This window comes from Rhipicephalus microplus, chromosome 8, assembly GCF_043290135.1.
Source record: "Rhipicephalus microplus isolate Deutch F79 chromosome 8, USDA_Rmic, whole genome shotgun sequence".
Taxonomy (NCBI): Eukaryota; Metazoa; Arthropoda; class Arachnida; order Ixodida; family Ixodidae; genus Rhipicephalus; species Rhipicephalus microplus.
Genome location: NC_134707.1, coordinates 126,963,817 through 127,107,995, shown reverse-complemented (window position 1 = coordinate 127,107,995; position 144,179 = coordinate 126,963,817). Strand labels below are relative to the sequence as shown.

Sequence of the window (144,179 nt, the reverse complement as noted above, 5' to 3'; positions counted from 1 at the left end):
GCTCATTGGGCAACCATATGAAATTATGTGCTGATCATGTGGTCAGCAAAAAGTTTGTTATAACAACCTCGGCACGTTTTGTGGTGCGTGACAAGCCTTCTAAACATCCGTGACTGTGGATTAATTTGTTCCAGCTTCGACTACGCATTCAGTGTTAGCGGCACCATACGCGGAATTGCCAGACACAGACAATGCGAAAAGAAATTCCCCTGGAAAAAGGTGTAGGGATGCTCTCCCGCTAATGCCACCGAGGACGAAATAATTATTGTTTCTGGCCATTTCATGGTGCACTTTGTTTTCCGCAAGTTTTGCTTCACTATTTTTCGCCCACTGCAATCGCATTCCGTCAAAATACTCAAAGAACCCGAGACTGGTAAATAACCTGCGTCGCTGTGCGACTGGCTGGAAGGAGAGTTGCCGTTCACAAGGAGTCATTCCGTGTCGAACGGCCGTCCGCGTATGCGCCATAGCGCTTGCCTTTCGGCGCCGTCTAGGCGGGTTTCCCGCTCCTCCCCCCCCCGCTCACCCCGGCCAGCGTTGCTCCCACAACGGCGGCGTATATAAGCGAATAGTTGCGTCACCGAACACCTGCGTCGACAGCTGCGGCGCCGCCGCCAGTGCCTCCTCCTTCTCTCTCTTAACGTTGCTCTCTCTGTCTCATCGTCTTTCAAATGCGTTGGGTTGGTCTGGGGTCTTGGTCGCTGTGTGTGTTCTAGCGAACAGGCGCATATGGTGGTCACGAATGACACCGTGTTCGAAGTGACGCTCGGATTAAGGAATATTCATGGAGTGGCGGACACGGACAACGTGGGCCTGTTAACGATGAGTGTACTGTTTTCGTAGGTAGTAATCATACAGCGCTAGCTGGGCGCCTGCAGCAGCTCTGCCGAAGTAGGCTGCCAGCCATTTACAACAGCATGCGTTTCCGGGCCTGTTGCAGATGCCCGATTAAACATGTGACTTACCGAGTTCACACTGCTATGCGCGATGTTGTGTAAGTGCCTGCATCACTCATACAGTGAGTGATGTGATCACTTAACTAGGGTGGGATTAGTTGCTGATCGCACATTGTCTCTACACTGCACAAAGTAATTAATATTGTTTTAAGATGTGCTTTGGGCTACATCGTAATAACATTTCTATTAATACTCAAATGTGCAACGTGCTTTTGTAGGTGTAAGCGTAAAAAAAGAAAGAAAAAGAAAAAAAATTATGTACAGAGGCGCACTATAGGAAATGGCTTGTTCTTTTTTTTGCTTAAAGACGGTATAGTTGGAGGTGCTGATATGCCGCGATTCTCCCAGCACGTGCGCCTCGGTCTTTTAAGCTATTTAGGACAAGTGTCACCAGCAACAGGGAAAGATCTAGCAGACTTCCAAAGGCGCGTTGTTGTGGCCATCGCCGTGCGTTGTTTTCCCTCGTTTCTGTCTGCTGTTTTCGTGCTTTGCCTTCATCTGCGATAACGTTCGGCGTTATAACAGAATCGAGAGAGTATACGTGACTGTGGGAGCTATGTGTGGTAGCCCTAGCATAAGCCATGGCTGCTGCAACGTAGACGGCGTCCGCGCGCGTTGGTGTCGTTCGAGCGCTCCTACTTGCTTGATTGTGTTTAACTGAGTATTTAGGCACGGGTTACGTTTGTAAATCCCGTGGTCTAAAATCGCTAATAGCGTGCCCCTGATTGCCATCAGAGGATGGGCTTAGTTGTCGAAATATGCCAGACGCTTTTTCTGGAAGCAAGCTTTGAAAAAATTTTTTAAAGAAATACTTTCATACGTGCTAGGCAGTGCCTATTGCAGGCGCGCAACTCTTTAAAAACTGGACGAGCTATCACATCTTTTATCAAATTACAATGAATTAGGATGATTGAAAGATAGATGACGAATTTCTGTGCTAGATTCGGTGCACAAAACACATGTTCGCAGCGCTACGTCTAGAAAGCAGGCAAATAGGAAGCACAGCGTCAAATTTGGATTAGATTCCATTGACGGAGCGTCTTGTGAGGGTAGAAAGAACGAGAAAAATGTTCATTTTTGATGCCCTTATAGAGGCAGTCAGAATTGCACTGATTGGTGACCTGTAACAATTCCTCAGTTTGTTAGAGGCGGGATTAAAGTCACTAAATCTTTTACTTTTTTTTGCAGACCTCTTCGCTAGAGCCACGCCCAAAATCATTTGTTCTCATGTGAAAGAGAAGGCAGAGATGTCTTCACTGTTTGTACATGAAGAGGTAAGTTTCTTGTGCGTTTTAATTAATGCTACATGTTCTGAACGTTGTACTTTAAGAATTGTTTTTCACACTGGCTCACTACCCTAGAAGGAATTTGATTCTTAGGTGAGTTCAGGCTCTCGTAAGTGCCATTTTTGAGCTGTAGTCTTACACTTCACCTCATTTCGGGAATTTGCTGTGTGCTGGAAAACTCTTATCTTTATCATACGAAATTATTGTAATGTATGGGTTGTATTCTTCGAGTTCAGTGTAATGTCAATTACACGCCATTTCGAAGGATACACACTACACATTCTTTATATATGGTGCTGCCAGAACAGCACGAACATCCTTTTATGAGAAGTCATATTTGCTCTAATTACAGGATGAGAGGGTGCCGCTGACGTCCTGCGTAGTCTACCCCGTCCCCAGCCTAGAGCAAGCCTACTTCCTGAAGCTCCACATGGATAACCGAAAAATCTTCGGTGTCAGTAATGATGAAGAAGGAGTGACAGCACTGATGAGTTGATTTTTTTTATTTTCAACATTGTCTACGGCCGCAAGGCCTTTAACAACCACCGTGATTGAGCGGCTTTTTCTCGGCGTGAGTTTGGAGCTTGTCAAAGAAGTTGTTCAGGCAGTACGACGCTGAAAATTTTAGTGTCACAGTGCCTGAACAACTTTTTCTAGTGTGGTCATGGTAGATGAACAAATATTGTTATTTGTGTAAGTTATTTTGCTTAAATATAGCTGGACCATTCTATGCCAAACGTCCCAGCCACTTTGGCGACCTTCTGAATTGTATTTGAAAAAAAAATGTGCTGACTTACTGCGTTGAAAACAGTGAACTGCTAGAATATTTCAGCGAGAAAAAAAGTTTTGTTCATGTGGCTGGCTTATAACTTCCTGGCATAATGCCCTCTGTGTGCTGTTTGTGAAAAATTTTGTTTTAAAGCTACCGCTTATTTTTTCCAAAGCAAATTCGGTCTACGTGTTAAGTAAATGTGCTTCTGTAAGGTATTTGAAGCTCAATAATAATAGTGCAATTTTTTTGCCACTTTCGCTTCCAAGAATAAAGCCAAAATGTGTTATATTTGTATTTTTATTGCAATATTGCACTTTGTATGAATATCTGAGCAGTGAATACTTACTCCACGGAAGGTTTATTTTGAAGAAAAAATATCTTTATACCTCTCAAGCTGCTGAAATATACAAAAAAATATCACAAATTTCACAAAATCGTGATTTTTGTCCGTATTGAGATGCAAATTGCTCCATGTTGTGATACAATGAAAACTCATCATTATACCTAAACTGTAACAAAATGAAATTCTTTCTGTAATAAAAATCTTATCGCAAGAAGGACAGGAAAGAGCGCTGTCAACTGAATTTTATTAAAGGTGCTACGAGCGTTTTTATACTGAGAACAAGACCAGGGCTCGTCTGCAACAACACATGTGTGACCATGACAAAATAATTTTAACCGAGAAAAGAATACTCTTTTTTGGAAAAGATAAGTGAAGGTGTACTGATGAATTCATCCTTGGCCTTCCTGATAAAGTTCTAAAATCTCTCATTTATTGCTTGCTTTTTTTTCAAAAACCGTGTTTTATGAAACCTAGGACTACAATTACATTCTTTATGGTGTCCGGCCATGAGACTACTATAGCCCTTTTTAACATTTAAAGCATGCTGTCTTGCTTGATCATTGAAGTATTGCCCAGCTTGTCCAATGTTTACTTTTCCACGTGTTAGCGGTATCTCATACACATTAGATTGGCTTTCAGTAAACCTATTCTAGTGACGAATGGTGCAAGATTGACTATTCCTGTTGCTGTAAGTACATGCACTTTTGAAAGCTTGCAAGGGGTGGAAAACAACAATGTCATATCTGCTGGCTCTTTTCCTAAAATTGTGAGACACCTTATGTACGTAGTACCGTGTGTCATGCAAAGGTGATTGGTCATTCTCTTTTTCTTTTGGTCCTGTTTCCTTTAACTTTACTTTCTGCAGGAGGGTTTTGCAAACAAGTGTGATGATGCTGTTGGGGTATTGGCTGGTGCTATCAGCCCAGGAGTGCTAAGAACGTTCTGCCTTTTGATAGTGGGCATTCAAAATTAGTAGAAAGAGGAATTGATACCACATGCATTCAGGCCACCCTTCAGAAGTCATGTTAGCACAGGGGTGAGGTCAGGCTTAAAAACCAGAATAAAAGACTACAAGATGGTGGGTATCCCAACAGAATCACCACACCCGTTTGCGAAACCCTCCGGCAGAAAGTAAAGTTGAAGAAGACAGGAGCAACAAAAAACAATGACCAAAACCTTTGCGTGTTATACCACATCACGTGTCTCACAATTAAAAAAATAGCCAGCAGATATGATATTAGCGTGTTGTTTTCCACCCCTTGCAAGCTTTCAAAAGTGTGTGTACTAAACAGCAACAAGAATAGTCAATCTTGCCCCATTCGTCACGAGAATAGGCTTGCCTAATGCGAATTTAACATTTGTAGAAGTATTTTTTATCAGGTAAACCAATGATCAGTGCATCACTACACGTTCACTTATCCTTTCCGAGAGGGAGTATTCTTTTCACAGTTAAGATTATTTTGTATTGCTCACACGTGTCGTCGCGCATGAACACGGTTCTTGTACTCTGTATAAAAGTGCTCGTGGCACATTCATTAAATTTAGTTGACAGTCGGTGCTCTTTCCTGTCCTTTCTGTCTCTTCCTAAAGTTGTCGCGCTGTGACTAGCACACAACCACGATGAACCAACTGTCCCAAATTAAGCTCTTGTTACGTAACACGTAGACCGAGTTTCGTATGAAAAGAAGGAGCGGTACTTTTAAAATAAAATTTTTCACATACAACACCTAGACGGCATTTCAGGAAGTTCAGAAGGCAGCCACGTGACCAAATATTTTTCCTCTCCTAAATATTCCAGAAGTTCACTATTTTCAATGCAGCACGAGTTTTTCGAATACATTCGAGATGGTTGCCAAAATGGCTGGGACATTTGGCATAAAGTGACCCAGCTGTGTCATTAGCCATGATTATGCATTACCTCTATTGTTTTTTTGTGTGTCCTGACTCAGTTTTGTGTTCGTTTTTAGCTTATTGTGTTTCTGATCATTGTATTGGTTTCTTAAGTATTCGCTAAAGTTATATGTACGAAAACCCGTATATGTTTGCATGTACATGATTTCTCATAACCAATTGTTATACATTCAGGAATACAAAGCATAAATCACTGTGATTGTACACATTTGAAAACACTATCCATATATATTTTTGTGTGCATCACTTCTTGGGAACGATTGTGTACATGAAGGCGTATATAGTGAAATCATGGTGATTGTATATATTTGAAAGAATCATAAGTATATATTTGCCTGTATTTCAATTCTAATAACCGGTTGTGTACATGAATGAGTATTAAACTGGAAACCACTGGGATTGTAGATACTTGAAAGAATTATAGGGATATATTAGCGTGTATTTCATATGTAGTCTCCATGTACTTGAAGCAGTATACTAAACTGAAATCAGTGTAATTGTATGTTGCAAAGAATTGTCAATAAAGTGAAACTGAAAAAATATAATAAACATTTGAGGTGTTGCATGTGTAGTGTACGTATGTATACGTGAACGTATATCTGGTGAAAAAGTTGTGTGGTAGAAAAAAAGTTTATGTTTTATTTGCCTAATAAATAAACGCAATATGCAAGAGCAGCAAGGCTTCATTTTCTGCAACGCACATTATGCATATACTGTGAAGTATATATAGATCCAGCACAAGTTCATACACGATTGTACGCGTTTATATTTTTGCCCGCACGCAATGAATGGAGCTCGACAGGTGGCGCACCATCGATAATCAGGACCACTTTCTTCAAGTAATGTGTAATCAGTGCATGCTGATATGTATTAGTGCAGTCTAAAAGAATACTGCCACCCCTGCAATGGGCACTCAACACCCTTGTGCACCCTTCTCGCACCCTCCTCAGAGGGTGATAAAAAAGTGATGGACATCGAAGGCACCCTTCCTTAAGGATGTTTTTGTAACACCCTACAGTTTTTTTACATGTACACCCTATTCTAAGGGTGCATGGTAAAGCACCCTTTTTGGAAAGTGCTGAATTAACACCCTTAGGGTGTCGTCCACGGGACAAGCTCCTTTACACCCTTCTGGGTGTAAAAATTTTTACTGTGTAGTGAAGGGCTTCGGAAATTGCGACCACCTGATGTTCTTGACGTGCACCCGAATCTGAGCATACGGGCCTGCAGCACTTTTGCCTCAACGAGTGAGTTTATCACACTTATTAAAAAAAAAGCTAGAAATTGGAGCGTTGTAAGAATGTCATGCAGTGGAAACATCGTCGGCAAGGCGTTCATTATTGCTTGGGAGACCACAAGGCGTTGAATCATTCGAATTCCGCAATTAGTGAGTTGTTGAAGTTGCTAAAGTTAAAATCGAATGCGTAGCATGAATTGACAAAAAACAGCATAAATGTAGATGCTGGGTAATTCCCAATTGTATACCTTACAAAAGGCGTGATGAAGAACTCGTTAAAAATTGCCAGATGCCACGTGCTGTTGGAACCGTATATAAGAGCACGAATGAGGAAGGTTGATATGTTACTCTAAAATCAGCCCAACGTTATGAGGCGGGTGTATATTATGCCGTGCATGACTTCCATGACATCATTATCATGTTTGGATGTGTCATTTATCATCGTCGTCCATTCACGTCTTGTGATACGAAATTTAGTATCACGTTACCTGATATGTGAAGCCAGCGAAACGGTCGCGAGCACCCCAGGAGCCTAGCATGTAGTCATGTTTTATATCACACGAATGTCATGATCATCAAGTTTAGACGTGTCATTTACCTTTGTCGCCTATTCAAGTCATGCGACACCAAATTTCGAATGTGCGCAGCTGGCGAAACGGCCATGAGCGCGCTATGAGCGTAGCATGTAGTCATGTTTTGCATGACACACTTTTCAAGATTGTCATGTTTGCACGTATTATTTACTTTTTTCATTCATTCAAATCACGTATTACTAATTTTTGTATATGTGGAGCAAGCGAAACGGCTGCGTGGACGCTATGAGCTTGGTATGTAGTTATGTTTTACATGACACGCATATCATGATTATTATGCTTTGACGTGTCATTTATTTTTCTCGTCCATTCACGTCACGTAATGACAAATTTGGTATATGTGAAGCCAGCGAAAGGGCCGCGAGCACGATATGAGCGTAGCATGCCACCATATTTTATATGGCACGCATTTCATTATTATCATGTCGGCACCCGTCATGTATCTTTGTCATCCATTGACGTCACGTAACACAGAATTTGGTATATGTGAAGCTAGCGTAACGCCCACGAGCGCACTAAGAGCGTAGCGTGTGGTAATGACTAGTCATACCGTAAAAATTATGATATACATTTCATGATTTCCACTTTAAGGTCTGTCATATATGTTCGCAATGCGGTCAGGTCATACCATACCTACTTCACCGGCATTTATCGCCGAGACTGCGGTTTTGTCCCTGATTTTCAGCTCTGTACCGTCATTAGGCGTCATCGGGACCAGATAATACGTGAAATTTATGAGGCTTCAGAAATAGAAAGGCTGGGCAGTGCATGTGTCAGCAGGCCTTCGATTGCGCTATCACTAAAAGAAATAGATTTCCTTCGGCACGTTAGCACACGTGTTGTTCATGGTGCGTTGTGGAGATGACTAGGTGGTTGTTAGGTAGATTCTGTTTTGTTTGTTTTGTATTTTTCTCTTTTTTGTTAGATACTGCTTAAGTATATATTGTGTGGTTCTGGCAAATAAATCTTGTTGTAATTCAGTGCCGCTGTCTGTCTCCTTCTTTCTCTTGTCCCTCGTTATTGGCGCTCTTTTTTAAGTGAATGATACCTACTTTGCAAGATGTCATATGAACGAAACCACCGCAAGAGCAGCGAGACCATGAATTGCAAATTATGACAAAAATGACACATATTTCATCATTTTCACGTTATGACTAGTAAAATACACTCGGCATACAGTCATGCTATGCTACAGCAATTGTGGTCTTGATACCATTATTGAGATGGCCAGGAGAGCTAAAAGTTGTAGGTGGCTAGATAGATAAATAGATGCGCTCCAAGTCGCCGAAGTTTACCAAGAAATGCATTGCATTTACAAAATAAGAGGTTTGGGGTGTGGCCTCACTGGCAACCAGCAGCCGATGATACCATTCCTCGCCAGAGCAAAAGTTGTCACCCTAGTGCAGTATCCGCAGTGCACTACCTTCCACGAATACAGCAATTAACCCCTGGCCCTCAGTACCCGGCAGCTGCGAAGCAACTGTCCAACGCGGCGGTCAGACCTGTGGTTCAGCGGAGGGTGCTTGACTCACCGGGTCCGGACAGGCCGCCATTGGAATTTGAACTTGAACTTGGCTACCTTCAACGCTAGAACGCTGTATAGTGAGGCTAGTCTATAGCTATGCTAACCCATGAGTTAGATGGTGTTAAACCCAATGTATTAGGGCTCAGCGAAGTAAGGACGCGTGAGGCCTATACAGTGCTCAAGAGCGGACAGATCCTATGGAACCACGGTTTAGTTGACAGCCCCGTGGTAGCGTGCAGCATCGAGTATCGCATCATATACCGGAAGGCGCTTGACCTAGAATACAACCGCCACTGTTGCGTGTTTTTCTCGTGCACATGGTCACTCAACGCGTTGTTTAGTTTCATGTTTCTCTCGGACTAATCTTGAATCTTTATTTGACCTAAAGTGTTGAGGTTAAGTGAGGTTGAGGTTATGGGCAGAAATTCCTATTACGGTCAAATTCTGTATTTGTGCAGAATCGTAGCAACGGCACGGTTGCGCTCCGATCTATAGCAGTTTAGATAGCCACCTCATAGGTTAAATTTTCTTGCAGTTCATTACCTGTTGCTAGGCATGATTAGGGAGATCAGTCGTCACATCATCGAGGCGAAGGTTGTTTAGGTATTACATATGGGTCCAGAAGCTTATAGGTTGAAATATTTTTCGGGGTTGGGGGAGGGTTGGTCATTTTTCTTTCTGCATGGGGATAAATTTCTAAGGGGTAGGGGACAGGCCCCATGAGCTATCCCTTGCTTACGTCACTGCTTGCGCCATGCCCGTGAGCGCGCCTTAGAAAGAGTTCATTTCGACTTTCTGACGTTTCTGTTGAAATCGTTGCTATCACCGGTGCTCCCACGTAAAGCTCCCATTATAATTTGTGGCGTCGCGGTAAAAAACTCATGCATTTCACGCAAATCAGGATATAGGGCTACATCATCCCTGATCACTGCTGAGAACAAACCTGTACATATGATGCCAGTGAACGGATATATCTCATTATTGCAGAAGATGTTGTGTGTGCGGCAGTATTATTTTGTTCATTTGACGATGATGTTACGTGAATGCTTATGACAGTCATATTCATTTATTGTCTGCTACTGAAGAAAGCGCAGTTGCGTCAAAATCATTTAGATCATTGGCAGATGGAACTATAACTTGGGCGGCAAAGCGCAATGTATTTAGTGAACTGAAAACGTCCCAATTTCAATTCTCATACTTCGGCACAGACATGTTCCAATACTGGAGTCTATGCCTACTTGTTATAACGTTGTAAGTACCACTTAGCATATTTTAAGTGCGAAGCAATTTTTAGCGAACTTCAGCGACTTTGAGCGCATCTATTATCTATCTAGCCGCTTACGTTTAGGTGTTCTCGTGGTCACCCGCTAACTTCGCATGAACAAAATTAGATTATGAGGGTAAGATGGTTTGACCAATATGACGCACTGGTCGGGACATGAATAATGCAACAATCCCGTCACGTACGTCGTCTAACACTTTCCGCCGGACAGTCGCACATACCCACGGGTGGGTATGTGCTGCTTGTATGCGGGTATGTGCCACGCGTAATTGACACTTAGTATCTACACAGGAACGACGAGAACGCACGTGTGCTATTTTAACGCGCGAGCGTTAATAAGTACCCGACATAGGTAGCGTCGACCCAACAAATGCAAATAATAAATGTCAGTGGTCCAGCTGAAATCGTACCCAAGCATTCTGCGTGGCAATGTAGCATTTTACCACAAAGCTACGCCAGGCCTCGGAACTACTTTTCAAATAAACGCTAATCTTCGTGAAACGTCAATACTCGTTGTAGTCCTACCTACCTAACTTTATAAACATTACAAATGGACTCCTTTTATACAGCCGTCACGTCGGGTTAATGTCAATTGTGGTTAGTTGCCATGCGCTGAAGTTGATTTACGTATCCATGTCCAGGGCGAACATCTTCGCGAGCATCAGTGCTACATATCAGCTTCTGGTGTTGCTAATACGTATGTTCCAGTTGGCATCATTGCGCAAGTGCAAACACCTGGTTATATAAACATCTGCAACTTTTCAACATAAGTCTGCTGTGCGGGCAAGATTTGTTAATATACTTAACGTCATTTCATGACGTGACGCTCAATAAAAATTGCAAAACGGTCACCTTCCCTCGACATGCTTCGCATAACGTCAGGATATGCTGATTATTCTCTTAGCATTCATTCTGTGGTGTACGCGATAAAACCAACGAACGTCTTCTGCATCACCAAGTTCACAATCAATATTCCGTTCGGATGGGAATCTGCCTATCCTAAGCTAAATTACGGAAACTTCTTACAGCTTCAAAAACTTTCACTAGCTGTGCAACCTTGCACTTTGTATACTGAGAAACTTCCGTCACGAAATGGAGAAATAGTCACCACCGTATCGCTAAAGAGCGTGTACACGGTGGGCGCAGAAAAAGGCGACAAGCCCCGGTGGAACAGTTGAGTGGTCCGGGACGTCACATCGCCGTGACCGTAGCGTCACCAGTGTTCGTTCTCGGGGCTAATACTATTGAGCTACAGGGAAGTTCGTCGCTCCGTTTACATTATGGGGTGTAATGAAAGGCTACAGTACACATTTAAATGGGGACGAAGGGAGAGTACAAGACACATAGCAATGAATTGTGTGTAAACGCTATGTCTTGTGTATTGTTTCTTCATCGTCATCTTTATAGGCGCTGTAGTCTTTCATGACGCATTACCAACAAGTCCACTAAGCCGCACTTGCGGAGTAATTGTGTATGTCAAAATGGGAGCGTCAGTCAGCACCGCCAGCAGATAGTACAGCGCATGTACAACCCTCTTTCATTTTTCTGCTCCTGTAACAAGTAATCTGTTTACGAGCTGGAAGCTAACGAATGATTCCTCGCGTATTATCTAAAAGCATTTAGTCTGCCTCAATCAGACCCTCGCTTTAACGGACTTGATAACTTGCCACTGGCATTGCAGTCACTGGCGGCAAGTGATCTTGTCGTCTACGTTTTGTTTCTTCACATTTATAAAACAATTATTTCTAATAGCATCCTCTATACTTTCCTTGCCATCACTGTTTGTGAAAATCCAATTAAAACTGTCAAACTTGGAAAACCAGATGTTCAATTCACAATTGTTTCCTTCATTTATAGCTAGGTGTCGTTCTGACTGATTTGGTATCTTCAGTAGGTATGCGAGGAATAAGTGGTCAAACTCGCACCTCGTAATATAATCACGTGCCACCGGCAGGCAAAAATATAATATTAGTTCTGCACTCGCAGTAATGGCTACTGGCTGGTGCTACCATGTTTTCAGAGAGAAACAAAGGAGAAGAACAAAGAGGGGAAGTTAACCAGAAACTAGTATCTGGTATGCTACCCTGCCTTGGGGCTTATTTACAAATATGTACACTATAAAATAACCGGGGATATGACTGCAACTGCAGCTTACTTGGTAGAACATCTGACACATTATTGAAGGGATTCAGGTTCGTTCTTGCAACCGGTGAATTATCTATTCATCCACATTTCTTTTTTGACAGGTAGTTTACATTACTTCTAAGAACATCTAGTGTAATGCCCTTGTCATCATTTTTTATTATTTCTTGTTAATAACGAATTTACTTCAGATAATTGAAACTGTCTTTCTATGTACCGAGTGCCAACTAATTTACATAACCACACCACACCAACTAATGCCAACTACTTTAAACTGCCAACTAAATGCCAAATAATTTATATACCCACACTCAAAAAAAGGAGGGGCGGGGAAAGTGACTCTTTCCTAAATTCTGAGGAATGTTTTTTACAGCTATGTCATATGCAAAAAGGTTAAGCTAACACCCCATTTGGGCTATACTCGGCGACAACTTTTCTTGGAACTCAAGGGACAGGTACGGGGCGGAGCTTCCGCACATGTAGTCCTACGCAAAGCAATCCAAATAGGCGCACTTCTCGTAACGCTGTGGAAAAAAAGGAGGGTGCGCCATCAGCGTTTGATGAAGACGCAGATGCCGCTTAGCGGTACATACAAAAAGACCGGCTTTTTTCGAGCGTTCAAAAATGCTTTACAGTTAAGTAAAAACTACTCTTCTGCTGGTGTGTGATGCGTCCTGTATCAAATAGCTCCACGTAGAAAATAAAGCAGCAACTTTCATATTTGTCGTTGAAAATATGAATGCTATTGTAGAAATACATTGACTGGCGGTATACGAGGCACACAATTTGGTTCTGTAGCCTTCGTTTCAATGCCGCGAAAAATTGTCATTGAGTAGGGCAATCTTGCCTTGCCCGATCTGCGTTGTGTTGCTGTTCATCGCAGTTTCTTCAAGTCAGTGACGCTACTGAATCTTGACCCTGGAAGAGTAAAAAAATGCAAAAATAAAGCTGGCGACAGAAAACCTTGATACTGAACGCGAAATATTATGCCTAATGTCTTCATATATTTGCAATGTTTAGCAATCTTCGGTAAGTACACAATCACAAAACATGGCCTAAAAATGACAGATGAATTCGCGGTACCTACCGCTGATGATATGATAATGATATGTGAAGTTTACCGTCTCAAAACCATCATGTAATTATAATTATGAGCCTTAGGGGAGAGCTGCGGAAATTGCGACCACCTGGGGTTTTTTAACGCACACCCAAACCTGAGAACATGGGGCTACAGCATCGCCGTACCTATCGCAAGCATTTACATGATTCCGTGCACGGTAGCGTACGCAATCACATAACCATTGCCACACACTCAACCTAATCTCATTGTAGCGTATCGCCAATGACTACACTGAGCAGCCCCTGTAAGTTCATAACGCGAACACAACAAACTGTGCTCTCGGATTCGTATCACTGATGCAGATGTTTTCAAAACAGAAATCGTCTCAGTTATTGCGTCCCACTGACTCTTAAGGTAGCAGTTGTTCAATGGGGAGCCATGTTTAAAAGATATAATAGGAGAAGGAGACAAACACCTAGGGAGTGTCATGCTTCTCGCAACTACCTGTGAATGACCCGAAAAAATGTTACGCATACATTGCAAGGTTTTATACCTTGCCATAACATTGTAGAAGTCCGGGCGAGATTAGAGCATGAAGAGCTTAAAAAGTTGTAAATACGGCGTGTAACGGAAGCCAGCGCTTTGAGAAGTGGACATGTCTTCTAGAAGGCACCAGTTTGGGTCTTGAAGAATACATGTCCCCCGTGGAAAACTTCGGCTCCTGGGATACGCCGCATTTACGAATTTTCGATCTAGACACTTATCATGACACACATTTGGGTGCGATGGCGCTCAGACTGGTTCCGTCGGCAAAATGAAGCGAGCTTAGCATTGTTTGAATACCTGCGGGCACGAACGAGCTGGGATGAAACTGGTGGCTGCCTCGTGCGCCGAATCCAGATCATCATAATGCCCCCTCTCGAACAACGCTTCTGGATTCTCGCCAAGCATCTCGTCATGAACTGCCCTGTGTCTATTGAAATATCCCTCCGAAGGTCCGAAGGCCGTAAAGCAGGGCACAGACGTCCAGAAGCAAAAAGAGTAGAATTTATGGCTCGTAGTTGGTGTGTTGCTTTCTGGCACCAATCAGCACACGTGAGTGCGCTCTGCGGCTATGTTCGAAGATTGAGCGAAGCCGCCATTGAACTTCATCACCTTTAACAAGTGGGAACAGAGAATGCTCTCAGCCGCACCTCGGATATTTTCTGTGCGATAAAAAACCGACACAAAAATCATGTCGTTTTTCATGAAGCCCGCGTAAATCACGCAATGGCTGCACAGGCGAATTTTTGTTTCTGCAATAGCGGCTATATGTCTGAAGATACTGCCGACGACCATGAAACGGTCACTCCTTTGATCTTAGGATTGGTTAGAGACTTTTTATGCAGGAATACAGTTAATCAATTTGCATTCTCGATAGCTGGGAGAACAACCCGTCCAAGTATGCAGATGCATGGCCGCTGACAGATGCCATCACGAATGATGGAAACACTGTCGGGCAAATGTTTGGTTTTAACATGAGTCAGATATTGCTGTGATATGCTTGACTTCCGCCGCAGAGGTATCCTAAGTGGGTCGCTGGGCTGTCTACATCGAGCTGTTGCGGCGTCCCACTTGCAAGATTATCAGAAGTCTTATAGACCTTCTCATTCAAGGCTCCCTGGTCGCCGCCATAGTCCTCTCTGGGCTGTTGTTAGTGCGCGCGAACCCCGAAAAATGCAGTGCCGAGGCTGTGATGTCGGCTTTTGTACTTTCATGGAAGGGCCCAAAATGAGGAAATCTTCCTCTGCGTAAAATAGGTCCGTATTTCAGGGGTGTCCTCGACAATGTAACATTGACGACAGATTTTAGACGACTAGGTAAAAGCTCAAACACAGCTATAACGATGCGTTTTGCACGAATGCTGTAGATTAAATTATCATTCATAAGTTTGCCATAATAATCCCTTCCGATGACGCAGAAGGAATGTTCATTCTTTCTTGTGACGCATGCACATTGTGCATGATCAGCTGAATTCAGTTCTTTTTTTGTGTTTTCCATGGTCATTCGGAGGTAATAGCGTAGAGATGAAAATTGCGAATTCTTCGTAGCGTTCAACACACATCACATGGTATTCTCAACCTGTCTTATGAAGAAATGGGTGAAAACAAAGGCATAGCACGTGTAACAAAGATAGCGAAAGCGGAGAAGAAGTTCCTTTTTTTCTGTGAGCTTCAAGATGTTTAGGGGCAATTTACAAGGATGTACGGTTTACCCTAGCAGCATATCCGCAGTAACAGCCCATGCTCTGTTTAATATACTATACATAACACTTTTTTTTCCAAATGCACAGTGTCGTTCTTGATGAAAGGGGACACGTGAACGCGTGGCCTGCACTCTGCGGTGGCTGCCTAGAGCAGCATCAACCGACAAGTGAAGAAAACACGTTCGATTTTGGCGTCATCTAAGGCCAAGCAAGATAACAAGTCACGGCTGGTAGACAAGCGCTGCTAAAACACGTTCCCTCACCGCTCGCGGGGTGAGCGATATCGGGCGATTACTGAAGCATGTGCCATGGTCGCACACAACGTTTGATATGTTGGCAGTGGACTACACAGTGCAGGCCTGAGCAGACAGGGAATGCAATCTAGCAGCGCTTGTCTACCAGGCGTAACTCATTGTTATTACTTTTTTGCAACAGATGACGCTGAAATCGAAAGAGTTTTCTTTTGCTGTCGGTTGATGGCGCTGTAGGCAGCCACTTAATTTCATTTCATTTCAGTTTATTACCTTAAAGACCCCATTGAAGGGGTATTGCATAAGGGGTGGGTACGTATATGAAAACGTGAAAGCCATATTTTTTTTTTACAATGCAAAGTAAATTGTTACGGTGTTCAAAAAGGTGGTAGGACAGGTTATGGCGGTGATTTCATTAGAAAGGCCGTTCCAGTCCGTAGCTGCACGAAAAAAGAATGAGGACGAAAAAGTGACGGTGCGCGTACGCGGCCGCTCAACTTGTTGCGGGTGACCAGTGCGATGGGAGATGCGTGTCGGAGGAAGAATGTATGGTGGCCTGCCGAGCGAGCTGTAAAAAAACTTCTGAAAAAGGGAAAGACTAGAAATGCGGCGACGAGATGCAAGCAATGATAGGCCAGATTCTGTTTTCATATCTGATATGCTGACGTCGTAAGAGTACGTAGATTGAATAAATCGTGTGGCTCGATTTTGAAGTGATCGAGTTGATTGATGAGATATGCTTGATGCGGGCTCCAAATGGCTGATGCGTATTCTATCTTCGTCCTTACGAGAGATTGATAAGCTAGTAATTTGACATTATTAGGAGCGTGACGCAAATGGCGTTTTAAGAACCCGAGTGTTTTGTTAGCAGATGCAATGATGTTCGTAATGTGCGTTGCCCAAGTTAAATCACTACAAAGGGTTACTCCGAGATATTTAAAGGAAGGAACTAATTCGAGGTTTGTGTCAGCAATTTGGTACGGGAATACTATCGGATTTCGACGGCGGTGAGAGGAAACAGTTTTACATTTGTTAGGGTTGAGTTCCATTAGCCAAAGGTTATACCATTCATGTAAGCTTAGTAAGTCAGTTTGAAGAGACGTGTTATCTGAAACGTTGTTTATTTTACGATAAATAACGCAGTCGTCTGCAAACATGCGTATGTTAGAAGATACATGTAATGGTAGGTCATTAATGTAAATCAAAAACAGAAGCGAGCCTAGGACAGACCCTTGAGGGACACCTGAGGTTACCGTGGTAGTGTTAGACATTTGATTGTTGACGGAAACTGATTGCGAACGATTTGTTAAGAATTCTTTAATCCATGCTAATACGTCATCATTTAAATTCAATGCGGCAAGCTTTAGTAGTAGGCGCTCATGAGGAACTTTGTCAAATGCCTTTGCGAAATCGATGAAGATGGCGTCAGTCTGAAGGTTAGAGTCGAGGTTAACATGCAGGTCGTGAACAAACATAGCTAGCTGCGTTTCACACGAAAACCCTTTCCTAAAGCCATGCTGCGCAGGATGAAAAAAAATTATTGGAATCAAAGAAGTCCATGATATGTGTGTAGATGATATGCTCGAGGAGTTTGCAGGGTACGCTGGTTAATGAAATGGGACGATAATTTAATGGTGATTGTTTGTTACCTGATTTGTGGACTGGAACGACCTTTCCGTGCTTCCAATCTGGAGGCAGCATTCCTGTTGAAACTGATTGTGAAAATAGTAGACACAGATACGCTGCACAGATATGTTTAGTATTTTTCAGTAGTTTGGATGTAATGTTGTCTACACCAGCTGAACAAGAAAGTTTGATTTTGTCTATTAGTGATAAAATACCGCTGGAAAAAAACGCAATTGGTGGCATGGTACATTCAAAGTTCGCATGAGGGATGGTAAATGACAACTCAGTTTCTTGGGTGAAAACGGATGCGAAGGCGGCGTTAAACACGCATGCAGATTCCGCGTCACTTAGGGCATCCCCTAACTCATTACATAGTGTAATATTGCGCGTGTCCTGTGGGTTTATGACTTGTCAGAATTTTCGGGGGGTTGTTCTTAAGCATGTTCGGTACGTCCGAATGGAAGAATGAGTGTTTGGCGTGACGTATGGCTTGCAGATAAGCATATTCGGCGGCTTTGTACTTGTTCCATGCATCAGGGGTGTTACGGGACTTGGCTGCGCGGAAGGAGCGTTTTTTCTTGTTTTCTAATCGTTTCAGTGCTTTATTGAACCAGGGTTGGGCGGCATTAGGATTGATGTTAATTTGGGGAATGTATTTATCAACCATTTTGTTTAGCTCATCTCTGAAAATCAACCAGTTTTCGGTTACATTATGATGAGAAAAGGCAGTGTCAAAAGTGGAGTAAAAATTCGTTAGTTAAGAGTTAATTGCTTCGTAATTTCCTTTATCATACAAACGGATAGTTTTTTATGGTCGGGGCTAAAGCGGGCTTAGTCACGAAGTCAGCATGAATGACTTTATGGTCACTGATTTCAGGCAGGAATGCAATGGAGGACACGCACTCGGGGTGGCTGGTTAATATAAGATCTAGAATGTTTTGGCAGTTATCGGTAACGTGGGTTGGTTCTGTAAGAACTTGAGATAGGTCAAAGTTAAGGCATACATCAAGGAAGTCGTTTGATTTCCCTGACGTAGCCGCTGGTGCAGGCTGGCTTGCCCAATCGATATTAGGAAAATTAAAATCGCCAAACAGAATTACATGCATGTTAGGGTGTGTGTTCGTTATTTCGCTTAAGATATTATTGAGCTTAGAAGAAAAATCGGGAGTACTGTGAGGGGGCCTATAGCAAACGCCTAGTAAAACTGAGTGCGGTGCGGCATGGCATTCAAGTCACAAGATTTCAAGGTCGGACACAATGTTTATAGACGAACAGGATATGTTGTGACTGACAGCGACGAGTACTCCTCCTCCTCTCGTGCCGCTGCGATCGTTTCGAAACACTCTAAAATTGGGTAGGTCAGCGAGTACCTCGCCGTCAGTCACGTCACTAGTAAGCCATGTTTCCGTTAGTATCAGAAGGTTGCTATCAGATGATAACACCAGATTAGAAATAATGTCACGTTTTGGAATAAAGCTGCATATGTTAGTAAAGATAGCACAGAGCAATAAGTTTGATCGAGGGGCGGATCGAGGGCGGTGAGGCCTATTTTGATGATGGGGCAATGGCTACAACATTTCCTGAACAGAATCTGTGGAGTGGTCATACACGTAGCGTTTGGTACCAATGTGCAATGTTTTGAACCGCAATGAGTAGGAAGTAGATTTTGATTTGGCGAAGGCGATCAGTTTTTTACGAGCAACTCTAACGGGATGAGAGTAATCTTCACCGACACTGAAATTGCTTCCCTTATATTTGGGGCCATTAGAAAGTAGAGATTCTTTAGTTTTGAACTGATTGAATTTTACAATGAGTGGCTGATTATGGCCTCCTGTATGGCGTCCTAGACGATGTGCGCGTTCAATGTGATTAGGGTCAACGGTGAACTTCAAGTGATCATGACAATGACGGGTGATGATTTCTTCAGATTCTGCGAATGTTTCTTTAGGGTTTGGGTCGGGAATGTTATAAAAGATCAGGTTATTGCGACGGGAGCTGTTTTCGGTATCATCCATCTGTGCAGCAAGACGGTCAATCTGGTTAGCCATTTCTGTGGTATCTGTTTTTATAGTGTCCAGGTCGGTTCGGATGGTTTAAATGGCATGATAATGTCCTTCTAAATCAGTCATGCGTTTATTGAGGTCCGATAGGGTTTTGTCTGTTGTTAGTAGCTGGTTTTTAAGGTCTAGTATATCGGTAATCAGCTTCGACTGACCAGCCGATAGCTTTCTTAACTCGTTCATTACGTCCTCAATACTGGGAGGGCCAGGGTTAGTTTCAATTACTCCTGCCAAAAGCAAAAGCGACTGCATCGCATGAACACATTCAACAACAATTGTAGCGCAACACCGTGGGCTCGGTAGCTGTATAAGAAATTAATTGCTAGTTTTTTTCCAAAAGAATGAGACATTCGACTAACCTGCATGGCGAAAAGCAACGGATTAGTGGTCTGCGCTGAAGCACAGCCACCGAGCCCACTGAGCGTGCGGGACGACAGGGGCGGTTTTATAGCTGACTTGGTGGATGATGTTGCCGACGATAGCGCTTTTCAGGGTGATTGAGGAACCAAAGAGGGCAGTGGTGGCGCTATTGGGCACGCTGAATCGGTCGCGGACGGAGCGGGGAAGGGGCCCACACCGGGCGTGCTGGAGTGGTTTGCTGCGATCGCTGTAGCTTGGGGGAAGGCCAGAATTGCGGGCAAAAGTAGTCCAGTGAAGAAACTGTGGACCTGCATGGCGAAAAGCAACCGATTAGTGGTCTGCGCTGAAGCACAGCCACCGAGCTCACCGCAGAGCACAGGCCACGCGTTCACTTGTTCCCTTTCATAAAGGACGACAGTGTACAGTCTCACACCGCCACGTGCGAGCACTGTAGTGTTTTCTACCGATGTTTGCAAGAACGTTGTCGAAGCGAAATGCCGGGCTTGTTCTTTTTTTGTGGTATGGGATCATGGCCGCAAAAAATGTTAATACGAAAGGCATGACTGTTGAGAGATAATTGTTTTGAATTGTATGCGCAACCTCCACGTACCTAATTTTCTTGAAAACAATACACATCTCGATACATCGACGTGCTTTACTTCCATTACAAAGAACGACAATGTACTACGAGGTACTCTCTCGTTACTAACACTGCGAGGAACGGCGCGAAATGAAACTGAGACAGGGAACAGGTACGCACTCCCGTTAATTTATTCGTTCTTTCTGTGGATGTTCGCAGTAAATTATAATTACTCGGGTTCAACACCATCAAAAAAACCACTCTACCACTATGAGAGACGTCATGGTGGAGGGCTCTCAGGAATTTTCCGCCCACTTGGGTTTTTAATGTACACTTAAATCTAAGTATATAAGCAAGCATTCTCGCTCCCGGCGAAAATGTGGCCGCCGCGGCCGGAATTACATTTGAACGCCGGCCGTTAAACCTTTATACACTGTAACATTTAGACAACCGTGAGCAGTGTAGTGCGTGTTTGCCTATAAACTTATGCGACAATGCTTTGTTGTGCAATAATTGATAGAGGTTCACCGAATGATGAGATCACCAATACACACATGAGCATGGGGAGGTCATACTCAAGCACTGACGTCTAGATCGCATGCAGCTTCCGGATAATGCACAATGTGTCAAAATATGAACCAATTTGTGATGATTATTTTATGCGTTAAAAAGAAAACACAGCTTTAGAATGCACGCAGAAACAGAAAGAATGCTTGCGTGCCAAGGACAAAACGATGTGGGAGAAGAGGCAGGTGGCACCCACAAGAATGGGCGTAAACTAATGTTGTTCGATGTTTATAGGAGGCGTCATCATCATTCAGTTCTGCAAGTTCGTTCCAAAGCGATGTGTTGCAAAAACTGTTGTTTGCAGGGTGTGTTTTATTCGATAAAAGCAAAAAAAAAACGTTCTTCATCGTCATGTGTCTGTATCCATTTGTTACTTTGTTGTGAGCCTTCATTATGTCTGTGAATTACTTATGGCGCAGTGTTTTGCAAACTCCCACTACAATTCTGTTTTGTCATCATAACGTCACCTGTCCTTTGTCAGACACCCCTTTTCATTGCTTTCAAGCTGAAAAGGAGCTACGAAGTAGTAAATCACAAATGTGGCGCCTCCGGCAATTGCTTCTTTTGTTATTTATTCATATTCACAGTGAGACTTCATAGAAACACGAAGCCATTCGCTGTAGTGTACGTTTTAGCTTATGACGCTACGCCCATCACAGTCGCAAATTTTAGTTGACGAGAATGACACGGCCGGGTAACCGAGGAACACCTGAAGCGCGCTTATTCAGAAATCATATACCACGTATTCGCTCTTTCAACGTTATTCTTCTGGAGAAGCTATGTCGTTGTGATGCGTTATTTTGAAATATCGGCCGAGTTCAGCTATTATCTCATTTTTGGAAGTCACCGGCCACAAGTACTAATATCACTTGATGTGCTTAAACTGAATATTTCACTATTTTTAACTGTAGTTGTGCAGAAGTAGAGCATGGGTCCTTTACGTAACCTAATGTTTCATTAACTTGTCACTTCGTTGTTTGTCACTACCGACGTCAGAGTGTTGCCGGCAATCGTCCCCTGGCACCCCCAGGAGTGGTTTTGTGACAATACTGCCACCAGCACGTAGTGGGTCGACCGCAAGAGCGGCTCTCAATCTGGAGGAAAAAGAAGATTGCGTGTCTTCTTCTCTGCTCGAGAGCCAGCCACGACTGACGCATCGTCCTAGAGCTAGCTACCCAGTCGTTCAATAAATCCCCCAGTACTTGTGACTCATCGTGACAAACTGGTGGAAGGTGCTGGGTAGTCTCACGGATGCTGCAGACCCCCCCAGAAAGCCGTAATACGAGTCCAGTGCCAGTCAATACTTCCGTGCATCGGACCAGCCGCCGAATCAGGGGATTGCCTCCGGAAGTCAACGATACTACTCCCACCACGTCAACAAACATGACAAGCACTTCGGTACAAACCTTGCCAACCGGCACGGGAAGCACGTCGTCGAACCGATATACGTTGGAAAGCCCACGGGCACCGACGACGTTCCATGGTACGGAGAACGAAGACGTTGAGGACTGGTTGGCGGACTTCGAGCGCGTAGCCAACTTGAATCAGTGGGACGACGCGGCAAAACTGGGTCGTGTCTACTTCTATCTCGAAGACGGGGCTCGCACGTGGTATCAAAATCGAGAGGAGCAGCTGACGACGTGGCCCGAATTCTGTCGTAGACTTCTGCAGACATATGCCAGCGCCGACCGCCAAAAAAGAGCTGAACGAGCTATTCTTGCCCGCGTCCAGTCGCCAAACGAAACTGTGACCGCGTACGTCGAAGACATGACGCGTCTCTTCGGACGGGCAGATTCAAGAATGACGGAGGACAAGAAGTTGCGTCACTTGATGCGTGGTGTCAAGGACCAGCTTTTCGCCGGCCTCGTGCGAAGCCCTCCAAAGACGGTCGCGGAGTTCTTGTCTGAATCCGTGATAATGGAAAAAATGCTACAGCAGCGATCAAACCAATACGACAGGCAAGTCAGTGGCATGTCCACTGCTGACATTTTCGCCGCCGCTGGGACCAGCAATGACTCCTTACGTGAACTCATCCGTAATATCGTACCTGAAGAGTTGCAAAAGGCTGGTGTAACACCTCATCCTACGGTTAGCTCTATTGCAACTGTGATCAAGGATGAGCTGCACCAGTCCCTCCGGGACACTTTGCCTCCTGATACAGCTGCGTCAGCTCCTGCTGAATACCACCGTGGAACAACCTACGCGGAAGCCTTGAAGCGCCCTGCTGCATCGCCGTCATTGTTCGTTCATCCTGTCCCTGCAGTTTCACTCGAGTCAGCGCAGCACATACCATACTACGAAGGCACGTACACGCCACGGCCCCTGCCCTTTGTCCGTGGTGCTTCTGTCGCCCATCGTTCGGTGCAACCGGTCCAGTAGATCGACGATCGCCACTCGTCTCCTCGGAAGTCTGATGTCTGGCGCACACCCGATCATCGGCCTCTATGCTTTCACTGCGGAGAAGCTGATCACTTGTACCGCCAGTGCCCTTATCGCCGTCTTGGGCTTCGCGGCTTCTCTGCGTACGCGCCGCCACCCCGTTATGGTCAGAGACCATGCGACATCCAAAACTACCTTTCCCAGCAGCATGCACCACCGTCTGCCGGGCGCCAGTCGCGCTCGCCATCACCGAGGCGATTTTCATCAATGCCCCAGCGGTATTCTACCGCACGATCTCCCAACCCCCGCCGGGAAAACTAGCCGAAGCGACTTGTGGGGGCGGGGTCGCTGAACGTCGAAGCGCTGAAGACCTCCCATTGACGCAGAACCGTACAGAAACTGGTTCGACATCACTTGCTGCTGCAAAGGATAGCCGGCTTTCACTCGACATAGCAGTAACAATTGATGGTTGTGTAGTTAATGCGTTAGTGGACACCGGCGCAGACTATTCCATACTGAGCGGGAAACTGACAACGCAGCTGAAGAAAGTAATCACGCCGTGGCATAACTCGCAGATTCGGACAGCTGGTGGCCATGTCGTTACTCCACTGGGCGCCTGCACAACTAGAGTACAGATTCAAGGGTACACATTCGTAGCAAGCTGCCTTGTTCTACGTGAATGCTCCCGTGACGTCATTCTGGGAGTTGATTTTCTACAGGAAAATGGAGCTATCATTGATCTGCAAGAGCGCCGCGTCACGTTCTCAGCCCAGCGAGCAATCAACGTGCAGGATGACGGAATGCGTGTCGACGTACTCCGTATTTCTGAACAGAGCGTGACGCTTCCTCCCCGAGCCAGTGTTCTAGTCGACGTAACATGCTGTGGTTTGAGCGATGGCGATGTGGTGGCCGAGACAAATTTAGAACACCTCCTGCAGCAAGGCATATGTGTAGCGAGAAGTGTAATACACGTTCGTGACGGTCGATCTGAATTGCTCGTTACAAACTTTAGCAACGAGCATCGACACCTTTTCCGTGGCACTTCATAAGCGTTTGCCCACGAAGTAGCAAACATAACCAACTGTCTCACGTCAGAAATAGTGGATAACGCAGACACATCAGTGAGCAACATTGACATCAATCCTGATCTGTCCACCGACAACCAGACTGCGCTGCGAGCGCTCTTGTTCGAGTACAGGTCTTGCTTCGCAAGTTGCTGAAAGATCCGCCAGACGTCCATCACTCAACACAGGATCATCACGTACGAGGACGCACGCCCAATACACCAGCACCCCTACCGCGTGTCGGCTAAAGAACGTGAAGCGATACGCACGCAAGTTCGCGAGATGCTTGACGATGGCGTTATCGAACCATCCAACAGCCCGTGGTCATCTCCAGTCGTGCTTGTCAAAAAGAAGGACGGGTCGCTACGCTTCTGCGTCGATTACCGAAAGCTTAACAACGTGACCAAAAAGGATGTGTACCCGCTACCACGTATCGAAGATTCGCTCGATAGACTTCGTCGTGCCCATTAGTTCACTTCTCTCGATCTCAAAAGCGGGTACTGGCAAATCGAGGTAGATCAGCGAGACCGCGAAAAGACAGCCTTCGTGACTCCAGACGGCCTATACCAATTTCGAGTATTCCCTTTCGGCTTGTGTTCAGCGCCGGCAACTTTCCAGCGAATGATGGACACTGTCCTCACAGGGCTGAAGTGGCAGACTTGTCTTGTCTACCTTGATGATGTGGTGGTCTTCTCTACCACGTTCGAGCAGCACCTTCACCGCCTGCGCAGCGTGCTGGAGGCTATCCGATCGGCGGACCTCACACTAAAACCACAGAAGTGCCACTTCGGCTATAAAGAACTAAAATTTCTTGGACATGTAGTTAGCGCCGAAGGAATCCGTCCCGATCCGGACAAGCTTGCCGCTGTTGCCGAATTACCAGCTCCTGTCGATAAGAAAGCCGTCCGGCGCTTCCTTGGTTTGTGCGCCCACTATCGCCGATTCATTCATGGCTTTTCACAAATAGCAGAACCTCTGACTCGTCTCACAAGGGACGACACGCCGTTTGTCTGGGAAAACGAGCAACAAGCAGCTTTTGATGAGCTACGACAGCGCATGCAATCAGCGCCCGTTCTCGCTCATTTCGACGATGATGCTGACACGGAGGTCCATACCGACGCTAGTAACATTGGGCTCGGTGCAGTGCTCGTTCAGCGTCAAGAGGACATCGAAAGAGTGATAGCCTACGCCAGCCGCTCTCTATCCCGTGCCGAGGCTAATTATTCCACTACGGAGAAAGAGTGCCTCGCAGTCGTGTGGGCAATCACCAAGTTCCGCCCGTACCTTTATGGTCGTCCCTTCAAGATAGTGACGGACCACCACGCCCTCTGCTGGTTGGCAAGCCTGCGCGACCCTTCAGGACGGCTAGCACGGTGGAGCTTGCGGCTGCAGGAATTTGACGTCACCATCGTCCATAAGTCCGGCCGTAAGCATGAAGACGCTGACACACTGTCACGCGCACCCCTTCTTGTCGTCAGTCAGGATGCAGAGGAAGACGAAGGCTTTCTGGGCGCCATTAGCTCATCAGACTTGAGTAAACGGCAGCGGGATGACGCAGAGATTCGTCCGATCATCGATCATTTAGAGGGCCAGGACACAATCATACCACGTCATTTATTCCGCTCGTTGCCATCGTTCTGCCTTCGAGATGGTGTGCTGTACAAGAAGAACGCTCGTTTGAACAACCGTGCCTACCTCCTGGTGGTTCCTCGAGACATGCGAGACGACGTCCTCTTCGCTTGCCATGACGAACCCACATCCGGTCATCTGGGCTACTCACGGACACTTGCCAGAGTGAGTGAGAGGTACTATTGGCCAGGACTTTCGGCAAGCGTCAAGAAGTACGTCAAGAGCTGTCGGGAATGTCAGCGCCGAAAGCAACCATCTGTTAAGCCAGCTGGTTTGCTTCAGCCCATTGAAGCACCTTGCACGCCATTCGACCAAGTCGGCATGGACATTCTCGGGCCATTTCCCCTGTCTGCGGACAGCAACAAATGGGTGATCGTCGCGACCGACTATTTGACACGCTACGCTGAAACCCAAGCGATCCCACGAGCCACGGCTTCTGAGGTAGCACAATTTTTCATGCGCCACATCGTGTTACGACACGGTGCTCCTTCCAGTGTAATAACGGACAGAGGGACGGCATTCACGGCGCAGCTTACGGACGAAGTTTTCAAACTGAGCAACACCAGACACCGAAGGACAACTGCGTACCACCCGCAAACCAACGGACTTACCGAGCGACTGAATAAGACCCTCGCAGACATGATCTCAATGTACATCGACGTACAGCACAAAACATGGGACCGGATCTTGCCTTACGTGACCTTCGCGTATAATACCGCCGTGCAAGAGACCACGCGATTCACGCCATTTCGGCTTCTCTACGACCGCGAAGTACAGACCATGCTAGACTCCATGCTACCGTGTCAAGACGAATACGAGTTGGCAACTGACGCCGAAGAATTCGCAGAGCCTGCTGAGGAAGCCCGGCAGCTCGCGCGACTGCACATCGGCCTGCAACAGTAGGCAGACACACGACGCTATAACATCCGCCACAGTGAAGTACTTTAGAATCCCGGAGACCGAGTTGGGGTGTGGACGCCCGTTCACTGCCATGGCCTTAGTGAAAAGTTACTGAGCCGGTACTTTGGCCCATATAAAGTGTTACGTCGCGTCAGTGACGTAAACTACGAAGTGGTTCCGGACTCGATATCGCAGCCCACGGAGTAGGACACGACCGAGGTCGGATGGCGTTCATGTGTTGCGCATGAAACCATTTATTGCGCGTTGTTCGTAACTTTTTCCTTGCCGTACACTGTTCTTTGTGTTATTTATTTATTTTTGTGAACTTGCTTCTTCGTTCACTGATTTTTTTTATATATTGGCACGCTCGTTAATTTCTACTTTTACTTTATTCGAATTTCCAATTTCTTTTTCACGTGCCTACGTTGTAGCATCACGGTGATGCTATGTACTTTTCTTTCCTCTTTTTGGGACTTGTTTTTTTTTCGGAAGGGGGGATAATGCCACCAGCACGTAGTGGGTCGACCGCAAGAGCGGCTCTCAATCTGGAGGAAAAAGAAGATCGCGTGTCTTCTTCTCTGCTCGAGAGCCAGCCACGACTGACGCATCGTCCTAGAGCTAGCTACCCGGTCGTTCAATAAATTCCCCAGTACTTGTGACTCATCGTGACAATACGAATAAGAGTCATCTCACTTTTCCTAGTAGGGCCAAAGCACATGCACTACTAGAGCGCACCGACTCACTAAGACAGTTAACGTATCTCTTTAGAGTGAGTCGTGCTCGTATAAAGTCAGAACCAAAAAACATTTCAGCATATTTACGGAGTGATTGATGATGAGTGGAAGAAAGCTTCGGGGGTCTTTATCGGTAAACCATGAATCCTTCGTCTGTCAGTATGTCCATCCATCCGTCCATCCATTTATCTGTCCACAGTAGCGCCACCTGCTCAGTGAGTCATTGAACTAGGCGGTCACGTACCACGACACAGAATCAAGCATGCATAGATCCACGGCTTTCGGAGCTTCGCCCCTAAAAAAGGTTCAGCTCTGGGGTATATGGTAGAGATGGTAAGCGCCAGCACGATACTACAACATATATGTTTTGGTATCACCAACAGAAAAAAATGGCAGCATATTTACAGGGTGACTGAAGGAGAGTGGAGCGAAGCATCCGTCCGTCCGTTCGTTCTTGCTCACATCCGTCCATGCGTTCGTTTGTGTGACCGTCCACGCGTCCATTCGTCCATCCGTGCGTGCGTCTGTTCATGCATCCGCATGTCCATCTGTGCGTTCATTCCTGCGTTCGTCCATGCATCCACCCCTGCGTCGGTCCATGCGTCCATCCATGCATCTGTCTGTGTGTCCGTTCATCCATCTAAACAACACTCCAAGTACCACCATCTCAAATCTTTTCATCATATATTCTGCATATGCACCGCCATCCAGCGGACATTCCAAGGACTAAACTAGAGGTGGCACACGCACACTTTCTTACGGCTTGCGCTTCGTGTCTACTTCCCACCTTTAACCACCTCGAGTTCATGGTACATACTAGTTCACTGTATTCATGGCACTGTGGCCCAACGCTCGCTAAACCTTTCTAAAACCAAGGAGGTTACAACCAGCGAGTATAACGTGGAAACCCTTTCTTGTCAGATAGTGCTCAGTGTACATGCCAATGGCTATTAATGGGGAACGAGAGACAGGAGAATTCGGCTTTTAGTTAACGGCCACGCTGCGAATTTTTTATTGTTCAACAACGCGAAGAAGAAATCTCCCACTGGCACCACTTTGCAGGTCAAAGCGTAAGACCTGTTACTGTTACGCACTACTACGAGGGACAAACGGGTCAAGCCGCTATAAGGAGCTTAGACTCTAAAAACCGCCGAGCCTGTGCTGAACACACAGCACTGTCACAGCGAAAGCTACAAGAGCGGAATTTCGAAGCCTTCTTTCAACACTCTTTCGGTGGCTGCTACAAGTACAATTGCAGGGTACCACTATCCTAATAATCTTTGTGTAATAGGCAGGCATTCCCTATGTCATGCTTCGACATTTTTTTTGTGGTATCCGCTGAACACTCTCAACGAACTCCGTGCGAATATCATTTCTCACGCCACGGCTAGGATGATGATGAAGAATGACGCTTGAAGTGGTATGAGCCACAGCTACTAGGTGATGATGAACAAGCTTTGTAATGGGTGGGAGCAATGAAAGACCCACTCGTTATGCTATTCGCATTGTTCAATTGCTGTTCTAAAACACTTTATTTCTCATACTAACGAGATTCCTTTAACGACATCAAGCTTGCCTAAAGCAAGTTTGCGAATGAGTCCCAAGCACAAAACAAAAACAGAAAAACTGGTGTGGGTCAGCGGTAAAATTCTAAGCTGGCACGCAGTGCCAGCTTAGAATTTTACCGCTGTGGACCCGGGTTCGAATCCCATCGAGACATTTGTGTTTGTTTTAGTTTTTTATTATTTCGGGCAATATCGATTATGGACACTAGCAGCGGGTTTTCTGTGACACGTGCTCTTTAACGCCATTGCGGTAAAATTGTGAATTTGTCCTGCTCGAGCAGCGTTACAAACAATTGTCACAAGCAGCAATCGCGTTCTTCCTTCTCTCGTCCCGACGAAAGCGCTGGAAGCGAAGTAAGAAAGGATGACAATGTGTAAGAAAATGAGTCACGCGCTCTTCGTGACCTTGATCACGTTTTTCTTTTTTTCTTTTCCCCTCAAATTTGTGGCTTTTCAATGTGATCGTTCTCGCAAGTGTAGACAAGTCATGACCTCCCTCTGTGGCCCCAGTCACTTCCCAGTGTGCTATGAAGTAATCAGTCAGATGGCTCGTATGTGGCCTAAATGGTAGAGATTTGGAGCCTTTGGTAATATTAATCGGGAAAACAGAAACATTTTCAGCTAACGTTTAAATTTATTTTCAATTCCAGGCGACGTGCTGCGCTGCTATATTGGGCCCGCGTGTTCGCGGAAGCGTCAACTACCGGCCTTTAAGTTATCCAAATAATGAAGATGTCTTAGAAACACTGGAGGCAGTAAATTTTATTTTCCACTATAGGTGGGATTCTTCGTCAAAGCTGATTATTTGTGAACGCAGCCGGCAATTGGCCAGTGCGATTGCGTCTTGTATAGTAGGGGTGATGTGCTCCAGTCCAATCTTCTCCAATATGGTCTTTTGAATTTCGATGACGCTCAGTACGGTATCTAGAAAGAGAAAAAAAAAACTTATTCACAACACGATTTGGCTCATGACATGTTAGATAAAATTGCTTTAGGACTCCTAGACAGCTAATGAGTACCGTAATTTCTGACATACTTGCTATTTATTTAGTTTTGTAAATGCAAGGAATAAGCCATGTCCTCATAAATGAACCAATATCTCCCATTCAATAGTGTAATAAAAATATTCACGTCATGATCACCAACATGAGCAGGAGCAGCTTTCACTGTTAACTACAGCATGGTGAATGTTTCAGCTACATGGCACTGGAAACAGGAATGCCAGCTTCTAAAAATAATTTGTGGAGTCAATAAATAGCTATGAGTGCGTGCGCATTCACTAAACGGGCTTGGACGAAACGGGCAATGGTGCTCAACAGGCATCTGTGAATAAACGACTACATCACGTTGTTGTACCATCCGAAATTTAAGTCGGTTCGTGATGTATTGAAGCCTGACACTATTACGTCGACATTGTTTGTACTTTTCTCTTTTTTCTTGCCTCTTCTGATCAGTTGAAGTTGAAAAATACAATCAAGCTTTATTGTGGGAAGAACTTGTTATTAGTAATTCGTCGTAAGCCATCAGAACAGTCAATTGGGTGAGTTAGTATGCTTCCATCTCGAACAAACATTAGCGCCACAAAAACAAGAATGAGAGGAGCAAAGAAAGAATACAGCGTTGTATCCTGTGTTTTCTGTTCTTGTACTCGTTTGTTTCGCGCTTGTATAACGTCGTATTTCTTACGCTGCTAGCACTTGCTTCGTTTTTAAAGAGCAATTCCCTTTCTTACAAAAACAAATAAATTTTTTTCACTGACGTGTGCTTCCTTTAAAGCTAATGTTAGCATAATATTTTGAAAGCTAATGCCTCATTCTTTGCAAGGTGGTATTTCTACGTTTCTGGGCCAATCCCCTAGAGTGCGTGTGAGCCATACCTAAAGGCCATCAGGATCATGATGATTTGCGATAGCCAATTGAAATTACTTGTAGCAGCTTCCCACTACTGTTGCCAAGCCTGAAAGCTATAGGCCCGATTTGGTGGATTTGTGGCTAGGGTGCTCGGCTCCTGATTCGATGGTCACAGGCTCGATCCCGGTCATGGCAGGCGCATCTCGATGGGGGCAAAACGGTGGAGACCCACGTACTGTGCGATGTCAGTGCACATGAAAGAACACCAAATGGTCGAATTTTTGGGAACCCTCCACTACGATGTCACGCATAATCATATTGTATTTTTGGGCTGTAAAACCCTATCTACAATTATTAGTTTATGCTCGAAGGAAAAGTGGATCTGGTCAACTTCTTTTTTATTTTCTTCTCTTTTTTACATTGTCTGTTTTTTTCAGCTGTTGCTCTCCATTACCTGTAATCCTTCCTTTGTCTCTTTAGCTGTTTCTTTCTCTTTCATGCTATTTGATTGATATGTGGGATTTAACGTCCCAAAACCACCATATGATTATGAGAGACGCCGTAGTGGAGGGCTCCGGACATTTCGACGACCTGGGGTTCTTTAACGTGCACCCAAATCTGAGCACACGGGCCTACAACATTTCCGCCTCCATCGGAAATGCAGCCGCCGCAGCCGGGATTCGAACTCGCGACCTGCGGGTCAGCAGCCGAGTACCTTAGCCACTAGACCACTGCGGCGGGGCTCTTTCATGCTATTTCTTTCTTAATTTCTTTTGGTCCCTTAATTCCTTTCTTATTTTTTCTTTGTTTTCCTTCCCTCGTTTTCTTTGTTTAGCCTTATTTTGTTCTCTCTGATCTTGTATTGCTCTATGCTTTTTGTGTCTATTTCCGGGTATCTTTCCATCAATGTTTTTCTTCGCTTGCTTTGTCTTTCTCAGCCTTTCTACACTTGTTTATATCTCCCTGCTTTTCCTTTCTTGTCTTTCTTTCTCTTTAAGCTTTTCCTTGCCTTTTTTCCGAATGCTTCTTTCTTTTCTTTCTCTTCATCCTTATTTTTATCACTTTTTCTTCTTTTCATTTTCCTTGCTCTAGTTTCACTTTTATTCCTTTATTTCTCTCACTTTTTCGTATGTGTCACGCGCTCCACTTTGGCAAGCAGAAAAACGATGGAGCAGTTAAGGCAGAGATGTAAATCACTTCGGATGACTGATATGTAATTTCGTCCAAGCTAGGAAAGGGATGGAGGGCTTCAAAGAATAAAGAACGATAGAAAGGGAGCAAACACAAACACACACATCCCAGAGCGGAGCCGCAGACCTGTGCGCGATATGGTATAGCCTGGATATAAAGCTGCGCGTGCAACTCTTTAGACCTTAGGAGGGTGTTGGTGGGAGCTTGTTGGTAAGGATTCATGGGAATACGAGACAACACATGACGCGAGAACAAGGGCATGCGCTGACTGTCAACAGTTGCTTCGTTGTGCGTTAACATTTAAAAAGAGGGCGGTAAAATTGAAGGTAGGGAAACCAGGTAAGCAGGAGAACTTATGCGCATTTATGCGATTATGACATTGGACCATGCCCCACCGAGGTGGTCTAGTGGCTGTTTACCCACCGGTCACAGGATCAAATGCCGGCTGCGGCAGCTGCATTTTCGATGGACTCGAAAATGCTGTTGGCCCGTGTGCTCAGATTTGGGCGCATGTTGAAGAACCGCAGGTAGTCAGAGTTTCCGGAGCCCTCCATTACGGCATCTCTCATAATCATATGGTAGTTTTGGGACTTTAAAGCCCACATATCAATCAATCAATCAATCATTCAATTATTGACGTTGGTCCATGAGCCTTCTGATAATTGTCCGAGATAATGGAATCCCCTGCCAGTTAAGAAGAGGCAGTGATAAAATTGGCCCCTTTGCACCTCACCGTGTACATTTCGAAAATTGGACAATCCGCACTGTCTTCATATCTACGCAACACTTTCACTCTTTTCAGCAGCAGATAGCACCCACAGTCCGCGCAGTGGATAGCTAAATTGCTACCGTGCTTGCTTTTTACGTTGGTGGCGTGCTGTCGTAGACAAGCATTGAGAAATCATCCCTACTGGTGACGTATCACCTTAACAACTTTAGGAACGCCTTGTTTGCTTGAATTCTTGAAGACTTTTAGGGAATGACAATCAATAAAAATTACCAACGATGTTGGTCTGTCATCAAAGCGAGCGAGAGTGACTGCAGGTGATTGTCTCTGTATAGAGCGTACAGCACACCGAGCTCGACAGTGCATAACAGGTGCTCGCTTCTGTTGCGCTCGTTCAAAGGGCTAACCCAATGCCGGTGGCGCATATCCACCCGTGATTTTCTGTGGTCACCATGGATTTTGCGGGTGACTTAAACGACTGCGTTGTTAAAAACAGTGATGTTGTCTTATGGCTCGTGGAAAAAAAACGGACGTGAAATGATTGAGAAACAGCGTGCTGTTTGTATCAAACTTTGAACCTGGCAGTAAAAATGGATGCTAGAGTTGTCAATGATCGTAGCATGCACTTCATTTTGCTTTTTGCTTATTGCTTAAAACTTCAACAGCTTGAAAAGCAATGTAAATTAGCAAAAGGTGCAAATGTCACCCTGATCGCGTCTTTTTTTCAAATCGGCATAATCCACACGCACGGTTGTGTATTTACAACCACAAGTACACAAATACACAAGGGCGTGCACACGCTCGCCCTTGTGTATTTTTTATGGAAATTGTATTGGGGTTACAGCAAACCTTTCAGTTACTAGATGGTTGTGAAGCGGTCTTTGTTTCGAGTTGTCGTCTTGTACGCTACTTTTAAATAATAAGCTATACTATACTGATTGAGAATCAACTAGCAGCAGTATCGTTAAACACACAACAAACAAACGAAGAAGCAAATAAATAAATAAATAAATAAATAAATAACAGTAAATAGTATACTGCCTTGGCTGATTATCAGAATATCAAAGCTTTTGCAAGGCGCTGCGTCGGTGATGAAGAGTGTTAACGCAGCTGATGCTGTGGAAATAATCCCTGATATGATTTTTTTCCGCCATATTTAGTGGATGCCCCAAATACGAATCTTTCAACGCTCAGCTACTGTGTTACTCACCTCGCAAAGATGCCAGATAAAGAACGCACTTGTTGTCGGTGCACATATCGGCAACCTTGAAACATAAAAATATTGACGGCGTTAATAAAACCAGCAGATGTATTAGGGTAACTGTGTTACGTTACATTTATTGAAGAGAAAACTCTTCTCGTGGTGGCAGCCACGAGGCAGGATAGAACACAAACGTCCTAACAGTTTATTCACACGCTGAAAACTTTTCAGAACGGCTGTGCAGACAATCTCCACAATTGCATTGTGTTCAAAAGACAGTGCCAGAGCACCCGTTGGAAATAATATTCTTTTAGACAATTAGCGACTTTATCTAGCAGAAGATGATATTGTGTGAACTGGCGCATACTAACTAAGCACAATTTTTTTATTTAGTGTGCACTTGTCAGATCATTTCGCACCAACAGTCTTGGAATTCATGGACACATGTCACTTAAAATAGGAAGAATCCGCAGTTGGAATACACCTCCTTCCAGCTTCAAGGCAACTAATTTCAATGGCCTTTGAAAACAAAGAACCTCTCTCGCTGAAACAGCTCAGATTTCACAGGTGCCTGACTAGCTATAGAATATGAACTTTTGATGACACAATCGGAGCCCTACGTATCCCTACAAGCCTTGCATCCAGCGAATCCTCAGATATATAAAAAAGTATTCGCGTCATCACTTACAGTAGAGTGTGGTGGTCCTTTATTTTTGAAATGTAAAATCTATTCTTTCCGATTTTGGGCCAGGCAGTAAAGTCCAATCTTTTCGAGTCAATCTCTCCAAAAATGCAGTTGACGACATTTGAAAATAAAGATTTAAGATAATGATTTACATGCACTAGACCGTTATGGTGTTTCCAACTTCAAAAGCGCTCTACCTATAGTACCTAACGACAAAGCGTCTTCGAATTAGATGCCAACTTCAAAACAAGGAACAGCAAACGAGGCAAGCCGTTGGCTCTAAGTAGAACAGTGGACCAAGATAAACTTTCATCAAATTAGAAGGCACTATTTATTATAAATCTATCGATTTCTTGCCGTTTTATGTTCTAAGTGGTTTGTTGTCAGTTTTTCTAATCGTTACATTATCTTCACCTTGGACGGATCACTATAACTGCTTTTGCAATTTGGGAACTGTGCCAGTACGCTGTCAGATGCTTCACCACATAGGCCATGAATACTTTCAATGCCTAACAGTGGGCAATAAAGATGTGTGTGTCTTACGTATGGTGTACATCTCTGTTAATGTGTGAAAGCGCTGATTGACTCATTGATACTGTGCATGCCACTGCGCATATGCATTTCCCCTCCACCTCAGTGCTTATTCGCTCCTTGCTTGTTACGCACTAAGACGAAATGACTGCCAAAATTGTTGATTACCCATGTAGTATGCCATTCAAACATACAAAAATAATAGCACTTACGTGTTCTAGTGCATGAAGACCGCATGAGTCGATGAAGCCAATGGCCGAGCAATCCACAACAATGACACACGTGGCTCTTTGTTTGCCGTTTCCCTGTTCACTGAAGTAAAACAGGTGGAAATACATGTTATTTTATTATTGCAATCTGCACAGCCGATAAAAAAAAGACATCTAAATTGCAGTGACGTTTGAATGATTGAGCCTCATTCATTTTTGTCGTGCAGGGAAAGCTCAATTGGGCAATGTAATCAGTAAGACTGTAGAGTTAGCACTACGAACATCATTGCAAAGAAAAGTCTATTGAGGTAAATGAAACAAACAACTAGAAACTAATCTAAAAATTGCACATACCAAGACAGCTTTGCTAAGAGTATACAAGCGTCTGACGTAACAAGAATGCGCCGCGCTCGCCCAGTGGTTTTCGTGCTTGAATGCTGAAGAGAACGTTGTGCGATCGGGTCCTAGCCCGGGCGGCGACCGAAGGTCAAGGCGCTTCAGGCTCCTGTACTTAAAATAAGGTGCACAATAAAGGGGCCCACTGAAAGGTCCCGCTTTTTTAGCATGGTCAGAAAACACTGCTGATGGGTAGTCCATACTCCAACCAGACCAGGAATTTAGAACTAACCCTAAATTCACTTGCTCTTCTTTTAACAAATAATGCAACACACTCAAGATTAATTGCGCTGCAGGCCTAAGTGTCGCCAGTAGATTGTTTGAGCGTAGCTCATTCAGTACTTACTGGGGCTGTCATGGGAGGTTGCGACGTGTCCGCGCGTGATCGCACTGGAAAGCCGTGCGTTTGAATGAAAAAAGACAAAAGCCACACCGTACCCATGAAGTGAATGATGGTGTGTGGATGAAGCTCTGGGGAATCATTAGGGCAAATATGATTACGCTGTACGTTGCCCACTCTACATACAGATGAGTGACAACACGTGTGGACAGTACATGCGGTGTTGTTTTATTGGTCGTCATTCGGTCCACTTTCTAGGCAGAAGATGATGATGATGACCTCTTATGGATGGCGCTCACCCACAGAGGGGGATGGGGCAAGAACCGGGCGGCAGGATACTTAAATGAAGCTAAAATGAAATTGAAGCCAATCTGAAAAAGTAGTTTAAAAATAATACTACCAAAAAAACAAAAAACATTTGCTGAGCAAGTGGTCAAACCATCTCTTGTTTTTGATAGACATTACTACGAATTATAAACGAAAGATCTGAAAAGGTTGGGGTTCACTAGCACGGTAATCTTTTAGTTGCGTTGATGTAATCAGATACAGTGGAGCATAGATCCCTGTGGCTGTAACCAAATGAAGTTCCGCAAAGTGATAAAATCACTGGTGCATTTACTTGTATTCCTAGCTTTTGTAATGGGGCTACTAAAAATCTTTTTCTCTGATAAGAATAGCGATGGCAGAATAAAAAGAAATGTTCATTTGTTTTAATTTCGTTGCACCAATTGCATAGCGGTGACGCCTTGAGTCGAGCTTTGTTAAGGTAATTTAGTTGTGGAACTGCACAGCGCAATGTGGTATAAGTGACTTCTAACTGGCGAGATACACACCACTGTTTATTCCAGCAATAGCTCAAATGCTCACATCTTTGAATTTATTCAAATTACCTTTACCCTATTGCAAGCAAGCATTTCGGAAGCTTAGCGCTGTCACGTAAGAAAAAGACTCAATGGTCTCGAACACATTTGTTCTTCATCTTCTTCTCCATCGACATCATTGTCGTCGTCTGGACGTACAATGGGCACATTGGATGTGCTGTGCCGCATAGAGTTTTCTAATATACGATAGAGAAAACTCTGCCGCTATTGTATGGTAGCTGCAACACATGGCGCTTCAGCGAGCATGGGAATGATGGGTAGTACACACATTTGTCTAATATTCATCCTTCTGTCCTGCTTATGGCTGCACATGTGTTCGTGTGGCTTGAAGTTGTTTTCTCACAAAACAATTATTAGAAAATGTTTGGCGGTCGCGCTTCACCATCTTATATTTTTATACTTACCTTTCGAAATCGGGTTATGAAGTTCAAAAGGGTTGAATATTTCTTTCAAAACAAAACCGAAACACAGCAATAAATGAAGCCGCAAGTACGAAGACTAGGCAAATGTGGTCACTGAACGATCTCAGCTCCAGAGTCCCCTCTAGTTAATTTTAGGAAACTATGCTCTGCCGTTGCAGAAGAAGGAAATTATGTGGTTTGGAACGCGCTTGTTCTTCATCGTCATTAGCGTATTCGTCATCATCATGATGCATAGTGGTACTTCGCATGTGCTGTGCCGTGATTACACGCACAAAAAATTGTGTGGTTTACACACAAACATAAAACAAACATGGCGCTCACTGCCCATGTTTCTTGCAGCTCCAGACTATTACAGAGAGTAAACTCCTTTCAGTTCACCGAATGTTTGTAAAAACAAAAAAAAGATAATTGCTCGACGGGCTATAGTGGTTTTGAACTAAAATATTTCCGTTGAAAAACTATCGAATTATACTAGTTCCTTCTGTTGACGTTTATCTCTCCACTGTGGGCTCTGTAGAAAGAATAGAACAAGCGTCCACAAGTGGGGACATTATGCATGAACGTTTTAGATCACCAGGAGCGCCACTTAAAGAAAAATGAAACATGCCCACAAAAACTAGGCATGCGCTGAAAGCGCTTCTATTTTCCCGCGTTTTTCGTGCGCGGTCAAGTATGCTTTGGCGGGAGTTCTTGAATGTCGGCACGTTTCTCTATAGCCTAGACCGTGAGTAAAACAATACTTTCCAGAAGTGTTCTATGAGCGGACCATCCACGGAAGAAAACGGTGCTCTTTTGGGCTGCGTCTGACCCTGATGACCCTTCTGAAGTGGGTGATTGGGAGCGGCTACTAACCGCCTTAGAACTTTCAGCAGCTCACAAGAAGAAAGTGATGAGAACAAACACATAAAAAGCGTTGATCCTATGGATTCCTTGAATGGAAGGTATATATTTGATGTCTAGAACAAGAAGTTCTACTTGACAATCTTCTTCCATCTACTAAATTCAGCAGTTGTGAATGCCTGGGTTTTGTGGATGGGGAACAAAGGGGTAGAACACTGTAATGACTGTAAAGCTTGGAAGTCTCGTAGCGAAGGCGCGCATTTTCGTAGTGAAGTGGCAGAGAGTTCGAAGCGACGAGGGCGGTCATTCAAAAATATGCCACCAGCTGCCATAAAATATGAACTCAGCTGCCATTGAGTTCTGCACCAAATACACCTGGAAAACTTGGTTCAGTGACGGGCGCAATTTTTTATAGAAAAGCAAACAGAAGTACGTCAGCTGCTGTCAAATTCTTGGCTGCCCCAGGAACACATCTTCGCGGTCGCTGCAACGCGCTTTCGCGAGTGCCTCCAGTACTTCCACAGCGCGTAAGTGAACTTTTCAAGACAGATCGTCAGCATTTAATATTGAAATGTGCATATTGCCACCTAGAGTTGTCAGCCGGCAAGCCCTAGCGAACCGAAAAGGGCAAGGAGAACGAAGAAGTGTGGTTAGCGCCTCGTTTCGAAGATACACGCTCGTGTCTTTCTGCCCCGCTGTTCCTGTCCCTTCTCTACGGCTCTTGGTACGTGACAAACTGGTGGAAGTGCTGGGTGATCTATGCACCGTACCCCTCCACATACCAGGAACACAAGCATCGTACCGGTGGTCACTCCTGTGCACCGCGCCAGCAGAAGGATCCGAGGGCAATCTCCTGAGTTTGGACTGCTCGCAAACAACATGGCAGCTCCGACCAGCCATGCCGACACCAACCCAACCGGTGCGAACGGCACAACGCCGCTCCATTGCATCTTACTCACACCGCGAACGCCAAATCCTTTTCATGGCACTGTACTTGAGGATGTGGAAGATTGGCTTGTTCATTACGAGTTCATTGCCGTGCACAACCAGTGGGACGACGCAGACAAACTGCGGCACGTCTATTTCAGTCTTTTGGACGGCGCACGTGTCTGGTACGAGAACCGGGCAGGTATTCTTACATCATGAGAAGAATTCAAACGCCGACTTCTTGCGACATATGCAAGCCCTGACCGTCGGGAGAGAGCTGAGCGCGATCTGCAGTCCCGCATACAACTACCAAATGAAGGGGTTGCGATGTATGTCGAGGAAATGACGCGCCTCTTCCACCGAGCTGACCCCGGTATGCCAGAAGAAAAGAAGGTACGGTACCTCATGCGCGGGGTGAAAGAGCAACTTTTCGGTGGGCTTGTACGCAGTCCACCCAAGACTGTGTCAGAATTTCTTACGGAAGCTGTCACCATCGAAAGCACCCTTAGGCACCGGGCCCCGTCATACGAGCGGCACGTCAATCCTTCAACTACGGACTACTTTGGAGCTTTCGGTGGCCAAATGGATTTTTTCCGAGAGCTCATACGTTCAGTCATCCGCGAAGAACTCCAGAAGCTGTCAGTGCCCTCGCAGCCCCCTACCTCTTCGTTCTCCAGCGTTGTCCGAGATGAAGTCCAGCATGCTTTAAGAGAACCATCTTGCATGCGTGATTATCAACCACCCGGTGACTTCCCCCGCATGTCGTATGTTCAAGCTTTGCAGCAACCTGTAACACCCGCAATCCCGCATCCCACCGTGGCCCCAGCCATGCTGCAGACGGTCCAAGCGGCGCCATATTACAGCGCACCTCGCCCGATCCCGCGAAAATCGGACGTCTGGCGTGCGCCTGATCGACGTCCTCTCTGCTTCCACTGTAGCGAAGCTGGGAACCTTTACCGACACTGTTCTTACCGGCAACTTGGACTACGCGGATTTTCGACGAACTCACCACCACCTAGGTTCGGTCAGCGGCCCCCTGATATTGAAGAGTATGTGGCTCAACAGCGCGGAACTTCGTCATCCTTGCACCAGTCACGCTCCCCGTCACCGCGGCGATTTTCTCCTAATCGCCGCACCTATTCGAGCGTGGCGCAGGGTCGGTCCCCCAGTCCGCGCCGGGAAAACTAACCACAGCGACCTTCGGAGGTGAGGCCGCTCATACTGGACAAGTTCAAGGCCTCCTACCGACGCTTCCGCAAACTGAAGATTCCCCGACGACGACGACACCAGCTGGTTCCGAAAAGGTTTCATTAGATATTCCAGTGCTGCTCGACGGTCGCAAAGTCACTGCTTTAGTTGACACGGGTGCGGATTTTTCTCTAATAAGTGAAAAACAGGCTGCTCTTCTAAAAAAAGTGATGATGCCTTGGAACCTCAGGCCAATTTGTACTGCTGGCGGGCACATCGTCATGCCACTCGGCGTTTGCACAGCACGAATACAGATTCGTGGTTCAACCTTTGTTATCAGCTTGAGCGTTCTCCGTCAGTGTTCTCGAGACCTGATCATTGGCATGGACTTCCTGAGGGAGCACGGTGCTATCATCGACATTCGACAACGCCTCGTCACGTTCTCAACAAAAAGCGCCACACCAGAGCATAATCCCGACCACAATCGAGTATGTCTGCGGGTAATTGACGATGCTGTGACGATACCACCGCGCTCAACTGTTATGGTTCAAGTGGCTGGTAACAAATCAGAACACGGTGAAATGGTGGCGGAGAGCAATCGATCCCTGCTCTTTTCCCAAAGTGTCTGCGTAGCACGAAGCCTAGTAGACCTTCAGGATGGCCATTGCGAGGTACTTGTTACGAACTTCAGCTACGAGTGCCGACACCTTTTCCCTGGTACTGTCATCGCCTATGCCTACCCAGTAACTAATGTGACTGAGTGTTTTGCTTCCGTGGCAACCGATAACACCGAAGCACCTCTCCTGGGCGTCGACATAAATCCAGCGCTTTTTGACGAAAACAAACGAAGGCTTAACGACCTGTTGATAGAATTCCACGCCTATTTTGCACGTTCATCGAGAATCCGCCAAACATCGATTACCAAACACCGTATTATCACCTACGGCGACGCGCATCCTATACGGCAACAGCCTTACCGCATTTCACCAACCAAACGACGCGCGATTCAAAAGCAAGTGAAGGAAATGCTTCAAGACGGTGTAATACAGCCATCAAGTAGCCCTTGGTCATCGCCAGTGGTCCTTGTAAAGAAGAAGGATGGTACACTTCGCTTTTGTGTCGATTATAGGAAGCTGAATAACGTCACAAAGAAAGACGTGTACCCGTTGCCTCGAGTGGACGATTCTCTTGACAGGCTGAGGCGAGCAAAGTACTTTTCTTCAATCGACCTCAAAAGTGGTTATTGGCAAATTGAAGTCGATGAACGTGACCGCGAAAAAACGGCGTTTGTAACTCCTGACGGCCTGTATGAGTTCCGAGTGCTCCCATTCGGCCTCTGTTCCGCTCCGGCCACATTCCAACGAATGATGGATACCGTTCTCGCTGACCTCAAGTGGAAAAGTTGCCTCGTCTATCTAGATGATGTCGTTGTCTTTTCAAAAACGTTTGACGAGCACCTTTATCGCCTTCGGAGTGTTTTTGAAGCCATACGATCCGCTGACCTTGCCCTCAAGCCAGAGAAATGCAATTTCGGCTACAATGAACTGAAGTTCCTCGGTCACGTTGTGAGCGCTGCAGGCGTTCGGCCCGATCCCGAGAAGACTGCCGCTGTGGCCTTTTTTCTAGCTCCGACAGACAAAAAAAGTCTTCGGCGATTTCTGGGGCTCTGCGCCTACTATCGCCGTTTTATTGAAAACTTCTCTAAGGTTGCGGAGCCTCTCATCAGACTTACGCGTGACGACACCCCATTTCAGTGGACTGACGAACAAGCGACTGCCTTTGCGGAACTGCAACATCGATTGTGTTCCCCTCCTTTACTCGGTCATTTCGATGAGGACGCTGACACAGAGGTGCGCACTGACGCAAGCAACATTGGTCTCGGAGCTATCCTGCTGCAAACACAAGATGGGATTGAACGTGTGATTGCCTACGCGAGCCGCACTCTATCACGTGCCGAAACCAACTATTCAACGTCAGAGAAGGAATGTCTCGTGGTAATATGGGCGATTACAAAGTTCAGGCCTTATCTATATGGGCGCCCATTCAAAGTTGTGAGTGATCACCACGCTTTATGTTGGTTGGCTAACCTCCGAAACCCCTCTGGGCGATTAGCGCGATGGAGTCTGCGACTTCAGGAGTTCGATACCACCATTGTATACAAGTCTGGTGGAAAGCATGAAGACGCCGACACGCTATCACGAGCACCTCTGGAGTCCGACCATACGGCTGTAGAAGACGACAGCACCTTCCTGGGGACTCTCAGTGGGGCGGACCTCCTCAGTAAGCAACGAGCGGACCCCGAGTTAAGACCCATCATCGATCATTTAGAAGGCAGCACCGCGTCTGTTCCTCGTCCCCTTTCCCGTACGTTGCTGTCATTTTGCTTACGACACGACATATTATACAAGAAAAACACTGGTGTTGGCAGCAGATCTTATCTTCTAGTCGTCCCTCATGACCTTCGTGATGACATCCTATTAGCCTGCCACGAAGAGCCGACATCCGGCCACCTGGGATACTCACGGAAACTCGACCGGATTCGAAAGCTATATTTCTGGCCAAAACTCGCAGCTTGTGTCAAACGCTACGTGAAAGGATGCCGCGAATGTCAGCGTCGCAAGTCACCACCTGTGAAGCCTGCAGGCCTCTTACAACCCATCGATCTACCGCGTACGCCGTTTGACCAAGTTGGGATGGACCTTCTTGGACCGTTTCCTATGTCTCACTCCGGAAACAAGTGGATCATCGTCGCAACTGATTACTTGACGCGTTATGCTGAAACGAAGCCAATGCCACGCGGTACAGCATCTGAAGTCGCCCAGTTTTTCATGCACCACATTGTGCCTCGTCACGGTGCCCCGTCATTCATCATCACTGACCGAGGGACAGCGTTTACGGCAAAACTGTTGGACGACATCTTCAAGCTCAGTTACACGAACCACCGCAAGACAACCGCATACCACCCCCAGAGTAACGGCTTAACAGAAAGGCTGAACAAAACGCTGGCGGACATGATTTCTATATACGTGGATGTGCAGCATAAAACGTGGGACGAATTCCTGCCATACGTAACGTTTGCGTACAACACCGCAACCCAGGAAACGACAAGGTTCGCACCCTTCCGCCTCGTTTACGGTAGAGACGTGCAAACCATGCTAGACGCTATGATTCCTTGTGACATCGACCAGCACGAGCTACTAACTCCTGATGTCGACGATTACATTCAGCGTGCAGAGAAAGCACGTCAATTAGCTCGCGTGCACATAAGATTGCAGCAATGTGAAGACGCCCGAAGGTACAATATCCACCACCGACAAGTCTCCTACCAACCTGGCGACCAAGTGTGGGTTTGGACTCCTGTTAGACGGCGAGGTCTGAGCGAAAAACTCCTGAGCAAGTACTTCGGACCCTACAAAGTATTGCGGCGGTTGAACGAGGTCAACTATCAAGTTATTCCAGACGGAGGCTCGGCAACGACACAGCGCCACTCACCACGAACAGAGATTGTGCATGTCGTCCGCCTAAAACCTTATATTACGCGGTGATACTCGCCTTATTATGCCCGGGAAGCAAACATTTTCGTTTTTTTTACATTGCCCGTTGGGTCTCGAACGAACTGTGAACTCTGTTAATGTTTTTTTTTTCTCTTATGACCAACCTCAGACAATTTTTTTTGCACCTGCATATGCCCTGTGCACTATAGCTACCGTTTCTCTCTTTTTTTTCTCCATTACCGACCCTGCTGTCCCCTTCTGTATGAGCATCGGGTCGATGCTCTAATGGGAGGGGGAATAATGCCACCTAGAGTTGTGAGCCGGCAAGCCCTAGCGAACCGAAAAGGGCAAGGAGAACGAAGAAGAAGTGTGGTTAGCGCCTCGTTTCGAAGATACACGCTCGTGTCTTTCTGCCCCGCTGTTCCTGTCCCTTCTCTACGGCTCTTGGTGCGTGACAATATTTATTTCTGTGTTCCCGATATATTTCATGTTTACTGATACCAACGACTCATATCGGCTTACAGCATGTTGTCTTCATATGGGGACCCATCACAAATCTGGAATACAGGCTTTTAATTACTTGAAGTCAAATGTTTCAAGATATTTTTGACCTCTAGCAATTCTTTTACTACAAAAATATTTTTTTATTCTCTAGACTTTATTCATGCATGCGAGGGTTAAAACGCTGTGGCAGGGCCCCTTTAAAGAACCTCAAGTGATCAAGAAATCTGCACACCTCCACAGCGGCGTCCTTCACGCTCATGTCATAGCTTTATGACCTTAATCTCCAGAGAATGTGATTATTTTATTAATTGACAAATAATAAGCTCCGCATCACAATCCATAAACAATGCCAGCAGCAATAAGTACAACTGTGCACAACATGTATGGCAGTCTGCATGGAAGCCCGTTAGCTCTACAGGAAGCTGCAAGGTAATGACGGATTTCTAAGAGAAAAATGCTTTCATGTATGTGACCGGCAACCAGAGATAAGACAGATATCTGTACGGTTTTTCTTATGAAAACGTTCTAAGTGATAACCGAGAATTTTTCCAATCTAAGTCCACAGAGGGAGTTTTTTAAAAAAATAAATGCGTTAAAGTATCACGGAGTCAATTGTAAAGTCGTCAGTTGTAATAAACTCAAACGTCTGCTGAACTTGGCCGTGTGTAAATTACTCGCGTCGTCATGAATAAAGCAGGTCGTTTCCTTTTTGAAACCACTGTTGAGGTTTTCGGGTGGCCTAAGAAAAAAAAAACATTCTTTTAAAGCGTGGCTTGGTCTCTTTGGTTATCAACAACATCGAAAAGGTACTCGTTCTTTTAACGACGCCCAAGAACCTTTGTTGCATTATAATATTATATAAAATTCACTCTTTTTTGTTGGCCTCACTACCTGTGATGGCTACTTTGTCAAAGCATATTTGAAAACATATGGCTCACACATTTCCTCCGGGAACAAATTAGCATTTACTGTGTGCCAATACTTCAATTTTGCACAGCAATATTGTACTCCAAGGCCAATATTACGTTTTTAAAAAAAGTTAAAGAATGTGTTTTTTGCGAGCTTTTACTAATCATTTTATATTGGCATATATTTAAACGTCTGTTTGTTTACTCATCATCCAGCCGTGCATAAAAACAATCAGACACTACGTCCAAAATACGGACTGCCTTTTTTTTCTGGACTCTACTCGTTTACGGAAAAGGATAATAATGTTTTAGAGGCTGGTTTTGTAAAGTGTCACATCGGATGATCTTCAAACATGGTAATGTTTCTAACAAACGATCTTCTACAGCAATATAAAGCACATCAAAATTTAACGATTGCTGGCTGTCCACTCGGAATGCCTGTAAAATGTGCACACTATGTGTCTAGTCATTTGAAGAAACGCGTGGTGCGTCTCGCACCTCTGAAATTAAGGTCGACATTTATACACACCGCCTCTGAAAAGGATGGTACGTTTTTTTTTTCAAATGTGAATACCACAACTCTGAATCATACTTTTAGCAGAGTGAATATACACTTGTTTAGTTTACATGTAGACACAAAAATAGAAATAAATCAGGTAACATAAGCACAGGCTTTGAAACAAAGACGATGATTGCAATAAACACGCATAAAATCATATAATGACATCAACGCTACCTTGAAGATCATTGCTAGCGGAAAGTAAACTGTACACTGATTGAAATGAACAACTGCAGTACACGCCATAGAGTTCGTATACTCATTGATAGAGTGGCGCAGCAAAAGGTTCATGAATGCTTGCGAAGCAACATTGTTACTAAAACTCTTCCATGCGATTATTTTCCTAGGAAAAAATGAATAATGAAATGTGTTCCTACGGGAATAAAATGAAGTCAGCATAAAGGCATGCCGCTGCCTTGTGCTATACCCTGTAGAAGAATCAAGTATGTGTGACAATACTTACCTAAACTAACGTTTAGCAAATTGAAATAAAAATTTTTATTTTATAATTTATTTTTTGTATCTGTTTTGTAGTAAGCTTTTACTAATAATCATGTTTTCTAAGTACAGCCTGAATTGTTATCAGTATATCTAATATCTTTATTACGAAAATATTCCATATTGTTAATATTTTTGCTAGTGTGAGGGTGCAAAATATTAGATACATACTTTAAAACAAAATGTACGATTGCCTTGAACGCAGTAAATGAACGGTGGGAATAGAAAGCTTGAGAGGTTTTAGACAAGCTCTAAGAGAAGATACCATAAAAGAAGGCATATGATTTTTGCATTTTCTCTAAGAGCTCTTACAAATATACATGTCATGTCTCCTCTGCGAGCTGTTAGAGCTGTTAGAGGAGATATGACAATAATACAGCTTGTTTTTTATAACAATGGCTTAGTACTCAAGAATACCTGAGAGTCTCAAACAATTATTCATTATAGAAAGCTCCTGAATGATGATGTACTAGTCAGATTGACGTACGTCAATGTATATTATATATAGAAATACACCCGTCACTGTAAGAGAGAACCAATTCTCCTGGCAGAGTGAACCACATGACGAATGGAAACGGCAATGCCACTGTAGTCATTATCGATTCACTCACACTTCTTGAATTTCCGTGGATGCGCTGTCGATAGCTTCTTGACACTTAAACAGATCCATGAAATCGGCCACTATATTGTGGTGCGTAGCAATGCAGAGTGGACCACTGAATTTGTAGATGACCACTCCGTTTTCCTAAGTTGTTGAAAAGAAAAGAAATAAGAAATAGAAGCAGCTCCGGATTAGTGGTGCCAAACATGAAGAGATTTAGGAGCTGTTTGCCTTTATGTTCCTCTTCGTTTCCTCCTCTAAGTCCAATTTTTCTGTGTGTTCTTTTCTTTTTATTTAAAACTATTTCTTTTAGACTCATTTTTTTCTTTCTCTATAAATTTTTAGCATCCTTTCTTAATTTTCTAAAAATTTGACCCGGATTATTTGAAGCAAGCCACCCCCCCCCCCGCCCCTTATACGGTCGTGAACGTGCTCATCGAACCGGATGAAGTCATTTCTCTGGCGCGAGCACTTGCTCAATAAGATACAGAGGGTTATGCTTTATATGATTCATATGTGCATTTGCGTGAATTATTATCATCGTCAAGGTGCTCGAACAACAAGAGGAACAAGTCTTCTCTCTAGCGCTAGCGGACGCTCAGTACGCTACGAATGGCTCTGCTGTGTGTAGTATTGCTTGTTTTAAAATGACCCTCTGGGCTTTCGAAGAACAAGGGGAAGAAGTCTTCACTTTTGCACAAGCGCACGCTATGGACCACTATGCTGAATAAAGTTCCGTCTGCGTTACGACAACCTATGAAATCAGCATACGACATTTTTACCCTATCTAACGTGTTGAGCACTTAAAATTAACCAAATGAGACGACGATAGTGTTTTGACGTTTGAAATATGTCATGCTTTCACAGTCACCAATGCCCCTAAGTGGCCAAAGTGACGTGACATGCCTTTCATTACTTTCTCAACATCTTGCTCTAAAGTCCTCACTGTACTTTTGTGATTATTGCGCTTTCTTTCCATTACGATTTGTAACAGCAGCTGCTTCGAAAAGTATCCTTTTCGTGTCCTTGACGACTGCCGGAATCTCCAGCTGCCCTTTCGCCTATATATATATATATATATATATATATATATATATATATATATATATAATTAAAAATAAAGGAGCACACTTGAAGGAGCAACGAGCACGGCCTTCGTCAGGATCCTGACGAAGGCCGTGCCACGGCCTTCCTTTCGAATTGCCAGGATCTGAAACATTCGTTCATTCAACGTAAATATCCACGGGGAATAATTGATGACGCCATAAAACGCGCTGACAAACTAAACCGAGCTGACCAGCTCAACGCTGACCCCAAGGCGTTGTGTACATCCCAGGTTAACCTTGTGCTCACCCATTCAACGTCAGCTCCAAACGTCACCGCGATTTTGAAGTGACACCATAACATATTAACTCAAAGCAAGCGCCTTAAAAATGTATTTGCACAGCCATTGAGAGTGGTGTACAGACGTGCAGGTAACCTACGCGATATTCTTTCATTGTCTAAGCTCGCTGCCCGTAAACAAAATGGCTTCGCTCCTTGTAGGAAGTCGTGGTGCAAGGTGTGTGCGCACATGGTAACTACGCAAACTGTCATCAGTTCATCCACTGGCTTTCAGTTAACAATCAGGGGCAATCTAAATTGTGACAGTTCCAACGTAGTATACATGCTCGAATGCGATATCTGTAATCTACAATATATTGGCCATACAGAAACACCGTTTAGATCTCGGTTTAATAATCATAAGTCGCATGTCAAAACCCTTTCATATCTGCCTGTATTGAAACATCTCGCAATGCATGGTCATTCTTTCGACAATATTAAAGCAATGGTACTGGAATTCGGTTTCCGCTCACATCATGAGCGGGAAATGCGCGAGTCGTTTCTAATCTACAAGTTCGGTACACTAAACTCTGGAATAAACGAACACGCAGGCACACTCGCTAATCTACCTTGCACCACTTAAGGTGTCTCATACCCTTCCGAGATTTCTAGTTCATTCTCTGTTATTTTACTCCTTATTTTTGTTTTCGGCAGAACCATCCTTGTTCCCAGCTTAACAAACTCAGTTTACCTGTTTATCTTTAGTATGTATACCGCTCGTTCATGTGCTTCAATCTGCACGCATGGTTATCATAATGCTTTCCACACCATGCGCCATATTTATATTTAAAATCTCTTTCACTCGTACTGATGTCGCTATAACGATAAGAGGTGACCACTGTGTCCATGTTACTTTACGCATTGCATCTTCACACTAAATGTATTCTGCCTTTTTGTATAATCATGTGGAATCATTTCCGATTGCTATTGCGCATGTCCCAAAACATTTTTAGAAATGTATATAATGGCTACGAAAGCTGCATTACATGTCACACTGACGAAGGCTGGCCCACCAGCCGAAACGTATGTGATTAATGAAAGTGTTTCCTCCTTAGTCGTGCTTTTTCGCTTACGTTTATACTACGGAGCCAGTGCGCTTCCTTCCTCGCAACGTCTATATATATATATATATATATATATATATATATATATATATATATATATATATATATATATATATATATATATATATATTGTAACGACGAGAAATAAGAGACAACGCCTTTGCTGCAGGCCGGCTGTTCTTATTCTGCTTCGTCTTCCTCGGCTTCCTTCACCCTGCCTGCGCCCTTGCCTGAGCCCCACTATTTATTATCATTACACTCGGCCCCGACTGCGAGCCTCGTGGGCTACCGACAATGTCTCCGGTGGGCGGCATTGACTATTCCGGGGTGGCCGGGCTCGGCCAAGCTGATATTTCACATGGAAGTTTGTTGAAGGAGATTCCGGAGGACGACACTGGCTGTGACGTGATGGTCGGTGCAGGCGTCGTCCACGATGGGGCCAACGCTGTTGACTTGGACAAGATGCCGCTAGCAGGAGATACAGACTCCTGCAAAGTGGCCGCGTTGGTTTAATCTCGTCGGTTTGAGCATCCTGTCGCAGTCGTGTTACAAATGCTGGAAATAGTCCACGCTGCACCGTCACCTGCTGCACTGAGCGTCGACGCCTGCGTTGCTTGCGGTGTGGCAAGGGGCGTCGGGGTGTCTTTGTAGTCATCTGAGAGCCGAGTTCAGGTTGCAGCTTGAGAGGCAACGCGTGCTCTTGCAGCACTGCCTTTGTCGGACTCATGCTCAAGCTGCTTATTCCTATAGTTTCACGTGCAGTAGAGCCTTCATTGTCAGATGACCTGTCACTAACCGGAAGTATTACCTTCTCTGGTAGGTCTTTGCTGACAGTGACTTTGAAGGAGGCGGCGCTTAGCGTGTGGCAGACGTCCGCACACTCGGCCACAGACTGACGTGATATCAGGAGATGTCGCTTCGAAGTGAGGGTCAACACTGTAGGGTTGTTCGTCCCAGGGTAGGTGGTTAAATTGGCTGTCGGGAAGCTGCAAAATACAGCTGAAGCCGCGAGGGTGGTCTCCTTCTGGGATCTATTCTCGGTAGCGGTCGCGTAAGACTGGGTGGTCGTGGAGAGGTGATGGTGACTCCGTCCAAAAGCAGCTATGAGCTTGTCACTCCAGTCCACCCAGGATGTCTGCCGCACGCCTTCGTATCGATGCCAAGCCGCGGCAGCATTCCGAAGGCGGTCTATGGCCATGCCCCACTTCTTTTGGTCCGTCCACGCTGCGTGATCTCCGACAGCGTTGACGGTTGCCACCCATTCCTTGGCATCGTCCTGGAAGCCGCGAAACTCCGGTAGCTCGAAGGAAATCGGCGATGGCGGGACTGCGGGCAAAACTCCGAAATGTGCCCACGCCAAGCAGTTCACTTGCTCTGATACCTCCGTGAGAGAACGCCCGAGATTGCGACGGTTCTCGGGCGAGCTTACCTCGAAGTTTTGTGAGGCGGCCGCAGCCAACATGGCATTGAGTGCGCACAATGTTGGCAAGATGGCAGGACATAGCTGGGAGCTCGACGCTATGAGGGCGTTGGTCGTGACGCGGAGTTGCGCGATGGTATGCTGCAGCTCCGCTGCGCTGTCGTGTGATCCGCACGAAGAGCCAAGGCCCGCCTCTGCGGAGGATACAGTGACTGCGGTACTCGAGGTGGTACAATTGCTGACCAAGGACGCGTGGACGGCGTCCCTTGGAAATCCAGCTGTGGTAGGAATCGTGGACATGGGTTCCAGGGCGCTGGAAGCGTCAACGACGTTCCCAGGCAAGCGGAACCCGTGTGATGAGTTGTGACCTGGTACTGTGGCGTAGATGAAGCGGTCTTGCGCCGCCGGGTAGGCCTCGACGCCGTACACGGTGGGTGCTTGAAGCGCCGACAGGTTGCCAGGTATGGAGGAGGCATGTACGCCATCCCTAGGTGAGAGAGGCCCGTGCGCATGGTTGCCGCGACGTGTCGCGTCCCAGGACAAGTTTCCCGGAACCACAACGGAGGCCTGGACGCCATCCGTCGGTGCTGGGATCGATGCTGGCCGCGACGGACGCCTTGCGGGTTCCATCAGCGAAGAAGCGTGACGGCGTTCCTTATCGTGAACTGGTACCGGTAACGGGTGCTGGAGCCGCCGAGGATGCCTTGACGCCGTCCCCGAACGGTGGTGTCAGTAAACAGCTGCCGAGGAGGGCTTGACGCCGTACACGGTGGGTGCTTGAAGCGCCGACAGGTTGCCAGGTATGGAGGAGGCATGTACGCCATCCCTAGGTGAGAGAGGCCCGTGCGCATGGTTGCCGCGACGTGTCGCGTCCCAGGACAAGTTTCCTCCTCCATACCTGGCAACCTGTCGGCGCTTCAAGCACCCACCGTGTACGGCGTCGAGGCCTACCCGGCGGCGCAAGACCGCTTCATCTACGCCACAGTACCAGGTCACAACTCATCACACGGGTTCCGCTTGCCTGGGAACGTCGTTGACGCTTCCAGCGCCCTGGAACCCATGTCCACGATTCCTACCACAGCTGGATTTCCAAGGGACGCCGTCCTCAAGCGACGCTTACCGCGGCTGCACGTCGGCGGGCGTTCTGGATGACGAAACCGAGACGTAAGCCGTTTTCTTCGTCGACTGCGCCATTGTAACGACGAGAAATAAGAGACAACGCCTTTGCTGCAGGCCGGCTGTTCTTATTCTGCTTCGTCTTCCTCGGCTTCCTTCACCCTGCCTGCGCCCTTGCCTGAGCCCCACTATTTATTATCATTACAATATATATATATATATATATATATATATATATATATATATATATATTGTAATGAATCTGAATAACGCACGCTGTGTTGTTACTGAAAAAGACGATGATGATCGGTGACTGTAGTACTACCTCGCACATGCCGCTCGCAGGTAGCCAGACCTGCCACATAAAGCACATTTCGCCAAGCTGTGTCTGAATTGTTCTCGACGTGCCACACCTCTATCTTAAGTGGTGTAAGAGCCGGAGTTTCCATTAACTTGGAACTTCACAACTGGATGCTACCCTCACCGCTCACCATGACTGCTCCTGGCCCCTCTCAAGCTGCCCCCCATCGACAGTCTACTGTACTGGCGAGCCTTGGCAACGCGACCCACCAATTTTTCGCGGCAACGACGAACAAGACGTCGAGGACTGGCTCGTCGAGTACAAAATCGTAAGCGCTTCCAGCAAATGAAACGCCTACGACCAGCTCACAAACGTGCGCTTTTACCTCGCTGATGTGGTCAGCCTCTGGTTCAAGAACCACGAAGGCGAAATCACCAACTGATCCGCCTTCAAGACCACCATCACAACGGTCTTCGGTCGTCCCGCTGTGCGCCGATTTCGCGCGGAACAGCGCCTTCTAGTGGAGTCCAGCGCAGGGACGAGACCTTTACAAGTTACATCGAAGATGTAATGTCTTTTTACAAGCGCGTCGATGTATCTCTAATCGAACACGACAAAATCAAGCACATCATCAAAAGAGTTGACGATGATACCTTCCAGGAGCTCATCGCTAGGAACCCACAGACTGTTACCGATGTTGTCCAGCTCTATCAGGAGTACGACGAGTTGCGTAAGCAGCATGTCTCGACGCACAGGGCCGCTGAAGATACGGCTGAAGTTTCTGCCCTCTTGCAGGACGTCGCTCTTGATCACACCGTCTTACTGCCCCACATCAAGCCATTCATTTGTGAATAAAATGCGTGTCAACTTTCTCTTGTGGCGGAAGCATCCGAGCCAGTGACCTCATTAGACCCACGTCTACGCCAGGTCATTGAGACACAGGTCACGCAGGCACTGCCTTCATCGCCATCTGTACCTACGCCGCTGACCTATGCTGCTGCCGTTGTTAGACCCCCAGCCCCACCTGTCTCTGGCGCATACCGGGGCACCGGGCCCTTCTACCCTACTATGCTGCCTACATACACGGCACCCCATCCTACTTCGCCCCCTTCACCTTTAGTCGTTAACCATCGGCGCACCTTTGATAATCGACCTATCTGTTTTGCATGCGGTTCTGTGGGACATATAGCACGTTGCTGTCACCGTCGCAACTTCTAGCTGCCGGACCGTGGAAATTCTGCAAATTACCAGGCTGCCCAAAATCTCCGGTGACCATCTTCCCCTATCGCGACTCGTTGTCCCCACGATGCCCTGTCGACTCTCGCCGGTCAATACCGCCCTGTCGCCGATCTGTCTCCTCGATGGTTCAGCGCACGAGCCCCGCTCGAGAGGAAAACTGACAGCCGCAGTTCTGGAGGCAAGAACTGCGTCGTCGTCAAACTCTCCAAGACCTCCTCTTTGTCCGCACAACGCAATTGATGTGCTAGTAGAAGGTGTTGCTGTACGTACACTTTTCGACACAGGCGCCATAGTTTCTGTAATTAGTGAAAAACTGCGTCGCGATTAGAGAAAAGTTACAACGCCGCTTACGAATCTTGCTCTGCGTACAGCCACCTCCCATTTCATCGCGCTGACGGCTCAGTGCACAGCACGTGTTCTCATTCAACATGTTTGGTACGCCGTCAACTTTGTTGTTCTACCACGTTGATGTCATGACGTCATAGTAGGATAGGATTTTCTTTCTACCCATGAGGCCCTCGTCGACTGTGCTCGTGCTGAACTGACGTTGACAAATCCGTGCCTTCATATCGACCACCACAGTTCCTCTTAAGTGTTTGCCGCAGCTGATGTCCGCATCGCGCCTTTGTCCGCCGTTCTAGTGCCTGGGGTTTCCCCTGCTGCACTAATTCGACTGCTGCACTAATTCGCTTCTGTTCCAACCAACTACAGCTAGTGTGCACCGCCGAACCATCGTCATCTTGTTTGCCGTCATCAACTTTTCCAATAGTTCGGTGGTACTTTATGCATGCAACGTCTCTGTTTGTCCATACATCCTGCTACGCGGCGAGTGTCTGGGGAGCCACGAGACCTCAAATTGTATTTTCAAAGACCCGATGCATTCGGACAAGACATTTCTACCGACTTGTGCCGTTACACCCGCAACTGACGCCAATGACCCTATGAATGTATTCCGCAAGTCCATTGATTGCCACCTCACGCCTGGGCAGCAGGAACAGCTGATAAATCTCCTCCAGCGTTTTCGAGCCTCGTTTGACCACAATCAACCTTCCTTAGGACGAGCGTCATCTGTTGTTCGCCGTATAGATACCGGTCAAGAGACACAATTACCACAGCGTCCCTATTGTGTGTCAACTGCTGACTGCCGTGTCATCAATGAACAGGTCGATGATACCCTGAAAAGTGGCATAATCGAACCGTCAAACAGTCCCTGGGCCTCTCCAGTTATCCTGGTGAAGAAAAAGTGCGGATCCATCAGGTTCTGCGTAAACTACCGACGTCTCAACCGAATCACGCGCAAGGATGTGTATCCGCTGCCACGCATTGACGATGCCTTGAACTACCTACAAGGAGCGGAATTTTTTCTTCTTTAGATCGGCGCTCTGGATACTGGCAGGTATCTAAGGCAGAGGGCGACCGGGAAAAAACAGCTTTCATCACGCCCGATGGGCTTTACGAATTCACAGTCATGTGCCTAGGCCTCTGCAACGCACTAGCTACTTTCGAGCGAATGATAGACGTTTGCCTCTGTTATTTAGGTGACATTGTTGTATTTTCAACTGATTTCACAACTCATTTAACCTGTCTCGAGAAAGTCCTCGCTTGTATCTCCGCCGCGGGGCTGCAACTGAATCTGAAGAACTGCCATTTCGCCGCTCAAAAGCTTACGATCCTTGGCCACGTGGTTTCGAAAGACGGCATTCTTCCTGACTCTGCCAAACTTACAGCCGTTTCAGCGTTTCCCAAAGCGGCCACCATGAAACAGCTACGCAGCTTCATAGGCCTTTGCTCCTACTTCCGGCACTTCGTCCGCAACTTCGCGACGATCATCGCTTTTTTGACCAAGCTCCTTGCCGGCTCTAGAGACCTTTTGGCCTGGTCTGCCACCTATGACGATTCTTTCGATGAACTGTGCCACCTCCTTACGTCGCCGCCTAATCTGTGACACTACGACCTATCGGCACCCACAGAGATCCACACCGACGCTAGTGGTGTCGGGCTAGGTGCTAATCTTTCGCAGCACAAAGGCGGCTTCCAAGAGTATGTGGTTGCCTACGCAAGCCGCACTCTTAGCAAAGCGAAAATCAACTATTCCGTTACTGAAAAGGAATGCCTCGCCCTTGTTTGGGTGATAGAGAAATTTCAACCCTACGTGTATGGGCGCCCTTTTGACGTCGTGACTGACCACCACGCCCTCTGCTGGTTGTCGTCACTCAAGGATCCAAGTGGTCGCCTCGCCCGATGGGCGTTGCGCCTTCAAGAATATGATATTCGCGTGGTCGGAAACATTCGGACACAGACGCCCTCTCCCGTTCGCCCCTACCCCCTGACCCGGCCTGCCGCGAAATTTTCATCTGTGATGCCACTGCCGTCACCATCGCCGACATGCCATCTGAGCAACGCAAGGAGCCTTGGGTTGCTTTAATTCTAGACATCCTGGCTGGGCAGACCGCTTTTCCCCCTACTCGCACGTTGCGTCGGCAAGTCGAGCACTTCACGACTCGCGACGACGTGCTGTACCGACGCAACTACACACCCTGTGGACGTCAGTGGCTAATCGTGATTCCATGTCATATGCGAACCGAAATTTGTTACACGTTTCATGACGACCCCCAATGTGGCCATGCAGGTTTGCTGAAGACTTATTCTCGCATACGGCTCCAGTATCAGTGGCGTGGCATGTACCGTTTTAGAGTGCAGTACGTTCGGGCTTGCTCAACGTGCCAGAGACGAAAGACTCCCCCTCATTACGCCAGCGGTACCTTATTACCCTTACCATGCCCATCCCGACTAATCGACCTGTTCGTATCGATATCTATGGTCCCCTTCCTAACACTGCAGACGGTAACCACTGGATCATAGTTGCCGTCGACCACCTCACGCTGTATACTGAAACTTCATCCCTTCCCTCGTGTACAGCAAAAGACGTGTTGTTACTTTCGTTCTTCACAATATCGTATTATGTCATGGAGCACCTCGGAGTTACTGAATGAATGTGGTCGCGTATTCTTGTCAGACGTCATCACAGCGTTGCTGCGTGAGTGCCACGTCATTGACCACACTACAAGCGCCTATCATGCCCAGACCAATGGAATGACAGAGAGCTTCAACCACACCCTTGGTGACATGCTGTCTGTATACATCTCGTCAGACCCCTCCAGTCAGGACCGAGTGCTCCCGTTAATCACGTTCGTCTCTAATACCACCATTCAAAGCACTACTGGGTTCTCTTCTTTTTTCCTCCTTTACAGACGCGAACCTTCTTGCACTATGGACACCATTCTTTCGCACAGCCGTGACTAGTCCATCACTCTGTCTCAAGCTGCTACATACGCTGAAGAATGCGCCAACTGGCAGGATCATTCACAACCCAAGAACAAGGAAGCCAAAAACACCACGATTACGCATCAATTATTACTACTTCCTATGATTCAGGTTCACTCGTCTGGCTGCATGTCCCTTCTGCTACACCTGACCTTTCTACCAAGTTGGTCTCTAAGTATCACGGCCCATATCGTATACTACAAAAAACGTCACCGGTGAATTACCTCATCAAGCCACTGAAACCATCTTCTGACCAACGTCGTCGTGGCCAGAAAATTGCCCACATGTCGAGACTTAAGCCCTGCTACGACCCTCGCGTGTTTACTTGTCCATAGGTCACAAGGATGGCTCCTTATTTCGTGGGGAGTAATTGTAATGAATCTGAATAATGAATGCTCTGCTGTTACTGAAGAAGGCAATGATGATCGGTGGCTGTAGTAGTAGCTTGCGCACGCCGCTCGCCGGTAGCTAGACCTGCCTCATAGAGCAAATTTCGCCAAGCTGCGTATGAACCTTTCTCGACGTACAACACCTCTATTTTATATATATATATATATATATATATATATATATATATATATATATATAGATATATATATATATATATATATATATATATATGTATATATATATATATATATATATATATATATATATATATATATATATATATATATTGATACTCGTTCTTTTTTTCAGCTCTGTAGTTTTTTTCTTTTGTAATGAGGATAGCGACATGTCAATCGCAATGATTTGTTTCTATGTTGAATAACAGGAAACAACGTATTTAATAGAACTAACAAACAGTGATGCCAAGGAATTATGAATTTTCTTGGCATCACTGTCTCTTCTCAATATCAGTGTGTCTAACAAAAAAAAAACCGAGTACATAAATTTTCACTTCTTCACTTCATACCAAACAACGCAGGAATATATTTGGGCCTCGTAAACGCTTCAAAACAGGACTCATTATGGTCTTACAAGTACTTAGTTTCAGGACTTATTAGTTCAACATAAAGCATGATAAACAGCATTCCGTACAGAAACAATTTCGATCACGTGCCTGAAGGGCTGAGCCACTACGACTGCGGGTTTCCTATAAGGAACCCATCAATAACTCAAACAGAACATACCTGTGTTGTAAGTCAACAAAAATTTTTTTTTCAGTAATATGCGTTAAGTCATTGAAAGGTTGCAGTTCATAGCCGAGTGTAAGAAAGTTACCAAAACACATGTACCCGAAGATCACACAAAACAGCAAATAACACAGGCATGCAATTACTTGATTTGAAGCTCTCATTGACCAAGTCAAATAAATTGAGTTCGCTATAAAAAATGAAAGTTCTTACCCACAAAAAACAACTTCAACGTTCTGATGCCAGTATTGCTCCCATTGTCAAATGTTCAGTAGTCACAACGGTGAAGTAAACATTATTTTGGCGTGCACGTGATCTCAAAGGTGATTCGGGAGCAATATATTTCTATATTTCGTTATTAGATTCCAAATCTTTTTGAAGCGAAAAATAGATGCAACAAGATAAAGTAATGCAGCATATTACCCCTGATGTTACATCTGAAGAGACAAAGATGTCAGGCTTCCAAGGTCGAAGGTGGGATCCTTTTTGCCTGTTGGATAGAGAAAATTAGTTCTCAATATAAATTCGAAAAGAAGCTTAGGCTGATTTGGCTTCAGCATTAGGTAGGAAAAACAGCGCTGATAGTAGACGAGAAAAAGTGAAGACACAACATAGACGTCGATCCCAGGCGCCTCGCCTGCGTGAGTTGCGCGAGAGGCGCGGCGCGGCGTGTGGCAATGAAATGATGGTGACGATGAATTTCAACAATGAAGACGCTACAACAAGTTATCATAACCGTGAACAAGTACTTTGCTAAGAGAAATCTTGCACGAGGCCCGAAAAAACCTTCAGCAGAAACCTGATAATATAGAAAAGCTTACCGCTGCATTAGACATAGATAATCGGATGATTTAGTTTGAGCCAAATATCAATTACGAAGCAGCAAAACGTGAGAGGGAGTGCAAGTGACAACTTTTATCACTGTGCTACGAAGTAATCAATCAGCGTTGTAGTCGTTTTAAATACGGTGTATTTCTTAGCGAACTTTGCTGACGTTGAGCGTATCTATCTATCTATCTATCTATCTATCTATCTAGCCGCTTACGTTTCGGTGACCTCGTGATCAACCCGTTTGCTTGGCGTGAACCAAAATTAGCATGAGAGGGTAAGATGGTTTGACGAATACGACGCCCTTGTCAAGACATGAATAATGTCACCATCCCGTCGCGTTATTCGTCAAACACTTCCCGCCAGACAGTGGCACATACCCACGGGCGGGTACGTGCCGCTACAGGTTATTGACCCTTAGTATCTACCAGGGAATGACAAGAACACACACATGGGCAATTTTAACGCGCGAGTGTTAAGAAATACCCGACATCAGTAGCGTCGACCCAACGAGTTTGAGCTGGAATCGAACCCAAGCATTCTTAGTACCAATGAAGCATTTTACCACAGAGCTATGCCAGGTCTCGAAATTACTTTTCATATAGACGCTAATCCTCGTGAAACCTTAAAAGTGATTTCAGTGCTGCCAACTCAATTTTATAAACAATAAATATGTACTTTTATGATACAGCCATCACGTCGGGTTAACGTCAGATGTGGTTAGTGTCCTCGCGCTGAAGTTGACTTATGTAGTAGTGTCCAGGGCAAGCATCTTCGCTAGCATCAGCGCTTCTTATCAGCTTGTGGTGTTGCTGATACGCATGTTCCAGTTGGCATCCTTGCGAAAGTGCCAACAACTGGTTATATAAACTTCTGCAACCACTTCAACATATGCCGGTGTATGCAATATTTGTACGTTAATTTAGCGTCATTTCATGACGTGTCGCTCAATAAAAAATTGAAATATTGTCACCTTTCTTGCGCATGCTTCGCATAACGTGAATTTTCAGGTATGTGGAACCTTCCGAATTTTTTTTTTCTGAAGCTATGTTTGATTTTGCATCATAATGGTGCTACAACTTATCAAGACTTTCTGCTTTTCGTTGCATTCTCGGCTCATATTTTTCAAGTGAACGGTTGGGCACTTGTAAGCAAAGCCCATGTTCTCATCTACATCGACATTGGTCTAGCAGGCGAGGAAGTCATATTAGGAATGACGCATGTTTTTAGGAAGGTGTTTAAAATTGTCATGTATTTACCAAACCTGATGTCGCTATGAGATTAGGGCATGCTTCTCACTCCAAACGGGCATCTTCTAGGTCTTCAACTACAGCTACTCTTCTTTTTTTTACTTCAACTGTGCTAAATGTTTCTATGACACATTTGCTCATTCATTTTGACCCTGGTCAATGGCGTTTTTACTTAGGATACGTACTATGTGTAAATTATGTTTCTCTCCAACCAGTGTGAAGCTGCCCAGTGTATCAGGTAGCAGGTTCCCCTCGAACTGTTCAATGCAGCTTTTTTCCCTGTAATCCTCCCCGCCTCATGCAAATGAACTCAGTTTAATTCGGCAAGCAAGCGAAAGCCACACGTAATACAATAGTGATAGCATATGAGCGCTGCCAGCTCTACCAATGGTTCCCCTTAATACGCAAAGAAGCCAATGTAAGGGCAAGCACTCTCTCGTAGCAAGGATCAGGAAGTGCTCGTCTTCGACGGCGTACATTTGAGCTTTTAGGCAAGCCCATGCTTCGTTGTGTACGATTTTAGGCATCTCAATGAAAATGTATGACAGCGGAGCAGCTCGAGAATGACTGTTTGCCACTGTTTCTACCACTGCTTTTTGTTCTGTGCTGACGGCAGGAATATGGTAGCTCCGTTCCTTGTTGGCGGTTACGCTGCTCAGTACAGACATATAGTTCACGAAACTTCCCTTATGCGTGTGTGCATGTGTGACTCTGCTGCACTATGAAAACTCTGCTTTTTTTTTCAACTATGACTGGTTCGTTTTCTTTTTATAGCTTTGGCTATAGAACCGTTGCTATTGACAGCAGCCAAAAGCGCACTGTGTGGCAAATGAGTAGAAATAAAAAGTAATGCGGTGTTGCAGAAAGCGTTACAGCTTTCGGCAACACCATCTGAAAACAGCAAAAATAAGAACAAGTTACGGCAAACAGTTACAACGTTACCAAGCCCATTCAAAACTCTATAGAATACGTGAATTTCACGAGAAAGTTAAGGAAGCTTTGAGTGAATCGTTTAAAAGATTGCTCATTTCACAAAATATTGAGTTTCTCTGCAAAGCTGCTGTATGTATTTTCAATTTGTGTGTCTTAATTGCAAATTTTAGTCGTTGACTTGGGCAAAATGACCTATCAGTGTATTATGTAAAATTTGTTGTTTTTTGTAGACATAACGTAATAATTTTTGCCTTTCCACTTCTTTGTACACATTTTCTTTTTGTTTCGTGACTACTCATTGGAATGAGTCTCTACAGTATACTTTGTAATAATTTGTGCTATGTATGGCATGCATGCTGAACTGTCGTGGAAGCAGAAGCGTCTGTCAGGCCACATGGCCTTTAGCTTCTGCTTACTTTCTGCTATAAACTGAAAAAATGAAGTCAATTCAATGCAACTTAATTTCAGTATAGCTTGGCTGACAGCTTTTGCAATTAGCGCTCCGTGCTCAGCTTCATGTGTTTAACGCGGTGTCCTCTGCAGGAGCGCACTAATTTTTTTCTGTAGATATCATGTTGTATTTCATGTTGCATCAATAATAATTGCAAAAAGCTGCAGCCGTGGAAAAAGTGTCCATGGTTGCAGATGTGACTGAATATTTGGAGCTTGGTCCTTATAATAATAAGTTCTTAAGTTGATTTTTTTTTTCAGATCGAGCCACACTCAATATATTTTAAGAGGAAGTTACATGCACTTAACTCTCCCATTTGAGCCAGCCAGGGTTGCTATTGGTGGCTACTTTTCGCCAACTTGTTGAATTAGAGACACTTGTAATAACCTAAAGTTTTTCGTGGCGACATGATGAATATTTTGCGATTATGGGTCCACGTCCTGACTAAGTTTGACGTTTTATGCTCAGTGCCTTCCTGATGAATGAGCCACATTTGAAATTATTTTTTTTTTGCTTTTGGACTAATCAATAAAAAGCGCACTTGACGTGCACTTCAGAATGTCCCTTTTGTTTCCAAGTACTTTAAATTTTATAGGTACGGGTGCGTCTTGCATTAAAATTGGAGCAAAATGCTTGTCAGCAGACTGTTTCGCGTGCCGCCAGGAGGCGGTGGTGTTAGACTTACGTTTCGAGGGGCTTTACAAGCTTTAGGCTTACTTAAGTTTCGCTTCTGTAGTGGCTAGGTGAGTGTTAGGTCAGGTGTTTCGACCACAGCTTCAACTGTCCTGAATAAATTGTCAACTTCTTCATTGCTGTAATCGTTCCCAACTTGCTATATTGAGTTTGAATTTGCTAACAACGTACTTTTAGAGGCGGTCAAGTGGCCGGCTTCTTCGGGCAGCCTTCAAAAACTGCACTGAGGTGAACGTGTAGCACAAGCATTACTGCACAGAAAGTGGGGCACGAAAATCGCGACGGTTACGCAGTACTTTCGAATTTATGTCCGTTTTTTGTATTAAGCTATTAACCATCACCCACATTTGTTATGGGTTCTAGGTTCCCTAGGTGGCCCTTATAGTGCCATGGTTATGAAGCCCAGCACATGTTTGAGTCCGTCAGCAGGTCATTGCGGCAGCGACGGGGAATTCTTTGTGCATATGTTCTCTGAAACCTCGCAGAACTCTCCCGTGTTCGACACATGCTACTGCATCCCGTCCACGTGTTCATGGTCCGCAGTGAAGTACTGCGGTTTTGTTTCTAACACAGCGGCAGCTCTCCCTATCACAGAGAGTCATGTTCTTATTCTGCCTCCGTCTCTGTCTTCCTCTCTCGCCAGCACTCCGCGGCCTAGAGCAACAATGTCACTTTAGTGATCACAATTGGACATAACTGCGCGTCCGCGGAGCTGCCGGTAGTTCTTCTGGTGAGTGATTTGGCTGCTTCATTGTGATTGATCCTGGAGACCTACCTGAAGTGCATCCAGTGGGCGATGTTGATTAGCTTCCAGTAAGGGGTCGTCATAATGCTGTGACTTTACTAGTGAGTGTGCAATAATAAGTATGGTGGGTGGATCTGGCTATATCACATTAGTCAGCCTCGGCCACACTGCAACGTCCTATGACCCGCAAAACCTGTTTCTGGCGATGGGCTTTGGCTTTGTCGCAGAGGTAACGGGCAGCACGGCATGCTCAGGCAAGTATGCCAGGACATTATTCGAGGAGTCGCCGTGGCAGGCATGGCCTCTCTGTGTTTGCTTTCGGTGACTCCCGCATGACTGTCAGTGTGAAGAAGACAGTCAAGACTTTCGTCAGGAGGCTTATCAACAGGCTGCTCTCTCTTTTCGGTTTTATTTACACCCAACGGCTCTGTATGTTGTCTTAGTGGCTCTTCTGGTGCCATGGCTGCGAAGTCCTGGGCAGGTTTTACTCCGTCAGCAAGTCGTAGCAATAGCGACAAAAAACCCTTCGTGCGCTCATTCCGTGAAACCTCGATGAATCCCTGCGTGATTGACAGATGGCACTGCATCCCGTCCAGCCATTGATGGTCCGCAGTCAGGTACTGCGGTTCTGTTTTTATATGAATGGTGGCTCTCCCCATCAGAGAGAGGCACGTTCTGGCATCTGCCTGATTAGTGTTGCGGATTGACATGGTGTTGAATTAATCTGGCGTCTGGAGTGACTGCGCACTGAGTGCAACAGTATCCGGCGCATCCAGGTCACCAAGAGAAGATGAGCTGTGGCTACGCTAAACAAACACCCTTGGAAGGAATATGGTCTTGGCTCCTTGTCGTGGTGATACATCGTGAGACACCAACGCGGTGTAAGAGCGCTGCCCGAGCCGAGTGTTCTTATTCGGGCAGGGTGGGAAGCTTGTTGTCGATACGTTGCACTGCGCAGTACAATTCTCGAGGTGATGTTTTTCCAGAGCTGAATTCTAGTTCTTGGTGAGGTTGAAATGGGCGGTGGAAGGGAGGTTGTGGCCAATCTGTTAAACACGGCAACAGCTTGTTGCTCCAGTCAACCTAGAACTACTGCCTCACGTGTTTATTACTGTGCCACGACGCGGTACCATCTCAAAGCCGCTCAGTGGCGAGCATCATTTCTGCTGGTCCGTCCAATCCTCATGAGCTCCTAGGGCTTCGATGTTTGCCACTGAGTCATCAGCGTCGTTCTTCCCACCATAGAACCTCAATATCTCGCTAGCAGCTTACGATGGTGGGATCGAAGATGCAAGCGAGCGAGCGCCGACGCGAAGCAGCCCAGCTGCTCCGAGAGCTGCATAAGGTCATCCAGGAGCGTTCTGCGTTGCTTGGCTGAGCTGCCCTCCAGGTCATTTGAGGCAACTACGTCTAGCATAGCGTCGGCGGCGCTTATTGCCAGCTGAAAGGCAGGAATCAGCGCAAAGGTTCACACTGTAAAGAGTTGATAGTGGAGAGGAGTCACGCTATGGTACACCACCACTGCGATTCGCACGCAGGGCTCGTGGCGGTGTTCAAGGAGTAGGAAACAATCCTCATTTTCACTTGAACGGGATCCACGTCAGGCGGAGCAGTGGTAGCACCTTTCACCAGTTCAGGTGTCCCGGAGGCCCTCAGCGGGAGTTTTTCACTGCGGGAAGCATGAATGGCGAACCCGGGCAATAAAACGGTGTGTGCCTGCCTTTTGGCCTCTAAGTAGGCTCGGACGCCTCAAATGGTGACGTAGGTCCGACGGGCAGTCGTAGGCTCGCGGTGTTCATGAGCTAGGAAGCATGGATGGCGTTCCTTAGATAGAGAGACCCTGCTGTTGATGAACTACGAAGGCAGATCTATATATATATATATATATATATATATATATATATATATATATATATATGTATATATATAGATATATATATATACATATATATATATATATATATATATATATATATATATATATATATGCGTTTATTTTACATATAAACCTTATAAAGTGGCTGGGGGGATAGCTGTCGTGGTAGCTCAGTGGTAGAACATCGAACGCGTCATTCGAAGGTCGCAGGTTCGGATCCTGCTCACGGCAAGTTATCTTTTCACCCACTTTTCTTCATATTTACATTACAATTTGGTCTAATATCTTCTCCTATACTTTCCTTGGCTATATTGTCTGTTAGATCTCATTATTATTGTGTGAAAACACGGAAAAACGAGCCCTCAGGTATACACTTCTTTCCTTATATATATATATATATATATATATATATATATATATATATATATATATATATATATATATATATATATATATATATATATATGAGAACGCTCAAGATCCCCAAAAATCTTTCTGTCATCTCGAGTATATGCCCCACAACACAAGCCGCAGCGGTAATAACGCGGAAATGAAGGCCCAAGGAATCCTCCACGGGAGTGACAAGGTAGATCTCGAACAAGGTACGGGCCAAAAATGTGTGATTGAAACTTCTAACAAAATCCAGGAGGTCTAACAGGTGTCCAAAGTAGTACTCAATCTCTAGGACGGCAGGTAACCTCGCGGCGAAAGCTATCATGGCGTTACTTGCGGCCTTGTTGGCTGGCCTTCGAGCCGAATCGAGCATATTGCCGACAGTCATGCAGCTTGGAGACAAAATGTTCTGGTGTAGTTGCAGAACTTTCCGTCGTTAAATTGAAAAAAAGAGGTGTCGCTGGCGAATGTCGGCGCAAGACCATGAACGAGGAAGAAAGGTGAATGTACAGTAGTTCAATGAACAGCAGTTTTGTGCGGAAACGTCATGAAAGGCACGATTTCGTCCGAGTTATCTAGGTTTCCTCCGATGTACAGGGATAACATCTCGGTAAGAGTCAGATGAAATCGCGTTCTCAGGCCAATTGTGTGTGGGCGGTAGGCTGATGTCGTCTTATGAACCATGCCACAAGTTTCTGGAACTTCTTAAAGAATCATAGAGAAAAAAGCCTTGCCTTGTTCAGTCAACAACACGCGAGGCACACCACGATGTAACACAATGCTTTCCAGAAAGAAGGCGAACACGTATGAGGCAGAAGTAGTTCGTATAAGACTGAACACGCGTGTTGTGTGAGATTTTCGGCGGCTGTGACGATCTAGTGGTGGTCTACGTATGTTACAGGAAGTGGTCCAACCAGGACTATTCTAACAATAGAAACAGTGGTTTCGGGACATAGGAATGATTGTGGTAAGCCAGCAGGAGGTGAAGGTGCTCGTTTCTGGCGTTGACAAAGTGCACAAAAAGCGACATAATTAGCCGCAAAAGTAGAAAGACCATGCCAGAAGAAACGACTTCTTACGTGGTTGTACGTCTTGTGAAAACCCAAGTGACCAGCAGGTGCATCGTCGTGCATTGCTCTGAGAACTTGTTTCCGCAGCAAATGAGGAAGTAATGGCATCCACCGATGCCCATCTATATTGTGGGATGCTGTAGCACATTGTTCTTCAGTTTGAACGGCCCTACCTGAAGACGTCGTCAGGCATTAGGTGGAGAAGGCGAGCCATTTAGGTATCCAACGCTGGTGTTTGAGTAGGGGTCGTCACGTGGGCACGAGACAAACTTCGTACTATTGAAAAATAGCGACTCAGCAACTGCCAAAGATGTCAACTTGAATGAAGAGAAGGTTGTATCATCACCTGAGGGGCAACGAGGGTGCGTGGTCGGAGATGAAAGTGGCAGAGGGCAGCATGAGAGAGCTCCGGCCTCCTGATGCCACTTTCCAGGCTTACACAGAACGTCGAGGTTCGTACACAACGTCCAAAGTGTGCTCTTGCAAACAAAGTATCCCGCGACCGAGGCGCCCGGACAAATTTTTTAGCGACGAGAACCAGCATAAAGCATGATGATCGGTGATCACATTGATGTGACGTCCGTAAAATGTGGTCGAAATTTTTGGATGGTCCGAACTGCAGTGACACACTCCTGTGTTATTTTCGAGTAGTTCTTCTCCGCAGGTTTTAGTGCGTGACTGCTATACGCAACTGATCACTCGCGTGAAGTGTCGTCATGCTGTTGAAGGATCACAGCAATTCCATACAAGCTTGCATCTGTGAGCAGAAAAGTAGGTGCACTCTCGAAGGGACGGAGGATGGGGTCTCATGTTAACTCATGTTGAAGGGCTTAGAAAGCAGACTCGCAGTCATTAGTTCAAGTGAAATCAATCTGTTTCGGACGTCCGAAGCTTATGCAAAGGCGCCGCACCGGCAGCGAAGTGATTTATCAACAAAGGAAGTAACACGCGAGGCCTTGGACTCTTCGCAAATGCTTTTCGTTTGTGTGAGACAGAGAGAAGTGAACCACGTGACACACACACACACACACACACACACACACACACACACACACACATATATATATATATATATATATATATATATATATATATATATATATATATATATATATTGTCGCGGTGCAGCACGAACCAAAGGCAGATGAACGTTGACACAGCGACTCTCAGCAGCCGAACAGCAAGATCGCCTTCTTTATCTTTAATCAGCCAGAGCTCCACTACCTGGTGCCCGCCAAATCCCCTTATTGTCATTTTGGTCCACCAGTACACACGCGTCATTTGCCCCCCTCTTGATGAGCATCGCCCCGATGCTAAACCAGTAGCGCAGTTTTTTTTGTCTGTTCTTCAAGAAGTGCCTTGCGCAGTCACTACCTTTCATAAGGCTTCATGCGCACAACGTGAACTAGTTCAGGACGGTGCTGGCGACGCCTCGTACAATATGAAGAGTAGGGGACGACCTCGTAGGTAACATCACTCAGTCGCCGCAGTACTAGATATGGCCCAAAGTTTCTCCTCAGGAGCTTTTCAGAGAGTCCTCGTTTCCGTATGGGCGTCCAAACCCATACTCTGTCACCGGTCTGGTAAACGACAGTTCTGTGGCGAGAATTGTAGCGGCTCGCGTCGTACTCTTGTTGTTGCTGGATTCGCAGGCGTGCTAGTTGCCTTGCTTCTTCTGCTCGTTCTGTAAACATCTCGGCGTCTGGTTCGATGTCGTCCCATTCGTGCGCTAGCATCGCATCTAACATGGTTCGTACTTCCCTTCCGTGAATTAGGCTGAACGGGGTCATCAGCGTTGTTTCTTGCTTGGCAGTGTTGTATGCAAACGTGATATATGGCAAGATTTCGTCCCAATTTTTGTGTTCGACGTCTACGTACATTGAAAGCATGTCTTCAATTGTTTTGTTGAGACGCTCTGTAAGCCCGTTCGTTTGCGGGTGGTAGGCGGTGGTCTAGCGATGGGTTGTTCCACTCAGCATGAGGACTTGTTCCAAAAGAGCTGCCGTAAATGCGGTTCCTCTGTCTGTGATTACGATTCTTGGTGCACCATGCCGCAGGACAACGTTCTCGATGAAAAATTGTGCCACCTCCGCTGCTGTACCTCTCTGGATAGCCTTTGTTTCAGCATAACAGGTAAGGTAATCAGTCGCGACAATAACCCAGCGGTTCCCAGCAGTAGAAGTAGGAAGTGGGCCCAAATTATCCATTCCAATCTGATCGAATGGTGTTCTTGGGACCTGCACGGGCTGCAGGAGGCCAGCTGGTTTAGTCGGCGGTGACTTCCGTCGCTGGCAGTCGAGGCAAGTACGAACATGGTGTTTTACGGCTATGGTCAGTCTTGGCCAGAAGTAGCGCTGCCGTACTCTGGCCAACGTTCTTGTGTAACCTAAGTGGCCTGAAGTCACCTCGTTGTGGCATGCTTCGAGTACTTCGGAGCGAAGGGCTGCTGGGATGACGAGCAAATACGCAGATCCTGTTGAAGAGAAGTTTCTTTTGTATAGCACTCCGCTCCGTAAGCAAAATGATGACAGCGCTTTTACGAAAACAGTTGGTGCCTTCTGAGATCTTCCCTCCAGGTAATTAATTAGTGCAAGTAACTCAGGGTCACCACGTTGTTGCTGTGCAATAGCGGTTGAGTCAAGCACACCGAGAAATGCTGTTTCCTCCTCATCGGATAGAGTGGCCGATTCAATGGGTGAGCGGGATAGACAGTCGGCGTCCATGTGGCGCTTTCCTGACTTGTGTACGACAGTCATGTTGTACTCCTGCAGCCTGAGACTCCAACGCGCTAATCTCCCGGTAGGATCTTTAAGATTTGTCAACCAACACAGTGAGTGGTGGTCGCTGATGACTTTGAAAGGGCGGCCGTATAAATACGGGCGAAATTTTGTGACCGCCCATACCACGGCGAGGCATTCCTTCTCGGTTGTGGAGTAATTAGTCTCGGCGCGTGTTAGTGTTCGGCTTGCATAGGCGATTACTCTTTCTGTGTCTTCTTGCAGCTGCACAAGCACAACTCCCAAACCAATATTGCTGGCATCCGTGTGTACCATCGTTGGGGCTTTCTCATCAAAGTGGGCAAGCACTGGTGGCGTCTGTAGTCGCTGGCGTAGGTTCCTAAAAGCAGCTTCTTCTTCGTTGCTCCATTGGAAAGCAACGTCTTCTCTCGTGAGGCGGGTCAACGGTGATGCGATGCGTGCGAAGTCCGCGATGAATTGCCTATAATACGCACATAGTCCGAGGAATCGTCGGGCAGCTTTCTTATCAGTCGGCACCGGGAACTGTGCAACAGCTGCGATCTTTTCAGGATCAGGACGAACGCCTGCGTGACTGACAACGTGGCCAAGAAATTGCAGCTTTTCATAGCAAAAGTGGCATTTTTCAGGCTTCAAGGTCAAGCCGGCTGACCGTATGGCTTGTAAAACTGCCTCAAGACTTTTAAGGTGCTGGTCAAATGTTGCGGAAAAACTACGACATCATCAAGGTAGACCAAGCAGGTTTTCCACTTCAACCCAGAAAGTACGGTATCCATAAGTCTTTGAAAGGTAGCAGGCGCTGAACATAAACCAAAGGGCAAGACTTTAAATTCATATAAGCCATCTGGTGTCACAAAGGCAGTCTTCTTGCGGTCTCTTGGGTCTACCTTGATTTGCCAATACCCACTCCTTAGGTCCATCGATGAAAAGTAACGAGCATGTCGAAGTCTGTCGAGAGAGTCATCTATACGAGGAAGTGGATACACATCTCTCTTTGTCACCTGATTGAGTTTTCGGTAATCTACACAGAAGCGCAGGATGCCATCTTTTTTTAACGAGGACTACAGGTGACGCCCACGGGCTTTTTGAGGGCTGAATGACGTCATCTTCTAGCATTTTGTCGACTTGCTCTTGTATCACTTCGCGTTCCCTTGCAGCCACGCGATAGGGGTTTTGGTGAATTGGTCTCGCCATGTCCTCGGTAATTATCCGATGCTTGGTTAGAGGTGTGCGGCCAACTCTTGATGTTGTCGAAAAGCAGTCTTTGAATTCGTCCAGTAGCTCAAGAAGCCTCTTCCGCTCGTTCTTAGGCAAAGTAGTGCTAACGTCAAGAACTGGTGTCGAATCAAGTTTTGGCGCCTCGTCGACTACTGCCAAGCAGCCTTCTGCGTCTGTGATATCGTCGAAGTAAGCGACGGCCACGTCTTTTGGAAGGTGCCGGCGCTCATCACTAAAATTTGTCAGAAGCAAGTCCGTGCGTCCAGCGGCGACACTGACGATACCTCTTGCGACGGAAATGCCGTGTGTTAAGAGGAGCGAGGTTATTCGGTCTGCTACTCCTTCGCCGTCAAACTGGACAGCGGCTGCCACAGAAACAAACGTGCATGACCGTGGAGGGAGAACCACATCATCATCAGTTAGACGCAATTGGTTTGGTCGCGCTTGTGTACAATCAGGTGCGCCCGAACTGGTGCGGAATGTAATCAAACTGTCTGGGATATTGATGACGGCGCTGTACTCTCGTAAGAAGTCCATACCAATAATTAGGTCCTTGCAGCATGCGGCGAGAACGACGAACGACGCAACAAAAGAAGAACCTCCTATGTCAATTCTCGCTGTGCATCTCCCAGAGGGCATCAATAACTGACCACCTGCCGTCCTTATTTGAGGGCCTGTCCACGGTGTCTTCACTTTTTTGAGGCGCATGGCGAGGTCCTGACTGATGATAGAAAAGTCGGCACCGGTGTCGACTAAGGCTGTTACTTTCTGGCCGTCAAGAAAAACACTCAGGTCAGCGGTCACAATGTCGTCGCTCTCACGTCTTGTGGTATTTAAAGCGTCGTGTAATGGGGGCTTTTCGTCGTCATCTTCGTGGCCTGCAACCTTACCCCCGGAGGTCGCCGCCCTCAGTTTCCCCGTCGCGGGCTGGGTGACCTTCTTGCGTTAAGGTCCGCGGAGGTACGTCGGTGTGACGAAGGTGAATGAGCGGGAGAAGGAGAGCGGGATTGACGTCCCAGACCTGGCTGGCGGGTAGGTATTGCCTCCTCGTCAGAAGTACGGTATTCGTAAAAGTGAGAACGAGCTCCATGGAAAGAGGCGTCCTCCCGGCGTGGTATGTATTCTTCGTTCGCACGTCGATCGTCAGACCATGTTCGAAGCTGGCGGAACGAATCATTGCGGTGCCAGCAATGACGGGCAATATGACCCGCGCCTCCGCAGTTAAAGCATAGTGGACGACGATCGATTGTGCGCCATGCGTCTGTTCTTCGGAGCGGTGGACGTCTGAGCCTCCCTTCTTGCGACGATGTCCATGGTGCTGCTATGGACGCCTGGTGGTACGTCGGTTGGCTTGGCGGTCGGCTCAGGGTCTGCTCTTGCCGCGGTGACCAAGGGGCCGTCGGCACTGGGTGATATGGCGGCGATGTACCAGATGGTGAACGTCGCAGAGCATCGGCATAGCTCATGGGACGGTGCTCGTCACCAAGTCCAGCGGTAGAAAAGGCGTGGCGGATTTCGTCGCGTACCAGTTCAGCGACGGACGCAACGGGGGTTTGAGCAACTGGATTCCGGAACTTTTGAAGTTCTTCGCGAATTATCTCCCTAATGAGGTCTCGCAGGGAGCTTTGATCCTCAGGTATGGCGGCAGCATTGATTGGGGCGCTGCTAGACATTCGATGATACTGCCTGCATCGTTGATGGAGCGCCCGCTCGATAGCCGTAGCCTCCTTGATGAAGTCAGCTACGGTACTTGGAGGGTGGCGCAGTAGCCCGGCGAAAAGTTGCTCCTTAACGCCGCGCATGAGGTAGCTCAACTTCCTATCTTCGCTCATGTTCGGGTCAGCTCGACGAAAAAGACGAGTCATATCTTCAGCAAACATAGTAACGCTTTCATTGGGTTTTTGAACCCGTAGCTCCAACAGCTGCTGCGCACGGTCGCGTCGATCGACATTGGTGAACGTATCGACAAGCTGTTGTCGGAAGTCGCCCGAAGTTAACAGACTGGCTTCTCTGTTCTCATACCAAATTTTCGCACCGCCGTCAAGGTAGAAATAGGCGCGCGAGAGCTTTTCTTGTTCAGGCCACAGATTAATCTTGGCGACACGCTCGTAGTGCTCAAGCCAGTCGTCCACGTCCTCATGGGGGCCGCCACTAAAGTGATAGGGAACCAGCGGTTGAAAGATGGTTACCTGTGAAGGCTGTGTTGGCAGGGGGCCTTGGGGCGCCGGTTGCGGACTGGCGTTGGCCATTTGGAGAGGTAATCGGCACTTGCGAGGTTCCGTAGAAGGCGTGAACTCTGGAGCGAGGCCTATCAGCCGCCGACTGAACCGGTGCACGGGAGTTGCAATGGGTGACAATGCGTCCGAGCTAGATGAACGGCTCCCAGTGGGAGTATGGAGCATTAGGTAGGGTTGCGTCCCAGCACCTCCACCAGTGTCGCGGTGCAGCGCGAACCAAATTCAGATGAACGTTGACACAGCGACTCTCAGCAGCCGAACAGCAAGATCGCCTTCTTTATCTTCAATCAGCCAGAGCTCCACTACCTGGTGTCCGCCAAATCCCCTTATTGTCGTTTTGGTCCACCAGTACACACGCGTCAATATATATATATATATATATATATAAAGGAAAAATATAGTACGACGCACGTTGGTTTTGCACAGTATGTCCTGACTGACGTTTCGGGTGACTTTAACAGTGAGAATATACCGTGCCAAACCAACGTGCGTCGTACTCTATTTTTCCTTATTCTACCGGGGCCAGCGTTACTTCCTTGCTGCAACTATATATAAATAAATATATATATTATGAAGTCTTGGTAGTCCGGGTTGCGACAGCGTTTAATTGAGGAAAGACCTCGCAAAACGAACGGGCAGAGCCAGTACACAGACGATGACGATGATGATGAACCAGAGTGGCAATGAGGACAAAGAGACAAGCGGATGATGGTGATTGTGATCATGCAGGGATGAGGACGATGCAAGTAACAAATGCCCACACTAATTCCCTCCACTTGGAAGCGGACACCCTGGCCGCCATAAGTCAAAGTGACGGGGAACGTCGCGTGAAAGGTTTCATGCGACAAACGTGGACAATCTCTGTGCTGCGGTAGCGGTGGTCTGTTGGGGCGACGAGTGGTGTCACACGATAATTAACCGGCGAAGTCTGTTCTAAAACAATGTATGGCCCAATGAAGCGTGGTTGGAATTTGTCACAGAGACCAGGAGTGCGAATAGGTGTCAAAAGCAGCACCTCGTCACCAGGTTGGAAAGACACAACGCGGTGAGATTCGTCATAGGTGATCTTCCGCTCGTGCTGTCTCGCTTCAGTATTGATGCGAGCCTGATGGCGAGACTGAGCCAGGCGGGAAATGTATTCTTCGCTAGAAGACTGACACGAATCCCCATGGCTGCTAAAGAAGGAGACGTCGAGAAAGGTAGTCGGGGTGCGTCCGTACACGAGATAAAACGGTGAGTAGCAAGTTGTTCGCTGAACGGCGGTGTTGTAAGCGAATGTCAGGAATGGTAAAAGAGTATCCCAGTTTTTGTGGTCGGGTTGGACGTAAACGGCTATCATGTCTGCAAGGGTTCGGTGAAATCTTTCTGTAAGACCATTTGTCTGAGGGTGGTAGCTTGAAGCAGTCTTGTGAGTAGTTCCCGAAGCGCGGAGTACTTCATTTACCATTTGTGACAGGAACACTTTGCCGCGATCACTAAGCAGTACACGAGGAGCCCCATGACGCAGTATTCTTGCGTGAAGAATAAGGTCTGCAACTTCCACAGCTGAGCCTGTAATAACAGAGGAAGTCTCAGCGTATCGTGTCAGGTGGTCCACGGCGGTCACTATCCATCGTTTGCCAGCAGATGTGACGGGGAGAGGCCCGTAAAGGTCAACACCTACAACCTCGAAAGGCATTGACGGGCACGGAAGTGGCTGTAGAGGTCCAGCAGGTGCAGACGTGGGGAGTTTACGACGCTGGCATGGGTAGCAGGAACCGACGTACCGCGCTACACTGGAAGAAAGGCCAGGCCAGTAATAACGACATCGAATGCGGTCAAGAGTTTTTTTAAAACCAAGATGACCAGCAGTCAAGTCGTCGTGGAAGGCTTCGAGCACCTGAAGTCGAAGAGAGCGTGGCAGTACAGGAACCCAGCGCTGACCGTCAGGGTGGTAGACGTGGCGGTAGAGAACCCCATTGTCCAGCTTAAAGTGCAGGAGTTGACGACGGAGTCGCGCGTTTGGTGGATGAGAAACTCTCGAAAGGTGGTCCATCATGCGTCTGCAGTATGAATCGGACCGCTGGTGGGAGATAAATGTTGCCTGTTCGTCCGAAAAGGGTTGCGTTATGGATGCGAGCGTATGAACTTTGGTAGATGTGGCGTTTGAGTTCTCACCAACGCTTATATGGGTGGTCGGAAGCGGGCAACGAGATAAAGCATCGGCGTCTCGATGTTTTCTGCCTGACTTGTAAGTTATGTCAAAGTCGTACTCCTGCAAGCGTAGTATCCACCGAGCCAAGCGTCCGGACAAGTTTTTCAGTGTAGAAAGCCAGCATAAGGCATGGTGGTCCGTAACGATTGTGAAGTGACGGCCGTGGAGATAGGGACGGAACTTCTGGACCGACCAAACCACAGCCAGACACACTTGCTCAGTTATAGTGTAGTTCTTTTCAGCAGGGGTGAGTACGCGACTGGCATATGCAACAACTTTCTCTGGGGAAGACTTGTCGCATTGTAGAAGAACGGCTCCTATACCAAGGCCGCTAGCGTCGGTATGAAGGATAGTCGGTGCGGCTTCGTCAAAGTGGCAGAGCAGAGGTTCAGACGTGAGTGACCGCTTCAACAGCTCGAATGCCGTTTCACATTCTTGAGACCACAGAAAGGGGACGTTCGAAACGAGTAGTTGGTGTAATGGAGCAGCAATAGAAGCGAAGTTCTGTATAAACCGGCGAAAATAGGCGGCGAGGCCAAGGAAACTGCGAAGCTCCTTTGGTTTTTCGGGACGCGGAAAGTGAAGGACTGCAGAAATCTTGTCAGGGTCGGGCCGGATGCCATCTTTGCTAACGACATGTCCCAAGACCTTGATATATTTGCTAGCGAAAGAGCATTTCTTAGTGTTTATTTGAAGCCCGGCGCCGGCAAGGCACGTCAGAACTTGATCCAGTCGTTCTAGGTGCTCAGGAAACGTTGACGAAAAGATAATAATGTCGTCCAGGTAGCACAAGCAACTTTTCCATTTCAGACCGCACAGCACGGTATCTATCATGCGCTCAAAAGTCGCGGGTGCGTTGCAGAGCCCTAAAGGCATCACGTTGAATTCATATAGCCCGTCGGGGGTTGCAAACGCCGTTTTATGCTTATCGTATTCATGCATGGGAATCTGCCAGTACCCAGAACGCAAGTCGATGATTGAAAAGAATTCCGCGCCTTGTAGGGAATCAAGGGCGTCGTCAATGCGTGGCATAGGGTACACGTCTCTGCGTGTGATCTTATTGAGCGCCCGGTAGTCCACGCAAAAACGCACAGAGCCATCCTTTTTGCGGACCAAAACAATGGGAGACGACCAAGGACTAGATGAAGGACGGATGACTTCCCGTTTAAGCATGTCCGCAACGTTTTCTTCTATAATTTTTCTTTCAGTTAGAGACACGCGGTAGGGTCGGCGGTGTACGATAGATGTCCCAACAGTTTGAATTCGATGTGCTGTAGTATTAGTGCGGCCCAGCTTAGACGAGCAAATGTCGAATGAATTTGCATGTTTCTGTAACAATGCGAGCAGCTGCTGCCTCTGTGAATATGTCAGTTCGCTGCAAATAGCTGTGGTAAAGGCGGAGGAAGAAACATGCTCACCGAGGCAAGGTTTTTTTGGGTGTGATGGCCTGAAGTGGCGTGACAAATACAGGCTCGAAGTCAGCAACAAGGGCCACAGTAGTGCCCTGTGGCAGTAAGATCTTCTCCGGTGTAGAGTTGACAGCGGTGACAAGTGCCGAGCCATTGCAAAAACGAACGACACCGAACTATACCTTTGCGAACGCAAAGTGGTGACGGTGAGACCAATACATCCCCGTGATAGATGTCATTGGACGTAATGCTGACAATTTGCTCCTGTAGTGGCGGCAGTTCGATGTCTTTCGCAGCGACCAGACGAAGTGGCTTCTGATTGTCGTCGTCAAGCATGTAGTCCGTGTCAGCAAGGTGAACGACGCGTTGTCCACAACAAATCGCCGCGGAAGCAGATGATAGAAAATCCCACCCTAAACTTAGTTGGTGAGAGCAGCGGGACAGGACAGCAAACTGGACATGATGACGGATGCCGTCGATGAAAACACGCACAGTATCAAACGCGGAAGGGCGAATGACGTTCCCCTGGGCAGCAACTAATGTGGGGCCATCGTAAGGCGTCATTACTTTCCTTAAATGTTCACACAAATCAGCACGTATCACAGACAATGTCGCACCTGTGTCCACCAAAGCATCGACTCGCACTCCTTCCACTTCCACAGAAACCATGTTACACGGGCCCGATGGAGGAATTTCAGTTCTGATTCCGAATGCAGTTTTTCCTCCACAAACTGCATCACTTAGTTTTCCGAATGAATTTCAGAGGTGAATGAGGCGGGCCGAAGTGGAGAAGTGGAACGGCGGAAGGGCGAAGGCGAGCGGCGTCTCGTGTTTCGGCTGTTTCGTGGTGCAGTCGATGCAGGAGGAGGTGGAGAACGGTGCGGGGGAGACGAATAACGCCGACCTTGATAAGACGCCCCGGCGTACAAATCCCGTTCACGCACGTCGTTCCGACGCTCATCTTGCTGGCGCTTTCGGCAGAAACGAGATATGTGGCCGCGATAGCCACAGTAGTAGCAAACAGGGCGAGACGAGCGCCACGGTGGGGAATAGAAGACATTCGGGGCACCTGTAGATAGCGCGGTCAGGTGGGCCGGAGGGTCAGGGGGTACGGAATGGTAGTTGACCGGGGGAGCGGCAGCAACTGACGCGTAGGATGGATGCGGCAATGTCGTGTGGGCGTCGCTGGGAGGCACGGCAGCAACTTCAGGGTACGTGGTTATGGGGCGTGAAGCATGTGGCTGTACAGGCGCAACGCCGGTCAGCGTTGTAAGTTCCTCCCTGATGATGTCACGTAAGGGCATCCCCGAAGGCTGCGTAGGTCGTGGTGTAGGAGGTGTGAAGCCCATGGACCGCAATTCTTCGCGTATAATGTCCCGGATAAGGTCGCGCAGGTGGCCATCTGACGTGGAGTGGTGGTCGCCAATGTCTGGTTGGAGGCGAACGGAGTCCAGCGCATCAAGGCGCTGGCATGTCGTCACGACATCAGCGATGGTAGCTGGGTTTTGCACAGCGAGTGCATCAAAGGCAACAGGCCCAATGCCTTTCAATATGTGGCGCACTTTGTCCGATTCCGGCATGGATTGATTGACACGCCGGCACAGTGCGAGGACATCCTCGATGTATGAAGTCTACGATTCACCGGGATGTTGTCGGCGAGTATCAAGTGTCCTCTTCGCGACGGCGGATCGAACGTCCGGGGTGCCAAAAACATGTCGCAGCTGCTGCTGGAAGGTAGCCCAGTCGGGTAAGTCAATGACGTGGTTAGAATACCATGTCTTTGCGACTCCGGTAAGATAAAATGGGACGTAACGCAGTTTGGCGGCCTCGTCCCACCGATTAGCGACACTTACGCGGTCGTAGTCGTCGAGCCAATCTTCTACGTCTTCTCCACGACGACCAGCGAAGAGCGGGGGTTCCCGCTGATGTCCGTGTATGTAAATAGGAGGGGCAGCTTGCGTCGGTGCGTGGTTGATGACATGAGCGCCGGTAGGCTCGGTCTGGGACATGCTGCCTGACAGTGGGCGCAATCGGCGGCCTGAACGAAGCTCCAGCGGGTAGAGCGGGCTGCGGGAGGTAAGAGGACCGAAAATCCACCTCCACCACGTATGAAGTCTTGGTAGTCTGGGTTGCGACAGCGTTTAATTGAGGAAAGATCTCGCAAAACGAACGGGCAGAGCCAGTACACAGACGATGACGATGATGATGAACCAGAGTGGCAATGAGGACAAAGAGACAAGCGGATGATGGTGATTGTGATCATGCAGGGATGAGGACGATGCAAGTAACAAATGCCCACAATATATATATATTTATATATATATATATATATATATATATATATATATATATATATATATATGTGTGTGTGTGTGTGTGTGTGTGTGTGTGTGTGTGTGTGTGTGTGTGTGTGCGTGCGTGTGTGTGTGTGTGTGTGTGTGATAAGTAAAGGTTTGATTGATTGATATGTGGGGTTTAACGTCCCAAAACCACCATTTGATTATGAGAGACGCCGTAGAGGAGGGCTCCGGAAATTTTGACCACCTGGGGTTCTTTAACGTGCATAAGTAAAGGTTCAGTTGATAATTCATGGTTTAAAGTTTGCTTCTCATCCTTGTCAAATGCGATGCATTTCTTTGCGCAATGAAGACAGTTCGAACGTTTCTATCTATCTATCTATCTATCTATCTATCTATCTATCTATCTATCTATCTATCTATCTATCTATCTATCTATCTATCTATCTATCTATCTATCTATCTATCTATCTATCTATCTATCTATCTATCTATCTATCTATCTATCTATCTATCTATCTATCTATCTATCTATCTATCTATCTATCTATCTATCTATCTATCTATCTATGGCGCCACCCCCGTCAAAGTGCTGTTGTGACCACCTCCTTAACTTGAGGTACACCAAAGTTACAGTTAGGAAGCTAACTGAGTCTGACGATTATGGCTGTCTGGTGATGACATAAAACGGTGTCAAATCCTTCTATACAGACAAATGGGCCACATACCCGTACGTCGCAAGCCCCGGTATGCTGGTATGCGCCACAGTTGTGGCACATGCCGGCATGGCGAGATTATACATCGGCGGCGAGATTATACATTGGCAATCTCATTGTGAGGGTGTTAAAAAACAAAAAAACAAAAAAAACAGCGCCACTAACGCAACTAATGCAAAGAATATATGCCCTGGTCCGCACAGGAATTGAACACAAACATTATCCGTGGCAATCAACCGTTCGGCCACACAGCCGCGGCAAGACGCGGAACGTTTTGGAAAAAAGGACCTTATGTGGGTGTAATCTTGATAAAATTATATTATTGTTCCAGATCTGCCCATTTATTTTATATTCATTACATAATTGAAGCGATTATATAGGCGTCACGTCAAATTAGCATGAATTCTAGTTAAGCGTCATCCATGGAAGTTGGTCAGCGTATTCAGGCCTACAATCGTCGCAAGCACAAGCGCTACTTTTCAGCTTACCACTTGCAAGCGTTGATATTACCCATGTTGCTCTTGCCATCGATTACGCAACTGTCGACAACTGGTTATATAAACATGTGACCATTCAACATACATGGCTATTCGTAAAACCAACGCTTCCATCTATTTAGATGCCCGCCGAGTGAGAACCAAGAGAGCTTTCACACCCTTTCCCTCCTTCATTTTCGATTGCTGTCGGTTTTTAGCGTCACCTGTGGTGGACGGTGCAACAACTCGATGTTTTGCATAGGCTCCGAAATTGTCATGTATAGTTGCAAATCTCGAATAACTTTTGACTGATGTGCCCCTAGGGGCCACAAGTAAAAAAACGCCGTGATAATAGTGTCGGTCGTGAGCGCCACTGCACAGCGCTTGCTCAAAACTGAAGACAGCGTGGCTCCGCTGGAAACACGAGCCATTCGTCAGGCATCGTAATAAAGGAGGCGTTGGTATAACATTTGTACATGTCTTTAGCGGCAACTCGTCACGTTTTGCTCAACAACAACAAAAAAGTTATGCTACAGTCACCTTCTCTCCGCATGCTTCGCATGCAATGAAATCCCATAGTAGGTGGGATCAGTCTAATTCATAACACCACTCATTGTGATTACAAGTACTATCACGGTTCTGATAGATATAAGATCCAGGACCATTTGTCTTGAGCACATTGAGCAAACAGCTAATCTGATCATACGTCGAATTATTGAATGAAAGAATGGGCCCCTTGAATGACGAATTGTACCATTCAAAGGCACCAGCATGAGCACGCATGATTTTTTAGCGTGCGCGCGACTCTAAATTAAAATATATCTGTTATCTTTGCAAATGTTTTCAAAATGTAGCCACATGCAGACACATTCATACTCTGGCCCAGCTGAAGCAACTAATATATACTTATGGTCTAATTAGTGTGCCATAATATTTGATGAAGCAGTTGGCAAAACGATAAAACTAAAGGCAAGAAAAATCAGCCAAGAATCAGTGCTTGTGTGTGCGTCATTTTACATGTGTGTTATGTTTTTGTTGTGCACTGCTTCATGAATTGTAAGAAAAAAAAATTTTGAACATAAATAACGCACATTCTAAACATCCCCAAGAAACAATCCTCACCCAGAGGGTAAAGCGCGAGTTCTGTATTTATAATACTGAGCTTTTGCATATACCTCATCAACTCCAAATCTGCATATCGCATAGTTCTGAATATTATTTCAATTGTGCTCACGTGCTTGCCGAGAACTTGCGGCCGCCTATCTCATTAGAAAAAATTGAAGCAACTGTACCTGATATGCCTCTCTTGGGTTGAGTGGCACAAAATCAGTTCTCAGAAAGGAGGTTATTTTTTAATAGTTATTTCAAAATGGCGATTTCCGGATTATATGTATTGCACCAAATCTTCAAGTACTGGGTGATTGCTGTGTGAATGAAACGGGCAGACTGCTTGCCCTGAGTTCAGTGCCCGTTGTCTGGCCTGTACTGACTCTTAGCTGTGTAGTGTTTTGGGTTATGAACAAACTATCCCAGCGACAAACTTTGTTAGGCGACTACGATTCCTGCAATTGCACACAATAAAATTGTGCATGTGTTTGACCATAGGCTGTGATGGCTTTTTTTTTCCTCTCACGATCGAAAGCGTTGCAATTTATTGGGTACAGTGAGGGAGTTGGTATTCTCCGGGACACGCGAAGACGGTAATGCTTATTTACTCACTATTGCCATATTGTGGTTACTGCCAACCAGATTCAAGGCCACGGTGCAGAAAATGCGTGAGTTCATCCCTAGTAATGATATTTTTTCTCCTTTCACTGGGCAGAGATAGGCACTTGTGGTTGTCTCTCAATTATACTGTGAAGCCCCTCTTAATGTAGCACATAGTTTCTTTGGAACCTTTGAGGCCTGAAAGTTTGTTATATATGGATGGAGCTTTGATGAAGCTGCGTATAAGGCGATAGTTATGGCGCGAGAACAGAACGACGACAAAGAGACAAGAAGGACACGTTGTCGTCGTTCTGTTTCGCGCTATAATTATCGTCATGTCATACCACCTAGCCCAAACTGCCACACTTTTATGTGTATAAAAGCGAGGAAACATTTTCGCAACACGCAACATGAGCCAGCAATATATGGTGATCTTGAAGTGCAGCGTACAACGTCAACGTGCCTCACCCCAGCCACCTAAAAAGCCACTGTGGAGGCTTTATGTATAGTCACACACCGAGGTAACGAATGTTTCATTGTAAAATAGTGCGATGACCATGCTTTATAGAGGCAGTGCTAAACATCTAAGTCCAATATGTATGATTTTCTCGGGTATTCCTTGGAGTTGTCTCTGTCTGCACACGCGAGCTTACGGATAACACATCTACATCCAAACAGAGAGCAGTGGCTTACCGGCTGAGCTCTATGAAGGCGATCAGAAGGCCTAGAAGAATGCCCGCCAGGAGTCCGTAGGTGGCATCTAGGAAAACCGCACTCAAGAATCCCAGTGACCAAAGCACCTAATAAAAAATGAAAACAACACACTGTACACATGCTGCTGCTCTATCTATCTATAAAAAGTTGCCTCATTCTTGCTATACGATCACTAGTGCCCCATTACAAAAAAAAAACAATGTGGCATACTCATCAATGCACAATTGGGAACACTGCGTTTTAACGTACCACATTTCAGCTCGTTAGTGTTTGTCAAAGCTGAAGAGAATGAAGTGCACAGGACAGGACAACTTAAGTAATAAGCGTTGTTTATGCTTTATAGTGTCCAACGGCAAACGTTTAGGCTGGTTTAAAATGACCTTTCCCAGGCAGCGTAAAAAGTTGTGATCCTGCTGTGAAGTTCTTTCTAAATTCAGCAGAATTGGCTAGTGAGAGAGATAGATGAACTCTAGATTAGCTGCTCGAGCGAGTTGAAGTGAATATTGAAACACCAATGCGGGCTACCCCCAAACGAAAATAAGACACAAAAGAAGAACATAGAGATTTTCTTACACAACTATTGCCCTTGCAATACCTTGGCATACAGTGAGTGCATCTAAGAAATGCTGAACCTTTATTTGTACCACACTTTCGCACCGAGTATAAGTTGCAATCCATCAAGCACAATTTTAAAAACAATAATCATGTTTTTGGTACTAAATTATATCGCAAGGAAGGAATGGTGTAATTCGTGCACATGCAAACATGTACAAGGTATGTTCATTTATGACTATCTATACAAATTGATCATATTTTGTATCACTGCTTCACGCTTTGTAGAATAATATGTCGTTGAACGTTATGCATCTTGTTTTAGAGCTTGTATCGGATTATCTGATTTTTTCGTCGTGTACCAAAATGCTTGGTGTTTTGTCCTGTCTTATACAACGCCTCCTGGGCCAAGTCAAGTTGCTGACGGCAGTTTTCAGCCCAGGAAGGCGTTTCTAGGCTGTACTAGAAAGAAAGAATGAAGTTGATGTTGAAAACAGGAAAGCTACCTCCTGTCTCATCGTGCACTATGTATCGTCGTAGTTATTTTTCACACTATGGTCAAATGCGGAAGTAAACGAGGCACTGGCCAAATACCGACATAGCTTTAAAAAGCGTTTGTAATCCCTTTTTCATACCTCGGGCACCACTAAGCAATGGAATAATGGGTGGTGATTGAGTGCATGCATATAGATGGGAAACAGAGCGTGCATAAATACAGCAAAGGGTGTGGTCATTCGGGTTGATGGTGATACCAATACAATTTGGTCGGCCCCTTTCTATTACTTTCTACAATGAGTACACCGACCAAAGAAGTTTTTTCTATCTCCTAATTTATTGGTACACCCGTGTTCAACATGCAGATGCAGATAAATTGTGCGTTTATTAGTCAACATTTTACACCGATTAGTAAACAACTTGCATAAAGGGACTTGGGCCATTGTTCCAAATTTATGTGAGCCATTTTTCCATTGTAGACACACATCGAGCTTTCTTGGCAGTAACAAATTATTTAGCTAGCAACCTTCCATTCTTCGTTGAATGATGACAACACGAATTTTATTTCATTCCGTCGTTTCTCATGAATCGGAACGCTGCGACATCGGTAGCCTACGCAACGGCCACCCAACATTGTTCATAAACGCCTCCAGGCTACGGTGAACGTTTCTGGCGCTTTTTCTTTAGCCTTCGCTCAAAAAAAAAACAGTCTGGTGCCCTCAGTCCAATTTGGATAGTGAGAAGCAATTCCAGGAATACGCGTGCTCAAAAATTGTACCACATCGTATCTAGCTTACTATATTTTTCACTCTACAGCAAATTTTTCCTTGTGTATATTCTTATATTTGACTTTGTTAGCATGTATGTAAAGGCAACAAATATAGTACTCCAGCCGTTTAAGCATCATTGCAGCATAGTTGATATTTAGTGATATTTTATTTATTTCTTTGCTCATAACATTAATTGCAACAGTTAGGTGGGGATTATTGCTCAAGGTTCTCGCACAAGTGGGTCAGTCTGTTTAGCGCATCACTTCTGCTAGATCATCCCGAAAAGCCCATTCAATGCACATACAAGCTGAAAGTTTGGGTAGGTTATCCTAGAGTGTCTTTGATATGTCAAAAATATTGGTAATTTTATTTGTCATGCAGATTAACCAAGGTTGCATTCTTTTCTTAATAATAAATGTGTTCTCTGAAAGAGGACACGTGATATTCGCACTGTTTTGCTTCTATTTTAGCCACAAGGTTTAGCCACACGTTGAGCCAGCAGGTAAAACGAATGATATTTCTGCAGTAGTGACACACATGTGGCGTAGGCAGTCTTTTCGCCTTGAGCCTGTAGCTGCAACATATTCTTCCAACAAACTTGTAGCTGCCACAAACAACTAATTTTGGGACATGAATTACCCATGCTGATGTCTCAGTAAAAGATGGTAATTACAATGAATGAACCAAAAGAACTAATTATATCAACGCAACCGCCAAGTAGAGCCTTACAAATGTATAGGAATGCAACGGGTAAAGGTAGATCCGTATAAATGCCAAGTCAACAATTATCACCAAGCACTAACTTTAGCTACACTGGCTAGAATTTATCTCATTTCTATAGTTGCGGGCATGTAAGATGTAATGATTGAACTGCACACCATGTAGACCCATTTGAATGAAAATTGTGCGCCACTTACAAAATCAAATCTGCTGATCATCCAAAGCTTGGGAAGGTTTCGTAACTTGAATACCATCGGAAGTAGGAGGACTACAATAAGCACAGAGAGGACGCACTGAAACAGAATGAAATAGCGAAACAATTTAGACCTGAACAATTTGCGATGCTACATCTTTCTACTTTCATACAAGAATACTTCATCTCCTGTCTCATTACTACTACCACTCCATCTACGAGTGGCAGAGTTTGGTGAACTAGCAAGAATACATAGAAATTCAGCCCTTCCTACTTTTACATGACATGCTTTTCGCAAGTAACAAGACCCGCCAACGCGTGACATTCCACAACAAAGTTTGCAATGTGTAATAACGCAGAAAACACGTTTTAAGATATTTTTAGCAACATGGAAAGAAGTTTTGCCTATTGGCTACACAAGAAGTTCTGAGGAATCGCCTCAGAAAAATGTTCTTGCGAGAATTCCTAAAACAATTTTTTTCTACGCAGCAGGCTTTCGAGGGTGCAGAGTGTTATAAAAGAAGTGAACTCCTTAACGGACTAGTCTTCTACAGTGACAGACGTGGCAAGTGCTGCAATTTACGCAGAGCGAAGCATTCATGCAAGGGCGAATAGTGGGCAACTTAAGAAAATTGGCAGATCCCGTGTACAGAGGGAGTCTTATGATATGCGAAGCACGAATAAGGAAGGTTGATATGTCACTATAAATCTACCACAAAGTTACGATGCCGACGCAAACTGTGCAGTACATGCCTTCCATGCTATGATTATTATGTTTGGACGTGTTATTTATCTTAGTCGTGTATTCTCATCACGTAATACCAATATTGGTTTATTTAGAGCTAGCGAAATGGCCATGAGTGCGCAATGGGCGTAGCTTATTGTGATGTTCCACAAGACACACATGTCAATATTATTATGTTTAAACGTGTCATTTACCTTTGTCGTTCATTTACGTCATGTGATACCAAATTAGGTACGTGTGGGGCTAGCGAAAAGGTCGCGAGCATGCTTTGAGCGTAGCACGTAGTCATGTTTTTTTAGGACACGCAAATGATGATTATCATGTTAGGACGTGTCATATACCTTTGTCGTCCATTCAGATCACGTGATACCGAATTCGGTATATCTAGAACTAGCGAAACGGCCGCAAGAACGCCAAAATGGAAGCATGTAATCATGTTGCACATGACACGCATATCATGATTGTCAAGTTTGGACGTGTCATTTACCTTCATCGTCTATCCACGCCACGTGATCCCTAATTTGCTATATATGGAGCTCGCGAAATGACCACGAGCGCATCATCAGCGTAGCATGTACTCATGTTTTACATGACACCCATGTCATGAATATCTTGTTTGGACCAGTCATTTATTTTCATTGTCCGTTCACGCCCCGTAATACCAAATCTGGTATATGCGAAACTAGCGAAATGTCCGCTAGTGCATCATGAGTGTGGCATGTAGTCATGTTCTACATGACACGCATCTCATGAGTTCCATGTTGGGGTCTATCACTTATTTTCGCCATGCAGTCATGTCATACCATGTTAGTTTTGCATTAAAGGTGAACGAAACCACCGCAAGAGCAACAAGATTATGAAATATAAAGTAATATTCATGGCATACATATCTTGATTTTCATGCTATGACTGGTCAGTCACGTTCGTCATGCAGTTATGTTATGTCATGTACCTCCGCTTATTGTAAATCAGCGTAGAAACTGCATTGTCGGTTTCTCACCTCAGGCACTGGTCGAAAGAGAGAGGCAAATGCGTACAGCGTCAGTGCGACGAACACACTTGAGACAAGACCAGACACCTGAAATGAATGACATGGTGTTATTTGTTGTCAAAACAATTACTTGTTACCAAATTGTTGTGAACCTGCTTTCGTGCGACACATAACAGCGGATCACTGGAACGCGTGCCCGTCTCCCCCCTCAGAAACCTCTAGTCTTTCATCAACTCTGGCCCAACTGTTCTTTTGCGTAGCTGAGTGGTCGTTATGTAAGAGGCTTCTGCAGCTTACACAGGGCGTAATTATGCCTTCAACAGTGCACGTTGAAGAGCACCAGATGGTTAAATTTTCCAAAACCCTCCTCCGCAGCGTCCCGCAAAGTCATACCATGGTTCTGGAACGTAAAACCCCGGATAATATTTAAAGTATACCTTTGAGATTCTTTGTACATATTACACACCACTTCTTATAGCCATTTGTGTCGACGAATTGCTAAGAAAAAACAAAATACATTTTTTGCTCTTGATGAATAGGATGTCCAACCCAATAAATGTGTCTTCATTTAGGTTCATGTTGCAGTTTACTGGTGCAGATAACCACTATTCTGAAGGCGTGTGCTATCACGTTCGATAAGTCTCTCGCAGCTGGGATCACGGTAGGTCCTATCATATAGCTATAAATTTTTACTGAAAATGAACGTGAGCGGGTATAATATATTCACGCTGTATTTCTAGCCTGTGATTCAGCTATATTCGAAGAAACACAAAGCATAACTGAATCCAGGATAAATCAGCTCGTAAGCGCAATTTAGTTTATACATATATTATTGAAAAAGGATAAAGCAATTTATTATCGGAATATTTTTGTTGCAATAGAATATTGAGTGCTCCTAAATCATGTTCTGCCAATTTAACGAATATACAGGCAGTTCTTTACAGGTGACGCCCGACAGAGTTACGGAAGGCAAGAAAGGGAGAACGAGTGCTATAGCTCTATCACAAAAATTTGTCATCTTCCGTAGTCTTATAATAAGTACACTGCGTTCTAAAACATTTACGCTACGGTGGACATAGGCAGCTGGAGCGTTTCAGTCTGTGAAATTAAGCGAAGCTTCTGTGAGGTGGTTAAATCTACAGCCTAATGCGATCAGTACCATTCCATATGTCGTTGTAGGTGAAGGCTGTCCTCGCACAATCTCCATCTTGGTCCACTCTGTATTTAAATACTTATATCTGCTATGCCGTCTTTGTTTCTGCCGCATCTCTAATCCCTGAAAATTTTGACGTTACAGTTTATGCAAGGGCTCGCACTGGTGTGTTAGCGCAATGTTGTCACGAGAACAGAAGGAACAGTCAACTGAATAATAGTAATACTATTAATACTACGTAATATAGTAATACCATAGTAATACTAGATTTGCACGTAACAATAACGTCCTTTTGCCTAAGGTACGTACTAATTATGGTAAACCAACTGGTGAATTTTCATTTATAGCATTTTGGAACACAATACCAGCTGTTATTAAAAATGCCAGAAACTTGCATCACTATAGGAAAAAACTAAAATCACACATTATGCATGCTTAGTTTTACTGTTTCTTACCATAGCGCTACCTTGTTTGAATGTACACATGTTATGTATTACAGCCTTTTGTATTCTTTTTCGGTTAAAATCTTCACAGTAATTGATTTATTTTATGTTTGTTTTCCTTTAGTGTATATATATATATATATATATATATATATATATATATATATATATATATATATATTTATATATATATATATATATATATATATAAATATATATATATATATATATATATATATATATATATATATATATATATATATATATATATATATATATATATATATATATGTGTGTTTATATTGTCGCAACGTGCAAAGAACAGGACACAAGGCTTCCTTTCGACGTTAACAGCAAGGCTCTATTGGCACACAAAAACAAAGCGCAACTGCAGACGCGCAGCGTCGTCTTCCTCCTTTTGTGTTTACGGCTAATAACAGTGACATTAGCCGCCCTCTCCAGAAGGCATCGTCCCGGTGCTTCGTCATCATGGCGGAAGGTTTTGTAGTCACTGGCTGCCCACGGGTTCATTCGGACAAATAAGGTTTCAATCGAACCACGCGCACAACTTCTGGTGCATGTGTTTGACGTCTTGAACAATGTGGACTGTCGGGAATCACCTCATAGTTAACATCACTCCACATCAACGACGGGTGGCTGCCGCATAATTAATAGATCGCCGGGCTGGTAGTGATTTGGGATGGGAAAATGCTTGCCTGATTTCCTGCCGCACAACTTCTCGAACTGAAGTCATCACCCGTTCTTGCGGAGTCACAAGGAAGTTGCGGATCTCCTCATGAACAACCTCGCGAATAAGCTCACGAAGAGAACCGTCACTGCCGGCCGTAAGAGCAGAGACGCTGATGGAGACACCGTTTGGTCGGTCGTAATAGCGACACCATTGCTGCAGTGCGCGCCCGATAGCTGTAGCCTCTTTGATGAATTCCGCAAGGGTCATCGGTGGATTGCGGTGAAGGCCGGCAAACAGCTGTTCTTTGACGCCTCGCATCAGATGGCGGAGTTTCTTGGCTTCAGGCATATCAAAGTCAGCCCGTCCAAATAGGTACGTCATGTCCTCCGCAAACATGGCGACACTTTCATTCGGTTTCTGCACACGAGACTCGATGAGTTGCTGAGCAAAGTCACGGCGATCGTTGTTTGCGAAGGTGCTGAGAATCTGGCGGCGAAATTCATTCCATGAAGACAGCGTTGCTTCGTGGTTCTCATACTACGTACGAGCGCTGCCTGCTAAAGCAAAGTAAGCGCGTGAACGCTTTAGCTCTGTGGTCCAGCGGTTTGGCTTAGTGACTCGCTCATACTGGGCTATTCAGTCCTCAACGTCTTCATACGCCTCACCATGGAATGTTTCCGGAATCTGAGGCTGCTCAAAAGTCATCTGGGAAGCACCTGCAGTTGCCATTTCTCCAGGCGGAGTGCTATGCAGGGAAAGTTCCAGGGGAATCGCCTCAGGACTAAGGCCTCACTGTCGGCGACTGTAGTGGTGGGCAGAAGTATCCACTGAAGGGATGGGTTGCGGTGTCGGACTTGAAGTGCCGGGCAGCGGAGGAGTCCCGAGTATCAGTCGTAAAAGTCCAGCACCTCCACCAGTGTCACAACGTGCAAAGAACAGGACACAAGGCTTCCTTTCGAGCCCCGCCGTGGTGGTCTAGTGGCTAAGGTACTCGGCTGTGACCCGCAGGTCGCGGGTTCAAATCCCGGCTGCAGCGGCTGCATTTCCGATGGAGGCGGAAATGTTGTAGGCCCCTGTGCTCAGATTTGAGTGCACGTTAAAGAACACCAGGTGGTCGAAATTTCCGGAGTCCTCCACTACGACGTCTCTCATAATCATATGGTGGTTTTGGGACGTTAAACCCCACAAATCAATCAATCAAGGCTTTCTTTCGACGTTAACAGCAAGGCTCTATTGGCACACAAAAACAAAGCGCAAGAGCAGACGCGCAACGTCGTCTTCCTCGAAAACGCCAGAGACCACCACACGTGATGCTGGCTTCTTCCTCCTTTTGTGCTTACGGCTATTACCCGTGACAATATATATATATATATATATATATATATATATATATATTGATGTTCTGCTGCAATTATGCTCAGTTTATAATTTTGATTATTGCTCATTTTGCCTCTAACATTGTTTTACCACAATTTGCTCTTAACGGGAGGTCCCGATACTGTCTTCGACTTTGGGACCTACTTTTGTATATTAAACACATGTCACATTCTTGTATTCGTATCAAGAAAAAATCTGAAAGTCTGAAATCTGAAATCTGACATTTTTTGAGGCGCGAAACGGCAAGCAAAGCGGATGCAGCAAAAAAAGTTATTGGTTCCATTGATTGCTACAGGTCAGGTTGGTTGCTATTTTTTCCACTAATTTAAAATATCATGCGCATCAACAAATTAGGTAGTCGAATGATCGGGCTAGAATACCAAGGTTAAGTTCCAATGGCCGACGCCTAATTGTCTTAATTACTGCCCGTGAGGTTAGGAATAAAAACAATAACATCAGCCTAAGTTACTGAAGGCACGGAAGGTTGCTTAAAATGTTTGACTTCAGAATGCTGACAAATAGGTCCCCTGTTACACTCTAAGTCAAGTACTCGATAATGAGCTGCATAAAGGCGGGGTGCTCCTACCTACTGAATGAAATCCTGTTTGCAGGAGCCTCAGCGACATAGAAATCGTGACTATTTTCTAGCGGCCGCATCAAGCGAGAGAACTGAACGTGTAAAAAGCGATGCTGCGTGACATGACAGATTTTTTTTATAACAAAAACTCGGAGGGCGCCAGTGCACCGGGAGCGTGCATGGGAGCGGGGGGAGAATTCATGGGAAGAAATGGAACAGTCGCAGTGCTGGTTGGCCTGCCGTGTCTGCCATGTGGCAGCGCGACGCCAAAGGCTCACTGGCGTGGAGGCATGGTGCGCTCACACGCGTTCACCTTGACCCTCAAGGTGTCATACTTTGTAAGGTATCTTGTGATGATCATTTCCGAATAGATTAGCAGCGTCAGTCACGTGTGCGTGTTTTGTGTTGGCAGCTTGACTGTGTTCTCGACGCTGGATGTGAACCACACTTTGCGATGGCAAAAGAACTACCCGTATTGCGAAGCGAGCTCGTTTGTTTCGCCTTGGGGATCTCCGCTACAGGAGAATGCGCATACTGTACGCTCAGCACAGTTCAAAACCCCCGAACGATCGTCGCTCAGGTGCTTGCAGGTGTAGTTTTGCACTGAACGTTGCTTGAAAAGAACAATGAAAATAAAGAAAAGAGAAGGCAAATAGCCACTCATATATAGCACTGTTATGAGGTGCCTCATGCGCATGTGAAAGTTAGTGTAAGGGCATTGCTTTCATGATTCATGCGGCTAGTTATCGACGCGCGAGCACGCTTTGTTGAGGGTGTTTTGTGCGCTACGACTGCTTGTGTAAAGTAGGCAGGCAGGTGACCTGTTTTCAGAAACTAAATCCTCGAGCGAAAGGCACTGTTTATCAACCCACCATTCCGTCACTAAGCCGAGCTTTCCTTTTATGTCTCGTTTCTCATATTCGGCTTGTTTGCGTTTATCGATACTGTCGTCTTGTGCTCAATATTTACGTATGGCCAAACCGCGCGCCCCAGTTTTCCAACTTTTGCTTATTATAAGGGGTTTAACGTCCCAAAACAAGCAAATTATGGGAAACGCCTTGCGGAGGGCTCCGAAAATTTCGACCACCGGGAGTTCCTTAACGTGCACTTCAATTTGACCACAAGGGCCGACAGCATTTTTACCTCCATCGAAAATACAGCCGCTGCAGCCGTAATTCCATCCCACGACCAGCGGGTAAGAAGCCGAGTACCTCAGCTATTAAACCACGGTGGTGGGGCGTTTTCCAGCTTTTGCAGTAGATACCGAAGTGAGCTACCATGGACGTCCTTGTTCCACCACCCGAAGCCATGCACGTAAAACGTACTGAAAATTTTATTGAATGAATAGTTTAAACTGTCAAGTGCCTGCATAGCTTTTTGCTGAGCACAAAAACAACACCAAAGCAACCTTTTGGTTAGAGAGAGTCGTCATGAGTTCCTTTTTATACCTTGTCATCATCATCATCAGCATCATCATCCTGACTACGTCCCTGCAGGACAGAGACCTCTTCCATGTTCCGCCAATCCGCAAACTTCTAAATCTCATCTGCCCACCTAACCTTCTGTCTCCCCCTAACCTGCTTGCCTTCTCAGAAATCCAGTCAGTTACCCTTAATGACCAGCGGTTATCCTGTCTACGCGCTACGTGGCCGACCCATGCCCATTTCCTCTTCTTGATTTCAACTATGATATCCTCAACCCCCGTTTGTTCCCTAATCCACTCTGCTCTGTTCTTGTCTCAAAAGGTTACACCTACCATTTCCCTTTCCATTGCTCGCTGCGTCGTCCTGAATTTTAGCTGAACCCTCTTTGTAATTCTTCTCCGTAGCTAAGTACCGGCAAGATGAAGCAGTTATATACGTTCCTTTTGAGGGGTACTGCCAATCTACTTCGAACATGTGTAAATAATTGTAATTTAAGGTGTTCTTTCAATAAAATTTTCAATGGAACGCCTGTGCTTATTTGCTTTCACTCTTAGTCCTCACTCAATCGGTGCAGTTGAACCAGGTAGGGCCAGGCGAGTAAACGTGCCTAAGAGGGCTAACTTTTAATAGTATGGGCTACATGCATCCTATGATGTGTTTTACTCTGTTAAATACATTTATACATTCTTGTAGTTTTATACAGTTATGGTAATTGCACGTCCAGTGAGTTCTGCCAGAGGGATCATTAGGGTAAGATTAAGTATTAATCAGGACAAAAATTATTCAGGCCATACACATTTCATAACTGGCAGCAGCAGGGTGGCATGCGGCTCACATACATGTTTTAAGTGCACCTTGTTAGGTTTAGCTCGACGGTAGTGAAGAAATAACAAGAAACGTTAGGTTTTGCGATGACATTCGCAGAGTTTTGTATAAATACATAGTAACAAATACGAACGATCCACATTGTTTTTACTCGTATGTTAAATATGTACGTTTTTAAGATCTAGCCCCTGGTTTAATTTATTTTGTACAAGTTGCAGAATGTTTTGCTTATCAACGAATTAAACTTCTTATGAAAACACCTTCCATAAAGCCATGGTCAGCAGCGCACACTGGCCATCATCTATTGCTCTTTTCCCTTGACTTAAGACATGGTAAAAGAACATGAACCAGCCGACCTGTGCAGTTTATTTTGCCATGTTTTATTTTCAACGTATTGCAAGAAGGACTGTTTGCCCTTCACTCACCGAAAGCAAAACTCAACTTGAAATCTCGTGACGCAGCATCCCATTTTTTTTTTCTTTTATTTTGTGTTTTTAAAGGAATATTGCAGTTATAACGTCAAGCGAGAGTTTTCAGTTAAACATTTATTCTGATGAATGCTGAAAGCCCAATGGACTTCTTTGTTTGATATACTTTTCAAGAAGACACTTCTTGTGAAGTAGCAAGAGGCATTTTCGCAAGAGAAAAGATGTACGCTGGGAACGCATTCCTGCAGTAACTTATGGCACACTTTAATTCAAGATATACTCTCCCTGCATTGGGGCAAGCACTGAGATGTGCAGTCCAGTATTGCTCGTTCGATTTCAATAAAACCAAACATTTTCTTTCTTTTATCAGTTGTAGAGGTATGATTTTTGTAAAGCACACAACAGAGTTCGTGTGCATGCGCAACAGATTCTGAAACGCTGGCCTATATGTTGATACTCATGCCCACAAAATAGGTTGAACAAAGTATTTAATTTTTGTAAGCATTGCAAAAAAGAAAGAAATGGAACGCAGCGGGGCAGATAATGATAAATATTGAAAATAGGTGGGTTGCTGTTTTATTAGTGGTTGCGTAATTTCATGATGAACTTGAACATAGAGTACAGTTGCAGAAGTCAGCAGGAAATCGTATGCCACCAAATTTGGCTCACTTTTTTTTAATATTAGCTACAGTTTTCATATTTCTGCATGACATTTGTAACACAGAACTATTGTCAAGCCAACATGTGTGCTGCTGTGGAAAAAATGTACCAGCTATAGAAATCCCCATTTTCTAAAAGACAACTGTTTTCTTGAGGCATGCAGTAACATTAAAGGTTTTCAGGTTGGTTCTGTATCAATCTCTTTTTCCCCGACTGCACGAAGACGTTTGCGAAAGAGATGTGCAGAAGCATTTACTACTTATTTGAAGAAAGATCTACTTGTCCGTTGCTAATTTGTGTACGCCATACTCGCTCGGTCTTAGCGCACACATCAGTATTCACTTTAACAACGGTGGGATGCTGATTGAAGGTAAGGGTACCCACTCGACATACATAAAATCAGTTAAACACTGCAAATGAGCAAAACCACCCTATCGTGAAATAGCAAATAAAAATGCTAATTGTGGAGATGGATTATCATCGACCCCCTAGAAAGTGCCGCCTCGTTCAGCTCGCGATAGTTCACGCTCTCGAAATACAGATGTTAGAGTTGGCACACTAAGCGAAAGAGCATAGCATTCTGACAGCTGAGAATGAGCTGCTGTCATTGACATTCGTGTATGTCTCCACACAAATTCGCGAAATCAATAACAGAACACGCACGTGCAACCAACATACGTAGGTTCGGAGAGAGATAGCCTCGTCGCGCTATTATTCGTGAAATATTGGTGACCGAAACACCCGTGGGTCATGGAAAAGCACTGAAACGACGCACGAACACACGATAATCGTTCTTGAGGAACGGAACTCCACTAACCGAAGTCTGAGCCGAAAGCGCTCACCACGGTCGTGTCGAGTCCACGAAGCCCCGCAAACTCTTCACTGACCAAATATCTGCTCAAGCACTTGAATATCACGCACGCAAAAAAAAAAAAAATAGCAGCCCGCCTCCCCGAAAAAAATTGAAAGAAAATGCGAATGCCTTTCTTGCGCCGAGAGTACATGGCGTAGTAATTTTAATGGCGTAAATTATGACGAGACAAAGATTTGTACCCTAACCATTTGTTTACACTTTCATCATCATCGAACGGTTAATTCTGAGGAGCGCTCTTCACTCAATATATATATACGCACAAGCGAGGGTACGGGAGAGTGAGGCGCAGGAAAGAGAAATAGTGAATGGCGAGAGGAGTGGCGAAGATACACTTCTCCTGCCCTGCCTCTAAACCCGTGGGAGCTCCACCGAGCTCCCGCAATACGAGCCATATCCCAAAAAAATTCATTCGCGTTTAAAAAAATGAACGTTCCGACAACGTTTTGCAGACAACTTGGTAGGTGTATACCCCGCGCTGTGGTGCAATGGATAAAGCATCAGTTTGCAGTGCATGTGGTCCTGGGTTTTATTTTAGTGCTGGGTGTGATTTGCATATAAATGACTCCGATATAGATAATTGTGACATTGTTGTTCTTTTGATGACTCGTAGTGATAATATCCGCAGAAAAACTAAGCTACGAAAGCGTTAAAAGTGCTTTTTTTTCGCAACCTGTTAGTGCCAGGCTGCGTACGCGGGCGTCACGCGTAACCTCAGGCCGCCCCTAGCCAGGAAAAACTTCACTAAAGTCCCCGCTAATCTTTGTCCGGCATATTATTAAGGGCACTTAGAGTATGGCCGCTTTTATAGGACATGGCTACGGAGCCGCGTAACGAACCCACTAGAAGCCACACCAATTCGACTGAATTTCGTGCCTGCTGGCGAGTATTCTAGCCGATATTTGACTGAGAGTGTAACTAACAACAAAGGATATATGGCCAACATGTTATTTTAAACAGTGCCAGGGATGATACCCAAAAGAACTTTACAGACCTAAAAGAAAAATATACTATATCAGCCATAAAAATACTGCTACGTGCTGCCTGAATTTTTTATATATAGGAAAAAAGAAGAAGTTTGTACTAGTCACGTGAAGCTTAAGAAACAGCGAAGCCATTCGATCATAGGAGCTTAACGTGACATCCTTGGCCGATGCTGAGTCTTTCTGCGGCGTAGACCGAGTATAGTCGAACCACAGCCTATCAGAGACCATGCAATCATGTTCAACCTTCAGCGCCATAAATAACGTGTCTAGTGTGTACTAACGTGTACAGAGTTTAATAACAAGTATAGAGTGTAACGTGTGCAGGAGGACGAAAACGCCCATGCTCTGATTGCGCGAGAGCCTGTGCCACCTTTGCCAGCTTTTTCGTACGTCCCTTTTCCGTTGCGACCTCGTTGCGACTTCCCTGGTTAAATAAACCTCATCACTCGTGCAAAACTGGTTGTGGCAGAATTGCGAGCCTTTTGTTGCTCGTACTCGGCTCGCGCGGAGGTTGCGTGGACGGCCTCCGTCAGTGGGTGTGGCTGATGAGAAGCGGCGCGGCATTTTATGGGCGAAGCTCCTTAGGGCGTGGGCTGTGCGTCCCCTGTAGCCTGTATGTAGCCACCTCTAGTTTAGTTCTTGCAGTGTTCACTAGATGGCGGTACCGTCCCCTGTATGTAGCCACCTGTAGTTTAGTTCTTGCAGTGTTCACTAGATGGCGGTACCGTCTCCTGTATGTAGCCACCTCTCGTTTAGTTCTTGTAGTGTTTACTAGATGGTGGTACTTGTAGCTGATGATGAAAAGATGCAAGATGTTATAAGCTAGAAAGCGGTACTTGTAGTTGATGAAAGACGCGAGATCTTATAAAATAGGAATGATGTCACATATGGCGCGTGTCATTGGTTGAAGGCAATCGTTCGATTTAGTGCGGCGACGTACGCTAGGGGGAGCGATGTAATAAAATCGAGTGGGCAAAATGTACAGAGGATTCATGGTTTACCAGGTTTACATCCGGAGCTTCGCCCACTCATCATCATTCACTTCGTGGATATGGCGGAATTTTTTTCCTGAAGCTTTAGGAGCCTCGCTTATTAAAAAGCAAGAAAGAAACCAGGCAAGTTAGGCTACTCTAGAGCAGGCTATTCTAACAATACGTTAATATTATGGAAGAAACACAGAAAAAAATGAAGAAATAGAATCAGTAAAAGAACAATAAAGCAGAAAACTAATAAGAGACACTATTGCCTTGAAGACTCAGCAAGGTCTAAGGTCATAGTCTAGTAAATGCACTCTCAGAAAAATGGGGTAGTACTTGCTAACTTTGGGGTAGTAATAGTTTGTCACACATGTTACAACCCTGGTAGTAGGCGCAGTTAGTTACGGTGAGGGTGGTAATAGTTACTACCTCCGCTGTTACTACCAGCAGTTAGTAACTGTTTCTACCCTAGCCGTTACTACCCATAGGTAGTAACTTTCAGAGGTTTCAAAAAAAGTAGTAACCGATGCTACCTAGTTCATTACTTTTGGCATATTTCTCCACTGCTAATGTTGGCTAATCAATGCCTTATTACTAGACAAAGTCGGGTAAGAAGCGTGGTGTGCCATGAATATAGACCAAACAGGTTCACTATTTTTCACGTATACATGCAGTAAGAAGTAAGTGTGGGGTATATATTGTCCCTACTTCGCAGGGGCATGTCTGGCACAGAGGAGCACTTGCGTTTCAGGAGGAATTATAAGAAATATAAACCTATAGCACTACATTGTACTACTTGGTTACGTGTGTTTGGGAATGTAGCACAAGCCCTTTAATTAGCCTTACTTATAAAACATTATATGTTATCTTTATCTATTATAAAATGGCCACAAAAAGGCATTATGTACAGTGGCCGGAACAAGGTACCGAACTCATTCTCAGTGCATTTGAATGCTTCACACGACTAATATATCAGCGTTTAAAAGGTAATATTTGTTTTGGGGGTTTGGCGTGCCAAAACAATGATGATATATGGAGACACGCCACAGTGGAATAAATCTGACTGTCCTCGAGGCTAATTGTGAACATCTGGTTATTTTGATTTGCCGGACTTGTTAATGTTTGGTGTAATTTACTAAGCTTGCTTTAATTGTCTATTACTGCGCGTGTAGCACTTGATTATGGTTAGTTAACTGGTACTTCTTCGTTTAGACAATATCAGAATGAGGTTTACATATCTTGGTTAAGTAATTTAGAACGAGATGTATTTTCTTGATCTTTGTGTACCTTCTGCGTTATTTTTCCGTTTAATGATAACGCGTTAAGACGATACCTCTCATAAATGAGCAGAGTCGCATTCACACACTATTTTGGATTACATATTGAAAAGCCGGGTAGAAAAGAGGTAGTAACGGAGCAAGAAAGGTAGTAACGGCTGCAGTTACTACATCTTTCATTTCATTTACTAACTGCTTACTAACGTAGGTAGTAAAAAGGTCGTAAAATGTTAGTAATGGTAGCAGCTAGTAACTGTTTACTACCGTAGGTAGTAAACAGGCAGCAAAAGAGTAGTAACAGTCAAACAAAGGTAGTAACTGCTGCAGTTACTACCTATTCGCTTACAGTTGCTACCTTTTTACTAACTTTCTTTTAAGAGTGTGGAGGGTGGCCACGGATATTTCCGCGGATGGGGTCCGTATACGGACAGTTCTCTATGCACTTTTGTATTAAAGGACTATGAGGTACATTATTAGGAAAGCTTTATGAAAGGAAGTAATTAGAGAACAAAAACAGTTAACTGAACTTGTATCCTCTAAAGTAAGGCGAAGAGAAGTTGGTTCAGGTAACCTGCTAGGATAAACGCTAACGAAGAGACTCACCATATAGCGCGCAATTTCACGCACCGTGCTGTCGCGGACAGCCATGCTCGTAACGAGGTCGACATTTATAAAGATTCGTTGCGTACTTTGAACGACATTGTTTCCAATTACCGTCTAGCCAGCAAAAAATTCCAACCTAGTTGTAGTAACCCTGGTCCATTGATTGATATGTGGGGTTTAACGTCCCAAAACCACCGTATGATTATGAGAGACGCCGTAGTGGAGGGCTCCAGAAATTTCGACAGCCTGGAGTTTGTTAACCTGCACCCAAATCTGAGCACACGGGCCTACAACATTTCCGCCTCCATCGGAAATGCAGCCGCCACAGCCGGGTTTCAATCCTGCGACCTGCGGGTCAGCAGCCGAGTACCTTAGCCACTAGACCACCGTGGCGGGGCAGTAACGTATATAGGTCCAGAGCAACGTTACCTGGTTCGATTCATGTTGGTCCAGAGGGCCCACATAGCGCCAGAGCTTCGACTTCGACTCTTATTCTGAGCGAAGCTACCGGCTTGATAGGAGAGGGGGGAGTGCTATGGCTTTTCTAATTATCAGTTTCTTACGACTCAAGTAAATTGATTGTCATGTCTGTAGTATTCTTTCTCGCAATAACAGAGAAACATTTTCGGGTTATGCCCTTTATGAACTACGTTCAGACAGCCACAATTGCGAATGAAGCACCTGAGTCTTTGAGCCAACGTCCTTCAAGATTACGGACCTTGACAGCGATGTACCAGCTGGTAGGCACATGAAGAACGAAGTGACAACGCCACTCACGCCATATGCCAACATCTCCTGCGGTTGAAGAAGAAAATGTGTCGGCAAAACATGTTCACAATTCAGAATTTTTTCAAAGCAAAAGGAAACTTACTGACACAAATGACTGTGCGATTGTCTTAGGCTTTTTTTCATTTCTTCACTAAAGAAATCTGACCGTCCTTGCAAGTTGCTCTCTCGCTTATTCCTCCATCCCCCTAGGTTTTCACAAAGCGCCTCACAAAATAATTCAAACGGTTTACGTTGTCAAATAACTTGCATTAGAGGGAACCATTCTTATGTACTGCAGATATGGAAGTTATAGGCACTGTTGGTGCTTATATGCGCCTTCAGAAGTTCATCATAGCATTTTGTGTAACAAAAATAACTCTCAACAGCAGTGGAAATCCCACGTGCTTTCTTTAAATTCACTTTCCAGCAATAATTTACTTGATTAGCAAACGAAGGCGATAATCACATTCCCACTTCTTACTATTTACCTTTGGAAAGGTGTAGTGGCCTGGTAATTGTGAACCACTTGAGAAATTTTTCAGAAGGCCAAAATAAGGTGCGAGCTAATCAGGTATTCGTGAAAAAGCGATGTGAAGTGTGTAAGACGAAATTTGTGTGAAGAAGAAAAACAAAACGCAGCAAACATTTTTTTTTCGTTTTTTTCTTCTTTTGAGTTGAAGTCATCCGGAGTCAAGTGCTGCGGCTACAAATGTCATGTTGCGGTGTGCATTGTATGTGTAGTTTTGTGCGCTTACTGCAGTTTTACTGTTCTGCGAGAAGTTTTGCAAAGTCGCCCATTTTTTTATTTTGTTTAATCGATCCGTGAGATATGGCAGCTGCATTGCCACGTCCAGCAGTGAAATGAACCTATCTCTTCGTGTCCGCGTTCATGAAACATTGAAAAAGTTGGCATGTGCTTACCAAGATTACGACTTGTAAACAAAAGTTTCTTCTCTTCCAAAGATTCACATGTTTTATTTATAATGTGTGCACATACACACAGTGACAATTTTTCTTGCCGCTCTGGTGATGTAGCTTTAACGAAACTTATCAATGCAAGTGAAAATGCGTTAAAAATATTTAAAGTACGACCTCAGAGACGAACACGCTCACAGTAATGGTCTCGAAGGCTGTGTGATTTTTCCACGAAAGTGATCGATTCACGCAAACAACACGTCAAAAAAATTAAAGTATAGCCTCAGAGAGGAGCACGCTCACAGAGGTGGTCTTGGAGGCTGTGTAATTTTTCTAACCACGAGGAAATGGCCTGTGAGATCACCGTTTCTGTGGTCCCCCATCACTGATGTGGCAGTTTCCCAACGCCCGCTTGGTATGCTGTAAGCCCAAACCAGCCGCAGGGGCCTATCGAACTGTTCTTTTTAAATGTTTGATATATTACTCCATGTGTCGAGTTGGCACGATGTTTTGAAACACCTACCTGACTGGTGTTGGTCTTGAGCCGTCGTTTTCGTCCGAACAGTTCCGCTATTGTGTACGTACCAACGAAATGGACAATAGCGATGGCTGCAGCATCAGGTAACAGTGAAACCCAGTGGTTCATGGATGGCACAGTCGGCAAGGGAAACCTAGATTGTGTGCCACTATTAATGCAGGTTTGTCCCTGATCTGCCGTTGACATTTAAGCAGCTTATAAATAATTTTGCACTCAAGTAACTGCCATAGAGTAAGCGTCCACTTTCTTTGCACTCAAGTAACTGCCGTATAGTAACCGTTCGCCCTATTTCCAATAAAGTAATCGCTGCCTGTTTATCACTCAAGTATTTGCCGTGCAGAAAAAGCCCACTCCCGTTGCAGTCAAGGAACTGTTATATAGTAATCGCCCGCCACCTCTGCACTCAATAACTACCATACAGTGAGCGCCCTCTCCCTTTGCGCTCAAGTAATTGCGGTATATAAACGTCCACCCCCTCTGCACTATTGTGACTTCCTTATAGTAAGTAGACACTTTCTTTGCACTCAAGTATCTGCCATATAGTAAGCGCCCATCCCATTTTCGCTCAAGTAACTGCCATTCCCTTTGCACTCTATTATATGCCGTAAAAAAAGATCACGCCCCTTTTGCACTCAATTAACTGAGGCATAGATAGCACACGCTCCCTTTTCACTCAAGTTCCAGATGCCCCCTTTGCACTCAAGTAACTACCATATCGTAAGCGCCCATCCCCTTTGCACTTAAGTAACTGCGGTATATCAAACGACCCATGCTCATTGTATGAAAGTAACTGATGCACCCTTTGCACTCAAGTAACTACCACGTAGTAGCACCCAACCCCTTTGCACTAATGTAACTGATGCTCCTTTGCACAAAACTAGCGACCGTATAGGAAGTGTTCATACCGTTTGCACGCATGTCTCTGCAGCCCCCTTCGCACTCAAGTAACTACCATTTAGTAAGCGCCCACCTCCTTTGCACTGAAATAGCAGCTGGCCCCTTTACATTCAAGTAAGTCACGTATAGTAAGCGGACAGCCCATTTGCACTCTAGAAACTGCTGCCCCCTTTGCACTTAAGTAGCTGCAGTATTGCAGTATAGTGAGCACCCGCCCCCTTTGCACTAAAGCGGGCACTATAGTAGGCATTTTGCCCTATAGTAGGCATTTGCGTCCTTTGAACTCAAGTAACGGCCGTATAGTAAGTGATCGCCCAATTTAGCGCTCAAGTAATGGCGTAGTGAGCGCACGCCCCTTCCCTGCACCGAGAAGTTGGGAGCAAAAGGGGGACACTCTCGCGTTGTCTTCTAAGAGGGTGGGAGACGTAAAGCAACCCCGCAAATTGACATAATAGGCAAGGAGTTGCTGCGACTCCGGAGGCAGAAAGGTGTAAAGACGGCTTCATACATTAATCTAAGAGGGAGGAGAAGGGGGGGGGGGGTACTGCGATGAACATTCGTTCTACATAAAGGAGAATCCGGCGCCTGCCTATGCTAGCTGCAGGCCTGGCGTGGAATCGCCGCAACTTTCGCCACCCTTCCTATAGAGCTAGCGAAGTGCTTCGATACTTGTGTAGACATTGGGAGTGAACTGACATATATTCTAAACGTCTGCTGTGCCTCACCATTTGCGTGGAGTGTCCTTGCGTAGGAAAAAAAAAACCCGCAAGAGCGTATAGCCTCAAAACTTTATGGCACCCCCCCTTCAAGTGATCTGCACTTAAATGAAGTTTACATTTTATGACAGCGAACACCAATTATCAGAAGGTTGCCGCGAAGAGTAGAGAAAACCGAAGTGCGAGCTGCAGCGTCAAACACAAGGTCAAGTTGAAAATATTGCGTTAAACATCTTCTCACAAAAGTTTTACGACACTGAGTAAAGAAAGGGATGTACATTCCTGCTGCCACAGTTTCTTCCCACCTGTCATATACAGAACACGCTTTTTCATGCGTGGGCGCCACGTGCCTGCCCGTTCATCAACCGATCCTTTAGAGAGCACTGCGCGTGCTGCGCGCTTTGTCTTTTATCGGCAACACTCACTTGTTGAACATCCGATGTAATCAAAGAACACTGCCAAGTTGTCTAAACTGGTAACTCACCCCGACGTGATGTGTCCAACCACTCTGACGTTATGTTTTTTGTGGAGATCGAGAAAATAAGAAGCAAGAGTGGCTGCCAGCACCTGGGTAAATGCAAACAAAGCAAACGTCGTCATGCTTCATGAAAAGTAGCAAATTGGGCTATTTGAAACATACTCATAACGATCAGCGCACAAAAAAGCACAAAGATCAGAAGAAGGCGTACAACACAGCGCCTGGGTCGTGCAATTGTGTTTCTTGTGCTTTTTTGTGCTTTGAGTGTGATGAGTCATGCTCGAATTTACTCATTAAATATGCTGCCACCTTATAGCGTGACTGTTTAGTAGACGCTATGATGATGTAGGGGATATGTCTACCGCACAGTACAGCGCTGCTAACTGTTTCTGTGGTCAAGAGAATTGTCGAGCTTTGTCTGTTTCAGATTCATGAAACGATTCATTTCACGTGTCTTTCCCTCAACTTCGGCTGTTAGCGTAAGAAGTCAGTAAGCAGACATAAGTAACTTGTACTCTTCACAGCATGTGAGATTACAGGTAGTTCTATGCCAATTTCAGTTTGTCCTACATCAACCGATACGGCGATACCTTGCGGAACATGGACACAACTGGAATGTTTATATTTGCCATTCTTAGAAAGCTCATTATTACTTGTGTAACTGCAGCGGTCCTGATCAAGCTACAACATTAAGTTTCTGGGCAATATGGGCAGCGTATCCTTGAGGCGACGACTTAAAAAAATTGCAGCAAGCGTTTCCCGAGTGCGTTTCTCTCAAAGTAAAAACATCAAATGTATTCCAAGTCTGGAACGCAATGCTGTCATTTTGCTTCGTGCATTATCTCTTTCAAAGGCCCCATGACCAGCCCGAATACGAATTAGTACCACCACATTCTAATTTCTTGAGTGCATATTATTAGCTCAAGTTAGAGATACAAACACTGTCTCAACAGCTGAAAATAAAAAGCGTGCAGAAGCTCTCTATGAAGTGACAAGGCGAAATGTTTAAGGCCGGTGTACTTATATTTAGGTAGGTAACAACAAAATGATTGAAACTTCCACAGTTTTCCAATACGGTGCCTCTCTAATAGTCACATTGTCTCGATCCAAAATGCTGCCCCCACCGGGATTCGATCCCGCGACCTGCGGGTAAGGAGCCGAGTTCCTTAGCCACTAGACCACCGTGGCGGGGCATAATAAATGATACAGCTTTCTGTACTTCAGAATAGGTATGGGTGAGTTTTTTTCGTACGCTGGGCTAATGTACGGACTGTTCCATCAGAAAGTTTAAGACATTGTTTTTATCTGAGAGCTAAGTTTTATGCGTAAAGGTTGTGAGCAGGAATTGTGGAAAAACGTGTAAACAGTGGTTTGGTGTGTGCTTTGTGGTGTACTTCAGATACGTGACGAATAGCTTTCTTTTGCAGTACATGTAGTCTACTTATGTTTGTATGTGTCGAGGTGCCCCCACACAAGAAAAGAGTAGCCCATTTGAAAAGAAAACAATGCATGATAGAGCTGTAGTTCAACATTACACAGTACCAGTAATTGTGATTTTCCCAGTAGACCTACGCTCTTCGACTTACAGCAAACGAGATGGTTGACATATGTATCCCACGACAAAGTTTTATGATAATACATTCCAAGAATGTGTACACTTTCAACATGAATTATATGGTATCATGCATCTGAAGTAACGCAGATGTTATGCAAAAGCGACGGGTACTTCTCTGTCACTTGCCGCCATGACTCACCAAAAGTAGATCCGATGGCAGGGGAACCGTTGTAAAGCGCCTCATTTTGCGAGCGATGACTCCTTTCGCCAGTAACAGCACCAAAAAGGATGCCAGCGAGAGGAGCGAAGTTGCAAGGTTGCCTTGCGGGATGCTCTTGGACGCATGGTACAACGTCTACAATTAGGCATAATAAAAAAAGAGAAAAAGATACTAATTACGTAGGCGTTAGCTAGAAGCGCAAAATAGGCCACTTAGCAGAGTTCATACCATTATCAACACTACCAACGTTACTATTGTGATCATGAGTATCATAAGGCCCTTGTGCAATACTGCTCAAGTATGCTAAAGAATAAACATACATAAAAAAGCGGGGGGCTGCAACTGTGATAATGGAAGTCAAAGCAGTAACATATAGGAAGGTACTAAAAGTGTATTGCAAGTACAATAAAACTAACATCAAAACGCACATCAAAACGCACATTAAAACCCCCAAAATAGGCCATACATAAATTCGTCACATATAATGGAAAACTAGGTATCAATAGTAAGAAAATTCAGTATTGTGGCGGCACAGCTGAGACAGCGGTACAAATAATATGCAGGACGCAGCACTGACTATCAATTGAATTCAATATTGGGAAACCATAGAATATATAGCAGGACAAATAAATATGAAAGAAAACGGCATAAAGATATTCAGTGAATCGGCTGGCCGGCTTTTTTATGACTTTCAGTGAGGGCTTACAAAAAGCGGCAAATGCAGACTTCATGAAAAAGTGAACGTTTCAAAAATGATGATAAAAAATAATTATGACACTGCAGTCCATGCGAAACTGATTAAAACCAAGAGAACCGAGCATTCATAAATATACAAAAACCTAGAACCAGTGTCTAACAAGAAAGGTTTCTATGCATATGATCAGGCATCGAAAGCGCAACCGTAGACAGTAAGACTGAAAACAAAGTCAAATAGAAGAGAAAAGCACGTGACAAACAACTTGGTGATGCCAAATAAAGCTGATATCAATAATGACAGTTTATGCTGACGTGTATATTCGTCATTCCGCCATCTGCGATGTTTCGCCAAAATGCTCGTGACACAACGAGCCCACCTAAGAACCCTTATCTCTTCCGACACCGGCATACTATCTTCCGACACCGGGATACGTTTTTATAATATCTTCTGACACAGGGATACGTTCGATTGCTGTATGCCAAGTTCAATTCTTTCATTGCATAAATGCTGTGGGATGAAAAGAGTTATTGAAATATTTAGTATAGCCTGAACACTTTGAAGGCAGAGAGCACTTGAGAGATGGTGCGAAGTTTGTTGTTATTTCTAGCTTTTCAAAGACGCATAAGCGAGGGAATTTTTGAACATGTGTTAATGATTGGCCATGTAATTATTTTATGATTATGGTCTTCAGGAGATAGTATTATTGGCAAGTATTAAACAGGGCTGTGTGATTATGGGCAGAATCATGTAGCTGAACAACGGGCGCCTGATGTGGTTGCCACATTGCCAAAGTCAGTCCCAGGTTAGCACAGGTAAATAGGTCATATGCTAGCTTACAAATCACAGCAGCGATGACGCTAGGGCCTGTCTTAGTAATAGCTGAATGTATTAGACAGGTGTAGCTTATAGCGCTAACGTTGTAGCAGTTGCTAAGAAAACAGCGTTACTGTGGCGAAACACGTTGCAGAGAGCGCATTTTTGTATGGCGAAATAGCGTTTACGTGCTGAAGCTGTGACGATGGCGCCTAGTAGCAGAACATGAATGCGCCAACAAGTTATAAAGAAAGAAAAAAAATATTCACCAGAAACGTCGCAGTCAGGGACATCGCAACTTTTTTTAGTGAAAATACAGGCACATAAAAAAAACGAACGCAGACCAAAATCCAACGACAAATGCTGCGTATGTGTTAACACGAATCGTATACTCAGTTAAGGAGCGTACGAAACGGGAAACAATCTTTGAAATTCCGACATTTCATCAGTGTATAGTCGGTTGTCGAAGCTTTCTGAAGGCAAATGAATATATTTAGCCGAGTTATTTAGTGCGAACATACTGAATACTTCAACAGCAACCCCAATTTCAACTCAAAGCGGGTGTCCTGTACAGTTGCTTCGTTTTCTTTTACATACACTACGCAAACAACGACAACATGGTAACGCTAAATCGGACTAATAGAGGACGTACAATAAATGCCATGGGTTTTTTAAAGCACCGTGCATGCTCATTACGAGTCCAGTATTCCACTGAACGTGCTATTCCGAGCTCACTAAACTGTAACCGTCTATTATTTGCTTATAAAAGCGGTAAACGCAAGGAGAGGAGAAAAGAAGACCACAAACAGAGCGCTGTATTTTGCAGCCAGATCGTGCATAAGCTCGTAAGCTGGACCATTTGGCAATACTTCATAATGTAACAGCACAAAAAGGGAAAAAAATGAGACCTGAAGTCAGAATAAACACCATATTTGGCGTTTTTGTCTCCTGTTTTCCAATATCGCCCTCTTTTGCGCTGTCACATCATCAGCAATACACTGGGTTTGTTTGGACCATGCAAGCTTTCTAATGATGATAACGGTGGTAATGAATAAATCAACAAAATAGAAAAGGGTTATTGGCCGCTGTGGTAGCTCAGGTGTTAGAGCATCGAATGCGTTATTCGAAAAGGGATATGATGAGTAAAAAGTAACACATCAGACATTGTTTCTGCGATAGGCACATAAACTGACATTTCAGTACGAAATTCTTGGCTCGAAGCAAATTAGGCACAACACATATCATGATCAATATCGACGTCAGTGTAATTATTATTGAGGTGCTGTAAGTTGGTTTCTGCACAGCAGAATTTTCCATGCGCAGGAATATAATTTGATAACGTGGTTGCTGCTTATCAATGGGAAACATGGTATTGACCACTGTATCGCGGAGTAAAAACTAGAACGAGAGAAGGCAGCTTACCAGAGGGGCGCCGAAGACGCCTTGCGTAGGTTTAGCTTCGGTGCCAAGCACTGAAGGCAGTTGACTGATGATCACGGCAAGAGAACAGCCCGAGAGGAAAGCCTCGCCCGTTATGGGTGAGATGATCACTGCCAATCGGTCCAGCCGTAGTAGCCACATCACAACCTTAAAGCACATAATGTATAAAATAATGGAGGACCCCTAAGCTTGGCTTTGAAAAGCAGATCACGATAGCATAATCTAGCGCCATGTGCATTGCCTTCTAAACTGTAGTCTGCTTTGGTTCGCGGTGTACGGTCCAGCAATGCCATAAGAATAGCAACCATTGTGCATGAAAAGCAAGTGTTCTATACCCCAGCTCTGTGCAGTGCATCGACTTCCGTTGGCAGTTTCAAGTATCAATGAATGCGTATACCACAAGCACACTTGTTAAGTGCCCACCACGCCGTCATTAGTCTTTTACGAATCAGCGAAAGGCCCACTACGCATCCACAGGGCAGCACGCGAACCTTCGGAGCTGTTCACTTAATTATTCTGCTGCTGGTGACTATCAAACATGGCTTAGCACGTTGCAGTGAGATAGGGAGGTTAAAACACCATCTCAGTGTTAAATTTATATATTTTGGCACTTGGTGCAATTCTACGCTTTTGCGACGCAATATATGATGCGTACTTCTTACATTACTTGACATCATTAGAGTTTTTTTTTTGTTTTTTTTCAGAGAACATTTAAAAAGTAACGTCGCTTTGTGGTAAAACGTCTTCTTGCAACTAGACGGCATGAGTTCAATGCTCAGTCGCACCGGAGAATTTTAACGTTTATTTTCTTTGTTTTCTCAATTTTTTAGTCAAGAACAAGATGATATCGATTCCAACGTCAAAATTTCCGCGAAACTGTCTGTTTAACGTTGTCGTTGTAAAAGAAGAAAACAAAAGAAGAAAAAGACAAACTCAATTCTACGCCAAATTTTTTTAACCAGGGCAGTTTATATATCTGGCGGGTTGTGTTGAGGGTAGGGGAGGAGGTGGGAGTTGTGTGTAAGGAAAGCTGCAACCCTATTCCAGAGAGTACTTCACCCCCTCATTAATTTCAATACACGACAACGCGAAGCCACATTGAGGTTCGACGAACAGTACAAAAATGCAGAAGCTCGCCAAAGGCAAGATAACGACAGATTCGCATGTTTTCTACACAAACCAAAAGCGAAGACTTGCATGTATAGAGAAGGAATATTTTTATTTAAAAAGATACCTTAGGAGAGTTGCCACTCCTTCACCATGACTTGAGGTGGTGCAGCAACTTAGGCCCTCGCGACGAGTGTTATAGCTCATCGTTCACGTTGGTGCGGGCTAACGCTCCTTATGAAACTCTAATCTGATCACCCATGATATTTGACGATGCAGTGAACACAGGACCTAATACCGAAGACGTGAACACGACGCAAACACAAGAGCTAGACTGATGGTCTTGCAGTCAATGGCTTGTGCTTGCGCTTGTTGCGCGCTTGATTGTGTGACTTGTGCGCTGTCTCGACTATGCCAAAGCACTTGGGTGTGTAAGGGGTTAGGGGGAAGGATTAGCTGGAAAAGCCTGCTGCTTCATCATGGTGGCTCGCGTTCGAGAACGCGTTGCATTGTTCAAGTGGGATGATGCGGTACGTACGTATATCCTGATTTGGAAACACATCTATGGGTGAACCAACAAGCTCGCGACGTGGTGAACACGCAAGGCCGATCTGTCCCTGACGTGAGAGTGGTCCGAAAATTGCTAGTACATGTTCAATAGACGCGGGTATTTCGCTGATGCGCGATGACGGAAAAAGTGTGTTGGGAACATCCGCTGAGCTTTCGTTTGGTGTCAAATGGTAGGGCTGCCACTTGGCGGATGAAAGTGAAGTGGTCGAGACCCGTGTACTATGCGATATTAGTGGACGGTGAAAAGCTCTAGATGGTCGAAATTCACGAGAGCGCCCGACTATGACTTGCCTTGTAATAATATTGACACGAGCATGTAGTGGGTTTCTGACTGTTGCGTGTCGAAGGATTTGGTCAGCAGAAAAGACGACGACGAACTCGCGCTGCTCGATCGAAGCTGTTCCGCTGTTTGCTACACTGTTAATTGCACCTATTTTATTACCGTGACAAACTGGTGGAGGTGCTCGGTACAATCCCAATTCGCTAGTTTTAACTCAAGCCGCTTCAAGCTTCTGCCACCATCTCATTAATTCCGGAGGAAAACCTCGCACTTCGCCTCAGCCGATGCTTGCTAAGACTACCTCCTGGATTTGGTCCCTTTGGCTCGTCAAGAATAATCACCACGACGACAAGTCAGACGCAGGAGAGCAACGTAGACCAACTCGCATCCACCCCAAGCGTCGTCTACACAGCACGCACCCCGAAGCCGTTTCATGGTGATGTATTTGAGGACGAAGATGACTGGCGGGACCACTTCGATTGGGTCGCTGCCGCCAACGAATGGAACGACACCAAGAAGCTTCGCTACGTCTATTTCGCACTTGAAGACTATGCTCTCCTCTGGTATTAGAACCATGAGCCGTCTATCACCAACTGGCAAGAATTTCAGTGACAGCTATGCCAGGCATTCAGAAATCCCGAAACGAAAGGCCGAGCAGGCTCTGCAGAGCTGGGTTCAGAAGCCAAATGAAAACGTGGCTATGTTTGTCGAAGACATGTCACGCTTGTTTAAGCGCGCTGACCCAGGGAAAGATGAAACAAAAAAAGTTCGACTCTTTTTGCGGGGTGTCAAAGAGCAACTTTTTGCTGGACTCATACGCAAGCCCCCAAACATTGTCGATAAGCTCATCGCGGAAGCTACTACCATAAAACGGGCACTTCAGCAACGCTGTTTACAGTACGACCGCCAAGCTTCTGTTGCCGCGGTGTCAGCTTTCACCTGCGGACAGGACTTATCAGCACTCCGCTAGCTTGTACGGAGCGTGGTCCGCGAGGAGCTCGAAAAAGTCCGTCCCACTTCTGCTTACCCAAGTGCGACGATTCTGGGATACATTATTTGCAATGAACTCAGTAATGGGACCCAATCATTGCTCCCAATGCGTGCGAAAGCTCCTGCTCTGTCTTACGCCGAAGCATTCAGGAGTCCTCAACCTTCTACCGGACGCCGTCTGCTCTCTACTTTCTCACCATCGCCCCGTCAATTCGCACCTGCAAATAACTTCGAGAGCACTTTCCAGTATGACGTTCCGCGTGAAGTCTCCCGTAAATCTGACGTATGGCGCCCCTCTGACAACAGGCCTCTTTGCTACCACTGCGGCGAAGCGGGCCATCTGTATCGCCAGTGGGCGTATCGCAGGATGGGCCTTCAGGGGTTTCACTCTAACGTGCGTCGACCCAGCAACGGGGAGCATCCTCGCGAGATTTAGCAATACCTAGCAGCGCAGCAGCCGTTTCCTCCTGCACAAAGCCACCGGCCACGCTCACCTTCTCCTCGGCTCCTCGGCTCGCCTAGTCGTTACGCCACGTTGTCTGGTGTACAAAACAGGTCCCCAAGTCCTGGCCCACGCCAGGAAAACTGAGGCCAGCGGCCTCGGGGGGCCGCTGTTGACTGAACTGAGAAAAATCCTACGCCACGACACATTGAAGCCGCCGATATTTCTGTCACAAAATTTTCTGAACGTGACGCAGCATTTTCCGCCGTTATTTCTGTGACCATCGACAATTACTCGACCACCGCACTCGTGGATACTGGCGCAGATTATTCCGTTATGAGTGATGACTTCGCGGCTGCTCTCCGAAAAGTGGTGACGCCGCGAAAAGGCCGGCCGCTTCGTACCGTGAGTAGTCATCGAGTGACGCCGGTTGGGAGGTGCACTGCCCGAGTACATATTGGCGCTTCGACCTTCATCGAGACTTTCGTAGTACTGCGGGAATGCTCCAGGCACGCCATCTTGGGATTAGACTTCCTTCGAGAATATAGGGCCAATATAAATCTACGAGAGTCGCTGGTGACGTTTTCACGCAACGAACATTCTCAGGATTGTGAATAGCGTATGATGGCGTTGCGTGTATCTGAAGATTCAGTGAGAGTACCGCCCCGTTCCAGTGTTCTGGTTAACGTGCTCAGTGACATCAACCAAACTGCTCTCGGAGTTGTAGAAGGCAATGTGTCAGTGCTCTTGCCACGTCAAGTATGCGTCGCCCGTGGTCTCATAAAATTGACACAAGAGCTTGCGAAAATTCTACAAACAAATTTCAGTCATGAATACCAGCACTTCATGAGGCAGTGTGCCATCGCTTACTTCGAAGAAATCGGAGACTCGAAAGCCAGGTCCTCACGACGACAAACAGTCTCCGGTTAAACTTGACGTGAACTGCGCACTGTCGAATTCACAGCAAGAGAGTCTTCGCTCCCTCATGCTTTCCTTCAAAGATTGCTTAGCCGCGACGTCCAAAATCAAACAGACACCCGTCGCAAAGCACAGAATCAGAACAGAGCCCAGGGAAAGGCCTATTCGACAACATGCTTATTGATTTCCCGCAGAGAACAAGACGCCATCTATGACAAAGTACAACAAATGCTTGCTGACGACATCATTCAGACATCTACAAGCCAATGGGCATCACCGGTTGTGTTGGTGAAAAAGAAAGACGGCACATTGCGTTTCTGTGTTGATTATCGCAAACTGAACACCATGATAAAGAAAGAAAATTATCCACTTCCTCGCATCGACAACTCCCTCGAGCGCCTTAGAAACACCCGATATTTGCCATCTATGGATCTACGCAGTGGCTATTGGCATATTGAGGTCGATGATCGTCCCCGGGAAAAGACCGCCTTCATTACTCCTGGTGAGCTCTTCGAATTCAGTGTGCTTTCTTTTGGACTGTGCTTTGCTCCCGCGACTTTTTAACGAATGATGGACGCTGTTTTGTCCGGTCTCAAGTGGCGATCGTGTCTTGTCTATTGAGAAGATGTCGTCGTTTTTCATCGACTTTCGAGCAGCACCTTCAGCGTCTTTGTGCAGTACTTGAGGCACTTCGAACAGCTGGCCTGTCGCTCAAGCCCGAAGAATGCCACTTCGGCTACGAGGAGCTCGGGTTTTGCGGCCATGTCGTCAACAATGACGGAATTTGCCCAGACCCCGAGAAAACACTGGCTGTCGCTGCCTTTCCAACTCCGACAAACAAACACGATGTACACCGTTTTCTGGGCCTTTGTGCGTACTATCGTCGCTTCGTTCCAAACTTTTCTAAAAGAGCAGAACCTTTAAACCAACTCACGAGAGACAACGTTGATTTTGAGTGGACCCCAGAACAACACAAAACTTCTTGTGAGCTATGATGACGCCTGGAGATTCGTCCTATCTTGGGTCATTTCGACAAAAATGCCGACACTGAATTGCATACAGATGCAAGTAATGTCTGCCTCGGAGCCGTCCTTGTGCAATGGCAGGATGGTATCGAGCGAGTCATCCCCTACGCTAGCCGTACGTTATCATCACCTGAAATGGACTATTCCACAACAGAAAAGGAATGCCTAGCTGTCGTGTGGGCCATAAGCAAGTTCCGACCGTATTTGTACGGGTTACCATTCAAAGTAGTCACCGACCACCGTTCCTTGTGCTGGCTTGCAGGCCTCAAAGACCCATCAGGCTGCCTAGCTCGATGGAGTCTCCGCTTAAAAGAATTCGACGTTACGGTGGTTTGCAAGGCAGGACGCAAGCACACCGATGCTGACTGCCTATCACGTGCCCTAGTCGAGTCGATTTCTCCTGACTAAACTGACGATGAAAATTTCCTTATGGCCCTCACAGCCTCCGACTTGGCTCAAAAACAGCGTGATGACACAGAACTTCGCCCAATCATCGATCATCTCGAGGACAAGCTTGAACAGCCACCATGAACATTCAGGCGCACGATTTCATCATTTTTTCTTCGAGACAATATCCTGTACAAGCGGAGCTTTGATCCCGACGCTCGAACCGCCTTACTGACCGTCTTTGATGCGAGACGACATCCTTAAGGCGTGTCATGACGAACCATCTTCCGGGCACTTAGGGTTCACGCGTATTCTGGCACGTATCCGCCACACGCACTACTTGCCCAAACTGTCCCGTGTGGTCAAGCACTACGTGAAAACGTGCCGAGACTGTCAGCGTCAGAAAACTCCACCTATGAAACCTGCTGGTCTTTCACACCCTGTGGAGCCACCCCGAGAACCATTTCAACAATTTGGCATGGACTTGCTAGGTCCATTTCTGAAATCTTCAGCGGGGAATCGCTGGATAATAATTGCGACTGACTATTTAACCCGTTATTGTGAAACACGAGCACTCCAGCGTGGTACGGCAAACGATGTCGCGGATTGCTTCACTTATGCTGTCGACCTCCGCCATGGTGCACCGGCCGTGGTGCTAATAGACAGAGGCACGGCCTTCACTGCCCAAATACTGGATGAAGTGAAAACACTCAGCGGCAGCGTACATCGCCGAACGACAGCTTACAATTCACAAGCTAACGGATTCACAGAATGGCTCAATAAGACCATCACAGACATGATTTTTATGTATGTCGACGTAGACCATAGGAATTGGGACAGTATCCTCCCTTTCGGAACTTTAGGATATAACACCGCCGTGCAAAAACTACAGGATTTACACCTTTTCGCCTGTTTCACAGCTGCGAAGTTACTACGATGTTAGACGCCATGCTTTTACCTGACGCATTTACGACCACCACCGAAAATGCTGACCAGTGTGTGCTGCGCGCCGAAGAAGTTAGACGACTAGCTCGCTTGCGCATTCGCTTTCAGAAACAACACGATGCTCATAGGTACAACCTTCAGCACAGAGAACTCACCTACCACCCTGGAGGAAAAGTATGGCTCTGGAGTCCCGTACGCCAACGCGGCCGCTCTGAGAACCTCTTGCGTCGTTATTTCGGCCCTTACCAGGTTCTTCAGCGCCTCAGCGATGTGAACTACGAAGATATCGCAGAGCCCAGCGTGCAGTCATCCCGTCTTATAGCCCAGCCGGACATTGTCCAGGTGTCTAAGATGAAGCCGTATTACTCACGCTGAAGACTTCCTCTTGCCTTCATATATTTGAAAGCATCGAGTCCATGCTTTTCGAGAGGGGGAGTAATGACACGAGCATGTAGTGGGTTCCTTGTTGTTGTGTGGCTAGTGTCATCGTTGCTTGTGCGTGTCGTAGGATTTGGTCGGCAGAAAAGACGACGACGAACTCGCGCTGCTCGATCGAAGCTGTTCCGCTGTTTACTACACTGTTACTTGCACTGATTTTATTAGCGTGACAATATCATCATCTTGAGGCTTCAAAACATGAAGCTCAAAAAATATAGGCCTGCATTGGCTTCACGTCGTCTTAGTTATGATGAACGCGTGTACATTGCTAGATAAGATGGATACATGCCCCAATCCACTAGTTTCGATTATTGGCATCTCGAAGGCAATGCTGATAAGCTACAATCACGATACTCTCTACGATTATATTTGCATACAGCGGTATGCATTGAAAGGGGCACAAAAGTTAAACAATAAATTGGCCTAGATTTACGAAGTGGTCTCCGAAAAGTATAACATTTCTGACTCCACAATAATAAATTCCTTATTAGGGGGAACATTAAGGTCAAAGTACCATTCTCATATTTGGCGCCGAAATATGCGCGCGTAACACGACCATTTTTAAAGTGTGCTCGTATTTCGACAAAATTGGCTGGATGAAATTTCTAGCAACTTGCATGGCAAATTCTCTGATCCCATCTGCAGAATTGTTGCTTCATTTTGACTTATTAGAGACTACGCAGGCATTAGCGAACGTCACGAAAATTCAGGACAGCATTGCATTTGGGGCAGAAATTTGAAGGTGACGTCGCGTTGCCCCGCATATTTTTATTCTGTGCGCCTTCTTGCTTACCAAGCGCTAGATTTATATGTTGCGTTGAACGTCCCGAAACCACCCTATGATTATGAGAGACGCTGTAGTGGAGGACTCCGGATATTTTGACTACCTGGGGTTTTTCAACGTGCTCCCAAAGCTGAGTACACGAGCCTACAGCATTTACGCCTCCATCTAAAATGCAGCTGCTGCAGCCGGGACTCAATCACGGGACCTGAGGGTAAGCAGCCGAGTACCTTAGCCACTAGACCAGCATGGTGGGGCTCGCTTGCTAAGCGTGGGTATCTAGGAATAGGAAAAGGGTAATTTACTAATAACAGAAAATTGGTTTTTCCTCCTAAGTACTCACCACAAAAACGTGACACACTCAAACTGTTCCCGAGAGTGAATTCAATAACAGCGGATATAACATTATTTCGTGGAAAAACTACGAAAATATGGCATCTAATTTCACCTTGAAGTTGATGATTTTTTAAGAAAAAAAAACAGAATAGTCGCGAAAGGCGCAATGGTGTGCGTGGAGGAGATGTGTCAAGAGCGAAAAACGCCAAGAACTTCAAACCTGACCGGCCCAATAGATATCCAGTAATTGAAAATTCAACCACTCCTGTTATTTCCGTGAGACATACTAGGGCGAGAAAGTTCGTAAAGCATGTGACACAAAACTAGCTGAAAAGCATCTACCGCAAACGTATATTGAGCACACCACAATCACAGAGCTCAGCGCAGCTTTCAGGGCACATCTTTCTTACCTGTACTAGGCCTGTTAATAACGTAAGTGTAACAGCAACCTCTGCTGCAGATCGTTCATTGGAAAGCTTTTCTGATGCGTCCATGGTGACGGTTGTGTTATCTGTGACCCCACTGTACTTCTGGACGACCGCACCAGTCATGAGGGCCGACACCGGGACCATTCCTGTAAATAATGACATTGACGAGAAATTAAATCATACAGTACTGACTACTGTGCTATAATATGCTTTGCACGTGTTGTGGATGTGCATTTCGAAATCGTTATTCTTCTGCATGAGTAAACCTTGTGCGCCTTAACTTGTGCCACAGAATACAAAGTAAAAGCGAACTGAATTCTCGCTGATGCAAACTTCACACTTCATCGGGTGAACAATGTCACCACTGAGTCATAAGCTACAATTTGCAATGCAGCGTTTTGCACTCCAAATAAAGACCAGTTCTCGCGATAAGGCAGTGCTGTACTGTGTGTCACGTACCTACGCTCGCACATCATGCTGAAAAGATGGTGTCACGAGATGAGCTTGGGCAACGCGCGCGTCATGGCCACGGAGAAGAATCTTACAATGACGGGGCTGTTATTTCATTTTAAACAAGGAATTGGTAAAGACTTCCTCTGAAACATAATCTGTTTCACTTTGACATTGGCCGATGATATCTCTATCAACACTGCGCATTTGTTTGGGGAGACGGTGTTTCATTCAACTCTCGAATCCTTTTCTACAGTTTGTATTTACTTTGCTTTGCATGTTCAGTCTCGAGTCATACTTTATAATATGAGAAGCATTATTTTAGCTCAATGTTATTTGAATGCGCATAACAAGAGCTCATTCCAAATCCTTCCCGACCTCCACTGAATGCCTCGCATTAAAAACACACTTACTCAGCAGCCATCAGAAGATATACTGTCAGCCATCAGAAGATATAAATGCTCAGTTTTTGCTGCTCTGGGGGGGGGGGGGGGGGGCTCTCTTTGTTTCTAAGAATTTTCACTCGATAGTTCTACGTATACCACGTGATCCTTTAATGCTAGAAATTCCGTATTACTGTGAAATCACATGTCGTGTTGTGAAGCATGTACACAGGACGCGTGTTTGTAAAGCATGAACGTTAATTTCGCTGCCTTTCCAAGCAGAGGAAGTTATTTTAACTGTATTTTCATAAATAAGAGAGTAAAACTTCTGCTTGCCCCACGAACGGCCTGGCTGGGATCCTCACTCAGGGTAGGACATTTTTATGCAATTATTTTATTCACATGTTTCTCAAGTTTTCGGTTATAGAAAAATTCATGATTTCCTGCTCACAATACATGACGCCAACGCCCTCTCTGGAATTTCTGCTGAACGAGCTGAAAAAGTGCAACCATTGATGATTTTCTGCGAACTGTTGTCACTCCCATCTCGCGTCTATGACAACGACACTTTGAACGTATTACAAAGATAAAAGCTTGGTTTTATCTCTGTAGCAGCGTTTAGGCGCAGCAAAGGGCAGCACTGTTTCTTTTTATTCTTTGTTGTATCTTGACTTTGTGTGGCACAAACACACACACAAAAGACTGAGAAAGAGGTGTTTGTCGAGGAGCTATCGACGTCGCTCGATAACACTCTACGCGGTCTACAAACCATATCAAAGCAAAGGGCCGGGGACGCACACTGCTACAGTTTCGGATAAACACTCGCTAGGCGGAAACAGCACCAATAGGCGGCACCACTGTGCCTTTTGCGCTTTGTTTTTGACAGAGTCATGAATGCTTCTTTTCAGTCGAGTTGTATAATTGTACAGTGAGGAAGAAAAAGCGCGAACACACGCGCCCAAGAGAGATGAGACTGCCACACAGGTACTGTATTGTCTCTCTTGTACGAGTGTTTTCGCACTTACTTCCTGGCTGCTCCAACGACGGCTGCCGCAAAATACCGCGTAACTAATATACATACAGTAATTATTAGACCGCTATACTGGTAGTATGTGGTAGTGTGAACTAATTTAGTCTTTTTTCTAAAGCGTGCGGGTGTAACTAATGTACATACAGTAATTAGTAGACCGCTACACTGATGGTATGTGGTAGTATGAGCTAATTTAGTCTTCTCTAAAATGTGTAGGCATGACCCAATTTAAACGTGTCTTTCAAGATAGTCAGAAAGGAGTGGAGGCGGATCGACTGAACGACAATAATTTTGTTTCCTGACTGATAACAAAGCCCAGGAATGCAATAAAAATTATAAATAATAGTCACAACTCTGTTCATTCGATTGCCCCCGTTCCAACTTCAAGGACAAAGCGCTAGACCATATACCTCATCTCTTTTTCAAGAAGCCGCAACGGTATTGTGAGCAGGAAAACAGCGCATAGCCAAGAACATTTATTATTACACCTCCAACTTAATTACGAACCCTTTTTGTAAAACTTCACGCCGGTTTTTCAATATAAGGTTGGCTTAAGAGTTATGCTAAGTAGTGATGATTTCTTTGTGATATGTTCAAAGAAAAGCCTTGCCAATCAATTAAACGAGAGATGTTAAAATACCACAGAGACCGTCTATAGCTGCCGAAAGGGTTCGCAATTGCGGAAACGAAAGCGCGAAATTTATCTGCGCATGCTGCAGGTGCAGATAAAGCGATATACGCATGAAACCGGCCTGAGAAATGGCTGTTGAGGCACTTCATTGTTTCTTTATGGAAGGCAATCGATCGTTATCTCACGGAATTATGATGGTTGATTGCCACCATTATCTTTATGTCATGCTGCAACATATATATGCATTTCTTCATTCTGGTACCAATTCAAAACTGCCTGTCCCAACAGTACCAGCCAGTAACGACTTTATCCGGTCAATCAAGGGGATACTACCACCGCCACTACCATGTCCACATTCCTCAAAGCACCGTTTGTATCCCTCTTGACAGCGCTGGCTACTTCTGGAACTGCAATTCTGAAATGTTTACCCCTTATTAACGGACAACGTATGTACGTGCTTTAACCAGCTGTTTAATAAATTACGTAAATTTGATTTGTTAGTAAAAGCAATCTTTGTTTTTATGCACTGTTTTAATTCTGCAGCTAGGCAAATTTACTTGTTGGGACGTCTAAATACCTGCCTACAAAATACTTTCATGTGAACACCTACCCATAGATACGAAAGGTGAAGTTCCCATGATGAGGTAGACAAGCGTTGGATACAGCGAACTATAAAGTCCTAGTGCTGGATCGACTCCAGCGACGATGGCCAACACAATACCTGGAATCAGAAAAAGATATATTCGATCCTTTTATTAGTAAGTCATTGTTTCAATAACAAATAAAATATTTGGCATTTCTGCAAGCACACTCCTCTTGTGAAAGGGGGGAACAGTAGAAGCTTTTTTTAAGGTGATGTTAGACAATCCAAATATGATAGTTCGCAGCTGAAAGCAAGATCGCTTCAATATGAGAACAGGAACGCTTAAAAAAATTTACGGTGTGAGGTACGCACTCTCTATGGGCAAGCGATACCTACAAAAGCCAAATAAATGTTTTTTGTTTTGTCTTCTGACCGATCCCAATGCATGCTGCGGATATCTCTCGAAATGCTTTCAAGCAATTGTTCGTTGAAGTAAAATAGAAAACCGTAAGTACGTTTCGTACTTTGCTCTTACCACTGAAACTTGAATCATTCGTTAATGTTCCTCACGCGCTGAGATTTGCGCACCATCCCATAACAAACATTTGTTATAATCGATAACTTGAATATTCCGTATCCGTACTGAGATTTTTTTACAGCTGTGCTATATCTTGCATATCTATCTTTTTTTAATGGACTTGTCCTGCCATTGTGAGAATGATTAGCCTGTCAAGATGCGCATAAAATCACCACTTTTTACACATATCTGTTGTTGAACGAGTGAAAGTATTTTTTTTTATTTACTCATACTGTTGGCCTGTCGCCCATTACAGGGTGGGTCAAAGCGGGACTTTTGCATGGTCAACATTGTGTGACTTGAGAAGAGAAAAAATAAGAATTCATTTTACATAAGAAAGAAACACAAGCGTACATAAAAAAGAAAGAAACCATACTACATAAGAAACCGTACATAAGATACCACACACAAGAAAACATAAGCGTACATAAGTGAAATAGTTCCTGTATACATGATCCAATTTTACATCATAAATGCACAGTTAAAGCGATATTAGAAAATATAACCGACCATTACCGTACAAAAACACACAGCAGTACTGCGAAATAATTTGTAGATACACCGATCAGACAATACAAAGCTAACAACACAATGCAACAACTGAACTCGGACAACCACTAAATAGACAGCATGCGTAAAGGCGTGCGTCTTTAATGACCTACTAGGTTATTTTCAAACTGTTCTACACTATTACTTTCTCGCGTTTGTAGTGGCAATTGATTCCCATTTTTATTACATTTAGAATATAGCCTATGGAAAATATAAATAAGAAATAATCGCCCAAGCACTCTGTACAAATGTTCGGATCCCGGCTGCGGCGGCTGCATTTTCGATGAAGGCGGAAATGTCGTAGGCCCGTGTGCTCAGATTTGGGTGCACGTTAAAGAACCCCAGGTGGTCCAAATTTCCGGAGTCCTCCACTACGGCGTCTCTCATAATCAGATCGTGGTTTTGGGACGTTAAACCCCACAAATCAATCAAATCAATCAACTCTGTACAAATGCTTATAACGGGCGTAAGCTGAAATGTGTGACCTGGGTGTTTAGCCGTGGGTTAAACTGGACGTGGCACTCAGCCATTTCTCAATTCATGGCACATGTTTGTGCTCCTCAATTAGGTTAGACACACACGTTCGGCTTGCTTTTACCACAGCACCTATTTGACCTGCCGCACATCCTGCATGCCGTGATCACGGTTATGGAGGAGTGTAAAGAGCGGTTATGCTTTTGGCCGTGCGTTATTCCCAGTGGCTGTTCTCGAACCACTGGTGGGCAAAGACGTCACAGATGAAGCCGAAGTGCTGCTGGAGCAACTTCGGTCGAAAGCGGGCGTTCGCCCCGGCGAACGCACTCAAGCAATCGTCACATTGACTCCGCAACGCCCCGTTGTTGCAAGCGCTTTATATCGCGAGCTAACTCCGCGGCACCGTTCGCGGGATCCGCATGCCAGCGGCGCTTGCATTCCCGTTCACTGATTAGGGTGGCTTGGAAGACTCATCGGTACGCAGCTGCTGACGGCTTTCAGCCATCCGGGCTTGTTTTTGCTGATAGTTACGAGCATACTTTATGTGACGTTTGGGTAAGTACTTAAAGGACAAAAATTGCGCTAAGCCACGTTGCCGGGCTAGTTGGTTGGGGTTGATCTATCAAATGGCTATAGCGCATCGCGGCAAAGGCACAGAGGGATGCAGTGTGTATGTGTGTGTCTTCTGTGTCCTCGCCGTGGTGTGCTATAGGCGTACAATGGACGGACAAGAAATGACACAGGTAGTTCGACGGACCTCTCATAAACAGATATATGCGTACGCAACACTCTTAGCACTGCCGCACAAAAATCATCTGTTAACCTTTATTTGGCACCCCATACTTAATATTAGATATCGGTAAACAGTGCGTATTATCCCCCCCCCCCCAGTTATTGTGTCGTCGCCATGACGAATGCTGGGACAGTTGTTTCTTCCCGTTCTAAGAGATAATCAGTTGCGAAATGTAACATATGGTTCACGACTCACGGTCATTTCCCAGCAAAGCTTCGTTGGATTTTGTGCCTTCTCTTACAATGGTTTCCTTTGCCAATTGGCAATATCGAAAGCTAACACCGAATGTCACTGACTCTCTTCACTCCCTTCAATACCTTCGGACACTTCATGCGGGTGTTTTGCACTGCAGCTTTTTTCGGACCACTCGACCCCTCTTTCGATAAAAATCAGTATCTCCGCTAATGCCAAAACATCACACGGGGAGGCTGCAAAGCCACCTCTCCCGTGTAATGCTGCAACAAATTGTGACATTCCGAGGTGCGCGATAATACGTGCCTTTGATTCTGGATTGACCTGCGCGCTGCAACTCCACGATAACTAGGAGACACTTCTTGCAGCTCTTATAACAGAAAAGTGGGAGTTTACGGGCTAGTTTGCCTTTGTTAGATACAATATACATGGTAACTAACTGACAATGATGTCAAGCAAAGTATAGAGGACGTCATTAGTAGGAATTTTGATGTAAACGTGAAGCCTAGAGATGTCGACGAAAAATTGACTTGCCACTGCAGGGACCACACCTACGACCTTCTAATAAAGCGTCCGATTGCTTACCAACTGAGCTACACTGGCCGTCAAGCCACCGTTTACGTGCATTAAGGAGGACGGGGTGACAAACGCTACTGTAGCTCGGTTGCGGTAGAGCGTAAGACAGGTTATACGGAGGTCGATTGCAAGTGCTGTCCTTGCCCGCGGCAAGTCGTCTATTGGTCCACTCTTCTACGTTTCACTTTTATCTATTATTCTATGCTGCCACATTGAAGAGCAAGCTCCTTCACTAATTTAGAAGGATACACCTACAGTCTAAAGTTTATTCCTAAAAGTTAACGGAAGCAAACTGCACAGCTGGCGTTGTAGCACGCAAGTCATACGACGTGCACAACTGGGGTTATGAATCAATATACGCACACGTCAAGTGCAAGGTCCCCCCCTCTATGTTAATGCCTACCAGTTAGGGAGTGAGGTATTTCCGGTGACTTCTTTCCTCTTTGTGAACATAATTTATATAAACTTTTGGTCAATTCAAACAAAAGTAACGAAAATATTGTTACGAGAAGGAGACAGACTCGGAGGGGTAGTCACGGATGTATTTACAGCCGGTTAAGCGAGCAGCGCCAGCCACACAGATTAGCTCACGCCAGTCTATCTGCTTTGTCTTCTTCAACTCCATGCACTGGACGTAGCATGACCCCCGGTAGTGGAGGCACCGTCCTGGTGCTTTAAAGGTCGTTATCTGACACATTCTTGTAGGGCTTGATCCGCGAGACATGTACAGTATCATTGGACCGCATGGTAGATGGTGATGAATAGATAGGGCTGATATCGTAGGTGACAGGTGTTAAGTAAAACGAGGGTACCGGGAGCGAAATGTACGTCTCTATGTTGCGCATCGTACCGACGGCACTGGTTGGTTTGCGACGCCATCAGCCGAGCGCGAGCGAGCTGACAGTCATGATCGGCTCGCGCAATCGCGTCACGGGCATACTCGCTGGTGGACGAGGTGTGAGCTGAGACGACTGTGTCCAGTGGTAAAGTCGGCTCTCTTCCGTACAATAAGTAGAACGGCGAAAAGCCCGCTGTGTTGGGACGGTATGAATTATACGCGAAAGTTGCGTAAGGTAAGGCGATGTCTCAGTCTCGGTAGTCGGGCGACACGTACATAGTGAGCATATTCGTTAAAGTGCGGTAAATCGTTCCGTTAGGCCGTTTTTTTTGAGGGTGGTAAGCGGTTGTGAGTGTGTGTTGCGTGGAACAAGAACGCAAAATGTCGGCGATGACTTGGGATAGAAATGTACGGCCACTGCCTTTGAGAAGCTGTCTCGGAGCGCCGTGAATCAATGTAACGTCCAGTAACAAGAAGTCAGGGACGTCGGTTGCACAGCTGGTTGGTAGAGATCGCGTAATAGCGTAGCGTGTAGCGTAGTCTGTAATAACGGCTATATATTTGTTTCCCAATGTTGATGTGGAAAAAGGACCAAGCAGGCCTAACCCAACACGGTGAAATGGTTCGGCGGGTATGTCAATTGGTTGAAGATGGCCAGCGGGTAGCAGCGACGGTGTTTTACGACATTGGCACAGGTCACACGAGGCGACGTATCAATGTACCAAACAAGCAAGGCCTGGCCAGAAGAAACGGCGCCAGACGCGCTCGTACGTGCCGGATACGCCAAGGTTTCCAGCCGTGAGAGCGTCGTGAAGTTCGGTGAGAACGAAGCGGCGCAAATGCTTAGGCACAACAATGAGAAGGTCGGGCCTGTCTGTTCGGAAATTGTGATGGCATAGCACACCCTTTTGAATGACAAAGTAGCGGACAGAAGCATCATTTGGGGAGAATTCCATACGGATGACGATGTCAAGCAGCACTGGATCACGCTTCTGTTCTTCCCCAATATTAGGAAGTCGGATACTAACAAGATAGAAGTCTCTGTGGGCTTGTCAGTGTCCTCAGGATCGTCGACAGGGCAGCGGGAGAGGCAATCGGCATCATGGTGTAGGCGGCCAGATTTGTAGACCACCGAATAGGAAAACTCTTGCCGGCGCAAAGACCAGCGACCAAGGTGGCCTGATGGATCTTTCAGAGAGTTGCGCCAGCAGAGCGCGTGGTGGTCGGTAACTACTGGAAATGGGCGCCCGTATAGATAAGGTCGAAATTTCGCCACCACCCATACAAGAGCCAAGCACTCACGCTCTGTGATGGAATAGTTACGTTCAGGGGCGGATTGGAGGCAGCTGGCATATGCAATAACGCAATCATGGCCATGTTGTTTCTGCGCCAGCACTGCACCAATGCCATGTCCGCTTGCATCTGTACGGATTTCCGTAGGGGCAGCAGGGTTGAAGTGTGCCAGAATCGGAGGAGTAGTGCGAAGAGCGACGAGAGTCGAGAACGCAGAAGCCTCTGCGGCGCCCAATGAAAACGGGACTTCTTTCTTGAGGAGCTGTGTAAGCGGCCTCGCTATGTGCGCAAAAGTTTTCACGAAGCGTCGGAAGTAGGAGCATAGTCCGATAAAGCTGCGTACAACCTTCGCAGATCGTGGTACAGGAAAGTTTTTGATGGCGCTGATTTTTGCCGGGTCTGGTTGTACACCGTTGGCGTCTACTAAATGGCCAAGTACTGCGATTTGATGGCATCCGAAGTGACATTTGGACGAGTTGAGCTGCAGACCAGCGCGACGGAAAATTCCTAAGATGGCTGAGAGGCGCTCTATATGAGTTTCAAATGTTGGTGAAAAGATGATCACGTCGTCCAAGAAGCACAAACAGGTGGACCATTTGAATCCTCTGAGCAGCGAATCCATCATTCGTTCGAAGGTGGCTGGAGCGTTGCAAAGGACGAAGGGCATGACCTTGAACTGATATAGGCCATGGAGGGTGATGAATGCCGTCTTTGTACGGTCCATTTTATCTACCTCTAGCTGCAAGTAACCGGAACGAAGGTCTACGGAGGAAAAATAGTGGGATCCATAGAGGCGATCAAGCGCATCATCTATTCGTGGCAGCGGTTACACGTCTTTTTTGGTAATTTAATGAGGTGTCGATAATCAACGCAGAAACGTAATGCACAGTCTTTCTTGCGGACAAGCACTACAGCAGAAGCCCAAGGACTGCAGGATGGCTCAATGATGTCCTTGGCGAGCATTTTGTTGACCTTACTTTGGATAATGTGACCCTCGGCCGCCGACACCCGATATGGACGCCTATGAATAGGATGCTCATTACCAGGGTTTATGCGGTGTGTCATACCGGTATCTTTCCCCAACGGCCGGCCGCTGAGGTCAAAAACGTCGATGTAGGACAGCAGAACCCGGTGGAGCTCATCAGCTCATCAGCTCCTCCATCAGCTGGGAAACATATACCGCAATGCTTTCTAAGGTGCATAGCAGCGCCAAAAAGATCTCTTGTGGCAGAACTTGAGGTGTCAAGCTAAAGTGGACATCTGGGATGCACGTAGAATTTCCTGCGACGGAATATTTTTGTAAATAAAAAAAAATCACTCTTCATTCGCCAGAATGCTGCAGAGTGCAGATACCACAGGTAACCCTCATTGGGAATATAATGAATGCCTCAAAATGTAATATAATTCAACTTTGTGAAATGAATTCATACGCATAAATATATATTGCATGGTGCGGCTATTTATATAGAATATCATCATCAAACGCCGGAAGATGCTAAAAGAAGACTGCTGCCTGGAGCGAGCGCACGCTACTTCGCTTCTTCTAATAAACCGTATTCGTTCGAAGCAGTGCCTGGTCTCGATCGTCTTAAAAAATAGTGCCGTGAACCAGGATACTACCTCCTCGCCGGCAAGAAAGGTCAACCTGCCACAGAGCAGCAGAAAAAAAAACGGCGGGGGAGCAGAGGATCGACCTGGATCGAGCGACGAGACCACTGGGGGACAGTACGAGCATCAGAACGAACGATTGACAAGTCAGGAGTCATTGTTAACCGCCTCAATATGAGCAAAGAAGTGATAACGAAGAAAAGGAAAGCGCTTCGCTCCCAGATCACGCGACTGATTAACGCAGCCGAGCAGCAAATAATGATGGAGCTAACAGGAAGCAGCTGCTTACAACGCAGGCGCAGATTAAAGCAACAAGCGACAGTCTCAAGAGCGCGAACGAGCAAATGGAAAAGTTTCTAACAGAAGACAATGCCGAAGCTGAATTCAAAAGCGTCATAGAGTACGACATGAAATTAACAACGATCTTATCTGCAATAGAAATCAGACTTCGAGAGCCTCAACAATCGGATTCAAGCGATAGGACAAGGCAGGTGACGCTCTCAAGTACAGGACAAGAAGCAACGGAACTAGTTAAGCTACCAAGGCATGAAATGATAAAGTTTGGGAGAAAAACGTTGGAGTGGAAGCGCTTTTGGTCTCAGTACGAGTCGGCAGTTCACTTGAGACCGAACATGAGCACGGGACAGAAGTTCAATTGCTTGGTAGCATCACTAACCGGAAAAGCGGCGGCTGCTATTGAAGGACTTCAGTACTCGGCAGAGGAAAATCGTGATGAAGCAATCAAATTACTGCGAAAAATGTTCCGCAATCGAGAACATTCCATTGAAATGCACATGAATGAGCTATTGAGTTTGGAGAAAGTGAGGTCTGTTCAAGATACCGACGACTTAAATAGGCTAGTACATAGAGTGCAAGTTAACATATCGGCACTCAAGTTCCTAAAAGTGGAAACCGAGAGCTATGCGCCGATGTTGTTAGCGGTATTGAAAAGAGCAATTCCACCAGAATTATCAGTGCAGTTCAAGTCAAAAGAGGCTATGAGGAACAGCTCAGCTTCACAAAACGGCGAGCAAAACAACGCAACGAGAAAAGCGTGCGAGCAAAAGCTGGACAGACTTATGTTATTCTTAAGAGAGCAAGCGGCTTTTCGTGAAGAAACACAACGTGAACAAGAGAGGATAACTGCAAAGCCAAGAGTGATCCGCGAACAGATCCACACAACTTCAAGCTTTTATAACTTAGCGGACAGAATATGCTTATTCTGCAAGCAGAAAACCCACGCAACCGAAAACTGTCGTAGGAGCATTCCAATGGATGAAAAGAAAGCTATGCTTGCCGAAAATAAAGCATGCTTCAGATGCACGCGACCAAACCACACTGCACGCATTTGCAAGGCCCAAGTAAAATGCAAGCAATGCAAGGGACGACATGCCACGTCAGTGTGTAGAACGGGGATGCAGAAAACAAGGGTAGAGCTGGTCTCAACAGCGCAAGCCGAAGCGACGACGTCTACGCTACACGCAACCGAAAATATCAAGCATAAGTTTGTGCTTTTGCAGACGGCTGTAGCGTGCGTAGAAGGAAAAACATCTGGCCGACATTGCCGTTTGTTATTAGACAGCGGAAGTCACCGTTCATTTATTGAAGCGGGATTAGCGAAAGAAATAGGTGCGAAGGTGTTGTGACAGGAAAGGCTGACGATTGGTTCATTTCGAGGAGACGAAAAGGTCAAACTAATGAAAGTGGTGCAAGTGACTGTAGGATCACGAGAAACAAGCACGACAACAGTGATTGAAGCATTACAAGTCGACGTCATCTCTCGCACAGTTGTATACCCACTCCAACTAAGAAACACAGCGAGAAAATGAAACAGCTAAATATGCAAGTGGCTGATCACAGGACCAAGACGACTGCAACAGATTCTGTAGAACTACTGATCGGCTCAGACTAATATTGGGAAGTCTTCACTGGTAGAACTCAAAGAATCGATGACAGACTGATGGCTGTAGAAACTATACTGGGATGGGTACTGCAAGGGCCGTCAGAGCAAAGCAAGACAAAACTAACACATAATCAAGCAGTCATGGTTCTGAAGGTCGAAGCTGCGGAGACAGAACTCTAGCAAGAGCTACAGAAGTTCTGGAGCCGGAGTCAATGGAGATCACAAGAAAGAGTTTGGATAACACCGGAAATGAAGTGGTCGAAGAATTTGAGCGCAAGATTGTGCAACAAAACGGTAGCTATCAAGTCAGCTTGCCAAGAAAACAGAACGTAAACTTGGAAAGCAACAAGGAAAATGCGATAAAAAACTACAGCAACAGACTAAAAGGCTGCAGAAAAATGAAGACATGCTGTATCGCTACGACAAAGCTATACCAGAGTATATGGCATTAGGAGTCGCAGAGGAGGTCCAAGAGCCATCAGAACAGCCAAATGCACTTTGCTTGTACATGCCACATCATGCGATCATTAGAGAGGACCAAGCCACAACAAAGGTTCGAGTAGTGTTTGACGCCTCATCACATTCTCGAAAAGGCATGTCTTTAAACGAGAACCAAGAGGCAGGACCCAATTTGAATGGGGACATACTATCGGCTGCTCATTAATTTTCGAAAAGAAAAGGTGGCGTTAGTTGGAGATGTTGAAAAGGCATTTCTACAAATCTCTATACATGAAGAGGATAGAGATGCAATGAGATTTTTGTGGTGAAAGCATGACGCTGAAGGAAGGTAATCAATGAAGTGCAAACATGGCGCATGACAAGAGTAACGTTCGGAACAACACCAAGCACGTTTATACTGGCAGCTACAATTAAACACCATTTGAAACAAGTGGAAGACCAGTTTCCTGATACGACAGGGACACTGCAGAAAGCGATCTACGTGGATGATGTCATTTTGGGAGCAGCAACGCTTGATGAAGCAGTTAAGTTGTACAAAGAGTCAAAGCAAGTGTTCAGAGAGGCAGCGATGAATTTGAGAAAGTGGGCATCCAATGAAGAGCGATTAATCAAAATAATGGATGAAAACAAAAGAGACGATTTTCACACAGATATTCGATCTAGAGGATTTACAATGCTTCTGGGCTTGATATGGAAACACTCAAAGGACATGATTTGCTTCCCTATGGAAAAGTGGAAGTTATTAACAGATACAACGTACGTGACAAAAAGGGCTGTGTTACAAACCACAGCGAAGATATTTGACCCACTCGGTTTGTTGTCGCCCTTCACAGTACGCTCGAAATTAGGACTGCAGAGACTGTGGAAAACGAACGTCACGTGGGACGACCAGCTCCCTAAAGATGAATGCGACAAATGGAAGAACCTTATGTCTGAAGCGGAGGACTTTCGAGTTCTAGAAATCTCACGATGCTACGCAAGCAAGAATCAACCAGTACAAGCATACAAGCTGCATGTATTTGCCGACGCGAGCCCATTAGCATACGGAGCAGCAGCATACTTGATAGCTGTATACCACGATGGAAGCAAAGAATCAAGGCTGGTAAGAGCAAAAAGCCGCGTAGCTTCAAATAAAGAGCTGACATTAGCGCGACTTGAACTGATGGCAGCGGTGGTAGCATCAAGATTATGCGACTACATCAAAGGTCACTTCAACGAAAGTTTTCAGGAAATACACTGCTGGATGGACTCGATGATTGTGCGGCACTGGATCAAGGGAACAAGCAAAAGAGATCCGTTTGTTGCCAACAGAATCGCAGAAATTAGAGAAAAAACACTTCAAGCAAGCTATCATTCGTTCAAAGTAACGACAACCCTGCTGACCTACTTACACGAGGAATAAGCACAAAGGTATTGATAACGTCAAAGTTATGGTGGAGCGGTCCCGAATGGATAACATCACTGGAAAAGAACTTAGTAAGCATAATTGGCACAAATACAGACGTGGAAGACCAGCATAAAGCACAATGTCACCAATGCATGGGAAGAGCCGAAATTGCGCCAATCTTGGAAATCGAAAGGTATTCATCATACGGACGGCTTATGAAAGTGACAGCATGGGTGTTCAGATTCATAAACAACACAAGAAAGGAATATCACAAAGGGCCGTTGAAAGGAAAAGAGGTAACAAATGCAGAGAAATACTGAATAAGACAGACCCAAATATAACTGAGACAAACAAAGGGTGAGGCCTATTCAAACACTCAATCATTTGAAATAATGGACACAAAGTCTACCTTGATGACGATGGAATCATCAGACAGAAGGGACGATTGCAGCGCAGCCAAGAATTCAACAAGCGCGTAATAGTAATTCCAAAGGATGAGCATTTCACGGAACTGCTAATACGTCACGTGCATAAAATGGTATCACACGGAGGAGTTCAAGTGACGCTAGCACAACTTCCAACTAAGTTCTGGATACTGCAGGGTAGACAAGCAGTGAAAAGAGTTCTAAACGAATATGTCGTCTGCAAGAGGCATAACTCCAGACCGGCGACTCAAGACATACCTCCACTTCCGGCAGACAGAGTCACTGAAGCAGAGCCATTCAAAGTTACGGGAGTTGACTTCACAGGACCTCTTTACGCAAATGACAAGTACCAGATTGTGAAGCAATATGTACTGATATTCACTTGCGCGGTAACAAGAGGAGTACACTTGGAAGTTACCAACGATTTGTCATCATCAAGTTTTCTACAAACATTCCGACGATTTACAGCTAGATGGGGAATACCAGCAGTAATATACTCGGACAACGTCAAAACATTTATAAAAGCTGGAAAGGAAATCAACAGAATGCTCGAAACAATTAAAAACGAGGTCTTAAAGAATTACTGCAGTGGTCAACAAATTCAATGGAAAACAATAGCCGAGTGCGCGCCATGGTGGGGAGCATTTTACGAGCGCCTCATAAGAAGCTTGAACACGACGATGCGAAAAATAATATCGAAAAGCACAGCTTCGGTAGAGGAGCTACGCACTATTGTAGCAGAAGTCTAAGTCAACAATCATCCATTGACTTACGTATATGGAGAACCTGACGAGCCAATGCCACTAATGCCGGCAGACATCATGGGTGGACGGCGACAGCTTCAAGACGGACAATCAAGACTGTACAACGGTGACATTGAAGACGCATGGTGACGCAGATGCAAACTCGTGCGCGCTTGGTGGAAAAGATGGCATCAAGAATATATCAAGGAAATAGGAGCTACGGTCAAAGCCAAGACACGGCAAGCAAAACCACTCTCACAGGGTGACATCGTGTTGGTTGATGACAAGGCTCCAAGAACATTTTGGAAAATGTGCCGGATTGAAAACTATACCCTGGGCGAGACGAAATAACAAGAGCTTGTCTTCTTCGCACAGGCAAAAAAGAGCTTCTAAGAAGATCGGTGAACCACATTTACCCAATGGAAGGTTGTTTCAAATAGCCCGCGAGAGCTTATCACATTTCAACTTGGGTGGGCGGGAGCCTATAAAATGTCATCATACGCCGGAAGAAGAAGAAAGAAGACTGCTGCCTGGAGTGCGCGCGCGCTACTTCGCTTCTTCTAATAAACCGTATTCGTTCGAAGCAGTGCCTGGTCTCGATCGTCTTAAAAACTTACATTTGATACGGCTACTGATACGGCTACTTCCATATTTTTTCACGAAAATCTCAAGATATGAGTCATCTAAAAAATAAGGGCCACTTCGTCCTTCGAAAATGAATATGCATCAGCAAAACTTCATCTTGGGGAGTTTGGTTTATATCAGGTTTCTACGTAATCACCGAGAGCTTCTAAGCATGTTTAGTATCACTGCACCAGTTTCCTTAGTTCCTCTGCATAAGTATTCACCACTCAGGAACTGATTGCTGCTTGAGTTGGTCGGTAAGCATTTTTCGTAACCAGCTTACACACAGTTTGCGAATCAAGAGCTTTTTCGTTACGATGGCGTATATTCTACAGAAGAGTCGGCAACCTTTTGAGGTGTTGGGAAAAGTAGCATGAAACCAACATAATGGGGGGAGAGGGGCTTGCGATAATCACTTCAGTTATGAGTACAAATCAGCGCAACCGATGCGAAGACACAAAAAAAGGACACGGGAAGGCGGGGGGGGGGGGGTTGAGATATGCACACGCAGGAGAACAATTTTATGAATTCACAACAATTGGCAAAACCAGAGTATAATTCATCTTTACTTTCCGCATTCATGTCACAGTGTTCCGATAAACCTTAGGTTACACGCGAAAATCACAATTTTTATCAAAACTGCCTCTTTCTGCTTCATATAGGAAGCGATAGGAAAAATAGGGAAGAGTTAGTTTAAGGTCATGCTGGGAGGCGCATACTATTGTTCCACAGACCACAGGATGATGACACCTGTTCGAGAGCGTTCAACAAGAGAAAATTTATCTGACACGCCAAGAACTGTGCGTCATCGATGTAATCGTAATTCTTGGTTGTTTAATCACGTGATCGTGTTTTGTAATCGTGTAACCATGATTCATTAATCGTGACTCTGAGCCTGCCACTCTGCTCTTCGTCCTAAAAATAGTGTGGTCATTTGTGAAATATTGGCACCGATTTCGAACCTTTGCTTCGCTCCTCACTGGAGGTCTATACATTAGGCACAACTTCCCAGAAAATTCAGACACTAATGGCTCTTTTTCCTGCTAAAATTGAATACAGTTCTCATTTCCCAAGTGGCGGGGGCAGCGATTGTGGCTGACAGTTTCGTCGCTGTTGCCCGTAAAGAGACGACCACTGAACCACGACAAGCATATCAGCATCTTGCTGAATTCCTTGACAAATAAATTTTCTTTTGAGGCGCAAAAATTTATTTCGAGGGTACACCCAAAGCAAAGTCAGTGTTTTCATGCACGCGAAGACTATTTCAATTCAAATATATGCCATTTGGACTCAAGACCACGGCAGCCGTGTTCATAAAAATGATTAGGAGAGTTTTCAATAAATTTAGTAATGTGGAGAATACTACTGACGACATTCTGGTGGCTACAGACACGTAAAGGGACCACGTGGAAACAATGGAGAAGCTCTTTCGCAGATTGCAGGAAGCCATACTAACAATTAAGCTCAACAAACGTGAATTGGGAGTTCAAGCAGTCGCTTTGCTTGAACACAAGTTGGGCCTCGGTCACATCGCCACAAAAGAAGATACTGAAGAAAAAAATTAAGCAGCAAAGCCACCAAAGAGCAATAAGGAAGTGCAGTCTTTCTTGGGATTGACGGGATTTTACAGAGACTTTATTCAGCAATACGCTGAAATAGCTAATCTTCTAATGGAACTTACAGAAAAAAGAGCGAGAAATTTAGTTAAATAGACAAAAGCGCAAGAGTCTGCATTTGAGGCACTCAAGCAGTGCATGGCTGAACATTCTATTCTGATAGCACCCAATCTTAAACAAGAGTTCGTATTACACCCTGATGCATCAGAAAAAGATCTGAGGGCTGTTTTACTGAAAAAAGAAAGGACCATATGTTTCACCCAGCGTTTTATGCAAGCAAGCGTTTGATTGAGCGAGAAAAGCATTACTCAACAGTTGAAAAAGAATGCGTAGTTCTGGTATGAAAAGTGAAACCCTTTCACAATTATCTGTATAGTAAGCACTTTAAACTGCCGACAGATCATCAGCCACTCGAGTATATAGCTAAAGCCAAGCTATCTAGTGCTCGCGTGATGCGATAGAGTCTTGCGCTACTGGAATACAGTTTTCACGTTGAGTATGTCAAAGGAAAATAGAACGTAGGTGCTAAGTTTTTGAGCTGAACCTCATAACGACACTCAGCGTAAGGTATATTGTTATAGTGCGTGCTTCTTAGTCAAGACATTGTGTCATAACATAAACTATGAACAGTGCAATGACACACATCACGCATGATGTGGCGTTATATAGACCGCACATCAATATAACGTCACATCATGCACCATGTGTGTTGTTGCACTGTCCCTAGGAATCTGTGGCGGAGTAATTACTGATGCTGTGATGTGAGGGTGCTGGAGAAGGGCGGTAAAAATGATAAGGTCGTACCCATGGTCAACGGAAGGCCCTTGAACGTCAGGAACAGTTTGTTTAGAAAAAAAACTTTTTTTAGGAGGGCGTACCATTATCATAAGTTTGTGAAATATTGAAAAATAGGAAAAAGACGAGGAAAAAGTAATAATGTAGAAGAGTTAAAATGATGATACATAGAATAAAGAAGAAGATCAAACACTGCGGAAACTGAAAAAAAAAGACTACAAAAAAGAGCAAGTTAAAAAGGGGCACGAGAGGCGATGTGGCCGGCAGAGAGAATAGAAGAAAAAAAATGGCCCGAATCTACATGTTAGACTGTAAATGCCGTCGAAAGACGACAGTCTTGCGTCTGGAGAGAGTGAACAAAACGTTTATTTGATGTTCTGCGCAAGAAAATCGGTGAATTGTATTCTGCAGGCGCTGCGTTAGAGAGCCCGGAGCGTGTGGCGGAGGCGAGTGAACACATCTACACTGTAAGCAAAAGTTAGCCGAGATGGGAGTTTCTCCAGCACATGAGCCCACAAAACTTCTCTACCCCAATTATTTACTCCCTGGTAGGGAGTGAACTCGGCACATGTCGTCGTAAAACGCCCCCTGCTTAATGACAGGGTTTATGAACGGCATGACCTTGTAAAATTCCCCTGGGAGTTTCAGGTCACGTTGTTAAAACTCCCTATGAAAGCTTTAAAAACCCTTTTTGGGCGTGACGTGCGTGCGTGCGTGTGTGTGCGTGTGTATGTACGGGCATATGTTTGCACGTCGGTGTGAAACACAGGTGCTCCGTGTGGCTAACCATGTGAGCATCTGTAAACAGGCAACGAAGTTATAAGTGCAGCGAAGAATTGCAACGACCAGTTGGTATTTACTGTGAACATTTCAATATATTTCGCACCGTTAAACCACGCTGCACATCGGTTCGATTTCTCAATAAAACGTCGTGAATGCCGCGCTTCAAAGGGCTGAGTAACAAAAAACTTTGAAAAATAATTAAATGGTACCAAAAGTAAGCTGTTGCGATCATCAGCGGCTGCTCCTGGAGTTTCGCCGTCAAAAACTTCGAAGCGGTGTGAAGTAGGCTTCGCTCGACTACGGCAGACTGGCCGGCTACCGGGGTAAGAGTTGCGCCGATGACGCGCTCGCCCCGTCTCCGGCGATAATGGCTTCTCGGAGTGTCACGGGTATTTCACCGGCTGTAACATGTATAGGAGGTAAGAAGGCTTCGCTATGCCGTCGGTATCAAGCCGGCATCGTATCGAGCTCGCACTGCACGCCGGCCGCTGTGGCAAGCGCTACGAGCTAGCACCGACCACCGGCGAGACAAAGAATGTGTTTCACAAAAAGTAAAGGCTGCTTGGTTGAATAACAGTCTTCTGCGCCTTGCGACCGGAGCTGTCAAATGAATAACAACAAGGTGAGCGCCGAACGATGCGGAGTGCGATCGTCAATGGTTGCACCGTAAAACTTCGAAGTGGTTTGAAGTGGGCTTCGCTCGACCACGGCAGTCTGGCTGGCGACGCGCTTGCCCCGTCTCCGCCGATGGTGAGTTCTTGGAGTGTCATCGGTATTTCACCGGCTGCAACAAATACGCGGTAGGAAGGCCTCGCTATGCCGTCGGTATCAAGCCGCCATCGTATCGAGCTCGCACTGCACACCGGCCGCCATGGCGAGACCTACGAGCTAGCTAGCACTGACTACCGGCGAAGCAATGAATGTGTTTTACAAAAAAGAAAGGCTGCTGCTATGAATAAGAGATTTCTGCACCTTGCGACCGCAGATGTCAAATGACTAACTCGAAGGCGAGCGCAGAACGAGGCGGAGGCACACAGAAACAGCGTACAGCATGCATGCATGCCCATGCTATGCATTCGAGCAACGAGAACAGCGACTGCGAACCATCTCGTTCGTTTAAATCTATCGCTCCGTAGCTTAAACTGCGTGGATACCGGACACCTATTTCTGTGGATGGGAAAAATAACGAGACGTAAAGTGCACATCAGCAATCATTTTGTGATCGCCAGCTGTCCTTCATCGAATCACCGTGCCGTACTCGTGAGTGAGGCCTAGTCGTCGAACGCGGTCGCGGCGGTCTACCTCGGTTGATCACTGGAGCTGCTGAATGTACCTAGTTAATGTGTTCATTCATGGCCGCGCGAGCTTTGTGTATAATTCAGTGCATTTCAAGGATCCACAAATAGTACTGCTAATGTTAACTCAGCCCGTATGACAGAGCGCCAACTGATAAAATTTTTTCGCTATAGTTAAAAAAATTGAGTATTAGGCAGCCTTAGGATAAACGACATGTGTGATGAAGTCCATACATCAGACCACCGCAATATCATACTTACGCCGTGCGTGTTTATTGCTCAATTGTTAGCAAAAAAAAGGGGCTCTTTCTGGACTACTTGGGAGGTCAGAATGAGGTGCCTATATATACCCGGTGACTGAATGGTAGGTGTGCACTGCGGGTGGCAAGCTGTGGTAAGTGTAAGTGTAGTAACATTACGTGAACGTTGTGAGCATGTTTGAGTACTATAATCATTGTTGTGTGCATCGAAGGTAATGCAATTAGTGTTACGCTTGCGCATGATACGGCTGCTGACGCAATTTTCTTTCTCCGTTGATGGAAAAATTTACTTCTATACTGACCTGAAAAAGTTCTCCAATGAATGTAAATATTCCGCCCCCCCTAGCAGCGTGCAAAAACCCCCTTACTGATGAGGAGTGAATTTTTTACTCACTCCGGACAATGTTTATAAAACTCCCATCGGGGCGTGCGCTAGAGGACAAGGTCATTTACTCACATTTCGGCTTACGTTCGTTGAAAGTGTAGGCACGTTAGACACCAGTGCCATGTGGCTGATATCTTTGAAAACGAAAGCGTGCCGCCCGCGGAGAAAGATACGCGTCAGTCTCGGAGGTGATAAGGTGAAGAACGCAAAGTGGCGGGCAAATGCCACCATCATGACGTCGTAGCAAAGCGTTGGAAACACCTTTTTGAGCATCGTGTTGCACTGTCAGCGCAGTGCGATTAAACGCTACATTTCTTAGAGTTACTAGTGTGTGCCCCTTCTAGTATAAAGGCAGACATAGAAAACATCGAAGCGTTGTTGTGGCGCCTCAGATATGCGCAATAATTGATTTTCAATTGACAATCACAACACTATGAACGCTAAACCTTGATTAATATTGGTGGGCGCTGCGGATAGGGTTGGCCGTTTGGTGCCGTTTGAGGTATTGTTAGGGTGGACAAACAGACAAATGTACACACAGACAGACAGACCAAAATTTTTTTGTCGAATGTCCCCAAGAAAGACTACCGTCTTTAAAAAAACGGTTTGGAGCGGCAAGAAACGTGAACGTGCGCTGGTCGTGGCAAGGCGTTCACTGGAAGTCCGTCAGCAGAGCTCCTGGTAAGGCACCGCAGTCTTTGCACCAACGCACTGTGACTAGGTGGGCGTGACCACGAGGGTGGTGGCTGAGCCCAGAGAAACATTGCTCCTTGAGCGCTCACATTGATGATTGATATGTGGGGTTTAACGTCCCAAAACCAGTATATGATTATGAGCGATGCCGTAGTGGAGGGCTCCTAAAAGTTTGACCACCTAGGGTTGTTTAACGTGCACCCAAATCTGAGCACACAAGCCTGCAGAATTTACGCCTCCATGGGAAATGCAGCCTCCACAGCTGGGATTCCATACCGCGACCTGCGGGTCAGCAGCCGAGTACCTTAGCCACTAGACCACCGCAGCGAGGCTGGAGCAGCGCAGTGGTTCGGCGGCTATGTTCCGTTGGCCACGCACCTCAGGACTAGCGTAACAGCCACGGCGTGCACCTCACACAATGGTTACTAGATACTACGAGAACTCAACCAGCGCCAAGACGATGCATCGGGTGGTCGTGCTGCGGTGAGGCTTCAATCGTTGTTCAGAGACAAGATGAGACTTCGACCGCGAACCCGAGCCACTATGTCAGGGTCAGCAAGTCGTGTTGAAACTGTCAATAACCTTTGTATGTTTTGGGGACTGTTGTGCCACAGACATTTTCCTCGTTCGGGAGCACGTCTCACGAGATCGAGTGCTGTTCCGACGAGCTGTCTCCCCCCCCCCCTCCCAGTGCCACCTTCCATGCAGAAGAACCGTGCAGTTCCGGGGATAACGTCACTTCCTCCGCCCAACCACCATGCAGTTCCGGGTATGGCTACGTCTCCCCCTCCGAGCCCGAGAACTGGTCTGAGAGAATGGAGCAAAGACGTTATTTAAGGCCGTGCCGGCCCCATGTTAGAGGTATTTGCCCCAGCCGACGTTGTCGTGCTGGCCGGCTCTGTAAAAAAACGACAACCTGCTACAGTAAACGCTCCTTCTTGTTGCTGTTTTCAAAACGGATTGCCTCCCTGCTTCGCGTTCGGGCAAACTCTTCGGCGAAGTCCGCTCGACGGCTCGCCGCTCTTCGCCACCGCTACCATCCCGACACAGCAAATTCCTAACAGTGGTTGGCAGCGGCGGGATACGCTACCCTTGTCCTCAACGTTTTGCTGCTCTGGGACCCTATACCCCGATCTCAACGGCTGCAAAGTTTAATCGGATCCCTGGAAGCCCGAGGACGACCACCGCGATATCGTTTTGCTACCCTGGGACCCGCTACGCCGACTTCAACGGCTGGAAAGTTGGAGCGGATCTTTGCAGGCCCGAGGACACCCATGACACCGCTCAACGGCAACGACGAGATGGCCGAAGTCACCCGCTTTAATTGGGTGAGTGCCTGACGTTCGTATTTTGTCGATAGACCCTGTTAGCACAGAGTAGCCAAGTATGTTCTTTTTAGATCTTTATGTGGCTAGTGCTTGGCTGGTTCTCGACTTCCTTCACGTCGTAGAATACAGCTTCTGAGACAAAGCTCTTTCAGAAAGCAACGTGCGCGAGTTGCGGTACACAATGGAGAAGCTCAAAGTAGGGACCTTCTCGATGTTTGTGAGCAGCTGGGTGTTTCTGTTGCTAGGACGAGCTGTAAAGGAAATATTCTTGATGTCATGAGAGCGGAGAGAATAACTGAAGAGGAGGTAGAAGAGGCTATGGAGACAATTGAGGAGCGTCAAAAACGCGAACGCAAGGAGGCTGAGGAGCGTAAAAGGCGAGAAGAGCGTCAACATGCTCTTAGAATAAAAGAGCTAGAACTTGAGCAGCTTCGCATAACCTCGGCGCAGTCTAATCCGCTATCCCTGGTAGACGAAATGTCAAGACAGAAAATCCAAGATTTGATTCTGTCGTTTAGGACGGGTGGAGACATCACGCTTTTTCAGTGAAGTTTGAGCGCACGTGCGAGAAAATTGGGATATATGAAGCTGTCTGGTCCCAGAAGCTTCTGTCAGTCATTCCGGGAGAGGCCGCGGAAGTAATAGCACGGTTGTCTAAAGAAGACTCTGACGACTACGCCAAGGTCAAAGCAGCTCTCCTTCGTAAGTACCGCTTGTCTGCGGAGGCATTTCGGCAGCGGTTTCGGCAAGCAAAAAGGGGCAGTGAATCATGCACAGAGTTCGTGTACCAGCTTAAGTCTAATTTGAAAGAATGGCCTAGAAGTGCGGATGCTTACGGTAACCACGACAGGGTGATTGATTGTGTGGCCCTCGAGCAATTCTATTGTGTGTTGCCTGAAGATGCCAGACTCTGGCTTCAGGACAGAATGAAGGGAACAGACATTGACAAACCTGCTGAGCTAGCTGATGAGTATTATATGCGAAGGAATTTTCAGTTGGGTCGCGAGGATACAAAAGAGAAGAGGGACTCCTCAAGGCGGCTTGCTGCTCAAAATGCATCACAAAAGATGGCTCCGCCGCGTGGCGAATTCAGTCAGGAAGCGACTAACAATGAGAGGGAAAGGAGAAAGCCAGGAGAGGCACCTGAGTCGACAGCAAGTGCGAGGGAACGCGTCGACACTGCTCAAGCTTTTGAATCAAAACGACCAATGTATGCAACAATTGTAAAAAGGAGGATGATATCTCATCTAGCTGTAAGCAAAAGTTTGCTTTCGCTGACATTCGCGAGTCGGACGAGAACTTGAAGTTACTCGAGCCTTACATGCGCGAAATTGTGGTCAACAGAAAGAAATGCCGGGCACTCCGCGATTCAGCTGCGACGATGGACATAGCACACCCATCTTGCATCTCCCCTGGCGACTATACTGGCGAATGCGCCTGGATCAGACAGGTTGCAGAAGAGCAAAGTGCCTGTTTGCCAATTGCTGCTGTTGTTCTAGAGGGAAATTTTGGAAAATTGCGCACTGAGGCGGCCGTGAGCCCTAATTTGCCCCAAGATTTTCTGTACTTTTTTTTCCAACAAATCAGAGCAGCTCGCTAAAGAAAAGGACCAGTCCTTTTCATCTCCCCTAGCGTGCATGGCCCTCGCGCAATCGTGGTCCTGCACTCTCACGGGGAGACTTGAGATCTCGGTTTCGAACGAGCATTTCGAACGAGGTTACGGTCGAGCGTGAGACATCTCCCAAGGGAGACACGGGAAAAGAGGCGGCTAGGGTATCACAGGACATCGAAGACAGTAGGGCTCCGGATACGGTATTGGCTGCCGAACGCGACGAGCCTGTGGAGTTGGATGAAAACAGGGCGCTTCAGGAGAACGTTCAGTCGTCCCTGCTTGGTCCCACGTCCACTTGTTGGGAAGAGCTCAGTAAAGTAGACAGGAAAGCACTGGTCACTGCGCAGGCAAGTGATGATACCATTAAAAATCTGCAGCATAACGGGAAAGAAGGAGTAGCCCGAAAGAACATCTCATTCTACACGAAGGCAGGGCTCATGTATCGAAAGTATCGGGCCGCGGAGCGTAGAACGTTCAACCAGCTTCTAGTGCCAGAGAAGTACCGACGACAGTTTTTGGAACTGGCGCACGGAAATGCTTGGGCGGGCCACCTTGGCATCAAGAAAACAAAGGCGAGGCTCACACAGGATTTCTATTAGCCTGGATGCTGGAAGGATGTAGAAAACTTCGTGCGATCATGCGACACGTGTCAGAGAGTAGAAAAATCTACTGACAAACGGAAGTCCCCGATGAGATTAGTGCCTATTATCAAACAGCCGTTCCGGAGGCTCGTAATTGATATTGTTGGCCCCCTTCCAGATTCCCGTTCCGGTTGCCGCTACATTTTAACTGTTTTGTGCGTGCGAACGAAATTTCCCGAAGCGGTTCCACTAAAAGAGCTCACTTCTCCCTGCATTGTGGACGCACTTTTGTCCATTTTTGCTCGCGTTGGCTTTCCAGCCAAGATTCAGAGTGACAATGGGAGCGTATTTACCAGTTGTCTAACAACAGCGTTTATTTGAACGCTGTGGAATAAAAATAATCCACAGCTCTATAGGACATCTACAGTCTAACCCCATGGAGAGGATGCATGCTGTACTCAAGCGAGTTCTGAGAGCACTTTGCTTTGAACATAACAAAGATTGGGAGGCATGCATACCCGCGGCACTGTTCGCCATACGGTCCGCTCCCCACGAGACAACGGGATTCAGTCCCGCCGAGCTTGTCTATGGAAGAAACTTAAGATCTCCATTTTGGCTGTTGAGAGACTCGTGCGAAGGTTATAAAGAAGACCCACGCGTTGTCCGCTACGTTTTAGGTCTGTTGGAAAGACTATCTAAAACCAGAGAGCGCGTTGAGGAAAACATGAAGGCGGCTCAGAGTTTAGCGAAGACTTACTACGATAAGTTGTCCCGGAAGCGCACGTTCAACATCGGCGACCAGGTAATGCTGCTACGACAGTGTAAAAACAACAAAATGGACATGCAGGGGGAAGGGCCAGCTAAAGTATTGTCCAAGCTTTCAGATACAAACTACGAGGTGAAACTGGGCCGAAAGAAAGGTGAGGTTTACCGCAGTAATTTAATGAAGCCTTACATCCAGCGCCATGCCGTGGTTAACATGACACTGAATGCGGCGAACGAAGTGGAGACCGACCTCTTGAGTTTTCCACGTGAAAGCGACGCGCCAGCTAGCAGGCTCGTGCAGCTTATTGCCGAAGAACAAAGTCTCACGGAAAGTCAGCGTGATGATCTCACGAAAGTAGTTAGAGACTACGCAGACGTGTTTTGCGACAAACCAGAGAAAACCTCTTTGGTAGAGTATGATATTCAGTTATCAAAGGAAGAACCAATCTCTAGCAAGGCTTACCGCGTATCGCCGAGGCAAAAGGAAATCATGGAAGCCGAGATACGCCGCATGTGTGTCTTGGGGATCATCATTCCAGGTGAAAGCGATTACACCTCCCCACTCATACTAGTCGAGGTTCCGGGAAAAGACCCTAGGCCATGCGTGGACTACCGCCGGCTAAATAAGATCACGTTAGATCAGACGTATCCGATACCTAATATCGAGGAGAAAGTGGGAACCGTGGCAAAATCCACATATATTTCCCTCTTAGATCTGGTACGGGGGTACTGGCAGGTCCCGTTGACGAAGCGAGCCTCTCGTTATGCCGCATTCATTTCCCCATTGGGAACATTTCGCCCTTTAATGGTTGCTTTCGGCTTAAAGATTGCTCCCTACTGCTTCTCAAACCTCATGGATCGGGTGTTGCGGGGTTTAGGAGATTTCGCCCTGCCGTATCTCGATGATGTGGCGATCTTCTCTGAAACGTGGGTCGAGCATGTGACTCACTTGAGGACCGTTCTGGCTCGACTACGTGATGCAGGCCTCACCGTGAGAGTGCAGAAATGCCACTCAGGGTGCGTAAGTGTAAGTTATCTCGGCCACATCGTGGGTCGTGGCCAGCGTAGCTCGTCAGAGCTGAAAGTTGCGGCCATTTTAGACTATCGTCGTCCCACCACAAAGTCGGAATCGGGGGCGTTTTTGGGACTGGCGGGGTATTATCAACACTACGTCAAAAGTTACTCAAACCTCGCTAGTCCGCTGACGGACTCTCTCCGCAAAACCAAGCCCACCATCATTTCGTGCGACACAAGAGAACGGAATGCTTTCAAAAGCCTGAAGAGCGCTCTCACAAAATGACCCGTGCTAGCGGCGCCGGACTTTTCTCAGTGTTTTATTACTCAGTGTGATGCCAGTGACCGCCGGCTAGGAGTAGTTTTGTGCCAAAAGGGCGCCGAAGGGCACGAGCGGCCAGTTTTGTATCTCAGCAGAAAGCTCAGTGTCAGAGAGGAAGCTTACAGCACTTCAGAAAAAGAGTGCGCCTGCCTTTTTTGGGCAATTGGTAAGCTAGCATGTTGCGTCTCAGGGTCGATCTTTATCGTAGAAACTGATCACTGCCCCTTGACTTGGTTGCACAACATGTCGTCTAAAAGCGGTCGCTTACTTAGGTGGAGCTTGACGCTTCAGCACCAAAACTTTAGTGTGCGCTATAAGAAAGGGAAGCTGCACACAAATGCAGATGGTCTCAGCAGAGCTTATTGAAGTGCAGCCCAGCTCCCTCATACAAGTTGAGGCACATCCTTCTGGTTTGACGTGTTTTGCATACTTTTGGTGTGTCTTCTTTTGTTTTGCTTTAAACTTTATCAACAATGTCGCATTGCACTAACAGATGCATTTTTGTTTGAAGTGTACTCTGATATGTTAGCAGGAAGGCCAGTCTCTACCATTTTGGTAAAATTGTTAAAAAAATTGCACAGAAATGTTTTTTGGCTGCTTCAGTAGGTTCCGACCTACTCGTATAGCATTGAGGATAGTTTTGCTCGGTTTTTCTTGGCATCGGGACTGCGCAGTGTAGTCACAGCAATCGTGAGGGCCAGTGTTTTGAGGCCTCTAAGGAATACGTTTCTCGTGCTAAAACGTACAATAGTAGAGAGTTAATAGATCTCTTTGCTGCCTTGGTCTGGTGCTATGAGAGACGTTC

General features: G+C 45.7%; 1 protein-coding gene across 1 annotated transcript; it reads right to left on the bottom strand.

The window, feature by feature from the left end:
* Nucleotides 1-29,809: 29,809 nt before the first annotated feature.
* LOC142768370 (sulfate transporter-like) lies at nt 29,810-112,831 on the bottom strand. The gene is made up of 14 exons (XM_075870340.1): nt 112,727-112,831; nt 107,743-107,907; nt 104,790-104,945; nt 103,042-103,124; nt 100,930-101,077; nt 88,785-89,204; nt 86,441-86,518; nt 84,700-84,795; nt 81,945-82,051; nt 58,426-58,492; nt 47,030-47,163; nt 35,465-35,564; nt 34,046-34,100; nt 29,810-29,991 (listed from the first exon to the last, which is right to left on the bottom strand). The coding sequence occupies exons 1-14, from the start codon at nt 112,829-112,831 to the stop codon at nt 29,840-29,842; spliced, it is 1,866 nt and encodes a 621-aa protein (XP_075726455.1). The 3' UTR covers nt 29,810-29,839.
* Nucleotides 112,832-144,179: the final 31,348 nt, after the last annotated feature.

Bases quoted from the DNA above. Each gene is read 5' to 3' on its own strand.
- LOC142768370 (XM_075870340.1), bottom strand. From the start codon at position 112,831: ATGGCCGCAAAACCCGAGCTCCTCGTAGCCGAAGTGGCATTCTTCGGG. The intron at 103,125-104,789 runs GTGAGTCATGGC...GCATTTACCCAG, and splicing joins TGCCATCGGATCTACTTTTG to GTGCTGGCAGCCACTCTTGC. The intron at 58,493-81,944 runs GTAAGCCACTGC...TCTATCCAACAG, and splicing joins GCCTTCATAGAGCTCAGCCG to GCAAAAAGGATCCCACCTTC.